Here is a 120,111-nt window from a genome sequence, read left to right as displayed (position 1 = left end):
GAAGATATTTCATCATCATTCTCACTCAGTTCCTCACCTGAGCTTGAAGATATTTCATCATCATTCTCACTCAGTTCCTCATCTGAGCTTGAAGATCTTCCATCGTCTTTCTCACCTGAACTAACTTTTTCAACGTTGCTTTCTTCTCTTCTCTGAGTTGTTTTACTGCTCTTTGCAACATCCCACAACATTTGAACTGTATTTGTATCTAATCCAAACCTACTGGCTACTCCTTCTTTAATATCTGACCAATTTATGTCTACATCATCCTCATCCAGTTCCTTTCCTGAGCTGGAGGACAAGCTACCAGAAGCCACGCTGTCACAGGCCCAATCCTGTAGACCAAGCTCCAACAAAAGTTCATCAACTTCATTTAGCCTCTTTATCTCAGCCTGCCCACTTGTAAGGCCACTTGTGTCTTCAGACAATAAATCCACATCGACCTCTAAAACGGAGCTAATTGTCTCACCTGGATCAAAATCATCAGGCTTGTGATTAAATCTGTCCTCCATAGCCAAACACGTTTCCTCTTCATCATCATTTAAAACATCTAGTGTTTCACCTTCACCATCAGAGTGACAAGAGCTGGGCGACCAGCGAGAAGAATTACTGTCATCTAATTTCTGCTCTGAAACGAACGTTTCAGCCGCAGAGCTCACAGACGTCAAGTTTTCAGCGTGACTTTCGTGTTCAGGCAGTGAATCTTCATCTTCTTGTTCAGAGCAACTTGTTTCGTCTCCATCGAGACTTTCAAAGCTGGCGGAGAGCAAATCATCGTTTTCCTCTGAATCTGACGATGTGTCGCCCTCACTCAGTTCTCCTTCTGAAAAAACGGACGTTTCACCGTCTATGTCCTCTAAACCTTCATCAGTAGGAGACATTTCTTCATTTTCTTCTAAAGAAAGTGATATTTCATCTCTTTCCTCAAAGTTCTCCTCTATAATTGTGGAAAGACCAATCTGATCGTCATCCTGATTCTCCCAAATAATCTTAGTCCGAGATAGACCAACGTCCTCCCCCCATTCGGTATCAGGATAAGAACCGCTGGCGAACACGCTAAGAGGAGCTCCATTTTCACAATTTAGCTCCATCACATCTGTTTCTAACCCGAGTTTGCAACCCATTCCTTCGTCCATATAAGGCAAGTCGCTGTCATCGTAAGGCAATGAGTCAAGGTCGCTTTCTGGCTCAGACCAGGTCTCACCTGCATCATGAAGCATTTCAGAGCCGTTAGACACGTAATCGTAATCTTCTGCTGAAACCGGAGATGTTTTCAATTCTCCTTCCATAAAAGCCTCTAATTCTGTAAAACTGGGTGACCTTTCCTGCTTTTGACCTAAAGAGAGCGAGTTTTCATCATTCTCATCGAAAAGCTCCTCTGTAGTTGCAGAAAAGTCGCCCTCACATAAATCCATTCCTGAAGACAAATCTGACTGAATTTCTCCAAAATCTTCCTTTAAAGTGAAAAAGACGTCTGTATCTGGATTATCACAGGAGAGGTCGTCTTCTGAATGAAACAATGACAGATAATCTTCAGCAGACTTTACAGAAGAGGAATAAGTTACGTCTTCTGATGCTAAACAGCTTCCTGACGTAACTCCGTCGTCCAGAGAAGCCGACACATCTTCAAAAGAAAAGTGGAGAAAAGCAGCTTCTGGACTAAAGGAATATCCGTCATCTTCACCAGACGTTGCAAACAAGTCGTCAAAGCGTTGTTCAGAAAAGTCCTGAGCAGAGATCGGTATTTCTGCTGCCTGGTCTCCGAACGCCGTCTCTAAAACTGCGGCTAACTCTTTTTCTCTGAAAACCACAAACATTTCCTCATTTCCAGTGAAGTCTTCGCTGAGAGACTTCAAGCCAGATTCTCTAAATTCAAACACATCCAGATCTGACGTAGTTACTTGATCTGACGTAAAATCAGAAAATGGTTTTTCAGTCAGTGGTTCATGGGCCACAGAGACGCTTGTCTGGTGACCAGAATCCTTCTCTTCTTGGAAAACCGATGGTTCGACATCTCGGAGTAGACCGGTTGCTAATTCCAGCCCAAAACCACCGTTGCTTTCATATTCTGGTTTTTCTAAAGTAGATGAACCGTCTTTTGTTTCTCCGTAAGAATATTTAACATCAGTTATGTTCACTTTCAGAGAGAGAGAATTCATCCCTTCATCTTCTGTAATCGATGGTTTGACATCTTTAAGTAGACAAGTTGAAATTTCGGGTCCAGGGCTATTAAAATCAGACTCCGGTTGTTCTATAGAGGATAAATCCTCTTTTTCTGTGTCTCCATAAAAATATTTATAAGCGTTTCTAACTGCTTTAGTAATTAGAACACCTGCTACAAACCCAGTAACAGCAAACATGGCTGTACGGGTCGTTAAGAGCTTACCGAATCCAGGCATCCTTCCAGCTAAGCTTAGCTCGACTGACTGACGAAGTGAGTTCTAGCGCGCTATTTATAGGCTGGCAGGATGACGTCACAAAGGGACGTGATCAAAGGGTGGAGAGGAGCGCAGATGGAGGAGGAGCCAAGATGGCGCTGTGAACGAACGTGCTTTCGAGAGCAGCTATCAAACTGAACTTTATTTTGCAAATATATAATTATAATACGGCTTGAAACTTCCTATTGTGACTCAAAACTGAGCCCTTTACCGTATTTGAGTACAGTAGCAAACTCTTAAGGCTTCTTTTTCGAGTTATGGCGAACTCTAGCGGGAAGAGAAAAAGTGTGATGAAGAAGATGGAGGAACAGGAGGTTGCAGGTGCTTCAAACGCTCTTATCGACAACTGCCATGACTACTCTGCTGTAGATGTCACCCCAAAATTTTCTGTAATGAATGAAGGGGAATTTCCGCCTCTCCCCATTACCCCAGAGAAACCACCCAGTAAGAAAGGTAAATCTGAAATGGCAAATAATGATATTGTCACCTCTTTATCAACGTTGATCAACGCCAGATCGGACGAACTGAAGATGTTGGTTAAGGATAATACAGCGCAAATCTCGAGCCTGAGGGGAGATTTGGATGTCCTCTGCAAGCAAGTGGTTGAGGTAAAGGGTAAGGTCTCTCAACTCGAAATCACTGTTACGGAAGAAAAAAAGCAGCTTCTCACGCTTGAATCGCGCATTAATGAAATGGAGAGATATTCGAGGCGCTGGAATCTAAAGTTACATGTGTCTGAGAGGGTGGAAGACAAAGATGTGCGGAAAGAGGTGACCCGTATCTGCCAGGAGCTGCTGCCATCAGATGCTGAACGACTCCCAGATGTCATCGACACAGTCCACTGGGTCGGGGTGAAGAAACCGAGCGCCACCAGAGGCATCATCATACAGTTCTCCTCACGGATGCAAAGAGCTGCGGTGTGGGCTGCAGCGAAAAACTCATCCTACCTTCGAGGGAACGGTCTACGCTTCGCAGAAGATCTCTGCAAAGCTGATAGGGAAGCAAGGCTGAAACTCTGGCCGCTTGTGAGTGAAGCACGTAAGGCGGGGAAAATCGCATACTTTGTAGGAGGCCGTGCTTTTATTGAGAAAAAAGAGATTTTCCCTCCAGCCTGAGTTGAGGAGCTCGGCTACCACAACTCTCCACATTTGCTCCATGTTCCCCCAGACAATTTGCCTTAAGTTCTGCAAGTGACTGTTGGCTCATATGCCGTGCATTTATGTTGCATTCACATGCTCTTATACATTATTTTGATGCTGTTCTCGTATCAATCCTTCATATTGCTCGCAGGGTAAGAACTGTGCGATCAGCAAGTTAAAGTTCATCTTAATATCACAGGTTTGTCGTTATCCATAGTTTCTCTCAACGCCAGGGGTCTAAGGGATAACTTGAAACGAAAAGCTTTATTTTTGTTTGGGAAACAATGCAAAACTGATTTTTGTTTTTTTTCAGGAAACTCATACAGGTGATGATGATGTCTGCTTTTGGAAATCTCAGTGGGGGAATGAGACCTTTTTCTCACATGCTACACAAAGGTCTGCTGGAGTTTGTACTCTTAAAAACACTTTTACTGGTAAAATAATACATACTGACTGTGACAATAATGGTCACTATATATGTCAGATTCTGGAAATATGTAATTACAACTTCATTCTAGTTAACATTTATGGATATAACTCGACAGGTGATAATAACAATTTGCTTACAATCGTAGAAAAGACTATTTGTTATTGGTTGGCTAAATTCCCTCATGCTTATCTAGTTATAGGAGGTGATTTTAATGTCACTTTGGACAACACCATGGATAGGTGGCCACCAGGTCCTCTGTCTAACGCTAATTTATACCTTAAATCAATAATGCAAAGATTTGATCTAATAGATATTTGGAGGAAAAAATACCCACATGACAGAATTTTTACCTGGGGTAATAAAACAAGAACCAGACAATCAAGAATAGATTTTTGGTTAGTTTCGAATAATCTCGAGGAATATGTCAAGGTTGACATCCTCTCGACCCCTTTGACTGACCACAAGGCCATCCAAATTAACATTTCTTTACTTCCTTCTTCCACCACACGCCAACATAATGCATACTGGAAACTCAACAGCTCCATCTTGTGTCATGACATAGTAAAAACCAAGGTTAAGGAACTAATACAAGCTTTTTGGAATGAGGCCCAGGCTGAAAAAGTATATGGGAGTAAATGGGAACTTCTAAAGTTTGAAGCTGGAAAATTTTTTAGAAAATACTGTAGTGAGCTAGCAAAATGCAAACGTTATGAAGAAGAAAAGGTGATTTCTAAAATAACACAGATGTCATCTATTTGTCCAGATAAGTTATCCCCTGAAGAACAAAAAACTCTATTGGAATTTCAAAATAAACTGGATAAACTCTATCAATCTAGAGCTGAAGGGGCTTTTGTAAGGTCCAGGAAGCAATGGCTGGAGGAAGGAGAGCAGAATTCAGCATACTTTTTTAGGCTAGAAAAATCCCAATCCAAAAATAATACCATTCATCAACTAAAAATAGACAATGTAATGTGTGACGATGCTAATCGAATTGCAAACTTTTGTTCCAATTTTTATAAGGAGCTATATAGCTCTCGTTATTGTGATGACAGTGCTGTCCGTTTTTTGGACTCTTTAACGAATGTTACTCCAATTAGTACGGCGGATCAAATGTTCTGCAATAGTCCAATCACCTTAAAAGAGATACTAGAGTCAATTAAAAGTTTAAAAAACAACAAATCTCCTGGGGTGGATGGACTCACGTCTGGATTTTATGTATCCTTCTCTGAAGAGCTAGCTCCATTTTTATTAGAGATCTTTAATGAGAGTATTTCCAAAGGTTTTCTCCCTCCAACTCTAACACAGGGCCTCATAACCCTGATCCCTAAACCTAAGAAGGATATCTCACTTATTGACAATTGGCGGCCAATTAGTCTCCTCAATAACGACTATAAAATTCTAGCTATTATATTTGCTAAGCGCCTAAAAAACGTGTTAGATAATATTATAGATGAGACGCAGTCTGGGTTTTTGAGGAACAGGCACATTTCTAACAACATTCGACTCGTACTTGACATAATAGATTACCCTGAACTAATTTCCAATGAAAGTTTTATCCTCTTCTTGGACTTTTACAAGGCATTTGACTCCATTGAACACAATTTTATCTTCAAAACACCAGAGAAATTTGGATTTGGGGATTTTTTTAGCAGAGCAATTAAAACCTTATACGCTAAGGGAAACAGTTCAATTAAACTAAAGAATGGCACATCTCCTAGGTTTCAATTAAACCGTGGAATACGTCAGGGATGTCCCATCAGTCCTTATTTATTTATCCTGGCCACTCAATTGTTGGCCTCTCATATCAAAATGAGCAACCTAAAAGGCATATCGATTGCAGATAGAGAAGTCATTATTAGTCAACTGGCTGATGACACAACCCTTTTCTTACGTGACTCATCTCAAATCTCCCTCGCTCTTGATGTTATTCAGGTTTTTTCCAAAGCTTCGGGCCTTTCTCTAAATATAAATAAATGTGAACTAATGGCAGTCAAGAACTGTGAGCTACCTTCCATCTGCAATATTCCAGTTAAAGAAGAAGTGACGTACCGGTGTAACAGAGATGAAAATGTGAATTTCACCAAAAGTAATGTGCAGTGATTGTTTGTGTTTTTGGAGCCGCCTACTGGTGGTTAGGCGTAACTGCATGCAACGGGTCCTTCAGGCGCATTCACAGCCCCTCCCACCAAAGCAGTAATGAAAGCTGGTGGAGGTAGGTGTACTGTGAAGCCGCTCTGCACTTTAAGTCATTTTAACCTTTAATTAATATATCAATAGGACTTGTTACAGATATTTAAGTGTTGTTAGAGCATATTTTGAAAAAGGTTAGCTGTGTTTGCATTAAATTAATAACTTTATAGACGAGATTCACACTAATGGAAGCTAGCTTTTCAGTCCTTTTAGTAATGTTTGGGTTTTTTCTTTTTGCCTTGAACAGACCGTTGTATGCAGTTGCAGCGCACACACACTGATGTATTATTGTGTGCTTGTTTTTACATCAGGTACGTTCAGATGTGTTTGGTAAAAATATGATTTGTAAATGTTTTATTGTTTCAACTGCCGGTGGCAGTTGACTGTTATACCTACTGATGGCAGTTAACTGTTTCAACTGTCGGCGGCTGCGCTGTCATTGTTGGTACTATTAACTATTTTATATGTTTTATCAAAAAGAAAGTATGTATTGCTCTGAAATGCAAGTTGTTAAATTAATATATTGCTGTTGTTATTAAATGCCACTATACGATCATATGATGGAAAAAAAAAAGGAAAAGCAGTAATGAAAGCTGGTGGAGACCGTTGTATGCAGTTGCAGCGCACACACACTGATGTATTATTGTGTGCTTGTTTTTACATCAGATCCTGCCAGTAAAAAGCTCTGAAGGACAGTCCTGTGTCTGTGGCCTGATTGTATGTGTGCGGTGATTTGAGGCAACTCCAATAACCCTGGACGGACAACAAGAGGAAGCCGTCACACTGGTGCCGTGACTCCCGGATTGCTGAGCAGCTTGATGCGGTTCACCGGAGGTTACTGTGTCGTCTACCTGCAAGTTACCTCTTCACTTCAAGACCTCCACAATTGGGTCACAAGGTTTATGAACTAAGGGAAACAGTAGTTCTATTTCTAATTACCACTGGATTTTAATTGAGTGTGTTTTATTTCTGCTTTATCTTAACATGGCAAAGAGATTTGAACCAAGTGGTAAAACTGTGAACAGTCACCCCTCTTTTGGGAGAGGTAGAGGTGTAATGGGACTTACTTTTCAGCCCGGTTGTGCTGTTGGGTTTGATTTGGGTGCATCACCTATACTACCTGCGAGTAGTAGTAAACCCCAGGGATTAGCTCGGGATCCAGATGAGACACCTACTGGTCAGATGTTATTTGGGGGCCAGAGTCACTCAACACCTGTTGTTGGTAATGACTTACACCAAATAAGTGACATGATTTATCAGTTAGGTTCACAGATTGGGGAATCAATTGCAAATAAACTGTTATCTTCTGGCGTTGCTGGGGGAAAAGAAGCCTGTGGTACCTGTCAGAAACAGGACAGTGCCAATGTTGAGGACGCTTCTGTCTCAGATGGTCAAAGGTTTAATGTCATTGTAAAATCAGAAACCTCACCTGCAGTTTTCAAAGGTGACAATTCTGACAAGTACACTGTTACTGAGTGGGTTGAAATGATGAGAGGTTACCTTAGACGGCAGAACTATGATGTTTCTATGCAAAAAGAGGAAATTATGGGGAAGTTGATGGGTAGAGCCAGAGATGTAGTTAAGATTGGCCTTAGAAGTAATCCTGCCTTAAATGCTACATCCTCCCCAGATGTAATTTATAACATGCTGATACAGTACTTCAGTAACACATCCTCCTGTCTGCCTCTACAAGATTTCTACTCCACACTGCCACTCCAGAAAGAGGATGCTGTTGATTACTGGATTCGCCTTAATAAGGCTGCAGACATGGCTGAGGAAGGTCTGAAGCGTCAAGGGAAGCGCATTGAGGATATTGGTAGCGAAATTGCTAAAATGTTTGTAAAGCACTGCCCTGATACAGAACTAGTTTCAGTGTTTAAGTACAAACAGATTCATGAGTGGACCCCCAAAGACATTCAGGAGAGGCTAGATGAACACCAAAGAGAGCGATTGTCCAGTATTAAAACACCAATGCACAAACCATCTGCAGCCCAATTACTATGTTTTGAGACACACGTTGAGCCCAGAGTCTCCAGTAATGTACATATGCCTGATGGTGTTCTGCTCCATCATGTTGTGCAGCCAACCACTGAAACTCCTTTATCCTATGCACCTGCGATGGTGCAGAACCAGCAGTTCCAAGGTGATTCAGTTACTCCAGCTGCACAGACATGTTTTCCTTCCCTACAGCCTATGAAGCAGCAGAGTAAATGCACAGAAGTGCAATGCCAGTTCCAGTCTCCAGCTTCTGCCCCACTCAGTCAGCCACAAGAGGGTGCCATGCTTGGTGACATAGTGTCGATGCTCAGGGAGCTTCTCACCAAAGTTCAGCCTAGTGGTCAGCCCTCATATGCTCGTCGTGGGCGCACAAAGGGCCGGGCCAGATCTGTTATGAACTGTCGGGTGTGCAATGATGACAAGCATACAACAGAAACCCACTGCCGTTCAGACCGACTCTGTTTCACATGTTTCAGCCCAGACCACACGAGATGGTCCTGCCCAACCAATACTTCCCCTACAGAAAATATGCAGGGAAACTAGGTGACCTATGTCTGGAGGGAGGTCACATGGGTCAAGGTAAAATCTCCCACACATTTGATGCTGCTGAATTGTACCAAAATATACAGAAACTGAATGAATCAGAAAATGTTATTGTTCAGGACACACAAAGGGTCAAAAAGAGTGACAGCTTGTTTTATATGCATGTTAAAGTCGATGGCAAAGTGACTCTTGATGCCATGCTGGACAGTGGTTCGATGGCATGCTCACTGAGTGAAGTAGCCCTGCAGTCGCTAATTAATGCGGGTGTTGTTATCTCTCATCAGGAGGGTACTGATGTTGTGTTTGTGGGATGTGGTGGTGCCAGAGTGAAACCAACTTCAATAATAGATCTGGAGATGGAGATCTATGGATGTAAGCTATTGGTCCCCACCTTTGTTGTAAATAACCAACAGGCTGATCTGCTCGTGGGCTCCAATGTCATCAGGCATCTGTTACACCAGCTAAAGAATGACTCCTCCTATTGGGAAGCTATTTCCACACCAAACCTAGATCACCCTGAGCTTGAGGAGTTCCTCTCTCTGCTTTCTGGCCTGGATCGTCGTTCTGGTGAGGATGTCCCAGACAAAATCGGAACTGTGAGATGTAACACAGCTGTCACTTTGGAGGCTGGAACTGAATATCTTTTATGGGGCAAACTTCCCAAGGATACAAGGTTATCACCTGGCTTGACTGTGATGTCTGAACCCACAACTTCCCACTCTGCTCCCAGAGGCATATTGGTGGCAAGAGCGTTGACACAACTCTGGGGAGACAGATTTGTCCCTCTCAAGATCCTAAATGCTTCCAGTTGTCCTGTAACCATTCGTAGAAATGCTAAACTGGCCGATGTCTACACCTGTCTTGCTATGGAGGACTTGGTTATGCAAGATGTAACATGCTCATATCAAGCTACCACTGTAGAAAGCACTGTTGATCCTACAGCGGAAAACAATGACTGTGTGCAGGAGAGACTGAAAAGTGTTGGTCTGGGTGATCTGGACCTGCAGTCTTGTGACGTGTCAGATGGTTGGCGGAGAAAGCTGGCTGACCTTGTGATCAGCTATGAGGATGTGTTCTCCCGCCACCACTTAGACTGCGGAGAGGCAAAAGGGTTTGTGCACAGGATTCGACTCACTGATGAGAGACCCTTTCGGTTGCCCTATCGCCGTGTGCCGCCTGCTGAATACCAGAAGCTTCGTCAAGTCCTAAATGAAATGGAGGAGAAGGAAATAATCTGCAAATCCACCAGTGAGTTTGCCTCACCCCTCGTTCTAGTTTGGAAGAAGAATGGTGACTTGCGGATCTGCACAGATTTCAGATGGCTCAACAGGCGAACACTGAAGGATGCCCATCCCTTACCACATCAAGCAGACTGCTTAGCTGCTTTGGGAGGGAACACATTCTTCTGCTCAATGGACCTCACATCTGGTTTTTACAACATGCCACTACACAAAGATGACCGAAAATACTCTGCCTTTACAACACCCATGGGATTGTACGAATACAACAGGCTCCCCCAGGGACTGTGCAACAGCCCAGCTAGTTTCATGAGGATGATGATGTCCATATTTGGTGACCAGAACTTTCTCAGTCTATTGTGCTACCTTGATGATTTGCTGGTGTTTGGCCCCTCTGAAGAGGTGACTTTCAAGAGGTTGGAGATGGTGTTCGGCCGCCTGCGGTTCCACAACCTGAAGCTTGCTCCAAAGAAATGTTGGCTAATGAGAAGATCTGTGAAGTTTCTTGGACACATAATCAATGAGTCTGGTGTATCCACAGATCCCGCTAAAGTTGAGTCCATCAGTAACATGTCAACTGCAGATCTCATGGAACCAGATGGCGTCACCCCTTCCCCATCTCGTGTTCGCTCGTTTCTAGGCATGATTAACTACTACCAGCATTTCATCCCCAACTATTCCTCTGTAGCCAGGCCACTCTTTAATCTGCTTGCTGGTGCAAAACAGAAACGCAAGTTGAAGATACCCACCAAGCGTAAGCTTGTGCTTCGCAAATTGACTAAAGCTGACTGGACAGATGAACACCATTCTGCATTCATGGAGCTTAAAGCAGCTTTGGTCAACTCAGTAATTCTGGCCCACCCAGACTTCACTCGCCCATTTGTTCTGTTTACAGATGCCTCATTGGATGGTTTGGGTGCAGTCCTATCACAGGTTCAGGAAGGTGAGAGTGTGGCCCGGCCAGTGGCATTTGCAAGCAAGTCTCTCACACGTGCTCAAAGAAAGTATCCAGCCCATCGCCTTGAGTTTTTGGCACTCAAATGGTCGGTGTGTGACAAATTCAGCCATTGGCTGAAAGGACATATGTTCACAGTGTGGACGGATAACAACCCACTCACGCACATCCTCACCAAGCCACATTTGGATGCCTGTGAACAGCGATGGGTGGCAAAGCTGGCTTCTTATGCCTTTGACATTAAATATATCCCTGGCTCAAAGAATTTGGTGGCGGATGCCTTAAGTCGCGAGCCATTTATTAAGTCGACTGTAGTAAGGAAGCTGTTGCAAAGACCGTACAGCCAGCTCCTTAATGAGGCCCTCCCTGTCTCAGTTGGCTCAGTCCAGGAGGCTTTTAGGCAGTCGAACGCCAAGGACCAGCACTCCAGCATGTCGCAACTCCCTAACAGCACAAAGTTTCAGTCCTTCACAAAAGATGATGTCCATGCTATTCTCGAAACACAAAGTGCATGGGAATCTGCTGCTAGGCTACGAGCTGTTAACACCCTCGAACACCTACCTCAGCTAATCCTTCCAGTTCAGGATGACCTACCTGTCTTTTCAGAAACCGAGTTGCGTGAGAAACAACAAAACGACCCTGTCCTATCAAGGGTGTTGTACTATGTTGCCCGTGGCCGTCGCCCATCCAGAAGAGAGAAACCCAAAGAGCAAGCCATGGTCACCAGGTACCTCAAACACTGGGAAAAGTTTACAATGTCCAATGGAATCCTGTACAGACTTTCTAAAAACCCAGTAACCAACAAGAGGCGTCACCAATTTGTAGTTCCTGATTCTCTAAAGGCTGAGGTTCTCAAGGGGATTCATGACAGTGCTGGTCATCAAGGGCAGTTTAGGAGCTTGGCTATTGCTCGTCAGAGGTTCTTCTGGCCCCACATTGACCGTGATGTTAAAGACTATGTTCGCCAGTGTCCCCGGTGTGTTATTGGCAAATCCCCTGATCCAGAAGGTCGAGCACCTCTTGAAAGTATCAAAACATCTTCACCATTGGAGGTCGTGTGCATTGATTTTTGGACTGCAGAGGACTCCAATAACAAGTCTGTTGACGTGTTGGTTGTGACCGACCATTTCACACGACTTGCACAGGCCTTTCCTTGTCGTGACCAATCTGCAAAGCAGGTGGCGAGGCAGCTTTGGGACAAATTTTTCTGTATATACGGGTTTCCTGAAAGGATACATTCGGACCAGGGTCCCTCCTTTGAGAGTCAGCTCATAAGGGAACTGTTGGAAGTTGCGGGTGTGAGGAAATCCCATACAACCCCTTACCACCCGATGGGCAATGGTAGCGCAGAACGCTTCAACAGAACACTGGGAAACATGATAAGAGCTCTCCCACCTGATGCAAAACAGAACTGGCCAAAACACCTTCAGACATTAACCTTCATGTACAATTGCACAGTCAACGAGACTACAGGCTATGCCCCTTTTTATTTGATGTATGGAAGAGTGCCACGCCTCCCTGTTGATGTGCTTTTTAAGAACATTCTTAGAGATCCTGAACTGTGTGGCTATGACAAGTATGTGCTATCCCTAACAAAAGATCTCCAGGACGCCATGGCCATAGCTCTAAGTCATGCCGACAGGGAACAGGAACGGCAGGCCTGCCTCTACAACCGCCGCACAAAAGGAAAACCTATTGGTGTCGGAGACCGTGTCCTAGTCTCGAACAAACGGGAGAGAGGGAAGCGTAAAACTGCTGACCGCTGGGAGTCTACAGTGTTTACTGTCGTGGGCATGAATCCTACAACCCACACATATCAGATACAGGATCCCAACACTGGTCAGGTCAGAGTTGTGCATCGTAACCTCTTGATGCTTGTGAATTTCTTGCCCTTTGATACAGCCAGTCAGTCTGTCGACTCTTCTGCCCTTTTACCTGATGGATCTGATGTTACTACTGCATCAGATACACCGGAACCGGTTGTTGAAAAGAATGATTCAAGAATCAGAACCCAAGAGTGGGTCAGCTCCTTACCTGATGCATCCCGTAATGCTGCTCACATGAACAACTCCGTCAGCGAGATGGTCTCTGCAGTGGAGGGAGACGAGGGGCTTCTGTTGTCCCCTAGTGTGACGGGCTATGACCCTTATCCCTTGCTAGTTCCCTCTGCTGATAGACAGAGTGTTCTCTCACACACTTCACTGGTTGCTCAGTCTGCTATTGGCACTGACTCAGTCCACACAGTCAGAACCCGTGTTGGTAGGACAGTCAAGCCTGTCAATAGGCTGATTCAGGTGATGACCAACATGGCTATTAGTGACGATGCTGGTCAGCTTATGGACAGTTTTTAATTCAGTTTTTCAAATGTTTCAGTAGAGGCATGTATAATAATATGCCCTTTTCTAAACAAGTTGTATCTTGTTCTTTGTTCTGTGTTTTGTATTTTATAATGATATATACCATAACTTAGTACTAGTCCTGGTTTAGGGGCTTCTTTTTGTTTTACACGTGGGTTATGTAGGATGTAGGCTGCATCCTGCTTCCAGGAGCTGGTAGGGAATAGGGCGCCATTTCCTTGCCACTTCATCCTTTATAGAGGATACTGTTTAAGTTGAACTGTGTACACCCACGTTGAGTAATGTGAGGTTTTGTGTCATGGTGATGGTATTTGCACTTTCATAATTTTGGCTGAAATTCAGCAGGGGTGGGTGTAACAGAGATGAAAATGTGAATTTCACCAAAAGTAATGTGCAGTGATTGTTTGTGTTTTTGGAGCCGCCTACTGGTGGTTAGGCGCAACTGCATGCAACGGGTCCTTCAGGCGCATTCACAGCCCCTCCCACCAAAGCAGTAATGAAAGCTGGTGGAGGTAGGTGTACTGTGAAGCCGCTCTGCACTTTAAGTCATTTTAACCTTTAATTAATATATCAATAGGACTTGTTACAGATATTTAAGTGTTGTTAGAGCATATTTTGAAAAAGGTTAGCTGTGTTTGCATTAAATTAATAACTTTATAGACGAGATTCACACTAATGGAAGCTAGCTTTTCAGTCCTTTTAGTAATGTTTGGGTTTTTTCTTTTTGCCTTGAACAGACCGTTGTATGCAGTTGCAGCGCACACACACTGATGTATTATTGTGTGCTTGTTTTTACATCAGGTACGTTCAGATGTGTTTGGTAAAAATATGATTTGTAAATGTTTTATTGTTTCAACTGCCGGTGGCAGTTGACTGTTATACCTACTGATGGCAGTTAACTGTTTCAACTGTCGGCGGCTGCGCTGTCATTGTTGGTACTATTAACTATTTTATATGTTTTATCAAAAAGAAAGTATGTATTGCTCTGAAATGCAAGTTGTTAAATTAATATATTGCTGTTGTTATTAAATGCCACTATACGATCATATGATGGAAAAAAAAAAAAGGAAAAGCAGTAATGAAAGCTGGTGGAGACCGTTGTATGCAGTTGCAGCGCACACACGCTGATGTATTATTGTGTGCTTGTTTTTACATCAGATCCTGCCAGTAAAAAGCTCTGAAGGACAGTCCTGTGTCTGTGGCCTGATTGTATGTGTGCGGTGATTTGAGGCAACTCCAATAACCCTGGACGGACAACAAGAGGAAGGCGTCACACCTAGGAATAGTTGTAACAAAAAACCAAAAAGACAGAGGTGACCTGAACTTTACCCCAATATTAGAAAGAACCAAAAAAAAATTTAACCAGTGGCTCCAAAGGGACCTTTCATTAAAAGGCAGAATACTACTCGCTAAGGCGGAAGGAATCTCCAGACTTGCATATGCTGCTATTTCTTTGGACGTTAATAAAACAGTTACAAAAGAAATTGATCAGATGCTTTATAAATTTATTTGGAAGAACAAAACTCATTATATTAAAAAATCAGTACTAATGAATAATTACAAAAATGGTGGACTCAATTTTTTTGATTTTAATATTTTAAACAACACATTCAAAATTAATTGGATTAAACATTATTTAAAAGACCCAATGTCTATGTGGAATATCATTTCCCATCAAATCTTCTCTAAGCTGGGTGGACTAAAATTTCTCTTAATGTGCAACTACAATATTGAACGTATACCTGTCTCTCTCTCAAATTTTCATAAACAAATGTTATTGGCTTGGTCTCTAATTTATAAGCATAACTTTTCTCCTAATAATTACCTTATATGGAACAATAAAGACGTCTGTTACAAAAGGAAATCCTTATTCTTTGACAATTGGTTTAGGAATGGCATTATAAAGATCAATCAGCTCTTTAATAAGGAAGGAAATTTATTTACTTATCAAGAATTTCTTTCTCATTATAAAACTCCTGTAACCCCTAAAGAATTTGCTATTGTTTTCGACGCTATTCCATCTGGTGTTATCATGCTTTTCAAAAGTTATACCACCCCACCATCTAACATGACCCCTTTGCCTGATCCAAGTGACACATTTATAGGGAAACTTTGTTTTCTATCGAGATTACGGCCAAATAAGCAGATTCGCTCCCTTTTTCTAGCTGATTGTGTTTCTGTACCACATGTTCTCCCTAAATGGAATTCACTTGTTCAATATGTGTCGTGGGAAAAAGTATGGACTCTTCCTAACAGATACTTGCTTACAAACAAAGTCAAAGAAGTCACATTCAAACTCCTTCATCGCTATTATCCTGTTAAAACATTCCTGAGGAGATTCATTAAAGACTTTGATGTATCCTGTACTTTCTGCAAGGAGCACCCAGAAACTATCGACCACTTGTTCTGGACTTGTGAACACACTCGGAAACTATGGCAAGGCGTCTGTAGATTTATATTGGACCATATCCATGAGACCTTTGTATTACATTTTCATAATGTTCTGTTTGGATTTCTAGACTATCAGAGGGATTTGGAAAATGAACTGTTCATATCTAATCTCATCATATTGCTGACCAAGTTTTACATCCATAAATGTAAAGTGTTAAAGATAAGACCTTCCTTTTGTGTCTTGAAAAAAGAGCTTAAGCTTTATTTGAAAACAATCTCCACCTCGAACAATAACAAAGCCATTAAGACACTAAGTCTCTGCTCGAAATTTCAAATCTTTCCATAATTCATACTCTGTTGCATGTCTCGTATTGTTTCCTGTTTCGATCATCATTCTCATTTTTCATAATTTGTATGCAGTAACCCCTGGCGTTGAATCTGTTGGTATGTTTTTGTTATGTTTATACTGTTTCCATGTACTTCATAGTGGATATTGAGTCACTTATGTATATTGACTGTATTGTTTACGAACCAATATCCTAAATAAAGAATTAAAAAAAAAAAAAAAAAAAGAGAGGAGCGCAGACGCAGCCAGCGGCCGCTGTGGAGCTCCACAGCAACCGGAAACACGTGACCTCCATAGTAACCAGAAACACGTAACTTTACTTAAATTGACTTTGACCAAATTGCGATTTTGTTACTATTGATGCTGCTGAGAAATAAAAAGCTCCTGTGTGAAATGTATGATTGTAGTAGTGTGTCTTAGCTGTGCGGATTTCACCTACCGCGGGTTATTTTTAGAACGTAACTCCTGCAATAAACGAGGGACTGCTGTATTATAGAGTCTGGGACATCTAATTGATTAACATCAACATAGATTATTATGCACTATTATTTTTGTTCAACGGTGATAAAGTCCTAATGTTTTCATGATAGTTCCTTTTTTCCCCCCATCTGAGCATTGGGGAAAAGGCTGTCTTGCAATAGTTGAGGTCACTAGTGTGTGCCCCATTTCTTCCAGGATCACTCTCTTTATAGGTTTTAATGGACTCCTAGTACTGTGAAGTGGTTCCATAGGCATTGTATTCCAAGATCTGGGAGACTGTAGAAATGAGCAGTGATGCCCTTCCTACCATCTTTCCAGAAAAATAAGTGATCTGGAAGCTGTTAGGCTTATTTACAGCAGGAGCACTTTCTGCACCTGCATAAACTCCAGGACACATTTACTAACAGTGTTTGTTGCTGTATGTGCTGCAGCTTTGAATTTTTTAATAATATGTATTTTGTTAATATTTTGGTTATGCTGTCTTGTTATGAAGTGTACAAGAGTAAAAGTGTTTTTAGCATGTGCTTCAAAGCTAAGTTTGACTGGGAAACTCAAAGCTCAATAGTCTGTATCAACAGAAATTCACTGCAGCCTATGTAATATTTGATGCGTCATAATTTATTCTACTCTTATCTTGCAAATACATATTTGTGTGGCAATGTCATGCACAACACACACAACTATTAGATCCTTAAGATCAAACCCGTGTCATTCTTTAGGTCCACTGCAGTGCAGCAGTCAAAAAAAAAAAAAAAGAATAAGTGAATCTTGAGTGAAGTGGCCACAAATGGCCAGGATAGAGCCCAGAGTGCTAATGTTTAAAATGTATACAATTATTATTGATTACAATTCTTTACTGTTAATATCAACAATAAGCTTTTTATTTTGAAATTACAAGTATAAAAAAATGCTGTTACATTTACATTTAATGCTGTTACACTGTAATCCTTTCTTATAATTATGGACATAGAATCAAGTGAACAACATTTTGAAATAAGTTTAATTGGAATTTTGTACTATACAAAAACAAAACAAAAACAACAACAACGACATATTAAACAAACAAACAAACAAACAAACACAGTCAGTGCCTTCATTTGTCCATTACATGTCAAACATAGCACTGACCCTTAGTCCCTGCTCATCAGCATGTGCTTTCAAAAAGAGCTCCATGTCCTCTGCATACTGAAAAACAAAGAGGAACATGTCCCTTGCTCCAGTGTCTTCTTCCTCTGACATGTCTCTTAAGACCCTCTGCTGGTCCCCTTGATTTAAGGACAGATATTTTGGCACTGTTACGTGTCTATGGAAAAGTGCCTTATTTTGGACAACCCACTGCACAGCAGGACGCAGCTCTTCAACAACTGCTGGCTCCTGTGTCAGGCAAATGGGGATAAAAACACAGCTATTTCTCTGTTGCAGAACAGTTTTTAACAGTTATTCAAATGTCACTAACCATGTAATTACACTACTGTTTAAAGTGAATACTGACCTGACTGACTTCCTGGAACTTGCGCTTTTTCAGTCTGAAAATGGGCACGTGTTGTCCTTCGAGCACAGCTTTGGCTTCCTCTCTCCAGTGTGCAAATAGCTTGCCAGAGCTTAACAGAAAATGTTGATACTGTTAAGGTGTGTAAACTTTAACACAACATAGAACAGAAGTCAAAATATAAATACCTCCTTCAAGTCAAAGCTCTTTTTTTCTGACCACTGCCCGGGAATGAGCTTCACTGCAAGATTCCTTTTTTTCCTTTTTTTCAAGACAGTTACATTCACAAGTTAACAGACATCATCATGATGGGTGTGAAATGTTTATTGCTAATAGCACCAACTGTAACTACAGGCCTTAGGAACATGACCTCAACAAAACAGCATAACAAAATGAAAAAGTACAGTCGCATGCTCACAGTTGGTCAAAATAAAACATTTTCAGCTTTAATTTGAGGTTGGCATATTTTATAAACTAATATTTAATGGTGTTTTATGTTAAACTAAAACGTTTGAAGACCCTATTTATGTCTGAAACTCATCTAAAGACAGCATCACTGACTTGATCAGAATGTGAAGATGAGAAATAGAATAAAATGTTGAAGCATCGTGCTGATATAGTTTATAAAAAAGCATGTGAGTGTACTGTATGTGTGAACAGAACATGATCATGCACTTAACCTGGAACACTGAACAGGTTCCCAAAAAGTCAGGAACAAACCAAAAATGCTTATAAAAATGTGACCTCAAAAGTGAAACACATTGTTGGCCACCAAATCCTGCCTTTGTGTGTAACGGGTCAAGAAAGAGGATTTCTCTTTTAGGTGGCTTCAGTATCTAAAAGACAGTTAGCCATGGCTTCAAACCTGAAAACAATGTCATTGCAAGCGATCACAATCAAAGACTTTTGAAACTGCGTCATAAAAGCTTGAATACATCTCAGACACATAGCAACATTCTAACAGTTTGTATGTGTCAAAAAACAAGACTTACACACAACTGGAAATGAGCAGGTGTCCAGAGGGAGAACTATGATGTCCATCCTCTGAGCATCAGTCTGAAACAGAATTTTATTTTGAACTATTCTGTATATGAACTCTCACCAAAGTTATAAAAAAATAATCTTTTTGATTACTTGCTTGTTTCTTTAAAGGACGGTAGACTTACAGGAAAGGACTGCAATGGATCACAGCCATAGGGTGCAAGCCAAGTCCGGGTGACGTACAGATTTCCTATGTAAACGCTTATCCCCTAGAATGTAAAAACAGCACATTTAAAACAACAACTCTTTAAATTAAAGCTGGACAATCATCATATACAACATACAGTACCTTTGACTGAACAATTTTAGTGATAAGCTCAAAACAGCCATTTGCAATCTGAAACAGAAAAAATCATTAAAAAAATGAAAGTACACTTTATTATTTCATATTCATAGAAACAAAATACTTACAGTCGATTCCATTTCTTTGTTTAAACCCAGTGTCCAAAAATCTGCCCGCGTGAGGCATCCAGAAGACGTTTCAACAATCAGCTCATCTTTGGGTCTGCTGATGTCCAGAACATAGTTGAGCTAAAAAAACAGAGAGGTCATAGACTGTGGATGACAAAATCAGATAAGCACGTTGCACTTTGCGACATCTGAAAACTTTAACATACAAGCTGTTGTTGGCCAGGGTGCGGTACAAAACACCACGATGAACGGCTGGCCAAAATGTTCTCAGGCTTTGTCAGAGCTTCGCACGGTGGTCCACACAGTTCAGGAAAAGTTGTATCTGTTGACCTTCTATCAGCTTTCTTGTTGTCAACTCCTTCCTGAGGATCTGTAGGGACTTTAACAGGTTTCAGACAAAACACTGCATAGAATGCATATTAAATGCATACAAATGCAAGAAAAATAAGCACTGTTTACAGAAGGAAATTCATTTGAAACAGCAGATAAGTTCGTTTACGAGCCCGCAACTACAACAAGATAATGAATGCAAGATTATTATTTCACCTGTATATGACAATCACTATTCAAAATAAGAAATTTTACCAGTGTCACCAGACATTGAAGGTGCTGGGTTCAACACCGTTTCTGTGGTTTCTCTGGGTTTACTGCACACCTGTGGGGCTAGGTGCACAAAGAAAACAATATAAACACACAGAGAGCAACAAATCTAACATGTGACCAATGGTAGCGTTCTGGTCATGAGACAATGCATGTACTTACCTACGACAGCTTGACCCAGTGCCGACAATGAGATATTGATCTTTCCAAGTCGACCATGTCTTAGCTGCCTCTCCAGAAGTTTCTTGTTGGTGACAGTGTTATAATGATGAGTTATATTTCTCATCAGAAACACGTGTGGATGGACTCATGTTACTTAAAAAGTAATTGCTTTTCCTCATGTTTGCAAAGAACTGTTCAACAACTTGACTGTTCAGCCAGTCTTTCAGCTCTGGGACAAGTTGAATTCTGCGTAATATGTCCTTGGGATCTTTTGTGTTTCCCTCATGAAACCTGTCATACAGGACATAATGGTCAGATGATCCAGTGACAGGATGAGGATCTTCATTCACACTATCCATCCTTTCATGTAGCCATGGAAGATTCACTTTCAGGCTTCCATCCTGTGCAGCCTTGACATTTTCCTCAGTGGGCTCAGCCAGTCGACCTTCATGTGGATGAAATGGCAGTTTATCAGGAACCCGCAAATTGGTGTGTGCCGCCAAACCCCTCGCAAAATCGTAAACACAGACGTTTGGCATGTGCTTCCAGGACAGGAGAAGGTCAGCAAAATCCCGGGGACTTTCAGCACGAAGATTAAATTTAACACTGTATACAATGCCATGTGGACATAGTATTACAGACCATCCTCCTGCAAGCAAAGATTTAAAAAGTTGTTTGTGAATGTAATTACATATTTTAATGCTACTTCTAATAATCGCTAAGTGAAGCTTACCAGAGGCACCCCATATGCTTTGAAACACCTTATCATATGTCTGCCTGCTCTTCATCTTCTCCCTCAGTCTGGTGATGAGATCAAAGCGGGAGCCTTTGGAGTCGATGTTGCATGCTTTACACAATTTTCTTACCACTCCAACCTGACAGTAATTAGGGAAAAATGTAAATGGAACAACCCCTGAACTTTATGTCACATCTTCTGAAAAAACATAAAAGCAATGTTACCTTTTGTTTTGCGAGTTCATCCAACAGACGGTCTTCTGTGACACCGCTAAGCTTTGCTTCATGTGAAGAGCTTATTCCTACTTTTTGAAACTCTGTGTTAAGCACAATGTCACTTGTTCGAGTTTCATTCCCGATCCATGGTGCCCAGTTCGTGTAACTTGGTGGAACTGAAAATGGGATTCTTCGCACCGCCTACAGAAAATGCATGTTTTTAATTACAATCTAAATTACTTTAAAACACTGAATGACTTTCAATAAGTTTTTGCCATCACTCACTTGGAAAAAACCCACGGCTTATCATTTCCAGGTGAACAGAGTTCCAAAAACCTTCAATGTCATGTTCACCATTGAAGTCTTCCGGGGCTTTGAGGTCACTCACTATAATAAATTGACTCATAAGAACACGCACATAATGTACACAATGAACTATGAACACAAATGTACATTAAACTTACCTGCTAACTTGAACACCCCTTTTCTGTGTAAGTCCATAACTACCACAGGGGGGTGAAACCCACAGCTTATGCAGGAGTACATGTAGTCTGTGTCAGTCAAAGCCTCAAAATGACAATAAGCATGAAAAATGGTATCCCTAGAAGGAAACTTCACTCTTCTTAAGCCCTCCAATGAGTCAATGACCCTTGAAGCGGATACATGGTTCTGTTATATGACAATAGGGTGAAGAAGACTATGATTACACAGATATTTAAATTTGGGCACCAACATATCATAATGACACAAACATATTTTTAAAGCAATCTTCAGATGAGTACATTTTATTTTTGTGATCCTCACCTGCAGATTTTCTCTCAGAAAAAGGCAGAGTTCAAGAGACAAAACGACATGGTTGTCAAAGTTGTGAAGCCCATCTGTCCACTCCTGGTATCTGTAGACCATGTGGCACTGAGGACACAATCTATGGTGTGTTGAAACATCTGTTAAAGACAAATCACGTTAATGTCAAAACATTAGTATAGGAACAATTATAACTCATTATTTCACACTGATGTTCAATCTTATTCATTAAAACTTACTCTCAATCACTCCCATCATGCTGACAGTCCTCGCTTTATTGGTAATTAGAACAGCCTCATCAAGTTTTGTGTGCTCTGGGCACACCTGGCACAACGTTTCACTTGGAAAGAGCTGTTTCTGATGATCCATTTTCTGTGAGATGACATTTTCTGGAAGAGATACAGGAATTTTTTTCTCTTTAAAAATATAGCGTATACTCCTTTCGACGGCAGCATTGTCCTCAAAGGAAGAACTCTCCTGAGTCATCTGTGATGGGGTGCCTGACGATAGTGGTACAGTTGATTTGAAGATGTCTCTCTGTGTCTGGAAGAGATGCCATTTAGCTATGTTTTTATGAGGACATGATATTCGTGGCTTTGCACAAGCGCAATGCCAGGTGTTCCTCAGAGCATTGTAAGTCACAAATATTCTGCCAAGACGGCAGAAACTGTGTATTTCTGGCTCAAATACAGACAAACAGATCTGTGTAGAGGATCCACCAAAATCCACCCTCACACAAAGTGGAGCATGTGCCACCTGGGCAGCTTTCTGTCTCTTTATGCATGTAGCAGCTTTGGCCTCTCCAAAACATTTAAGGTCCACCATTTCCATCACAATGTGCTCTTGAAGAAAAACCTCCATTACAGTCTCTCTGCAGTAATCTAGTGAGCGAAGGTGCTCACATAAACTGAAGCCTAGTCCGCTCCACTGGGCCAGCAACTGGTATTGCTGACATTCCTCCAGCTCACATCTGATATTGTGAGACATCCCCATGTTTTCCTCTGAACGTGAACTGGCACAGAAAACCCATGGCCAGTTCTCTGCACAGCAAATAACCCTGTAGTTTCATCTACACAAACACACTGCAGATGACTGGCCAGGCAAACATCTATTGACTGGTTGGAGTGCTTCCTCATCATGTGAGCCTTGTAGTTTTTGGTACGAAGAGTAAGGCCACAGTGAGGGCATGTCGTTTTCATGGACTTTCCATCAGCTGCAGTTTTGTTGAACACAGAGGGTAAAGCATATGAATGTTCTACCAAAGATTCAGAAAATGGTTCAGATACCAAAGACAAAACCTTGGGGGGGAGACGGGGCTCCTCGAAGTGTACTGCCGGAGGAATATGGGTCTCCTCGGAGAGTTCAACGGGGAGCAGTCCTGACAATGGTGGCTGACTTGGCATTGAAGAATGCTGACAAGACAATAAATGCCTTGCCATATCCCCACGCCGTATGATTGTAGTCTTACAGACAGGGCAGTGAAAGTGTCCTGCTGTCCTACAAGGCAGCCTGCACCGGCATATCATTTTATCTGTAGGAGAAAACAAACAAACAAACAGATGTAATTTAAATGTATAGAATGCAATCAATTTATCTAACAATCAGATTGTACATGTTAACAAAAACATCCAAGCCAACCTCAATAATGAAAGCAAAATGGTATGGATCACAAAAGTTATGTCAAGAAAAGTGGTGAAAAGTAAATAAAATATATTTTATAAAAACGCTGTTTTGTGGCAGATGAATGCACTGAACTGTACAATGTCAACAGCAACTTTTAAGTCAACAAAGATACTGCAGAAGTGCTTAAAAAAGTGCATATTTATAACTATAAAGTATATTTAATACAAACATACCGTTGCAATGCAAAGCATTTTTCATATGCACACTTAGATGCTCCTCAATCTTTGCCCTGACAGTGGGGCTGGAAGTGGGGCACAGAGGGCAGTGAAAGAGTCCTCTGCAGCACGTGTTGCATTCCTGCAATTCTGGCTTTAAGCCCGAATTCCAGATTGATATGTGCATCTAAAACAGAGAGAAAAACAGATAAACAGCATATACACATTTAAGTTCGGGTTTTAGCAGAAATAACACATTACAGTTAGCATGTAATAGATTTGGGAGGAAACTTCTTGAAAAAAAAAACATTTTACAAGACACTTTCATTTGTGAGATATGTTTCTATTGACATATAACAGTCAATTGAACAGGGGCTAACTAAAATCTGGGCAATAAAAAAGCTGTACAGAATAGAATAACGAATACAAGTATTGATAAATATATCTGTTTGTGACGAAATGTACGGTGTTGACGCTAACCTAAGGTGTCAAAAGTGCACACGTTCCTTACTACAGTTTAGATACCTCTGTTTAAAAATAGTAAAAAAAAAAGTAGAAGCATTGACTCGACTTTTTAGTCAAGTGGAAGTAAGAATTACAGGGTATAAAATATAATTTATGTACAAAATCCTGAAGTAATCTTGCGTCCAAAGCACGCGTGCGGGGGGCTGATTTACAAATGTACGGATTACAAAGTACAGACACGCGTGCTAAAATGTGAGAAGTAGAAGTATAAAGAAGTATACAGTAGGCACAAAAAAGTACAACAGTAAAGATACCAGAAAATTCTACTTAAGTACAGTATTGAAGTATTCGTTATTTTGCGTCTCTGACGCCAACAATAAATCATACTCTATTGCAAAACGTGTTTTTTCTTCTTCTCGCCCACAGAAGCCGTTAATCCAACTCTCTTACTTAAACCAGGCCCAGGAAAAAGCATATCTGTGTGTTTCTCTGCCATGGAGCACGATGGGGAAAAACAATTAAATAAGAAGGAATGTTGTTGTAACGCAAAAAAAAGTGGCAACATGATCATTGTAAGAAAACCAGAATTATGAAATAGAAATCACTAACGGCGAGTTTATTTAAGAAAGACTGTCCCAACCTTTGTAAGTCCGCGGTATCCATGTGTTTATTGCCATTGTGGTGGTCACGTGCTTTCGGCTACTGTGTAGGTCACGTGTTTTCGGTTCGTGTGGAGGTCACGTGTTTCCGGTTGCTGTGGAGCTCCACAGCGGCCGCAGCCAGACCCTTCTCGCGTCTTCAGCGTTTGTGAGATCACGTGACTCAATTTCCTTTACAAGCTTTAAGGAGTCACGTGATTGTTTCATGGTTTTTATTTTTTACCTTAAGCAACCGTAGATTATTAGAATAAACGAAATTATTTTAGCATTTTTATGGATCTTAGAACTTCCTCGTGAGCATAGTGGGTGTAAAATATTAAAAGCGGGTTGTTTAGGTTAATAAAATAGAATTGAAATGTTTTCAATGTGCATTTGTTTATTTAACACAAGCCTGATAAAGCAGGTACCTTCTGAAAAGGTAAATTATTCTGTTATTTTAATGATTCGGATTGTTCCTGCCGGGTCACGACCGTTGTGAACAAGTCCGTTTGTCAGACATTTATTGACTGAACAGTTACTTCTCTATAACCTCAAACATGGTCAGTGCCGTGGGAAAACGTGCTGACCGTGTTTAACATCGATTTATGTGTAATAGTCGTCAGCCTTCATTTTTCTTGGTTCATTCTTCAACATAACAGCAGCTTATTATCACCAACACTGGAAAACCCACACATGACAAGTCAAAACTTCCAGAATCCACCAAACATGGGGCTGATGTATGGCGTCAGAGGCGTGCCACAACCCGTGCACGCGGATTGGGTCCACATTGCGCGTGTGAACGGGACTCGCGAGTGAAAATATACATAGCGAGAGGTCATTTGTGCACTGAGAGGGAGCAAACTGTGTCTGTGAGCGCACAAGGACGTGCACAAGTGACAAACCTGCGTGCGCGTGTTGCCAACGAGCACACGGCAGAGGAAAACGTGCGCGCGCGGCAGCCCCTCTGCGCGAGCGGTTTCTGACTCCGCTCGCTCGGCGGTAAGGGATTTTGGCACTCTGGAGGCGTGGCCTGTGGCAGATCTTCTCTGTCCTCTGATTGGTTAGTTTACCCCACACTTTACCCTCTATCTGTCTATATAAAAGAATCTGGTATTCAGTAGTTGCTGTCATAGCTCACCTGGGAGAGCGGGTGACTCTCCCCCTGGAGGGTCCAGGTTTGAGTCCAGGCAAGGCAAATAGAGTAGATGTTGTGTTATTTTTTTCCTAATTCCTGTGATATAATTTTACAGTTGTGACCGTTCAACTGTCATTAAACGTCCGAATGTTTGCTCTCTCAGGAAGCCCCACTCTAAGGGCGTTTGCAGTGTATTAGTGAGTCATATATTGTACAACCACAGTCATAAAGTTTTCAATAAGTAGTTTTATTTCAGTATGTATTTTTCCAGTATCACAAAAAATATAATTTTATATGGTTAAAATCATCTAGCTTATGTGCGCTTTTTAAAACACTGCCCAGCAAACATTCGGACGTTTAATGACAGTTGAACGGTCACAACTGTAAAATTATATCACAGGAATTAGGAAAAAAATAACACAACATCTACTTTATTTGCCTTGCCTGGACTTGAACCTGGATCCTCCAGGGGGAGAGTCACCCGATCTCCCAGGTGAGCTATGACAGCAACTACTGAATACCAGATTCTTTTATATAGATAGGTAGAGGGTAAAGTGCGGGGTTAACTAACCAATCAGAGGACAGAGAAGATCTGCCACAGGCCACGCCTCCAGAGTGCCAAAACCCCTTACAGCCGAGCGAGCGGAGTCAGAAACCGAGCACGCAGAGGGGCTGCAGCGAGCACGTTTTCCTCTGCCGTGTGCTCGTTGGCAACGCGCGCACGCAGGTTTGTCACTTGTGCACGTCCTTGTGCGCTCACAGACACAGTTTGCTCCCTCTCAGTGCATAAATGACCTCTCGCTATGTATATTTTCACTCGCGAGTCCCGTTCACACGCGCGATGTGGACCCAATCCGCGTGCACGGGTTGTGGCACGCCTCTGACGCCATACAGATGGAGCGCATCAGTGGCATAATCGTGCACAGGAGGAGATGCAAATCTGCTTAAATGCTGGAAACAAACGTTGAGAAACGGAGTCTGGTGTGTTTTCGTGAGTGACCCAAAAGTAGCTGCTTATGCTAATTCTGTAAAAACAACTTAGTGGATTTTGCGGGTTATTTTTAGAACGTAACTCACGCGCTTAAGGACCACTGTAACGTGCACAGATCTGATCAATCTTTCCCACAGAGTGAACAAAGAGCAATAACCGGTCTTACTTTTATGATGTCTCTCCAAGTGTTCCTGCTCCGGAAACGAGAAGGCAGAAGCCTCACTTTGCTGTTCATTTTCAGATGAATTAGCATCCTTTAAATTTAAGGCAGGATGGCACAGACTTGTAATTAAAAAAAATCATCTGTAGGGTCACCCTTAAGGAACGGGCTTCCCTCTAGTGGTTAGATGAAGAACAGCACTTCCTGCTTGTCAAAACTCTGAAAGCCATTTATGGTGTAAAATAATAATTATGATAATACACATTTATATATGTTTTTTCCTCCAATTTCACAAGTTTTGAGCAAATTTAAAAAGAACAACTGTGTTGTGTGATAACTGAACTCGTCATTTATTTGAAGCCTGCTACAGATTCAGTTATTATTAAGCATGCGTTGCCCATCTGGACTCCGGCCGGGCCGACATGAAAGAGATGCACTCACAATTTCAGCAGTTATTGTTCCCTCTAAACGACGTTGGAGTATCGAGGTGTTCGAAACGCGCTACCTGCAGAAACAAGCAGACAAAGCTGGAGGTGGCTCTTGAGAGCCAAACATCCTGCAATGGCAGTAAAACTGAGCCAGAGCGGATAGAAGAAGAAGAAAATATCATTTCTATAGCGCCTCTCAAGATAAAAATCATGAGGCGCTTAATAGAGGAGGAGGAAGTAGACAAACGTAGCAAGGTGAATGATGCTGAAGTCACACCTGATGGAACTTGCAGCACTGAGTCGTCTCCCCCTCAGATTCCAACATCTGAGATAGTTGTCAGCATCTCCAGGGAGGAGTGCTTGTCTGCAGAGTTAGCTGTATGGCCCAAGGCCTCTCAGGGCGATACAGCAATCAAGATTGTACTAACTGACTCCAGGCAGAGCTCCGTACTCCACTCACTCGCCGGTCTCGGGCACAACATGACACGGGAATCGGTTTGCCGTGTCTCACGCCGTTCAGCTCGCATAACTAACTCCAAAAATAGCAGCTCTGTCGAGAATCTTCCATTGACACGGTTGATGATGACGATGAAGATGTTCCTGAGACAGTCGACGCTGATGCGCCTGAAAAATCTGAGAAAACTTCAGAGCCCTTGATAATAAGATAAACTTTTTTTCTGAAACAATTAACACAACTCAGAAAAATTGCCCTACTTCTCCAAGCATCAACTCCTCTATGCATCAACGTCAAATTTAAATGAAAATTCTGATTTTCTCAGCTAACTAATGCACTTTGGTGAGCGTGAAGAAGGAGCTTTCTGAGGTAGCAGGTTTAGTTGAGGGGGTTTGGTGAAAGCGGTTTCACTTCTACAAAGCAAGCGCTGAAGGACCGTTTTATGTTAACCCAGTAGTGAATAAAAGCCTCCGTGACTTTTATATCTAGATATGGATATATAATATAAATAAAATGATTAAATGACACAGTTGATTAGTTCCAGATTGCCATGTAAATGGGTGAAGGGTTTTTGTCATAAGCTACATCCCAGAGGGATAATAAGGCATTTGGTGTCCTTAACAAAAGGCCTTGTTGGGTTTCACACACACACAAACACCCAAAGTGTAGCTGATAGGAAGTTGTTTCATTCATGGAGAAAAAAAAAGACCTCTGAGTTGATCAGACCTACATCTCCTTCTCCTTCTTGGCCTCCCGCTTGGTGATCTTTAAAAAGTCATTTCTAAGCAGCCGACAGAACAGGACGATGTTCATGGCCGTCATGATGGCCATTCCCATGCTGCCCAGCGTGTACGCCAGCAGAGGCACCTTGTCCCTGTTGAGTACCAGCCAGCGGGTCATCCAGGCCAGCGTGTTAATGCGGAATATCACGTACGTTCCCAGGTTGATCATGCTGTTGACGCGGTAGAACGTGTCGACGGCCATGTTGGCCATGAGCAGTAGGGGGCGGGGTTTGTAGTGGCTGCGGCTGCAGCTAGACCTTACTCATCTTCTTACATAAAATTGATTAGTGGATCAACAAACAAAAAAGCTTTAAAAACTATAGCTATTTGCACTACCTACAATTTATTTGGATATGTGTAACATTTCTGTAGTGCACCCCCTGGCATATGTTTCATGTTCTTTGTTCAATTTTGTATGCAATTTGTTTGTATACTTATCACCTTGTTCAATAAAATTTTGAAAAAAATGAATAAAAAAAAATCCTTACTCAACTAGCGAGAATCTTTTTTCTGCAGCGGTTTTAGTGCTTTTCGGTGCACCGCTGCTGATACAGCGCCCCTGAAGCGGTTCAACGATGCAACTGCAGTTAAAATATCCCATATAGCTGGGGGCAGAGTGAAATCAGGCTAGGGCGGCACAAAATTAGCTGGAGGCAGGAAAAACCCCAACAATCTGTACTTAAAATAATTTTAGGATGAGGCCAGTGTGGTTCTTTGGTTATTTTAATAACATGACGTCCTGACACACCTAGTGTAGCACAAGTTTCAGAGTCAAAGGAATGTCACAAGGTCCTGACCTGTGGTGTGATCTCACTGATTTGTGGACAAACAGATGAGTTCATGTAGCTTTAAAAAACAAACTATAGCTTTTATATTGCAGCAGATTGTTACTAAACACGGTGCTTTCACTGACTTCAGTTTGTCATTACAGGATGATAGCATTTGAAAACTTAGCATAACCCTGAACTATTTTGATTTTAAGTGTTTAGAGGAGCCAAAGTCATTGAAATAAAGAGAAAAGTTGGTCATCAGATAACATAGTGATGATAAATAACAATGTAATTCATTGCTTTTACTTGAAATTTTTGAATAACAGTACTTCCAAAAGCTAGTTAAACCTTTCACATGGTGCCAAATGTTGCAAAAAAGAGTATCTGTTATCAGCCACCACAGTGAATTTTCATATTGTACATTTCTAATTTCATTTTATATATATTTTATGCACAAACGTTTCCCCACTAACAGCTCAATTAAACAGTTTTAGATAACTGATGTATTTGCTGAAGCTCCCAGTAAAAGCAACCTTTGTGTAACGTACAGTAAAAGAGAACCGTCCTCATGTGTCTCGTCACATGGAACACACAAGCTTTCTTTTATCCAGCTGTAAAGGTCATGGTTTCCTGTGGAGCTATTTTACTGGTCGAGTTTGACCAGGGAGTGTCATGTTCCTGGGAAGGTGTTTAACCCACGACAAGAACCATCACAGGACAAAGGCAGAAAGTTCAAACAATGATTTATTAAACCTAACTAAAAGTGTCCTGGAGATATCCAAGTGCGAAGTAGTCGGCAAGAGTCCAAAAGCCAGCAGGGAGGGCAGACGGTGTGACGGGGTGCGTCCAGGAGAGGGAGCCAGATGATGGCGGCAGAGGGCAAGTGGAGAAGGAGGAGAGGTGAACCTTGAGTGTGTAATCCAGGCGGGTTATGGTGCCTTCCAGGTAGGTACATCCATCAGTGGTTCAGCGATTCCAAGTATCCTGAAGATGAAACAAACTTGAGTCCAAACACCAAAATCCAAGCACAAAAAAACCAGATAAATCCAAAACTGCGACAACACGAATGTCTGAGCATAGACCAAGCAAAACCTAGAACTGAGTGGCAAGATTCTACCGTGAGTAGTTAATCATCCAGCGATGTGAAGTGGTTCCCTCTCCTCTTAAATAGAGCTCTGCTGCGGTTGATTAGAGGATCTGCAGCTGCCGCTGATCGGTAATGCCCCGCAGCTGGTGAGTGCCCTCTCCTGGAATGACAATCTTACAAAGATGTTGTGGAGAAGAGGGAGTACTCACCCCATCACACAACAGGGAGTAAACCTAAACACAGCTGGCTCTGAAGCGTTTTCGTCTAAACTCACCTGTCTTGTCTGGATTATGTACGTGTGGCACAGCTGCAGTTGAATAACTTCCTAAAGGAACCTGAGATGTGTCTGCTGTCACCATGTTCAGGTCCTCTGCTGTAGTGATGTGTCGGTCACGAAGGAACCGGTTCTAAGAGCCGGCTCTTTGAAGTGAACGACGGGAGTCGGCTCGTCATTGGGAGCCATCCCCTTCCCCCTCCCCTCTTGCTTTGGTGAAAGCTGCAGGCGATTGGTCAACATGTGTAACTGCGTGTCCAGACTGTCCACACACACACAGCAAAAGTGGCGGGGAAAAGGGAGGATCAGACTCAGACACACAGCAGAGCACATGCGGGTGGAGAGAGACGAGAGGGAATGAGGAGGAGGAAAAAGGCGAGCGAGAGAGAGTGTGATGAAGACGATGAGAAAATGAGCGCCAGCAGTCGGAAAGTGGAGATTTCTTAAAGTGTCCGGTTATTAAATCCATAGAAATTACAAATATTTGATTTATTGCATAAATTTTACATTAGTACATCATTTTACATATAGTTTAGCATTATTTTGGTTATAAATGTGCTCTACGCAACAGAAAATCTGAGGAGCCACTTGGGAGCCGAAAGAGCTGGCTCTTTCTGGTGAGCTGAGCCAAGAGATCCGGCTCTCTAAAAAGAGCCGGAATTCCCATCACTACTCTGCTGCCCCCTTGTGGACGTCATCTGTCTGTTACATCCTTTTATAAGCATTATTCAGCAGAAACCAGCTAAGGGGGTGTGGCCATCTCCTTTTTACAATCAGCTGATTCAAAGTTTGTTATAACATTTGTGGTCATTTTGACTCAAAAGAAATCAGATGTTTACATTTAAAGTGATAAAGCACATAAAAAGCAATCATTTAAGTAGTTTTGGCTTATTGGAACCAGTTATAATTTAAATCAGGGAAGTTCATATTATTTTTTGAATTATAAACGCTAAGTTCTACCAGAATAATAACATATTTTCCTTTATTCCTAACTAAATGTCCTGTTTCCTGTCTCCCTCCTGCAGGTGATCACCTGTTTCGGCCTCTCTGTGCTCTCCAGTTGTTACGTGGGCTTTGTCGTGGTGGCCTTGCTGGTGGAGATCAACTCCGTGTTCCTCTATGAGGCCAGAACAGTCTCAATAAGAATTAAGTCACACAACGTTTTCCACAAATGCACACGTTCATTCGGAAATCCACATTCTGTGTTTCACAAATATAATTCGGAGGAACACAAATGCACACGCTCATTCGGAAATTCACACTCTTTGACTCATAAATATAATGTGAAAAAATAAGTCACGCAACATTTTCCACAAATGCACACGCTAATTCTGAAGTTCACACTCTGTGGTTCACAAATATAATTTGTAAGAACACTTGTAATATAAACTCAGATCATGCGAATTGCTGAACGTGCATTTACGAACAGCTTCTCATTTGTGAACCTTTCCGCGTTTGTGAGTGAAATCTGTGTGGTGCATTCACGGACAGCTTCTCATTTGTGAACCTTCCTGCATTCGTGAGAGAAATCGGTGTGCTGAATTTTGAGACTCTCCTAACGTCGCAGGTCAACAAACGTCACCATTGGCTAATGAACCTGTCAATCAAATATATGCTTCTGCCAGGGCTGTTCGCTTTCAGCCAATGGCTCCTTATGTTACAGAACAGATCTGCTGTGCGCATAAGTCGGACACAATTTCCTGCATGTGTAGCTCGGGGGTGACGATATCGCGTCATACCCCTGTCAAAACCCGTGCACGCGCATTGGGTCCACAGCGCGCGTGTGAACGGGACTCGCGAGCGAAAATATACATGGCAGCGCGCGTGTGAACGGGACTCGCGAGCGGAAATATACATGGCGAGAGGTCATTTGTGCACTGAGAGGGAGCAAACTGTGTCTGTGAGCGCACAAGGATGTGCACAAGTGACAAGCCTGCGTGCGCGCGTTGTCAACGAGCACACGGCAGAGGAAAACGTGCGCGCGCGGCAGCCTCTGTGCGCGCTCGGCAGCCTCTCTGCGCGCTCGGTTTCTGACTCCTGCTCGCTCGGCTGTAAGGGTTTTGGCACTCTGGAGGCGTGGCCTGTGGCAGATCTCCTCTGTCCTCTGATTGGTTAGTGTATCCCGCACTTTACCCTCTACCTATCTATATAAAAAAGTCTACTTGTCAAGTATTTGCTGGCATAGCTCAGTTGGAAGAGCGGGTGACTCTCGCCCCGGAGGATCCAGGTTCGAGGCCGGGCTAGGAAAATGTAGTAGATGTCATGTTAATTTTTCTTAATTTCAGGTATTTTACAGTTGTGACCGTTCAACTGTCATTAAACGTCCGAATGTTTGCTGGGCAGTGTTTTAAAAAGTGCACATAAGCTAGATGGTTTTAACCATATAAAATTACATTTTTTGTGATACTGGAAAAATACATACTGAAATAAAACTACTGATTGAAAACTTTATGACTGTGGTTGTACAATATATGACTCACTAATACACTGCAAACTCCCTTAGAGTGGGGCTTCCAGAGAGAGAGAGAGAGAGAGAGAGAGAGAGAGAGAGAGAGAGAGAGAGAGAGAGAGAGAGAGAGAGAGAGAGAGAGACAGAGAGAGAAAAGTTCTTGCCTCATTAATGAATTGTTTATTTTTTTCAGTATTTAATTGACAAATTATCCTTTCAAATAATTAATTGATGAGTTACATAATTGTCCATTTAGAATTGTTGAATGGACTGAGTCAAGTTTGGTGCACTTTATATATTTCAAAACATGTTTTTTTTTTATTTTAATGATGCATATAAATAATTTAAATGTTAATTTAATGAAATATTTCTATTTTTTCATTACCTCACCCTTGTTTTGACAAAAACGGGACCTTGCTGGATAATATCATGGAGAAACTATTTGTTCACAGTACATGGCTCAGTGAGGATCTGTGTACCGAAGGAGGAGATACTCAGAAATCTGTCTGCAGATTGTTACAACCCAGACTGGAAGTGGTGGGCTGTAATAAGAAAGGAGACCAAACAGAGGAGTGGGGGTTCAACAACTGATTTATTTAACAAAAGTAAGGATTTACTAAAGCAAGTTAGTGAACAGAAAATGGCCAGTGAGGACTCTCCACCACACAGGAGAGACCCAGTGAAAGCAGAAAAACAGTAGGCTTTGTAGGCAGCACCACACCCTGAGCCCAGGTGCCTCCAAGGCTGCTTAACCAGCTGCCTACAACAGAAGAAAAACACAATTAAACACAAATGAAAACCCAATGAGATGGTGGGGGCATCACAACACGTTCAGGACTACCCAAACACCAGTAATTCTTGACTGCACTGATCTGAGGTGTCAATGGCCATATTCCCCTCTCTTCCAGAGTCATATATTTTCCTCAAGTTCAACTGCACTCTGAAGAGGCTCATTTGGATTGTGCCACATAGGCCAGTGACCTTTGTCTCAGCACTGTATGCTGGAACTATCAGCGACCAACCTGGGAATCTGGTGTGTTGAAAATGCTACAACTAGAGATGGTCATCTTGGTAGACAGGGGTTTCTGCATTGATGACATTGTGCCCTGCAAAGTGTACAGGCCAGCTTTCCTTTCTGGCAAACCTCAAATGTCTGCATGTAAAGTTATAGAAACAGAAGCCATAACATCTCTGAGTGCATGTGGAGCGCTCCATTCATCTGGTCCAAGAACAGAAGCATTTTGATTGTTATTCCCCTCCTTGCATTTGTAAACAATCAGCTATATGCTGTGGTTTTTCTCCTTACCAACTTTTAAAATAGCCCACTAGTGAAGGCCTGGGCAAAGAAGCCTGATGTCTGAGAACCTCAACATATGTACGGCAACCATACTGTATATTTACACACTTTCATAAAGAAACTGCATATCAAGCTTTCATTCAGATGACCTTCAACAGTGCTGCACCCTGCTGAGGGACATCCGAGTAAAACCTTGAGATGGCCATTTTCTGTTCACTAACTTGCTTTAGTAAATCCTTACTTTTGTTAAATAAATCAGTTGTTGAACCCCCACTCCTCTGTTTGGTCTCCTTTCTTATTACAGCCCGCCACTTCCAGTCTGGGTTGTAACAATCTGCAGACAGATTTCTGAGTATCTCCTCCTTTGGTACACAGATCCTTACGGAGCCATGTACTGTGAACAAATAGTTTCTCCATGATATTATCCAGCAAGGTCCCGTTTTTGTCAAAACAAGGGTGAGGTAATGAAAAAATAGAAATATTTCATTAAATTAACATTTAAATTATTTATATGCATCATTAAAATAAAAAAAAACATGTTTTGAAATATATAAAGTGCACCAAACTTGACTCAGTCCATTCAACAATTCTAAATGGACAATTATGTAACTCATCAATTAATTATTTGAAAGGATAATTTGTCAATTAAATACTGAAAAAAATAAACAATTCATTAATGAGGCAAGAACTTTTCTCTCTCTGTCTCTCTCTCTCTCTCTCTCTCTCTCTCTCTCTCTCTCTCTGGAAGCCCCACTCTAAGGGAGTTTGCAGTGTATTAGTGAGTCATATATTGTACAACCACAGTCATAAAGTTTTCAATCAGTAGTTTTATTTCAGTATGTATTTTTCCAGTATCACAAAAAATGTAATTTTATATGGTTAAAACCATCTAGCTTATGTGCACTTTTTAAAACACTGCCCAGCAAACATTCGGACGTTTAATGACAGTTGAACGGTCACAACTGTAAAATACCTGAAATTAAGAAAAATTAACATGACATCTACTGCATTTTCCTTGCCCGGCCTCGAACCTGGATCCTCCGGGGCGAGAGTCACCCGCTCTTCCAACTGAGCTATACCAGCGACTACTTGACTAGCAGACTTTTTTATATAGATAGGTAGAGGGTAAAGTGCGGGATACACTAACCAATCAGAGGACAGAGAAGATCTGCCACAGGCCACGCCTCCAGAGTGCCAAAACCCTTACAGCCGAGCGAGCAGGAGTCAGAAACCGAGCGCGCAGAGAGGCTGCCGAGCGCGCACAGAGGCTGCCGCGCGCGCACGTTTTCCTCTGCCGTGTGCTCGTTGACCACGCGCGCACGCAGGTTTGACACTTGTGCACATCCTTGTGCGCTCACAGACACAGTTTGCTCCCTCTCAGTGCACAAATGACCTCTCGCCATGTATATTTCCGCTCGCGAGTCCCGTTCTCACGCGCGCTGTGGACCCAATGCGCGTGCACGGGTTGTGGCACGCTTTAAACGCCATATGACGATGGATGAAGATATCGCGTTAGCGTTCATACTTGTTCAATTTTCAATTTTAATTCTGGTGCCTGTTAGCAGCTGAAACACATCCTCACGTGCTTGTGGATATCATATATTGTATATGGAGACATGACTGTAATAATTAGTAAAGGTTAGCAGCTGTAGCTTCAGTGTGCTCATAGGAAACATGACAAAAGGACACAAATCACATTTCTCTTTATGGCCTATATAGTTGTCATCATTAACGTTACATGATTTACAGAATACATGTGACCAACTAACATTTCATGTTCTACCACCGGATGTTTGGATCAAAATATGAACCAATCAGATCTTAGATCAGGTGAGAGCCAGGCGTTTCCCGTCATCCCCTAGGTTTTGCAGCCAAGGGAGAACAACTGCAGCGCCTTGCTCCAAAATCTGCGGCCGCCTTGATCTCAAGTGGTTATCGTTGCCTACGTATGCATGACGTCAGAGCAAGTCGGCATCAAGTCGGACACAAATCTAACCGGTTAAATTACATTACCAACGCTCCACCATATGGGTGGCCTCTTAATAATCTTATTCAGAAAAATTATGCGTTTTTACTAAGTGAAAGCAAACCACGTTAGGGGCAGAGACCTCTTGAAGCTCATATTAAACATTGTCTGCAGAGAAGGTAAGAGAAGCTAGTAAATCATCAGGCCTATTCCATGGGAGTGACTCTGAAAAGGAGCAAAAGCTCCAGGTCTTTATCTTGGCAGGTGTCTCTATTCTCCTGTGTTCAGGCTTTTGGTTACATCAGTTACTTTTCCTTTTAATGAGCTGCATATATTTCTAACACAGCCTTCAGTGACATCAAGAAAAAAAAATAACTTTTTAACTCTAAAAGACATTATTCTCATTCTGAGAACAAATGAACAAACTGTGTGTGGGTATGTGTGTCCAGTTGCAACTTAACACAGACTCAGAAGCATAGAGAATCTTCTCACAACACCTAATCATCCCTTGATCAAAAAACCAGTAGATAGAATCTTGTCATGTTATTCCATTTAATAAGTAGACGGACGGAGCTATAGTACAAGTTTTCAAGTGTAATGAAGATGATCGCAGGGTAACACAGTTCCCCTTAAATGTTGAGCAAAAGTTATGAAACGAGACAAAATTCAAACAATAACATGTAAAAATAAATGGATCTCCTGATAAGAAGTAGGTGCTTCACCTTTAAATGTTTTTATTAGAGCTGGATACACAGGAAGATGCATGTTACTAAACCAACACTAGTAATGATAGAACATCTACATTTTGAAGAATTGTAGCATAGATGAAGTGAACAGCAGCCTTTTCAAATACATTCCTGGTCTAAAATAAATCAGGCTGACAAAGACTTTAAGGAAATACACAACTATAAATGAATTTAGACATCTATTTTGGGGTCTATCCTTTAGCATTTCATATTTACGACGGCAAATCCCTTGAATAACAATATACAGAATATTAACCTTAAAATGGACCACTCCTTCACTTTTTAACTTTCTTCCTTCCTGTCTCATTATTTTCTTTCTTCCTAACTCCCTACCTTCTCTCTCCTTCCTTCTTCACACATGTAATCATCTAGCCTCAAGTAAGTTCTCAACATACTGGACAGTGTGAAGATATATGTCCACTCCCAAAAGAGTCTGAATGTTGCAACGGATTAATGTTGTCCTGCAGTTCCAACATTTCATGATCTGAAAGAGGACTGTCCAGTACAGGGACACTGATCCCAGGATGAGGTTCAGTCATGTATCCATTCTCCTCCCATTCAATCTCTGGTGTCGGTATACCCTGGAAAAAGAAAGTGTGTATGAGCATTGTGCAAAATGAATCTCAAGAAAACACATTTAATAAAGCCCTATCATGACCTTTTAACAATTACTTAACATCTATGATGTCAGGCAGAACCTAGCATCTCCATTATTTCATAAATTATTATTATTTTTTAAATTAATGGGCAGATTTTATGTTGAAACAGCAGTGAGAATATCACATCTGGAAGGTCTAATGCCTTGCATTTTGAACTTGCAGATGTGTCATGACTTTGTAATGTCATGACATTATAGTTGACAGTGTCCACTTCAGTAGAGGTGCACACAAACAGAACCGTAATTTCAACAGCCATTTTGTCTTGAATCCAAGAAGCATAGAGCAGAGGTAGATTATCAAAGTGTTGAACATTTGATTTATAGTTAAGGATCAACTTGACATGTGATCAGTCATTTTAACAGAACATACATTTGCCCCTGGATCAGAAACAGGATTCAGAGCCTGGCCCAGATGCCACAGCTGATTTGGTGTCATGTTTTCCTCTGTCCTGATTGGATGGTTGTCCCACGCATCTCTAAAGACATCCAGGCTGGCCTGGATGCGAGACAAGAAAATATAGTGGCAACAAAACATGTGAAGGATGTTACTGATGTCGAGCAAGTCTTGGTCTTCCAGAGAGTGCAGGATGTAGTAATATAGACCAGTAACACTCATGAAGACATCACGCCACAGGCGCTCGATCCTGGATTTGGAGGGGGATTAAATAAAAGAAAATTATAATATACACACAAATTTACATGTCCATACATCCGTTTTCAACTTGAGTTATCTTTTGAATGGTCGCAGGAGGACTGGTGCCTATCTCTAGCAGTCACAGTGTGAGACGAAGGGTACACCCTGGGCAGGTCAACAGGCACAGGCACGCGCGCACAGACACAAAGCTTCCAAATTAGGTTAAACTCACCGTTGATTGTGTACACTTTTTCCTGCAATGAAGCTGTTGGTGTCAGTTCCACGAACTGAGAACATTAATTCTGCAACACCTACATTTTCTCCACCATGATCTCCTCTCACCATGAAAAAAAAAACATTAGAATCTTGCTTCAAACATTTTTAATGCACATCTATAACAATCTACATCAATTTGAGTCTCACAGAAATTTCCTTATGTACCTTGCTACTAAGTGAGTAAACAATAAACAATGTGGCATTATTAACCCTCTGCTGGGGAAATTTTTTTTGAAAGAGGGAAATGTTCACCCCCCCCCCCCCCCCCCCCAAAGATTTTACTATATGACCTCAAATGGCATGTTATCTTTGGTCAATAACACACTTTAGGCAAAAGCAGATTTGTAACAGGGTAACAGAGGGTAAAGTTGAGAATAACATGAATACCTCAGAGGAAAGCCATGCTCATTCACAGCTTCACTGAAGAAGGCAAGGTGGGTGTCTGCTCGGTTGTTGTCAGCTACCTTCAGGTACATGATCTATGTAATTCAAGCACAAACACTCTCATATGACACATTTTTATAGGGGTCAAAACAATCAATTACCAAATGAAAGGTACAACAGCCATACAATAACATGTTAGATAATTAAATAAGTTAAGATCTGTGAAAACCAATAATAGCAATTATCTTCTATGAAAATATCTCAGTTATTAACGTTCATGCTTTGGAGCAGAAAAAGAGCATGACAATTAAATATTTCAAGCTCAGTTCGCTCCACTCTGATGGTCACCTGTTCCAGCCAGATACCTTCTTTCTAGGCGTTCAAAGTCGGAAACTCGCTGAGTAAACTGGGCGCTTAGAGGAGTATCTTCAGTTGTTTAAGACTGAGGGTAACGCTGCACACGCTGATTCGACTAGCATGGATGCTAATGTTAACATAAAAGAGGGCTTGCTTCGTCTCGCGCGCTAACGCCGCAAAGCACTATGGGATTAGTAGTCTTATTAGCGAAATCGCCCGGCGGGCCAGTTTAATATTATATATTTGATATTTGATTTCGCGGGGCAAATAAAATAGACCAAGGCCTTGAGTTTGACAACCGTGGCCTAAAAAAATGGTACCTAGATACGCTAACTAAACAAATGTTCACTTGAGTTTAGCTTGATGTTAAACTAGATGAAGAATGGACCAGACTTCACGTAACGTCTGGACTGAATTTAACATAAAACATTTTACTTGATCATGAAGAACGCTTCTACTCATAATTCTATAACATTGCATCAATTATAACGAGGGAATAAGATAAAACTATTACTCACAGATTGTGACCGGTCCATCCTGCTCTGCCGCGTGAACTGCAATGCGCATGCGCACAGCAGATCTGTTCTGTGACATAAGGAGCCATATGATTGGCTGAAAGCGAACAGCCCTGGCAGAAGCATATATTTGATTGACAGGTTCATTAGCCAATGGTGACGTTTGTTGACCTGCGACGTTAGGAGAGTCTCAAAATTCAGCACACCGATTTCTCTCACGAATGCAGGAAGGTTCACAAATGAGAAGCTGTCCGTGAATGCACGTTCAGCAATTCGCATGATCTGAGTTTATATTACAAGTGTTCTTACAAATTATATTTGTGAACCACAGAGTGTGAACTTCAGAATTAGCGTGCGCATTTGTGGAAAGTGTTGCGTGACTTATTTTTTCACATTATATTTATGAGTCAAAGAGTGTGAATTTCCGAATGAGCGTGTGCATTTGTGTTCCTCCGAATTATATTTGTGAAACACAGAATGTGGATTTCCGAATGAACGTGTGCATTTGTGGAAAACGTTGTGTGACTTAATTCTTATTGAGACTGTTCTGGCCTCATAGATAAATGAGGGTTAGTAAGAAGTATTTCATATTTGCTTAAAGAAACATTTTTTGTAACTTTCTGGAAATGTATCTTTGTAAAAGGAACCAAAACAAAGTAACATGAAAGCAATCAACAAAAACATGTTCAATGGTCTCTCCCTTACAACTACAAAAAGTACAGATGTCAGAAACATTTGGAAAAAAAATACAGATGTTTGCTTTTGACGGGTAATATCTATGAACAATTTTGAATAAAACTTCTTTTATCTTATTCACAATGACATATTGGTGAGGTAGCAGAAAGATCCTGTTCCAGAGTTTTGTATTCATCAAAGTCCATCGATGTTTACATATCGGGGTTGAGACAGGATCAATTACTTTTCTAATAACAGAATTATTACATTTCTTATCTGTGATTGGAATCCCAGAAATAGTTGGAGGTCTGACTGCTGCAGATAAGATAATGTTTGATTGTATGGTCTGTGCTAAAGAGAAAATACAAGCAGGGATGGATTTAATTACCATGTTATACTCTTCTTGTGAAGTATTAATATTATTTTTTTCTAAGAAGTCTTTGTGGGATAATGTTTCGCCATTAGTATTTTGTAGATTATTCACAGTGTTTACATTATTTAATGACCAATTGTGCAGATAGTGTTTTATTTTTGTTTACAATATATGTATTGTTCCAAATAATACAATTGTGAGGTGAGAAGTTGTGCTTAAAGATAAGACTCCAACATAATAAAGCTTGTTTATGAAAATTACTTAATTTAACTGGGAGTTTTCCTACTGAGAAAGGACATATCAACAGAAAGTTAAGTCCACCAAAGGCATTAAATAGATTATCTGGGACAATATTCCACATGCTATTAGGGCTTTTAATGAATCTTTTAATCCAATTGATTTTTATAATTTGGTTAAATGAGGTAAAGGTCAGTACATTAAGGCCCCCTTCAGCCACTGGATTTGAGAGAACAGATCTTTTTACCTTGTCAGGCTTGTTTTTCCATATAAAATTATAAAGAATTTTATCAAGTTGGGAGCAAATGGATTTGGGAATATCCAAGATTGAAAAAACATAGGCTGCTCTAGACATTCCCTATTCCTTGCTTAGCAGAACTCTACCGTATATGGATAAATCTCTGGAGGCCCAACAATTAAACTTAGTTTTAATAGCCTGAGTCACTGGGAGCATATTTAAGTCCGGAGTTTCTCTGTTATTTTTTGATATCTTAATGCCTAAATAAGTTACTATGTTTTTAATAGGAATGTTACATATTTCAGATTGGCAGCTGTCCTTTAGGGGTAGAATTTCACATTTTTTTATATTTAGATTTAATCCTGATATTTTTGAAAATTGAGATATTGTAGATAAAGCTGTGGGTATTTGTTCATTACAGAAACAAAGTAGTGTTGTCTGCTAGTTGCGAGATTTTGATTTCTTTGTCAAAAATTTGTATTCCCTTCAAAGGTGATTGTAGTATTAAATAGTTTAATTTTTGGGCTACTAGCAAGAAGATATAAGGGGAGGCTGGGCACCCCTGGCGCACCCCTTTTTCTACGTGAAATCTTTGAGATGTTCCACACATGAGTTTGACTGAGCTATTGTTGTTTCTATAAAGTGTTTTCACTGCTTTGATGAAAAAATTACCAAAGTTTAAGAAGGTTAAAGTATCAAATATAAATTCATGGTTAATTGTGTCAAATGCCTTTTGAAAGTCTAAAAAAAGAATAACTGGGTCCCCAGAGAGTAAATAATTATAATTAATCAAGTCCAAAACTAATCTAATATTGTTTGAAATATGACGTCCAGGTAAGAAGCCATTTTGGGCTCCATGGATAATGTCATTAATTCCATATTTTAGCCGTTTGACTATTACTGAAGCAAGAATTTTGTAATCGTTGTTTAATAATGTAATGCCACGCCAATTATCAATTAGAAGAGCATCTTTATTCGGTTTTGGGATTAATGTTATTAGACCTTGTTTCAAGGAGTGAGGTAATTCTTCATTATTTAGGGATTCATTATATACAGCCAAAAGGAATTTTGAGGTTTCTGCAGTTAAACGTTTGGTAAAATTCACCTGTGAGGCCATCATTACCAGGTGATTTGTTGAGTTTAATGGTTGGGGTGAATAGTAGCATTACATAAATTAGAGGATGACCAATAAGTAGAGGTCATGGTCATTCGATCGCCGATATCTAGACGTTTTCCATCTTATTTTCAGGCCAAAACACTGAAGTTAATCAAACATATCAGTTAGCTGACCGAGTATTAAATGTTCAAAACTGGTAAATTAGAAAGACATTATCATTAGAAATTATATTTAGAGCATTTATTTAGCAGACGTTATTCTGGAAAGTAAACCTACATTTAAACAATATTCTCCAGCAGCACGAGGCTGTCCGGGGATGTGCCTGACTTTAAATCGGCTTTACTAAGGAGGTATATCGGCTGATGTAGACATATAAAGAATGACAGATATCGGTCAACTGATATTATCGGTCTACCCTACAAGTGTTATTAATCAGGTGTTACGTCCCCGACAGGAGATGTTAAAATGTGAAGGAGGGGGTAACATAAGAAATACGACAGTGGCGTTTAAAATGGGTTTAATTGTGATAAAAGGTTCTAAAAACAAGAGCAAACAGATGGTGAGCATTATTAAAATAATACAAAACAAAAATTCTCTATAAGGTTAACAGTTACAAGACAAATTATCAACTATATAAAACACCTGGTTAAAACTTTATTAAAAGTTTTACCTAAACTGAAGGTGTTTTAAAAACACATCGACGTTGATAAAAGTCTAAAAACTAAATTCGAGTTAACCTTAAAACACAGTCAACACTAGGTGACATGCACAAAAGATCCATGTGGATCACTCAGAGTTAAAACTATGAGTTAAAACTCATCACAACGACGGGGTTAAACCAAACGAGACCTGGAGGACAGCAGAACCCCTGCACTGCTGCCTCTCAGACTGCTGAAGGCACAGCCTTTTTATCCTAGGTGTGGCTCATCAGGAGGATTCAGTTCAGCTGTGCTCCTCAGCAGCCTGGAAGAGAGGAGGAGGAGGGGCAGTGTCCAGTCAATCACCAGAGCTGGGTGATCCTGGCTGCTTTTTCCCTCTTCAGGCTGGCAGCCGTGACATCAGGAAACAAGCGGCTGGAGTTTTCTGTTGTCCTGATCTTCCTTCTCCAAGAGGAACATTGTCCTTCTCTTCAGAAGATTCTATCAAACCTGTTTTCTGTCACAAACTCATGCTGCAGCTCAGAAAATGTGAGTTTTTTTTCAGTTTCTTGTTCTGCAGTAGTGTGAGATTCAGTCAGGTCCACGTTGATCTCACTCTTATTCTGTCTGCAAGAAGAAGACTTTTTTAGAATCTTGTCTTCTTCTGGTTCCTGGAACGTTTTGGATGTTTCAACGACTTCCAAAGCTAAGCTTAATGGTGCCAAACATTATTTTCTTCTAAACTGCTCTGAATTTGAACAATTTCAGATTTTGAGGTAGTTACTGGTCCCTTTTCTGATTGGTTGCTGCTACAACTCTGCTGTCATAGCAACAGATACAGGAAATGTTTCCTGCTGCAGGCGATAACCTGTCATCTGGAGTTCAGATGTATTGTTATAATGTTATTTTACTGATTAATAAAGTTCATCTCACTGCTTAATTACATATTAACATGTTATAAAGTTGAATTGACTATTAGAATTGGTCAGAATCGCACATAAACCACCTTATTCTTCTGTTCTGATCGTTGATCCAAGTCAATAACCTTCTTGTCTTTAGGAGGTCGAAACGTTGACGGCCCACTGGAATCTGTACATCAGTCTGGGGTTTTTTTTGGTGGGAATCATGGTGGTGCCCCTCCTGGGTTCATGGAGCGACATGGCGGGCCGCAGACCCGTCCTCATCCTCCCTAACATTGGCCTGGCTCTCCAGGCGGTGGTCTACCTAGTGGTGATGTACCTCAAGCTGCCCGTGGTCTACTTCCTGGTGGGCAGGCTGCTCAGTGGCCTCTCAGGTGACTTTAACGCCATCCTGGCTGGCTGTTTTGCATATGTGGCAGACATCAGTGATAGGAAGTCCCGCACCTTCAGGGTGGCGGTGTTGGAGGCATCTCTGGGTCTTTCAGGGATGTTGGCCAGCATCATTGGAGGCCAGTGGAGGCGGGCACAAGGGTAAAGAACGACTTTTGCATACATTCTGTTGTAAAAATGGACGCATCAAAACTTCAGTAACGTCTCTTTTCTTTCTTCAGCTACATCAACCCCTTCTGGTTGGTCCTGGCCACCAACGTGGCCTCAGCTCTCTATACCTTCCTGTTTGTCCATGAGTCCGTGTACCCAGACCCAAGCGCAAAGCTCCTCACCGCTCGCCACCACAAAGCCGTGTGGCACCTGTACTCCACAGGTGGCAGCAGCAGCGAGGACGGGGGGCGACTTCGGCGCTGTAAGCTGTGGCTCTACACGCTGTGCTTCTTTCTGGTAGTGACAGTTCACTTTGGCAGCAGGGAGCTTTTTGTGCTGTACGAGCTGAGCTCCCCGCTCTGCTGGGGCTCGGCCCTGATTGGCTACGGGTCTGCAGCGCAGCATCTGGCCTACTTGAGCAGTCTGCTGGGCCTGAAGGTCATGCAGCGCTGCCTGAAGGACTCCTGGGTGGCTCTTGTGGGTCTGGCCTCTAACATAACCGGTCTGGTGGTCTTCTCTGTAGCTGATACCACTGAGCTCATGTTCACTGGTGAGACCCTAACCTTTTTACACTCAAGTAAATGCTGTATTTATGCTTTTGCTTTACTCTTGAAGTGTTTTATTTCTTGTCCAATCAGGTTATGGTCTGTGCTTCCTCTTCATGGCTGCCACTCCCGTGCTCAGGTCAAAGCTGTCCAAGCTGGTGGGCCCATCAGAACAAGGTGAGTTCCTGATGCTGTGCAGATGTGTAAACGAGTCGCAGCTGTGCTGCTGCAGATGGAAGTCGATTGGACCAGTAACACATCGGTGCAGTTTGGTCTTCAGGGTGTGTTTCTGTCCCCAGGTGCCCTGTTTGCCTCCGTCGCCTGCGTGGAGAGCTTATGTTTCCTGGTGGGCAGCAGCCTCTTTAACTCCCTCTACCCAGCCTCTCTTCACTTCATGAAGGGCTTCCCCTTCCTTTTTGCTGCCCTCGTTCTCTTCATCCCTGCTGGAATAATCGGGTGGGTCTGCGCTTTTATTTTATTTATTGTCTTTTTGATCCTCAACAGGTAGAAAACAAAACACCTGTTTTTTCCATCTGTCTTCGTAGGGCGGTGCAGTGTTTCGACCAGAGGAGGAATCAGAGAGACGCTCCAGTTTCCTGACATCCCGATATCGCTCCGTGACCTCAGCAGATCCGACATCATGTCTGGGATTCCAGGAGAAACTTTAATCCTAATATAGAAATGAGGATTTGTTTTTTGTTTGGTGGTGGAATTATTCCAGTAACACCAAAGAAATAATGTGCTTAAATATCCAACATTTCCAATGATTCATATGAGTTTTATTAGCTGGAAGATCAGACCCAGAAAAATATTGTTGAACAGCCTAAGTTTGGAGAAATAGAATTTGTTTGAGACTCTAATGAACAAGTTAACTGCAGCTCACAGTGAGCCAGGTCCAGATTAAATTACTGCTGTCTTTAAACATCTCTAATCCTTCAATAGGCATAATGGTTCATGCTCATCCTGTTAAAAACCTTTAGCTTCCCTATTTGTCTGAATTTACAGTCACTTAGACGGACTACCAAAGATATTTACAGCGCGTTCACTCCAAATTCTGTATTTCTGCATGAATAATATATGAAATGTTTGTTTGCAAGAATGTATTGGAGTTGTTATAAGGTGGCAGTATTCTACTTTAATCCTGTTCTCATTGTGACTAGCCGTTTGCTTCAATTTATCTCTATTTTTCCAGATCGAGGTTATTCTAACGTATGATTTATTCCTAACGTTTTTAAAGATTCCAACATCAAAAGAAAAGCACGATTCTTAGATGATAAAAAGATTTTCTGCAGCATTTTTATCCATTCACAGAAACGCTAACTCACCTGAAACAGGTGTGATTACTGATTACATTTGTAATCAAAGGAGACCAAAACTTTTTATGCACAACACAGATGATCTCTATAATTTTATGAATTTTAAAATAATGTTTTTTAATGATTTTATATTTTTTAAAAGTGTTTTCTTGTACAAAACTTTGGCGTTAGCTTTTACATGGTGTTGGTAGTTTGTTTGACAATGTGATCACATTTTGTTGTGAAAATGATGAAATAATTGTTTTTCTCTGATTAAAAGTTGAATTGTCTGTCTTTAACTCATTCACTGCCATTGACAACTAAAGTCGTCATTTTAGATCCAACCGTTCACTGCCAGTGACGACTAAAGTCGTCATTTGCATTTTTTTACTGTTTGAGCATCGGAACGAGCCCCCGCGCTGAGAGAACAAACATCTCAGCCCTGAAGCCGATCTTCATCCGCATACGTCACAGATCACATGATCAGTAAGCAACACATCCATGTGTTTGGAGATCGTTTTGGGCCGTTCCTATAAAAAAAGTGAGGCACGAACCGGAAAAGCGTCTGCTGATCACAATTCGACAACGGATTATGAAAGAACGGATAACGCTCGAAACACGCGGCTTCTTCCTGTTGTAAGAGGTGAGTCTGCTCTTTGTTTTGGCATCGACATCATGTTAGCGCGCAACGTTCTGTGACTCTTAAAAAACAGTAAAAACGGTGAGAAATGCTGGCAGCGAAGGCCGTTAGTGATCAGGAAATGGCTGGCAGTGAATGAGTTAAAGAGCAAGTCACCCCCAAATCAACTTTTTTTTCTGATAAACTATATAAATGTGTGTCTAATCGTGCTGCAGACACGTGTAGTTAATAGTTTTGTACTTTAGTGCATTTTAGTTAAAATTGTAATTTTCTGCCTAAAACTGTCAGTGTTGTGCCGTTGTCAGGTAAAAACTCTGCACTGCATTAGAATTTAAATCTGCCACCGCTATTGGCTAAGAGGTATGCTATGATGTAAACTGGTCCTTATGATGTCACTATGCCGTTGTGAGCGTGTGTGTGTGTGTGTGTGTGTGTGTGTGTGTGTGTGTGTGTGTGTGTGTGTGTGTGTGTGTGTGTGTGTGTGTGTGTGTGTGTGTGTGTGTGTGTGTGTGTATTTGCTAGCGGCTCCGCCCTCTCGGTCTGCTAGGCAACAGCATTTTCTGCATTTTTCAAACATGAAGAGGGAGTGAAGTAAGTTTCTTGTAGGGGGTGACTTGCTCTTTAACTTGCAGTGTTTTGTTCTGCAGAAGACCAGATTTAAGATGAACTGCAGTGCTGTTGGACCATCGGGTCACAGCCGTGACTACACCAACACACGTGTTTGTTGAAGCTGCAGCTTTTACATTTTTCAACACAACTGCATTTATTCATGAAATTCATGAACTTTCATTAAATATAATGATCCATATTTATAGTTTGCATATAAATACATTTAAAATTTAAGCTTTTTTTTTTTTTTTTTTTACATTTTCTGTCAATGTGTTTTAAATAAACTAGCAAATGTAAAAAAGCAAAATCATTTTCCAAACTAGCTTATTTGGCAATTCTGCCTTTTCAGTTCAGTGGCCTAGTGGTATGAGTGTCTTCACTCATGGAGGTTCTAACTTCCACGCACGAGTCCTGTTCGCACATGCGGTGTGGACAATACGTGTGCACGAGATATGGCGGAATTCTGACGCCATACACTGATGTCCTCAGTGTTTGTGTCCATAGCTGTGTTAGCAGCCATTCTGACTCTGTGTGGGTGCTGTTGCATTCCATGCCTCCGAGCCCTGATAACGAGACTGATAAATACAGCCCTTGCCCCATCACCTGAACTGATGGAGCAGGCGTTCACTCTGCTTGCTGAGCCAGACCCTGAAGACCTGGGAGAAGAGGACGAAGCCCTGCAGTATCATGTTGAGACACTGTTTGGTTCTGACCTGTGAGTGAATAAAGGCATGCCACGTGACTCTGTGTTCTAGATCTAGTTAGATTTTTTAATAAAGCTTTAAAGCATTTCTCTTGTATTAACTATGTTTCCTCTGAGTGCAAATGTTAATGTCGTTAAAAAATGACCTGATTACCAAAAATCTGAAAAGAGGTTTTCTAGTGATGTGTGAATAAATGGCATTAATCATGATAAACAGGAGGGAACTGTTAAAATAGTGTGTTTTCTTTTATCACGCTTTACGCTTTTATTACGTTTAAAGATTTTACCATTTATGTTGACAGTTACTGTTTTGTTTAAAGTCTCATGAGAAGACTAAAATGTGTTGTGCTTTGTTGAACAGAATGTGACCCAAGGACACGTCTGCTGACTCGTGCAACTGCCTGTTGCTCTTTGTATTAGAACTGAATGCTCTTTGTGATTAGAATCTTGTGTGAAAATGTTTCCAATTGCTGAGAAACAGAGCCATATTTTCCCCTACCCTTCAGCTCAGCTCTCAGGCATGTAACTAGGGAATGCCCAGCTTTTAATAGAGGCTGCTCAGATCAGAATGCAGAATGGTTTTGGAAGATCTGCTGGCGCAGTGGAGACTGTGCGAGTCGGACCTTATTCCATTCTCCTCGAGCTTCAAACACAATTCTAGTTTGTTATATTGTCCTTGTGTTGTCTTATGTGTTTAAACCGGACAGCATGGTAATTAAAAAAATTGTTTCACCACTGATAAATAAATGCTCTAAAATGAGAAGACACTTTGTAAATTGTTTCATTCTTTGACCAAAAGGATCTCAGTTCAAAAAGCTTCTCAGATTTAGTGAAATAAAATTATAGTATTTGAGATAAAAACATAAAATGCTGGAAAAAAAAGAACTGTCCCAATATAAAAAAAACTTCTCACTACAGCATGACCAAGTTACAGTTTTTAGTGATTAAAACAAAACACAAGTTTTATTTCTTTCATCTTTATTGTTACAATCAACCTTTTCACAGGAAATTCAATTATAAAAAAATGTCTGAACAATAAAACAAACAATATTTTCTCCACGTTACATTTAAGTGTGATGACATGAAGCACATGACCTGAATCAGATGGTCAGAAACGGCTTCAATATTTCAGACGTCTCCTAAAAAAGGATCATAATAGAAAAGACGAACCGTTTCAACAGTGTTTACAAAAGACTTTCTGGCTGTGGAGAATAAAAAAAGTCCCATCAAGTTCTTAAATAAATAAAACCAAGAACAAATCCAGTCATTTATTGTGCGTAAGGAGGAAATGAAGCGTTAGTCCTAAAATCATCAGCCACAAATCCTGGGAATCGCACTTTGTAAATGAAAATGAGGAAATAAACTGACGGGTGTTGACTGCTTATTTCTGGTTTAAGTCAAACAGTTATGGTATAATTACATGTTAACTCAAAGGTTTAACCCAAGTTCATTAAAGCAAATCTACACGATCACCGCTGGAATCTCTGTGAAAACTTCAATTATCACTAATGATCTTCACTACAACCACACAGCAAACACTGACATTCACCACAGAAATACATTTTTTAACTATTTACCGTGTTTTAGTTTTACTTTAGTGCCACGCTGTTGGTGATTATCAGAAGCTGCTGCAGAACATTATCCTTCATCAGACTGAAGTGCTTTCACCTAAACGCCTTTCTGTGTTTGTAGTTAGAGTTGCCTTCAAAATCCAAACTGTCTTCAGAACAATGAACACCATTTCACAACAGTAAAACTCAGAGAATATTGATGTGGAAATCCAAAGTGTTCAAAATTAAATTAATAACACATTCCATAATGTTTAATTATAGCTGAACGTTTTAGAGTCCATGTAATAATCTGCTCTTAGTACAAAAAAATTATAAACATTCAGGATTAACTAAATACTAATTTTACACAATATAAACCATGTTTGTTTTCCTCCCCAAACACTAACGAGATCGAAAATTTCTACACGTGTCTGAAATATTAAGTGATTATTAATATGGAGCCAAATCGGCATCAAAAGGAGTTATATTTGAAAAAACTTAAGCTGAAAATTTAGTTCTGATCTTTAACTTTTAAAGGGAAAAAAAGGATACAAAAGAAAAAAGTGAAGCTATTTTTGTTTAGATTAAATTTGTGTTTAAATGATCAGAAAAATGGTTCAAATGAGTCCAAGTTCAAAACCTTTTGATCAGTTTAACATTTTTTTCCTCTTTTGGATCTAAAAAAAAACATTCTCATTCCTATAATTCTGTCTCAAACGTCCGACCCTGACTTGATGTGAGGGGGCGGGGCTTCAGATGAGAGATGTGGAAAAATTATCAGGATCAAAGGTTTGATATACAGAATAAAACACCTTTGCAATTGTCATGACCATTTCAAAGTAAAGGCAAAATCCAATCAAAAAAACTTTAGCTTCACTTTTTTTTCATAACTAGATTTTCAGTTTTAATTTCTTTTATTAAACATATGACTCTGGTTTAGCTCTGTGGAGTTGGACGAGAAGGCAGCAGCCTCACTTTGCTGTTTTCTCACATCTGTTCATTTTCAGATGAATTAGCATCCTTTAAATTTCAGGCAGGATGGCAGACTTGTAATTTAAAAAAAAAAGCATCTGTAGGGTCAGCCTTAAGGAACGGGCTTCCCTCTAGTGGTTAGATGAAGAACAGCACTTCCTGCTTGTCAAAACTCTGAAAGCCATTTATGGTATAAAATAATTATGATGATACAAATTTATATATGTCTTTTCCTCCAATTTCACAAGTTTTGAGCAAATTTAAGAAGAACAACTGTGTTGTGTGATAACTGAACTCGTCATTTATTTGAAGCCTGCTACAGATTAAGTTATTATTAAGCATGCGTTGCCCATCTGGACTCCGGCCGGGCCGACATTAAAGAGATGCACTCACAATTTCAGCAGTTATTGTTCCCTCTAAACGACGTTGGAGTATCGAGGTGTTCGAAACGCGCTACCTGCAGAAACTAGCAGACAAAGCTGGAGGTGGCTCTTGAGAGCCAGACATCCTGCAATGGCAGTAAAACTGAGCCAGAGTGGATAGAGGAGGAGGAAGTAGACAAAAGTAGCAAGGTGAATGATGCTGAAGTCACACTTGATGGAACTTGCAGCACTGAGTCGCCTCCCAATCAGATTCCAACATCTGAGATAGTTGTCAGCATCTCCAGGGAGGAGTGCTTGTCTGCAGAGTTAGCTGTATGGCCCAAGGCCTCTCAGGGCGATACAGCAATCAAGATTGTACTAACTGACTCCAGGCGGAGCTCCGTACTCCACTCACTCGCCGGTCTCGGGCACAACATGACACGGGAATCGGTTTGCCGTGTCTCACGCCGTTCAGCTCGCATAACTAACTCCAAAAATAGCAGCTCTGTCGAGAATCTTCCATTGACACGGTTGATGATGACGATGAAGATGTTCCTGAGACAGTCGACGCTGATGCGCCTGAAAAATCTGAGAAAACTTCAGGAGCCCATGATAATAAGAAACTTTTTTTCTGAAACATTTTTTCTGAAACAATTAACACAACTCAGAAAAATTGCCCTACTTCTCCAAGCATCAACTCCTCTATGCATCAACGTCAAATTTAAATGAACATTCGTTCGACTTTATTTAAACACAGTTTTTATCTTCATCACGTTTGCTGTTTATTAAAATTTTTTCTTAATTTCTGATTTTCTCAGCCAACTAATGCACTTTGGTGAGTGTGAAGAAGGAGCTTTCTGAGGTAGCAGGTTTTAGTTGAGGGGGTTTGGTGAAAGCGGTTCACTTCTACAGAGCAAGCGCTGAAGGACCGATTTATGTTAACCCAGTAGTGAATAAAATAAAAGCCTCCGTGACTTTTATATCTAGATATGGATATATAATATAAATAAAATGATTAAATGACATAGTTGATTAGTTCCAGATTGCCATGTAAATGGGTGAAGGGTTTTTGTCATAAGCTACATCCCAGAGGGATAATAAGGCATTTGGTGTCCTTAACAAAAGGCCTTGTTGGGTTTCACACACACACAAACACCCAAAGTGTAGCTGACAGGAAGTTGTTTCATTCATGGAGGGGAAAAAAAAGACCTCTGAGTTGATCAGACCTACATATCCTTCTCCTTCTTGGCCTCCCGCTTGGTGCTCTTTAAAAAGTCGCTTCTAAGCAGCCGACAGAACAGGACGATGTTCATGGCCGTCATGATGGCCATTCCCACGCTGCCCAGCGTGTACGCCAGCAGAGGCACCTTGTCCCTGTTGAGCACCAGCCAGCGGGTCATCCAGGCCAGCGTGTTAATGCGGAATATCACGTACGTTCCCAGGTTGATCATGCTGTTGACGCGGTAGAACGTGCCGACGGCCATGTTGGCCATGCGCAGATTCTGTCTTAGGTGAAGGAACACGGAGTTGATCTCCACCAGCAAGGCCACCACGGCAAAGCCCACGTAACAACTGGAGAGCACAGAGAGGCCGAAACAGGTGATCACCTGCAGGAGGGAGACAGGAAACAGGACGTTTAGTTAGGAATAAAGGAAAATATGTTATTATTCTGGTAGAACTTAGCGTTTATAATTCAAAAATTAATATGAACTTCCCTGATTTAAATTATAACTTGTTCCAATATGCCAAAACTACTTACATGATTGCTTTTTATGTGCTTTATCACTTTAAATGTAAACATCAGATTTCCTTTGAGTCAAAATGACCATAAATGTTACAACGAACTTTGAATCAGCTGATTGTAAAAAGGAGATGGCCACACCCCCTTAGCTGGTTTCTGCTGAATAATGCTTATGAAAAGATGTGATGTAACAGGCAGATGACGTCCACAAGGGAGCAGCAGAGGACCTGAACATGGTGACAGCAGACACATCTTAGGTTCCTTTAGGAAGTTATTCAACTGCAGCTGTACACGTACATAATCCAGACAGGTGAGTTTAGACGAAAACGCTTCAGAGCCAGCTGTGTTTAGGTTTACTCCCTGGTCAAACTCGACCAGTAAAATAGCTCCACAGGAAACCATGACCTTTGCAGCCAGATAAAAGAAAGCTTGTGTGTTCCATGTGACAAGACACGTGAGGACGGTTCTCTTTTACTGTACGTTACACAAAGGTTGCTTTTACTGGGAGCTTCAGCAAATACATCAGTTATCTAAAACTGTTTAATTGAGCTGTTAGTGGGGAAACGTTTGTGCATAAAATATATATAAAATGAAATTAGAAATGTACAATATGAAAATTCACTGTGGTGGCTGATAACAGATACTCTTTTTTGCAACATTTGGCACATGTGAAAGGTTTAACTAGCTTTTGGAAGTACTGTTATTCAAAAATTTCAAGTAAAAGCAATGAATTACATTATTATTTATCATCACTATTATATTATTATCTGATGACCAACTTTTCTCTTTATTTCAATGACTTGGCTCCTCTAAACACATTCAAAATCAAAATAGTTCAGGGTTATGCTAAGTTTTCACATGCTATCATCCTGTAATGACAAACTGAAGTCAGTGAAAGCACCGTGTTTAGTAACAATCTGCTGCATTATAACAGCTATAGTTTGTTTTTTAAAGCTACATGAACTCATCTGTTTGTCCACAAATCAGTGAGATCACACCACAGGTCAGGACCTTGTGACATTCCTCTGACTCTGAAACTTGTGCTACACTAGGTGTGTCAGGACGTCATGTTACTAAAATAACCAAAGAACCACACTGGCCTCATCCTAAAATTATTTTTAGTACAAATTGTTGGGGTTTTTCCTGCGTTCAAATTTGCGTGGCGGCCGCCTCCAGCTAATTTTTTGCCGCCCCAGCCTGATTTCACTCTGCCCCCAGCTATATGGATGTTATTTTAACTGCAGTTGTAGCGTTGGGGTGCTGTATCAGCAGCGGTGCACCGAAAAGCACTAAAACCGCTGCAGAAAAAAGATCAAAAGTTGCTTTTCTCACTAGTTGGTACATACACTCAAAAATATAAACGCAACACTTTTATTTCTGCTCTGATTTCATGAGATGGACTTAAAGATCTAAAATTCATTCCAGATACACAATATTACTATTTCTCTCAAACATTGTTCACAAATCAGTCTAAATGTGTGATAGTGAGCACCTGTGCTTTGCTGAGATAATCCATCCCACCTCACAGGTGTGCCACATCAAGATGCTGATCTGACATCAAGAGTAGTGCACAGGTGTACCTTAGACTGCCCACAATAAAAGGCCACCCTGGAATGTGTAGTTTTGTCTCACAGCAAAATGCCACGGATGCCACAAGCATTGAGGGACTTTGCTATGCAAAAAAACACCTCAGACAGAAATGCACACAGACTTCAGACATTACACAAGTGTCCACTAGGTGGGGAGGTAGGGTGGGGACTCTCCTCACTTCAGTGCGTGCAGCCGTATGGAGCAGCGCTCATCACCTCCGTTTGGACAGGGGAGGGAGATAATGGGTTAGAGAGCACATTGACTCCTAGATACGGTTCCACGGCCTTCACCGGTCACAGTCCTGACCAGGCTGGGATAGGGAGAAAGGGTTTCTATAGCGACGGCAGCATTCCACATTTCATCTGAGGGGAGTTTACACAGGCTCCAAGGGCACCAGATTCAGATAAGAATTGTTTTGGGGACAGACAGAGATAATTTCCTCTCTGCCTTAGAGTTCTGTTGGTCTTCAACCCCTCTAGGTCCAATAATGGCGTAATTAATCTATCCCAATCCGTGATGATTATTGCTGATCCGAGTCCAACGACGCTTAACCACAGCTCATAAGCACAGATAGCAGCTACAAAGACCCCTGCTTCGCTAATGTGTCACCATCTCAAGGTTACCAACAGTCAGCAAGTGAGAGGAGAACGAGAAAATGTTTAGGCCAGAGAATGGGGAAACCATATAAAGTGGTACCCGGTGACAACAACCTGAAACCGGTGATGAGTCTGAACCGAACTGAGCCTTTGATGGTGAGGGTGAGTAACTATTATTATCAGTAACCTGCACTGAGGGAGGGGAGGGGGGACTCAATATTCCCACCCAACAGTTTCTGGATCTATAATGAAGGGATTGATTTACAGTAGATTAGCTGGGTTTATGAGATAAAAGCACTGCTTCAGTGCAGAATTTCACATCCAGTCGCCTCGGAAACATGACTTCAGTAAGTTGAACAGAGAACGCAGCTAACAGCATAACAAAAAATCATTGGCAATTCAATAATAAAGATGAGAAAAAATGTGTTTGTATAAAGAAAATATTGAGTCAACTTCCTGAAGAAACATTTAGCTTTCAAAGTGAAAATTCTCTATGAGTTTTGAAGAATTATGGTCCTTTTTGGGGTTTCTTTTAAAGACCAAGTTCACTTAATTTTTTCAACACATATGCAGCGGTCTCCAGTGTAATTGAATGCCTTGTGAGTCAATCTAAGGGAAAAAAGCTCGGGCTGTACTGTTTCAGGAAGTAGAAGTTAGCCAGAAGAAAGGTGAGCAGAAGAAGTCGGCAGGACTTGGAGTGTTATTTCCTGATATTTGGTCATCTCTCCTCTGATTGGTTAACAGCAACACCACTGCTCTGCAACGTTGAGGGTTTTATCTCCACAAATAACACAAGCTTGGACGAGTTCTATGTTGAGATGCTAATGCTAACAGTTAGCTAATCAGTAATCCTTCACTGTAACTGTGTTAAAAAATCTAGTTAAAGTTAAAGAAACTTTAGTTTTGCTGCTTAAAATATCTTAAGAAAACATTTGAATACTTAATTAGTCCAGAAATATAAATGTTAAACTTGTTTTTTCAAAGCTCAATAAAATATGTTCAATTGTAAATGTTTAAAAGCAATAAAATATAATAAGGTTAGAATGTAAGTACACAAAAGCCTGGACAACAAACGCCTGCACCTTCCTCCCTCTGGGCTCAATTAGATGCACCTGCTGAGGGACCTTCAACTTCTTCATGATTTCAGGGGAGAAACACCACGGGTTAGTAAATGACACCTATAATAAATGAGAAAAACTAAATTAAACTTCGGAAAATTTAAGAATTAACCCGTTTTTAAATTGGCTCAACCAAAGTGGTATATCGGCCAACACCACTTATAAAAAATGTAAATATATCGATATAATATATCGATCTGTCCCTATAGAAATCTGAAAGGCAAATCCTTAAAATCAGATTCAGAGTTTTATTGCCGTATGTGAGAGAAATCACATTAGGAGATACTTCCAATCCAATCCATCCAATTATATCTGACCAAAAGTGAAATAATTTAAAAGATTACGTTAGAAAAAAACATAATTAAGGCTGTAACAGGAACAGGCCCTTCCCCACATTCAGGTTCTCTCACCTTTCCTGCTTTCAGGACTCAAACAAACTTGCCTGTTGCACCAGTTTACTCACAACGCAACAGGGAGGATCCATGCGTGTCATTGTGTCGACAGCATTTTGAATTCCTTAAAAACTAGATTGTGTCATTCTTCAGGTAACCTACTACCTCACAACGAGGGTTATGAAGGACTTCAAACCAGTTTTCTTTCATCCAGTTCAATATTTGTCAGATGGCTGGTTAGTGGGACGGTTTGGAACCGTTCAAGAGTCTTTTGTTCTACTTGACAAAGGATGCATTGATTGATAAGGCTGCTGTGTGTGTGTGTGTGGGGGGGGGGGGGGGGGAGCAGAGGAAGGAGAAGCTCAATGTGGCCTTTAATGGTCTCTTAGAGCTTTCTGACATCTTGAGATGGTGGTAGTGATGGGGTCAAAGGTGTTAGGGTGCTGGCAGACATGCTCTGAACAGGTGGGAGTGTGACCAACCATCTCTCTTGCTCACACAGACACTGCACATAAATCTGAGAATAGTTTTAATACTTTGTACACCTACAGGACCAGTAGAGCTTCTTTGGTGCTGGCCGTAAGAGACAGGAAATGTCCCAGTTAAGTTAATAAACATTTATGACATTCAGCAGAGCGGCGGCGACTGTAGCAGGTGGGAGGGGCTTTATAAAGGCTCAAAGTCTAATGGAGGAAAGGACACACAGCTAAGAAACACTAGAAAGTAGTATCAGTTAGACAAACAGATGCACACAGAGGAAGTCTAAAGTGTGAGAGGAGACACGGGTTAGCTCAAGGTCTGAGAAAGTGGTCTTAACTTGTATCATGAGGTCTTGGCTAACTCTAGTCAGCTGACAGACACACACACAATCTTAGTAAAAGTGGTCAATTAGAGCCGTACGGCTTGTCATTTACATAGGTGTGTGTGTGTGTGGGGGGGGGGGGGGGGCACACAGACAAAATGAGTACATTTTACTTATGACCGATTAGCATTTATTTTTCTATAAATGTCTCAATATTTCACAGCAAAATAAAAGTGCAAACAGAATAACTTTCATTAATAATAAAAATATTTCATTACAGCTGAAGGATGATTTTAGGATCTTGGCCCATCAGTTCACATTTACATGCATGAGCTAACCGCCCAACCGGCATCATGTCTAAATGAGAACAAAAAAAGGCGTGTGCAGGCGCAACACCTTAGACAGAAGAGGACGAAGGTCTAATATTACCTACTTTGCTGCACCTGTGCTGGTCTTAAGGTGGTATTACGTCACTGCTACATTAAAGATTTTACCTAGTGGTTTAACAACCAGTCTAAAATACAAAACACATTTTCATCTCTATTAAATGTGCAGAACTGATTTGATCTCAAATACAGACAGAAAAGCTCATCACATTTCTACCAGTTCTGCAGGTTTATCCAGTACAGGAACAAATAGACACAACCGAAACCTAATAAAATAAAAATAAAAACTCCTAAGCAGTTACACACAACAACAAAAAAACAAACAGGTAATTATTGTGTAAACATCAGGTTTGCTGTCCAACACAACAGTTTCACCCCCATCAGCTTCAGAAGTTTAACTGAGAATAAACCATGTTCTCTCACAACACACTTTCTAAAACACACACACACACACACACACACACACACACGCACATGCACAACCCTAACCAGTGGGGTTCTCTTCCCAACTCTAACCTAAACTAAAAGTTCATTCACACCAAACCTGTAAAACCAAGTATCAGGGTGCTTGGCATTGTGTGAACCAGAAAAATGTCCCCACAATGTGGAAATGTCCAAACGTTCAGGTTAAACTATTCCAGCATTCCCAACGCAGCTAGATCCAGTCCACTTTGGTTTATCAACTCTATTGTTTTGGTTTTAAGTCATCCAGGAATGACACACCTTGTAAATGAAAAATTGTCAGCTCCCTTCATCTTCAACCCTCACCAGTGGTTCTGATGATGGATGGTTAAAAACTCTACGGACAACATTCCTGGTTGCTATGCTAACCGGATCAAATCCCACTTTTCTATTTTCTTTGATGAACTGTTCAGACTTTCTAAATTATCTGCAAAGCACACAAATGCTCACTCACTCTTCTGATATTCTACAACTTCCGTCTTTGCACGTGTGCTTCCAGGTAGGAGGAGAAACAGATGACAGATTCTAATGGCTGAAAATGCATCTACACTTTGGTTTGTAGATGGAAAGTTAGTATATGGGTCTGTAGAGCAGAAAGTGAAAAAATTAGCTGAAGAACTGAAAGTTTTAACACAATCTACTCTACTCATGCCAAAGATAACAAAGACAAAAACATGTTTCTGAATGTGATGTTCCCTAATCACATGTTCAACGAGGTCATAACAATTGAATAGAAACATTGTTTTATGATTTATGAAATAGATTCAATCAGGGGTATGAAAGCTTATTTAGCATAATTTTAAAAAAAGGCACACTAGGCAATTTTACTTGCTTTTAGCACCCCCAAGTGTCAGTTATTAATTCTCTGTGGTCAAATCGAAAATGAAACCTCTCCTTGCCGTGCGTTCACCTTTTAACACCTTGAGCTAACAGCTGAAATGTCTCCCCAGTCTTCATTAGTTTCTACAGGAGCAGTTCATCATTAAAGGGGCATTATGGAAGTTTGACAGCCAAAACATGTATAGAAATAATAAATTTCTTAATACATTCTCCTGCAATGCCCTGGTCCTGTAGAATGAGCCCTGGCATTTTTACTGTGATTGCCTGTTTTTCTGTAAAATCACAGAAAAAGAAAGCTGCTCGGGTCGAGCAGGATGCTTCATGCGCGTTCACGCTCAGGCATAGCCCTCCGAACCGTTCTTTGAACGTTGTTTCAGCTGTCATCAAGGAAATAAATGGTTACAGATACAAAAGATGTCACTGGCGCTGTAGCTCGTCTAGTAAGACGTCAGACTTTCGAGCGGAAGATCCGGGTTCGATTCTGGATGTGAACATATTTATTTATAGTTTCTTTTTTACATTAATGGTATATTTTTTTACAGTAAGATGCCCAAATTTTCATTTGAGACTCGCCGAACGGCATTCAATTCACAGATAAAAAAGATGTGGGTTCAACTTTCATTTTGGAACAATTTTTCAAGCAAGAGAAGGGAATGATCTGAGCATGCAGGGGGACTGACCCATCATAAACCTTTGTCGGCTGTGCTGAAGAGAAAGTTACAGAACCAAATTATTTAATTAATTAGCTGTGCGTTCTCCTGTCCTCTGTCCTCCGGGCCACACACACACACACACACACACACACACACAAGGGACTGTCTCAGCTGCTATTTTTGTTAAGGAGTGTGCACGTACAGCATGCGCGCCTCGTGCACGAGCCTACTTTTGAAGCTGCCATTACGCTTTTGGCCTGAGGGGGCAATCGTGAGCATAAAAATTCAAAACTCCGTAAAGTCCCTTTAAGTTAAACAAATCAGCTGTGTTAGTGATCTAAAACATGCAGGAAACGTGCTGGAAGCAGACTGCAGTCCCAGATGTGTCAGCTCGATTTTTTAGTCCAACGGAGGCAGCCTACCAGTCTGAAGTTACAAATGTGGTATTCTGGCCACAGGGGGCAGTAGGGGTCTGAGTGACATTTTATCAACCCTTTAAAGAGCAATTTTAGCACATACTGGCTCGAGAAAATGGTTTAAAAATATGAAAAAGTATAAAACTGCATAGTATGGCTTTAAATTTTTGGCCAAAAAAAGACAGAATTAGAAGTGGCACTAGCCTAAAGCTAGGTTTCAGACGCCAACATAGTGGATCTAGGACAACCAGGAATCTCCTTACACTTGTTTTCTGTGAAATCAGCATTTTGATTACCTAAACAAGGCAGTGAACACAAATTATCTGAACAATTTCTGGTGACGTTATCTGCAGCGACCAAACAAGCTCTGCTGAAATGTTTCTTAAACTATGTCGAAGCCCAGCTATTTCACACCATTCAAACAAATGGAAGCAGAAGATGGACACTGGGAGAATAATCAAGTTTCCTGGGCATTTCAAAAGAGCAACTTGTGCAATCATATGAAAAAAATCCCATGTTTTTGTTTGCCTCAATAACTTCCAATTGTGACATCTTAAATGGACAAAAACACAAAAAATTGGCAACTTTTTTTTTATTTCACAGGATAAAATTTCTAAACCTTTAGATAGAACTAAAGTTGTTCAAATGCTGATTACCACTTCCATGGAAAAAACAGATCTGCTCTTTGGCTTCTGTTCAGCTCAACATTAGGAGTGAAACAAAACACGCACGTTATATTCACCTTTTCATTAGAGTGGAAACTAACTGGTTTTCCTGGCAATGAAAAAAACAACATTGATTTTTACAAACTCTGCAACTTTCTTTTAACCTTTACAGAAAAAGCAATGCTATTTTTGGCTGATCTGTTTGTCTTCCTTGTATCTATGTGAAGCACATCTGATAACGTGACGTTATGATTAAAGTCTGTTTTGAGGGACTGTGGCAGGACCCACATTCCCTCTGACCGAAAGAGGCTGTAATCCCTACTTTAGTCAAGTGGAAGAAGAAGAAAACGTTCCATGGAATGTTTGACAGCAGTTCTGCTGCAATGCAACAACGGAGATCAGCAAATCTCGCCTTAGACCGCACGCTGCTCCTTTTATGTACATCAGACCAAACCCTTAGAGGGAAGTTCAGACAGGAAAAGCTGAATCCTGTTTCTTGGCGTTTCCCTAATTGACTGGCTCTAAATTGGAAGTCACAAGTAATGATGGCTACATATTCACCTAAAAATGGAAACCCCTTCAGGAAAATGATGATCCATCAATCATTGGAGATTATTTTTACGTAAACAGACATGACATCCATAAATGCAAGGTACCAAGTTTTCTAGCCTACAACAGACACCAGTAAACTCCACTCCATTTCCACTTGGTCCAATCAGTCCAAAGGACATTGGTCACACCTCTGGTTTTATGTCAGTGACCAGCCGGATAGGTCAGCCCCTTTATCGTTAAAGTAACCCCCTCTACTCCCTGATTTGAACAAACTAATTGGTTTGGCCACAGAGCGTCTTTTTCTGTACATGGATGAAAGCAGAGAACAAACAGGTTTTGGCCCAAGACCAAAATCTGCAGGTTCTCCTTAGCATGCAATCATGAAGATAATTTTATTTTCCATCCACTGTCTTACCAGCTCAGTGACCTAGTGGCAGAGTGTCCGCCCTGAGACTGGGAGATCAGGGTTCGATTCCTGGTCGGGTCATACCAAAGACTTGAAAAAAAAAATGGGACCCAATGCCTCCCTGCTTGACACTCAGCATAAAGGGGTTGGATTGGGGGGTTAAACCACCAAATGTTTCTCGAGCGCGGCTGTGTCTGCAGCTCACCGCTCCCCCAGGGGATGGGTCAAATGCGGAGAACAAATTTCGCACACACATCAGTGTGTGTGACAACTAATGGGACTTTAACATCCACTGTCTTTCGCTTATATGGAGTCAGGTCACTGGGCCCAGACTTCCCTCTCCCCAGCTACTTGGGCCAGCTCCTCCGGGGGAATCCCAAGGCGTTCCCTGGCCAGGTGAGAGACAGTCCCTCAAGCGTGTACTGGGTCTTCCTTTAGGTCTACACTGCTCTGCTGAGTGTCATAAACTCACCACGACAGATCGGTACAACGCCCGCATCACTGCAGGCGCAGCACCAATCCGCCTATCAATCTCACGCTCCAGTTTTCCCTCACTCGTGAACAAGACCTCGAGATACTTAAACTCCTCCACTTGGGGCAGGACCTCATCCCTGGCCCGGAGAAAGCATTCTACCCTTTTTTGCGTCAAGACATGGCCTCAGATTTAGAAGAGCTGATTCCCATCTCAGCTGCTTCACACTTGGCTGAGAACTGCTCCAGTGAAAGCCAGAGATCTCGTTCTGATGAAACCAACAGGACCACATCATCTCCAAAAAGCAGAGACCTGATCTTCAGGCCACCAAAACGGATGCCCTAAACACCTTGGCTGCACCTAGAAATCCTGTCCATGAAATTTAGGAATAGAATCGGTGACAAAGGGCAGACTAGGCAGAGTCCAACTCTCACCGGGAATGAGCCCCACTTACTGCCGGCAATGCGGACTATACTCTGACATCGGTCATACAGAGACCTAACAGCCCGTATCAGAGGGCCTGGTACCCCATTCTCCTAGAGTACCCTCCACAGGGCCCCCCCGAGGGATGCGGTCAAACGCCTTCTCCAAATCCACAAACGCATGTAGAGTGGTTGGGCAAATTCCCACGCACCCTCCAGGATCCCCCAATGGGTATATAGAGCTGGTCAGTCAGGAAGAAAATCACATTGTTCCTCCTAAATCCGAGGTTCCACAATCCAAAATCATTTCATTGATTTATTTATAAAGCAGCTTCCATAATCAGCAGACCGAGGTGCTGAACACAACCATAAAATTCACAATATATTGTTGTACATCATTAAAAGATGAAAAAAAAATCATAAAAGTAATGGAATGTTGAATAAAAAGGGGAAATCATAACATGCTAAACCGATGCGCCTGACATTAAATCCGCTGTACTATGGACAAATATCGACTGATGCATGAACAGTAAATACCCGCTGACCGATATAGCCGTCTACCCCGTTACTAGGGATGTGAGAAAATACACTCACTCAAATATTGCGATAAACATGTTTTAGGAGACTGAATCGATATTTAAAAGCAGTGCATTAAAAAGCAGTGCATTATTTTTTTTTTTATACAAATTTGTATGGTTACAAAAACCACATTTTAATGTTGTGCAATTCAAACTCCGACTGCTAGGTGGCACAATTTTACCGCTTTAATTCTGACGGAACAACGAACACAGCATGTCCTGGCTTGAGTTTTCAAATTAAAATTCAGTCTTTAAAAACTGTAAATAAATAAATAAATATATTGGTTTTCAAAAAATGACCAGCAGGCAAGGTGGGTTAAGTGTCTTGCCCAAGGACACAACAGCAGCATTCTCTGGTCGGAGCCAGGATCGAACCTGAAAACTGCAACCCTCTGATTACTGGACAACCAACTACCTTCTGAACTGCTGCTGTCCCTGCTGTTCAATGACAATCTGAAGCCAGCTGGCCAAACCGTCCATTCGCTGGACTCCCTGGAATAGGAGAGAAATTCCAGAAAAAAAGGCAACACAACCATGTCCTGTTAGCACCAGCCTGCTATTCCAGGCAAAGGCCCATTTCCTACTTTAACGAATACTTCCATCACTGGAACACCGACTCTCAACTGAAAAATATATAGTTTACCAGTCACCCAAAATAAAACTAGTAGAGTATTTAAAATACTCCTAAAACAGTTTACAACAACAAAATACCATCCAACAAACACAGTAAATAAGCAGGAATAAATAAAGGATATCCGTCATCAAAAACGAACAAGCTAAACACTAAACGGCTACAATTTGGTTTATTTTAAAGATGTTGAACTAGCATTTGTCATGTGAAGCTGTCACCGAGTGCTATCAGATCACCATAAATATTCTGATATTGTGTGAGATTGTGTATTTAGTTTCAAGATTTGCCCAAAAAAGAAAAACTTCATTGTTAGGTGATCTTTGTTTTTAAATGATGGTAAATGGACTATTTACACAAAAAATGACCTAAAAGTGATGAGAAATCAATGCTAATCTACTCCAGTCCCTTAACTAAAAAGTGTTTTTGTGAGGTGAGAATTGCATCAGAACAAGAGTTTGGCATCAGCTCCAGCAGAGTCCTGGAAGTAGGTCATGAAGGCAGCGGTGGAAAAGGGAAAACATTGACTCAGGATGTGGTCCTGCGTCTTCACCTCAGGTTATTTTTCCAGAATTTAAATCACTCCGACCCAACTCTGCTGCTGTTTTTTTTTATCCCATGAAGACAGACATTTAGATAATCCGTCCATGGCAGCACACAACACAGCACACAACGCTGTCTGAGGAATTCCTTAGATCACAGCTTGTGTTTAGACCTTACCACGATGTGATGGAAGAGCAGCTCCCAAGACTGACTGAGCTTCTGGTTGAACACCATGTCAAAAAAGTCATGGATGAAGTAACCTGTAACGGCAGACGTCTGGGTTAACTTCATCACATTTGACCCAAAATACACAACAGATTCTTTAGACAAGGCTGCTTCCATAGCAACAGGAACGGCAACCAGGATGCTTCTTGGCAAGGGGCTATTTATACTCAACAGCCGCTGTAACCATGGAGACGGCTTTGAAGAATACTGCAAAAATAATAGAGGCTTGAGGTTGGCGAGGAGAGCTTGGGGCTCTGTTGAGGTTGAGATGAGGTTTTTAGTGTGTGAATGTGTTTGTGTGCGTTAGTAAATGACTGTTGTAAAGCACCTTGGGGGAGGGGTGGGGGGTAGGATCATAGAGGGTGCTATATCTAGGCTTCTTCAGTTTCACTGCAACACTGACCGCTACTGGAGATCCTTCCTGCCAACAGCCATTGTAATATACAATAACTCTTTGATGACTTTATTATTATTCTGAGCTACTACAGCAATCAATTTCCCTCTGGGATTAATCATGTATTTTTGAATTGAATCAAACAAAAGTCATTTTTCCTTACATTTAGAAATGCAACACCAGAAAAAAATAAAATAAACTTGCTGCACAAAATGTCACTTTGGTTTGAGGCAGGCTTAGTGCTTCAGAGACTTTATCAAACAAGATAGCGCGACACCTTATCAGCCTCATCCTCATGCTTTTACAATGACTCACTCAGGATCGTGCAGCATGTGTTTAAATAAAAAAAAACAGAAGCAAGAGAGACAAACTCTGTTGGATCTCATCGTTTCCAAACGAGTGGAGTGGGTGGCTTTGTGCAGCGAGGGAATCTCCAGACTCAACCAGAGCATAACTGGTCCTTCAAGGAGTACATTTGTTTCATCCCAGTTAGGAATGTCTACAGGAACTTGTTCTCCTTTCCTAAACTACTTGGTTAAAATCTTGTGGTATCAGCTATAAATTCTGATTCACACACACACACACACGCACACGCACACGCACACGCACACGCACACACACACACACACACACACACACACACACACACACACACACACACACACAGAGAGAGAGAGGGACAATTCAGTCTGAAGTATGTTCCTGTAAATAATATCTTACCCATTCTGATGAAGTATTGAAATGAAAACAAGTGTGTGTGTGTGTGTGTGTGTGTGTGTGTGTGTGTGTGTGTGTGTGTGTGTGTGTGAAGGGGGGGGGGGGGGTCTCCTGCTGCTGCCTGCATCAGCTCTCATTGATGGCCTGGTGTTTAACGCATTTGCCGTCTTTGTGAATTCATGAGCGTACACGATTACGTCTGGCGCCTTGGACTGATTATAAAGCCCTTCGTTGAGCTTCCAAGGCCGAGAATGTCAAATATCCTGGGAATCGTCTAGGAGTTATTTTTGCTTTACAGGTTTGTTTGTCCTCTTAACTATTTAAGAAATAAAGCATCTGCAAGATCTTGGATCTTTACAGCTTTCTGGATATTTGTTTGGTTGATTACCAAACTATCAGGTAAAATACAAGTAATGCAGAAGTGAGAGGACAGTGTCCCACTGGGCCATGTCTGTGGGGTGGTTAAAATGATGGGAGAACGTTGTAGAAAGTCAACCATCACTGCAGCCCCCCACCAGTCAGGGCTTTATGGCAGAGTGACCTGTCGGAAGCCTCTCCTCAGTGTAAGACACATGAAAGCCTGCATGGAATTTGCTAGAAGACTCCTGAAGGACCCCGAGATGGTGATAAATAAGATTCTCTGGTCTGATGAGACCACGATAGAACTTTATGGCCTTAATTCTAAGCTGTATGTGTGAAGAAAACCAGGCACTGCTCATCACTTGTCCAATAAAAGCCCCACAGTGAAGCATGGCAGTGGCAGCATCATGCTGTGGGGGTGTTTTTCAGCGTCAGGGACAGGACCGGTTGCAATCAAGGGAACAATGATTGCGGCCAATTACAGGGATATCCTGGACAAGAACCTACTCCAGAGCGCTCAGGACCTCAGACTGGGCCAAAAGTTTACCTACCAACATGACAATGACCCCAAGCACACAGCTAAAATATGGATGGCTTCTTGGCAACTCTGTGTCTGTTCTTGAATGGCCCAGCCAGAACCCTGACCTAAACCCAATTGAGAATCTCTGGAGAGACCTAAAAATGGCTGTCCACAAACATTCACCATCCAACCTGACAGAACAGGAGAGGATCTGCAAAGAGGAATGGCAGAGTATCCCTAAATCCAGGTGTAAGAAACTTGTTGCATCTGTACCAAGATTAATGGCTGTATTAGCTCAGAAGGGTGCTTCTACTACATACCGAGTAAAGGGTCTGAAGACTTAGGTCCATGTGATATTTCAGTTTTTTTTTTAAATAAATCTGCAGAAATTTCAAAAATTCAGTTTTTTCTGTCAATATGGGGTGCTGTGTGTATATTAATGAGGAAATGGTTTAAATGAAATTTTAGCAAATGGCAGCAAAACAACAAGAGTTGAAAAATTGACTGGGGTTTAAATACTTTCTGTATCTGTTGTATTTCTGCAGCAGAGTTTTTCTAAGACAAACATTAGTAAAACAATCAAAACACACAGTTTTATACTCAAAAGAACATGAAATGGGGCGTTTTGCATTTGGATGCCCCCTCAGCACAAGGGCTACTCACCGATTGAAAAGGACACCAAAGCATGAGAAAACACAGAGAACGTTTCTATCAGGTCCTCTGCCATCTGTGGCTGAAGGAAAAAGCTGAAAAGGCAAAAATCATTTTGTTTTCATTGTTGGTAAACTCTGACAGCAACATGTATACATTAGGTGTGAATGCTGCTATTGTGGCAATAAGATCATTCCTTCTCCCCCAGTGTGAATCTGTTGAATGGGAACATTTTACACGCACAAAGTATAATTTTATTACAAATTGTGATGGGACAGACAGCTCTTGTCTGGTCCCATCCCAGTACAGAGCCAGGTGGCTCACATTAAACGGATTGCAGGGCAGGGTGAGCCATCCAATAAACAAGGAGTACTTACGATCGCAGTTTGCAGTTGGAGTCTCTCAGAGCACCTGAAGAACAAGAGCTGTCACGTTGGAAGGCCTTTTATTGGATGGCTCACCCCGCTTTGCTATGTGAGCCACCTGGCTCTGTACTGTGTTCGGACCAGACAAGATCCGTCTGTCCCATCACAAAATGAAAACATTTATGCTTTTTAGGATTTTATGAACCAAACACCACCTTTTCTCCCTGAACTCACCAGAACACTGCCCATATGGCAGTGATGAAACTGTGCACGAGGGACGTGGAGATGTTTCTCCATTTCCACGCATTCCTGCACGCGGACTCGGGCATGGGGAGCGCAGCGACCCCCACGTTCACCAATCTAAAGAAGCCAATGGAGCCCGCAGTGGTCGCGATCACGGAGCTCAGCTCCATGATTACCCGTTTGTGTTTGAGGAGCGAAAAAGAAAGAAAAATTCAACAAGCTCCTATGGTCCTCTTCGGTCCAGACACGCGACGGAACAGCGAGACAACTACGTTAACATCTCGGTGATTTCCCAGCTGCTCTCTGAATGCTGGACCCCAGCGAGGCGCGTTTGGTGCTCCAGAGGGAGAAGAGGCGAGGACATTAACTGTTTCTCCCAGTGTGAGTGAAGGCTGGTTGGTGCTTCTGCTCCAGTCGAGCGGGAATGCTCCACTCACAGGTTAAACCGGTACACGTCCTGTTGACTGTTAACCCGCCCTTTGGTAGAGCCTCACCCCACAAGCTTGTGTAACTTTTTGACATCAACAGAATCCAAACGAGGAGGTCCCGCCCTACTACAAGGGGGCGAGGCCACAAGCGCGCTCATGTGCTGTGGTGCGTTCTGTGACAATCGGAAATCACAAATTTAAATATTATGATAACAAATTAGACTAAAATACAAAAACCAAACACTTGAGACAGATGAATAATTACAGCGCAATGCCCCCCAAAAATCATCTAAAAGAAAATGTGAGGAAAAAAGCTAAATATAAGAGAGATCACGGCAACAAAATATATCAAACATTAACTGACCATAAAGTAACAACATAAATCGTCCACCAAACAAAAAACTACCTAGTGGAAGTAATTACTTTTCTTAATTTTTGCTTAATTTGGGACATCAAATGCATTAGAATATAAAGTAAAGTAATAATACTGTTAATATTAATTTTCTAAATAATAACGTAAGGTAATAAAGTTAAGATTTTCACTCGAACATCCCCATATTTTTGTGGTGTTTTTGTTTTAGGACTATATAAGTTCAGTCAGTGTGTGTTCATACGGTCAGTAAAACGTGCTATGCCAAGATCGATCAAATGTACTCTCTAAAAAGCATATCTAAAATCAAAAAACAAAGAAAAATGTAGTTGCATTATTTGTTTTTGTCATAATACTCGTGCATTCTAATGCACAATGTTTTTAATTTGACTATCTGTGTTTTACAAAAAGTGAGAAAGTCTCAATATAAAATACTTACATTTTACTGATTAAACATGCAGTCTTGAGTAAAATTCTTGCTTACGATATATTTAAGATAACATAAAACAAAATATAAAGCTAAGCATAATCTTATATATATATATATATATATATATATATATATATATATATATATATATATAAGATTATTTTTACATCGAAATAATCCAGAATTCGCTGAAAAACATTTCCCCACCACACCCACTTGTAAAGTCATAATTTACAAGGAGCTTCGAACGCAACACAATTTACCGTGGGTTCATGGGAATTATTGTTTATTTCCTGCAAGATAGGAGACTGTGGAGGATTCATGCTGTTTTCCCATACGGAATTTTAATGCTTTCATATGTTACTGTTCCTCAATGTTACAGTTTCAGAGAAATGTCCTATCCCTATCAGCGCAGCTTTCATATAGATCTGGGCTGTGAAGAATGACCACGGCGACATCTGCTGGCCAAATACGGAGTAACAATTGTGGAAAATATTTTCTGGAACGTTAATCGAGGTCCGCCGTTTTCAAAAAGTCACTTTGTCATTCATTTTCATGTTTGAAAAATCAAATAAAAATTATAATGTTACTGTGAACTATCGTCTTGTCTCTATAATATTTTCCGGTCAATTTTCCCTCAATTCCGTGGAAAACCTTACAAGATTAAAGAAAGTTAGCAGAGTTCGGAAGATTTAAAATTGTCTTTTAGCACAACAAACACTATTTTCCAAGAATTATTAGCCAAAAACCTGCCACACAGTAGATGAATCGTAATTGCAGGTCCTGTTTCAGATTGATGGATTTTGTTGCCCTGTTTCTCAGCTTTCCTGTCTACAATTCAGATATTTTTAAAGGAGACATAACATGAAACCCCCACTTTTTTATCCATTAACACAGTGTGTTTCACATTTTAAGTGTCTAAGTGAGCAAAAAGGCTTATATTATTCACTGGAGTTGCTATTTAGATATTCAATAATTAAGTTGTGGGCATATTTGTCCACCCGTTCAGTTTTTCAAATTATCTATTACATCAGAAATTTATTTCGTCAGGATAACTACCAAATATGGTCATGGCCCTCAGCTAAACACAGAGCCAATCCGCCATCTTTTCTTCTCGCTAAGATTTTTTGTAGTCCTATTGGAAAAATGCAGAATGTCTGGTAATTTTAGCCACACACAGCTCAAAACTGTTCCTCATTTTAAGGAAGGGTGGTGTGGCAGTATTTAAAACCCAGAAGCTGATGACACAACTGCTAAAAAAAAAAAAACAGAAGAAAAAAGTAGTGTGTGTGTGTGTGTGTGTGTGTGTGTGTGCGCGCGCGCGTGCGCGCGCATTCGTTCGTTCGTGTCTCCCAGGCTCGTGACTAAGTACTGAGGGCTTCATCTATCTAAAAGGAGTCATTTCCATCTGAATGTGGCAGCAACGGGACACAGCAGCAGAGCGGTAAGCTTCATATCACTCTAAAATGTCGGCAAACTTTACTTTAGATTTACGGGCATTAGCAGCACTAAACCTTTAGCATCCGACTTGCTATCGCTGGCACAGTATGTTAGTAAAGTTAGCACCCAGATTAATGTGGATTTGGCCGATTTTCGTGGAATAAAACGTGATCTGGGATTTCTGATCACTGCCTTTTTTTACACCAGATGATAACCTTCCACTGATTGTAGCAGCAGAGAGCCTGTGTGTTATTCTACGTGAGTGTGATGTAATCTTAGTGTTGTGGTTATTAGCCAACAAATAATTTGTAAGCTTTACTTACCCTTTGGATTCATCAATAAAATGAGTAAATATGGAAATATTTACCGATTTATTACGTAATTAGGATATCTGTGGATATGCCTCGGGGCACCACCCCTTTTTACAGGGGAAAAATGAATCCAAACCTCTATCAATCTGTCTAAAGTTCGTAAAATTCTTTTAACGAGCAGCGGTCATATTCTATCCAACACAGACAAATTCACTTGAGACAAAACTTAATTGGCAATAACATTTATTAACTAACATAATCACTTCAGCTCCTCTAAAGCGCTAGCCAATCAATATCAACCAACTGATTTTATCAAACAAACAACAAGCAATGAAACCATGGAATGATAATGTGAAGTAACAATCTAATCAGATTGGTGGGGTGAGATGGTGATGTGATCAAGCAATGGTGAGGCTGCTTGATGATGTAAACAGGCAGAGATAGGCTGATTACCAAACTGGAGGGAGTTTTGAAAACAAAATGGCGGATCCTTTGTTTGGCTGAATAGGCTGTTTTGGACTATTAGAGAAGCGGGAGAGAAAGAGGGAGAAAAAAGAAAAATCTTGAATGAATGGACACAAGGTGTCCCTCTGTGTCCGGGGCTGAGCAGATCAGATGGCGTTGGTCCGTTGATCCCAGCAGCTAGGCCTCACACACACGCCGTCCGGAGCGGTAGGAGCAGAAGTGGGGGTCTCCTTACACCAGGTGAACTGGACAGGGGAGAGAAAGAGTTCCGCTCTGCGCCTCGGCTTTATAGACTTGTCCAGCGGGCGGTCTCTGTAGGGGCCGGTATCCACCGGGGGCATGTCAGACTTGGCGTCTCTTGATGATGTCATCAAGCTGCTGCCGGCTGCAGAGGATCATGGGACATGGAGTCCCTGCTGGCGCTGATATTAACATGCTTTATTGTCTACTCTTCAGGGCGTAGATGGCACAGTCCTTTGGAGAAAATACTGCGTAGTAATTTTCTCATGAGGGCAGGACCCCAACATTAGCATCCAGTAAATAAAGTCCCATATCAGCTAAAATTCAGCGTGACAAAGTCATTAAAGTGCGTCAACACAGTGGCAGTGGATTTAATAGTTTTAAAGAACAATCTCTGAGTGAAGTGAGGTTAGTTTTTTGTCTCACTGCAGATATAAAAACTAACTGCATCAGTCAGACGCAGCAAAGCTCACCGTCTGTATGAGTGTGAGCGTCGGAAAGCTGATAAAATCGGCTGTAAAATAATTAAAACAAAAGTAAAAATGTCCTTTGCTTTTTAGAGTCCACATCCAGAAGGCTGGAGCCGTGTTTCACTGACAGGCTGTCAGACTAACGCCCTGATGAGCTCAGCAGGGACAATCTGGTTTGATGTTTAGGTAAGTGAAGATCTGCTTCTCCAAGACCTTGAAATGCTAGTAAAAAATAATTTAGCCAGCTTGCTAATGTTACTCTTCTTCTCCTCTAAGGAACACAGAACGTTCAGATGTTGGAGCTTCATGTCACCTACTGAGGAAGGAGACCCACCAGTAAAGAGACGGTCTGGACCAGACCAAAGTGAGTGATGACACCTCAGCCACCCTCATCAAGAACACCTCACCACCTGAATCACTCCGTCTAATGACAGCAGAGTGATTTATTTGATGTTTTACTTGTTTAGTCTGTTTAGAAATTATTGAATTACATTATTTTCTGTAATCGACCATCTGATCTGGACGTGTGCAGAATAACTTTCCCCAAATTCAGCAGCAGCTAGCCTACAAAAACAGCTGCAGCATGTAGTAAGTCTGTCTGCACTGCTCTCTAATGAGCTTCCTTTCATAAGGAATCATTTGTATAATTTTAGTGTCACTATTTTATTACATTTGTAGGAAAATATGAAGTCACTGCAGCAAAGTGAACTTGTGAACAAAGTAAAAGATGAACCAAAACAACACAAACGTGACTATGAACATGAAAGCTAAAGAACCAACTTTCCTAAAGCTGCTTGTAAACAAAATATGTCATTAAAGTTATTGTCTATCATTGCAGAATATGGCGATGACATCATGGAACTGGTCTTTGGAAAAGTTTTCCCTGAACCAACTCCGTTTCTAGATGAGGTAGAGAATATCTGCATCTCACCAACCCTCTGGTCTCAGTATTCGGACAACGGAGGTCTCCCACTGTTATCCAGGACCAGTTTGAAGCCCACATACTGCCCCTCCCTCATCATCAGGAAACATCAGTTCCTATCCTGAGGACAACAGAAGACGGCAGGAGGACAGGAACTCTGAGACCCAGATACCACCAGCACCGGGACACAAAGCACCTGTGTGGACAACGCCTGTTTAACTACTAAAGCCTGTTTATTATATTGTTCTACTTATTTGCTCTGAGGTTAATACTTAGAAAATTTGTATATTAATGTAAACAATTAAAAAAATCACTGATTGTATGTTTTCTTTCAGATGTAATGGTCCAAACTCAGCCTTGTAGACATTTATTGCATCCTGTAGGTAAATACACAGAACAGGCTCAGATCCAGGATGACCCAGCATGCTCTTCTTCCATTCTGGCTGTTAGGGATTTTATCAATAACTCAATGCCTACTGATGTTTTCACCTAACGGTATTTATTTAGAATACAGGTCAGATTTAACTATATTTGTTAGCAAAGCAGACTGATCTTGGGAATTTCACTGCAGCACTGATGTCCACCTCTCTGTACACATTAGAGAGAATTACCATGTTACAGCTAAACGCACATTTAATAAAGATATAGGCTACGCATTGCAGACAATAAAAACAAAGTTGTAAGCATTAGAATTATAATGATCACATGAAAGAACATTGAGAAATGTTCTTTATTTGTCACTAGAATATCAAATCTTTAAATTAAAATGTAACTGCTTTTTATCCATTTTCAGCCATTAAGACACCCAATATAAAATAAGACTACTTATAAAATTATTTATATATATATATATATATATAAATAGATAGATAGAGATCTTAATAAAATATATTTTATTGGTGTTTTAATGAGCTGTATAATTTTTTAAAACTTTTTTTTATAGAAATAAATAAGCAAGCAGTATTCCATGTGTGGTGTGTGCGCGCGTGCCTGCTACTTGTCCCTCCGTCGGCCATGACGGATGTGTGTGTGTGTTTGTGCGCATGCCTGCTCGCTTGTCCCTCCGTCCGCCGTGACCATCGACATAAATATACGGTGGTGACGGGTGGTGTGACTACAGACAAATGCATGAGGGAGTTAGCAGCCTTAACAGCTTGATGAACAACTCTCCCCACGTTTTAAAAATGCTAATATAATGTTTCTGCTATGCTAAATAATGATTTCTATATAAAACTACAAAGTCCGACAGGAGGACGAGAGTACAGGTCTGCACAATGGAGGGGGGCGGAGTTTACAGCTCCTCCTCTAGATTTAAAGAGACAGTACCCAAAAACTATAAAATTATAAAATTATTTATATTGTATTGATATTATTATATATTATATATAAGATTATAATATATATATATATATAATATTGATATTATATTGAACTAATATTATATATATTTAGCATAGAGTACCCAAAAACGGCTCGTTCTCAAGACTCTCCTCAGAACAGGGTCTGTAGAGCAACAGTAATGAGGAAATCAGACCAAAGAACTGCAGTTCGACTGTATTTAGACCCCAACTGAAGGATTTAGATGTAAAAAGGAATAACTTAAAAGCATTTATGTCTCCTTTAATACAATTTTAATGTACACAAATTAACTACGGTTTTAATAATTAAATCGGTGCCAAAGTACCGCAGCATTTTCCTAATGTTGTGGTTCTCGCACATACGGCAATAAAAACCCTTCTGATTCTGATTTACGTATAGTTGTATTGCGCATGCGCATTACGCCATTTGCAACAGCGCATTGCAGTCTCTTCCTGGTTACGGTTGCTACCCATGTCGATGGTTGCTACGAGAGGCGCTTACAGGGCTGGTTCAGAGGACAGTAGTTTCAGCTGAAAACATCACTAGAGTCTGGTTGTAGACAAGAATACTGCAGTTCTGACCCCTCTCAGGTAAAAGAAACCAGTCGAGCTTCACGTTCATTCAGAGAAATGTGTTTACGAGAGACAAATTTAACGCCTAATTGATGTATTTTTGCTTCGCATGTACGGAGGTCACAGCTAGTTTTCTCCTGTTATCTTGGTGTTTGATTTTGATTATTTATAATGCCTTGTATAAATGGATAAATGATTAGTCAGACTCGTTTGTTTGAATTTTAGCTAGTTGTTTTCAAGTTTATTCAACAAGTTACCGAGATGTTTTGTTTTTAAACGAGCCAAAAGGTGGCTAAGAACTTTGCCGTCATTTGTTTATTGTTTTAGAAAAATAAACTGCCACAAGTCAGAAAAAGATCAAACATCAAGATGAATATAAATGTCTTAGATAAATTAAGTGATACCAGAATACATTTGATCTTATTTTGTCTGTGGTCTGCTCAGAAAGAATAAACAAAGCTGATCTCAATAATACATGAGCTGTGGAACTTTGCATGTCTTGCTACATGGGCATAATAGGACCCACCTGTAATTTTGGCTATTGCTGCAACAATAGTCATGTTCGCTTTACATTTAGCAAGAATGAACAAGCAACAAGAAGCAGGTCAGAGTGAAAAGCAGGAGGAGGAGGTGACGGGACTGGTTTGTCTGGAGGCTGATCTCCAAGATGGACAGTGAGTTACAGCTCAGTTTTTTACCGAATAAAAGGATTTGATTTCAAATCTGCCCACGGTGATGCAAAGCTTCAATTTACTCTTTTTACACTTTTGCTTCTACGAAGAATGAGAGAAGTGGCTGTGGATGACCAGAAGGTGCTGCTGGTCCGAATCCAGGGTCAGTACAGTGCTGTGGGAAGCAGGTGCTCCCATTACAGTGCTCCTCTAATTAAAGGTAAAGCTCTTCCACCTACTTTACTGTGTGCAACAAACACGACCGTGTCCAGAACTAAAATGGGGATATTTCAGGAGCTCTGGTTGGGGATCGAGTGAGATGTCCTTTTCATGGAGCCTGCTTCAATGTCAGAACCGGAGACATAGAGGAGTATCCGGGCCTGGACTCTATCCCCAGCTACAAGGTTAACCACACCACTTTTGTGGCAAATTGCCTTTTGCTGTTCAAAAATATATATATAAAAAAAGTCAAAATTGTGATATATTACTTGCTGCAATTTAATTATTTCAGAATCAGAAAAAGGTTTATTGGCATTGTCAGTGAACAAACAATTCACAAACTAGGAACTTGCTTTGGTTCTAATGTGCTACATATAACATGAACACACAATAAGAATAAAAATAGAATAAAACTATAAAAATAGAATAAAACTAATAAAATAGAATAAAACTAAATAAAAATAGAATAAAACTATAAAAATGTAATAAAACTAATAAAATAGAATAAAACTAAATAAAATTTGGAACTAAACTAAATTTGGAACAACGTGTTTGTTTTTTTATGCATCCTTTAAACAAAAATTCATAAAACTAGTAAATTATAAGTTATAACATTTCTAATGATATTACATATTAGAATTGGGTATTTTTACTGGCAGGTTTCTATATAAACACACATACAGGCCGTTCATAAAAGGATTTATGCAAAAACACAGCAGTGAAATCGTTCTTTAGTATGATGAAAATGTATTCCTGTTAAAGTACACCATTACAGTTTCCTCTCCTCACATCCTGCAGCCAACATTTTTACACTGATTTGGTTTTCTGTGACAGGTTAAGGTTGAGGACGGTAAGGTTTATGTGACCATAAACAAAAAGGTGAGCTGCATCAGTCAATTTAAAAATGTAGAAGTTTTGTTTTATTTGGTACTAAACCACATTTATCCTCACCTTCAGTCTCTGACTTTGACCAAGCGGGTGAAGGAAATGTTCGCCATCCAGCCTGGCACCAAGCACACTGTTCTGCTGATAGGAGGAGGTACGTTTTATGTTTAAAATATTGGTAAATTGGATGTTTAGGGACAGATCCTCAAATTATTCAACCATTTATTTTCACAAAAGAACATAAATAATTTTTTTGACAAATGTTGGGATTTCAGGCCCTGCCTCTCTGGTTTGTGCCGAGACCCTTCGGCAAAACTGCTACCCAGGGCATATTGTCATAGTAACCAAAGACAGCCTGCCACCAATTGACAAACCCAAACTGAGCAAGGTAAGGGCATGCCTAGAAGGGGGGGGGGGGGACTAAACCACATTTATCCTCACATTGAAACACCATTAATAACAAGTACTCTTGTCTTATTTGTCTTCTACAGGCGATGAACTTGGAAAGCAGCAGCATCCTCCTCCGGTCAGGTGACTTCTATCAACAGTATGCCATAGAAATGTGGATGGGGAAAGAAGTGGGAGCTACATGGCATGTTTGTGATTTGTTATCATTCTAGATCATTTTGCAACTCAGGCTCTGTGTGGGTATGTTCTCTTACAGGTGGTGTCTGTGCATCCACCTGATAAGGTGGTGAAGATGAGCGATGGCACCTCCAAGCGTTATGACCAGCTGCTCATCGCCACAGGCTGCAGGCAAGACTCCACATCCCATCTCGCTTTAAAAATATTAATACTCAGATTCAGCAGTTTGGTTTTCATGATATAAAAACAATTACAATGAGTTTCTGGCTTCAGAGCTCGGCCGCTCAGCTGCCCTGGTTCAGACTTGAAGGGGGTGCACCTGCTGCAGAGTTATGACGACGCCAAAGAGATTCACTCCTCCTCTGTGGGCCAGAGAGCTGTTGTGATTGGAGCATCTTTCATAGGTACGGCGCTCAGATTTACTATTAGTATTAAACACGTTTGTTGGTGCTAGATGTGTAAAAAATATTAATTATTTATTAACAAAATAGGTATGGAGGTAGCCTCTTACCTATCAGATAAAGCTACCAGTGTGGCCTTGGTCGGCTCCGCCTCCTACCCGTTTGAGAAGTCCCTCGGACCGGAGATTGGCAAAATGACGATGGCGGTTAAGATTAGCTAAAGTTGATCATTTTTGTTGTTGTGATTCTTCTGTTTGATAAAAATAATTGCTTCTGTTTAAGATGCTGGAAGAAAAGAATGTGAAGTTTTTCATGAACGACAGAGTGACAGAGATCAGAGGGGAGAATGGAAAGGTAGCCCTGACTCTACACTGTTAGTTTAAACTGGACGGTTTGTCTTGTCTGAGTTATTTCACTGAGTCAGTAACATGAAACTGTCTCACTGAAAGCTGTACGTGACTAAACCTTCAGGTGAAAAACGTGGTGCTGAGCAGCGGAGCGGTCCTGGAAGCTGATGTGGTGATCGCTGGGATTGGTATTTCTTCTTCAGATATTTAGTGTTTTTATGTGGAAAAAAATAAACATCTATGCATGCAGGAGAGGAAATTAGCCTCAAAATAACATTAAAGGTGCATTATGTATAAATGAAGTAAAAATGACATCCTGTGGTAAAATGTGGTTACTGCAACCACTTTAAACAAGTCTGGAGCTTTTTGCTGACCGTTGTCAAATTACAGCTGTCGGCGCCGCAGCATTAGCTCGCAGGAGACACGGCAATCTCACACTCACTGATGGTAAACAGTAGCTACGTTCCTCCTTCCTTTGTTATTATGAAAGGAGAAAAACTGGCAACCCAGCAGTCAGCTGGATATGAAAAATGTTTCAGTATAACCTTCCTTCCAAAATGACTGAAACATTACTCTAATGGGCTTTTTTTCACTGTAAAATTTTCACTATATTCTTACATACTGCACCTTTAATTTTTCAATTTAAGACAAACTACCAAAGCAAGAATGAAGGTCTATAAACAACTAAACATATAAATAACAGTACAGTATTTCTTAAAGGGTTCACTCAAAAGTTGACCATTAAAATGTTAAATCATTACCAAAAATAACACTAAAATAAAAGTTAATCAGTGAATCATGCTGCTCTAATAAATCTAATGCTTAGATCATTTTCTTTCTTTAGGTGTGATCCCAAACTCTGACTTTTTAGCAGGAAGTAAGGTCGCTGTGGATTCAGGGAAAGCTGTAATTGTTGACAAGGTAACAGAAAACAACACTTAACATGAAAATAACTGGAAATCAAACATGAAGATCACATTAAACTTGAATTTTATGACATAAATGGATGTTTGTGACTTACCATATTTGTTTATATTTCTTACCAGGCATGGCTACTTTAGTTTATTTTGCATAATTCTCAGGTCATTTTGTCCATCTGGATGTTTTTTCTACTCTGTTTTTCCAGTACATGAGGACCAATATCCCAGACATCTTCAGTGCTGGAGATGTTGCTTCCTTCCCTTTGAGTATCCGTGGTGACCAGCAGGTCAACATCGGTCACTGGCAAATGTCTCATTCTCACGGTAAAATAACACAGTGGCTGTTTATTCAATCCTTAAGATATTTTAATGTAACCATGTTGTTTTATTTTATAACACCAGGAAAAGTAGCAGCCCTTAATATGCTGAAGAAACCTACAAAAATCGAGTCTGTTCCTTTCTTCTGGTCCGCTCTTGCTGGAAAAAGCATCAGATATACAGGCTGAGTATTTAAAGTGACAAACTGTAAACACGTTTGTTCGGCTTTGTTCAAATAATCTGTTATTTACTCTTATTAGTTGACATGCGCAGCATAAATAAAGTTCTGTATTCATTGTGTTTCTCTTCCAGGCTATGGAGAGGGATACACGGAGATCCTAGTGAAAGGCAAAGTAGAAGAAAGGAAGTTTTTGGCCTTTTACATAAAGTGAGCAGTTGTGAGGAAGCGTCCGATGCCTCTGAGGAGAAGTTTCAGCCCTTTTGTGCTGAACAGCTGTTTCTGTGCTAAACAGGGATGAGGAGGTGGTAGCTGCTGCCAGTCTGATGTTTGATCCTGCTGTGGCTCAGGTAGCAGAGCTGATGGCCGAGGGCAAAAACATCACAAAGAAACAGGCTCAGTGAGTGACTGCGTGTACTTTTACAATCTGGAAAATTTAGAGCCTTTGCATTAGATTTTTAAGATTATTGGTGGTAAAAAGAGAACTTGAATGATTTATATTGATTTCATGGTATTTGATGTTATTTATGTAATCATTTAGAAAAATCAGCTTCTATTTTTAACCTAGTGATATAGTTTTTTGTGTATAACACTTCTGCATGTGCATGACTTGCCTCACTCTTTTAGGTCTTCACATATGCAAGATTTAATTTTTCTTTTAATAATTTAATAAGTCTTCTTGGATTTATTGATTTAAATCTGGATACTTTCTAAATATTAGGATAAGTCCCTGAAATTTTCTGGACATTTTTGCAAGAGAAAAAAATAATGAAATCTCCCACTTGTTGGATATTTATTTAGATAGTTAAACCAAAAAATTACAAAAAAGTTCTGTTCTCTATGATCTGTGCGTTTCTAACTCCTGCCTGTTTTTACTTCTCTGGTCTGCAGATCTGATGACTTGAGCTGGCTCCAGATGTAACCAGATGTTTTCAGGAGCAGAACCTCTCAAAGACAGAGGTCTCTCTCTCTCTCTCTCTCTCTCTCTCTCTCTCTCTCTCTCTCTCTCTCTCTCACTCTCACTCTCACTCTCACTCTCACTCTCTCTCTCTCTCTCTCTCTCTCTCTCTCTCTCTCTCTCTCTCTCTCTCTCTCTCTCTCTCTCTCTCTCTCTCTCTCTCTCTGCCTAATATTGCTCTAATCTGTTGCTCCATTTATTGCCTCAGGAAACCAATCAGACCTCCCATCTGGTCTTCTCAACAGTGATGTTACCATAGCAATGGAGAGCTTTATTGAATTTGCTCATCTTGCACTCTTAAGTAGTCAGATAAAGTAGAGTTAGTCTGTTTTATTTTCTTGTTAAAACAGCATAAATTGCATAATGTGTGAAATGTCGTCCATTAAAGTGCCTTTAAATGTTGGTTTTTCTTCATGATTTATTAGAGTATTTTTAACGATTCTCCATCATTTCTGCTCCACTCAGTTTAAAGTTCTGGGGGACTCATCAGTCCTGTTACTCTGGTTTCTCTTTGGATAAATCACGTTTACATTGTGTTTCCATGCAAATGTGCTCTTCTGACAATGTTACTGCTATAGCAGGTTGGAGGATTCAATGTTTTATGATGAGGACGAAGTTTGGGTGAACATCGTTGGTTTGTGAGTTTTATAACTGATTCAATAAAACTTTAATTTAAAAAGTGTCTGAATAGATGGTGCACCCTCTTCAAGTTTGAACCAGGACAGCTGAGTGACCAAGCAGGCCCTTTATTGTTTTTGTCATCTGACATAACAGTCTCTTTATTTTTGATAACTGATGTCTTTAACGGAAGTGTGTTACCTCACAAATATTACATAAAATCGACCGACTCGGTCGGGGGAAGTGTGCAACTTTTTCTCTTAGCTTTTTAGGTCACCATGGCTACGTTATTGGCAAAAGCTCTTTGTCACCAACAACATGAACTACATTTCCCAGAATGTAACAGTTTGATGATGCCATTGTTCTAAACAAAAACTGGAAAAATCCCCCTCATTGGATAACATGTTTTTGAGCTTTTGGAGTTAAAAATCCTACATTCTAGTTCTAAGACAATGGGGAACAAAAGTTGTCGAAATCATTTTCAAAAGTCTGATGTGTGGGGGCGTGGCTAAGCATAAAATATTCACCTTTTGCCATCAAACTCCTTTGTATAATAACTCCCAGACACATGATCAGAGCCATTTCAAACTTCTCTCATCAGACGTCTCAACGTCTCTCATCACAGGCCAGATCTCAAGACAGTGTATTTTCCTGCCATCACCAAAGCCACGCCCCCTGAAAACAGGAAGTCTATTGTTTTACCAGAAAAGATCAATTTTTGACCCTTTGTCTCTAATCAACATAAGCCACTGCCCAATTACAGACAACATTTTGGTGCAGTAAAGTATCGTGCTGAGAGCTGTGGTGGTGCGGCGAATGCTGATGTCATGGCGTGGCCATACGTTTGGCTGTAATTTCAATGTACATTCTCTGATCTGGACCAATTTAAACACGAATGAAACAAATGTTTGCAAATTGTTGGTGAACTTGCCCTAATTCCGCCACAGCGCCCCCTACATCCATTTCAAACTTTAGCAACTTTTACAAACAAGTTCACAACCTTACCACAGTTGCTTTGCGTCATCACACAAAAGCTGTCAACACATTAATGTGGTCATTTGTTGAAATAACTTTAGCTCCGCCCCCTTAGGGATATTTTTCTCTAAATAAAACACGCAAGATCTGATTCTCACAAAACTACATAAACCTAAGAACTGCTAAATGGGACTTAACTTGATTCAGAGACAGAGCCCTCTAGATTGATTAAATCTTTATTAATCCTACAAAAATGGTTACAACTCTACTAAACTTGCTTTATTTCTTCTTACACCATCACTTAACACATTGATATGATAAAATTTGGTGAATTATGTTTGGCTCCGCCCATTGTGTGACACTTGGCTATACATGAAGCTTGCCTTGTCCCATTCAAACCAAACTGCACATAAATGATCTTTGTCAATCTAGGAACAGCTGTGAGGGATTATATTGGAGTTTGAAATGGTGCCCCTAGACACATTAGAACTTTGATATTTCCTACAAACAAGGTCACAGCTAAACCAAACTTGCTGTGTGTGATCACACAACAGCTGCAAGGATATTCACATGCGCAATCATTAAAATCGTATTAGCTCTGCCTCCTCTCATATGGCTGGCTCTGTGTTGTACATGCCTTATCTGATTTGCACCAAACTGCACATGAATTATCTTTGTCCTCCTAAGATCAGCTCATGTTGATTTTTTTCAATTTTTAAAATAACGCCCCCTAGATTTTTCCAAACAGCTAAATCTCCATAATGCAACATCAGATCCACACCAAATTGTGTTAGCTTCGTTGTGGATCACTGTTTATCACATTGGTTTGGTACCTGTACATCGTCACCCCCCTTCACACACACATACACACTCTTTAGTTGTGAGTTTTGGAGCATTGTCTCACAGAGGCTCCTCGTCTGTCAGCCAACAGAAACGGGTCTAAGAGGCAGAACTGAGAAAACAGATAATCCTTCTCATGAAAATCAAACAGATTTAAAATAGCTGTTTTTTAGAAATTAAAGCATAAAAAGATTAAAAACCTATTTTCAGTTACCGGATCTGTTGATTGTGTGGTGGACTCGGGTTTGTCTAACATCTGTATCTTAAAATCGGAGCAGAAACGGGAATTCTGGAGGATCGCTAACATTTCTGCATTCACCTCCACCTTCACATCTTTCTGTACAGGACACAAACAGAACATGCACTTTTAACCTCAAATCCCTTTTTTAACTTTAACTGGAACAATAAATATGCTGGAGTGATTGTTAATAAAACTTAAAATGTGGGATTGGTCACCTTGAAACTGTGTGAAGAATCAAAGTACAGCTGTTCCGGAAAATCCGACAAGGTCCCTTTATAGGTCACGACTGCACCCGACCTTGCTGACCGTTTTGGGAGTTTAAAAAGCCTGTAGGTGCCTGAAGCGTATCTGATGTCTCCTGGGAGAAAAACAGCCGAGTCCAACTTTAGATGTAGTCACATCTGAGTGATTACACTCGCCTTCTAATACCTGCTTTTGCTTTGAGATCCCTGTTGTGGACTTCAATGTGGCTCGCTGAAACGAGAAGCGGAGTGCTGAAGCCAGTTTCGTGGGCCAGAGATATAAGATCTTTCCAAAACAGAGAGCCACTCATGCCTTCTCCTGAGAAAAGAAAAGGGAAATAACCTAAAATCAGAGGATTGTGTTGTTAGGGACTGTTCGTTTTAGTTTTAACTTCACCCCACAGAACTGGATCCTGCTTCATGTGCTCTGGAATAACTCTGCTTGCAAACATGTCACTGAAGTAAAGTTCACCGCCCTCCTGTTTAAAATAAATAAATATTTCAGCATATTTTGGTGGGAAGTTTCCCTCTTTATCCTCACAAAGCTGTATCATAACTTTTCAGACCAACCTTTAGGATGTTGTAGGCTTCCTGCAGAACCACTTTTTTATCAGGGCACAGACAAATCACACAGTTGGAACTGCATAAACATAAATATCTGCTTTATTGACTGAATAAAACCCTTTGTGCTGAGTGAATCTTAACATACATCACAACATCCATGGAGCTGATCTGTATGGCTGCTTCACTGAGCTTCTCCACGTATCCCTGGACAAAAGTCACGTTGGGCGCCTCATAACCAAATTTTTTCTGATGGTACTCGACGTACTGACGAGATGCTGAGATCTGCAGAAGTGGGATTAAATTAGTCATACAGCAGGATTAGGTGTGATGTTTTGGGCTGTGAACAATTAGTTACCAGTTCCTCTGTCATGTCAATCCCTGTGACATGTCCATCAGGTCCAACAAGCTTACTGAAGGCAAAAACATCACGTCCAGAGCCACTGCCGAGGTCCAGGACCCTGCAGCCCTCGAGCTTTGCTGGAAACGGGAGACCACATCCGAAAAATCTGGAGAAATGTCATTAAAGATATCTAAGGAAACAACGTTTGAATGAAATGCAATGCCTTTATTGTCATTATACACATGTACAATGAGATTGAGAGCAACACCTTCTGCAGTGCAAAAACAAGCAAGGGAGATAAAATATGTTAAAAAGAGAAACATCAATTTAAAAATAAAAATGTAGAAACAACAGGAGGAAAAGAAAGGGTTGCACGGTTCACAGGTATGAATGCAAAAATTATGTGAAGAAAGAATAATTTCAAATATTATTTACAAAATTGTATATCCCAGTGCGGGTTATTGCACATGATCAATTTCACAGAGTCAGAGTTATTATACAGAGTTCTCACACATGATCCATATTGTGCAGTAGTGATGAATATATTTGGTATGTTAGGTGGTATTGGGGCATGTTATATATCACAGTGTAAAGTTGTTTTGCAATGCTGACAGAATATCACAGTGAATGTATGGAAGAGGGCCAGTAGTGCCTTTTTTAACTGAGTCAGTGCATATGAGAGTTTAGAGTGATGATGGCTTTGGGAAAGAAACTTTTAAAGTCTAAAGTAACTTTAAACAGTGATCAGTGTTTGCAAATCTCACCTTTTGCTGACCTCATGGTGAACTTGACCCAGAGCCTCAGTGACACTTCTAGGCAGCGGACTGCAAGTTGACCAGCAGGAGGCAGCACTGGTCTGCAGATCCCTGGAAGTCTCCAGGCAAAGGCCATAGTATTCCTGGATGTGTGACGTCACAGCTCTAGTTATCTGGTTTAATATTTAGCTACTTCACAAACATCCTTTAGTTATAATGTAACTGGATTTACAACTGCCTTCATGTGGTGACTGATCTGTTTTTAGGATTTTAATCAGCAAATAATTACTTTAGTTTCTTGATTTTCTTTCTTATTTTAAATAGACTTTTTTCACCGTAACAGTGAAAGGGTGCAAAAGGATCTATTGTTTCACTTGCAGCAGGACATCATGTACATTGTGTGCTTTTCTGGGAGTTATTTTTAATTTTTATTTTAAGTAAAAACAATGTTAAACTAGTTCACGATTCACAAATTAGGAGCAAATTATGATCAAAAAAACTTTTCCGTTTGTAAGAACTAACCGATTATTATTCTAATGATGTTTGGAAAAGTTTTCCATGAAGTCCAAATGAACACAAAACTAAATCTGATGGTCAATAAATACACAATTACCTTCACTTTTCCCCTCATGTCTTCACCTGCAGCCATTCTGACACAAGACACGATTATAAATTACAGTAATCAATGCTCGACCAGACCTTTTCCGGTCAGTCATGTCAGTGCATCGATGCTTCCGCTCAGTTTATTTCAGAATAAAAGCGTTGCAAATTCCACTGGTAAGATTCAAGTTTAATCGGAGTCAACAAATGAATGAATAAATGAATAAATGAATTTTCTTGACGTAATTATCAGTAGAAAATTTACACATAACGTCAAACTTGTAATATTTGTCAAATTTATGTGTAAATAAAATTGACTTGTAGCCAAAGTCACACCAAGAAATATTTACATAAGGGCCTATTTAATGGAAGAGCACCAGTTCTATGTAAGATTTAAAATTTCTTAAGTTTAGTAATAGCCATATATATATAATTTATTTATAGTGGATGGGTACCGAATTCGGTACTTTTTAAGGTACTGACCGAATTCCACTGTACCGACTGAGCACCGATTCACTTCATTTGAAACGGTGCCTCGTCCCATCCTTCACAATGAGAACTTGCCAAGACAGCTGTGCATGCGCAAGAGCATTATGTCGTTGCTCGCTGCGAGACAGTTGTAAACAGAGCAGCATGGTAGAAAGAACGTTGGTTACGTATTGTAACCCCAGATTCTATGAGTCTAGTCGCAGCCCTTAAGCGAGCTGCTATTGGAAGGATGATCTCAGCATCAGCCAATCATGAAGAGCTTAAATGTACACCCACCAATAGTGGGCCCCCTTGTGGGTATATAAGTGGAGCGACTCCACTGTTCGCCTCCGATGGCTCTTAGTCCTAACAGAACCAGTGGGGCCAGTGGCTTAAGGGCTGCGACTAGACTCATAGAATCTGGGGTTACAATACGTAACCAACGTTCTATTTCGTCTAGTCTTAGCCCTTAAGCGAGCTGCTATTGGAATAATGTGCAGCTGGATGGGTTTACGCCACACTGGTTAGCTCAACCAATGAACACACCCAACAAGTCTTCTTTTAGTGAGGGACGCTCAGCCTCAGTCCAGGCTTAAAGGCTGAGGCAGCCAGAGACAAGAGTGGAGCCCCCACTAAAAAATATCATCCACAAGAGGATGAAAATCTTTCAAGCAGGGCTGATGAGGTGCCATAAGCCTTCACTCAGCCTGCTGAGGTCCAAGCACTGAACGAGTGATGGAACCTGAAGACACATCTCATAAATAGTAACGAGTAAAGGAACAGGATGAGGCCCATGAAGCAGCCTGACAAATGTCTTCCATCGACACACCACTGTGGAGCGCCATAGAAGAGGAAATCCCTCTGGCTGAATGAGCCCTGAGTGTCTCAGGAGGATCCTGCCCCGAAAATGTGTAAGCGAGTGAAATGGCGTCACATAGCCAGTGTGAAAGACGCTGGGTCGACAGCGCCTTCCCAAGGGAAGACTCCCTGTAGTGCACAAACAGGCTTTGTGAGCGGCGAATCCCCGAAGTGCGCGACACATATCGTGCGAGCGCGCGCACCGGGCAGAGAAGATGGGAAGCCCCCTCCTCATCAGATTTATGGGGAGGAGGAAAAAGTCCAGCCAATGAAATTGACCTGGATTTGAAGGAAGCATTAATGTTTTTGGGCACAAAGGCTGGGTTTGGGCATAAAACAGCAGACCCGCCATCCTCCCGGATCCTGAGGCATGCGGGAGCCACTGAGAGGGCGGTTAGGTCGCTCACTCTCTTGACTGATGCCAGCGCCAGCAGCAAGGCCGTTTTGAGTGACAGAAACTTAAGTGAGACCTGGTCCAAGGGTTCAAATGGGGCTTTAAATAAGCCGTGCAGAACCACCGTTAGGTCCCACTGGGGAAATAGCAGGCGGGACACAGGTCTGTTCCTCCTGACACCTTTTAGAAAACGTTTTGTGAGGGGATGACTGAAAACAGATCTATCTCCAAAACCCTGGTGACGGGATGAGATGGCTTTAGCATATGTTTTAATAGTGCTGAATGTGAGGCCCCTGTCCATCAGTATCTGCAGAAACGATAGGACATCTGCCAGCTGGCAGGAGAGTGCTTGAACATTCCGCTCTGTGCACCAGTTCTGGAAAGCTGCCCATTTAGCAGCATAAGATGCAACGGTAGAGGGTGCCCGCGCACTCTGAATCGTGGCGACCACATCATGCGTCAGCCCAGAAGCCTCTAAGCGTGACCACTCAGCGGCCAGACCCAAAGCCGTTGGCCTATTTCGGGAGGATGTCTGATTGTCCCATCCGCCTGGAGAAGGGCATCCTTCCTCCACGGTAGCCTCCACGGGGAGCCGGACACTAGTGCTTGCAGGTCCGGAAACCATGACGCGGACAAGCGTCTGGGAGCCACCAGAATTACAGAGAGCTGTTCTGACCGAACTCAGTCCAGGAGACGGGGAATCAGAGGGACTGGTGGAAACGCATAGAGGAGCGTTCGAGGCCAGGGCTGGTGTGAGAAGGCGTCCGCCCCGAGTAGGGGTCGGTCCCGGGGACTCAGGGAAAACCACAGGCGACACTGAGCATTTTCGCGAGCCGCAAACAGATCCACCGAAGGTTCCCCGAACCTGATCCAGATCTGAGATATCAGCGCAGGATGCAGACGCCAGTCGGAGTCGCGGGGATCCCCTCTCGACAGGATATCTGCTGCTATATTCAGGACCCCCGGAATGTAGGTGGCCTTGATGGACAGCAGGTGGACATGTGCCCAACACAGTAAATCTGTGGCTACACGCAACAGCGGGAGGGATCGAACTCCCCCTTGGCGATTTATGTAGGCTGCCGCCACCTGGTTGTCTGTGTGAATTTCGACATGACGGCCCTCGAGAAGGGCCGCGAAGTGTCTGATCACATTCCTCACTGTCATAAGCTCCAACACATTTATGTGCTCGTGCGTGTGGGAGGGCCAGCGATCTGCCACCGTATGGGACAAGCACGTAACCCCCCCACCCCAACAGTGACGCATCCGTAAAAACAGATACGTGTGACGCAGGACGTCCGATGGGAACCCCGTGTGAGAGGGTACAGTGATTCCCCCAGTGAGTGAGGTCCCCGCCCACTGAGGGGGGAACCCCCAACATACGTTTCTTCTGACGTATTGGGTGTACCCGGAGGCAGATGAACCAACGTTGCAGGCGCCTCGTGTGCAACAAACCTAGCGGCACTACAGCGTGGGCTGCAGCCATCATGCCCAGAAGTTTCATGACTAACAGGGCTCTCACAATCCTGAAGGAGATAACCGTGATGAGATCTGCCGCTCTCACCGGCGACAAACGTGCTCTCATTAGGGAGGCATTCAGCTCCACCCCAAGAAACACAATCGACTGGGATGGAAGGACGGAGCTCTTCTCCCAGTTCATAGAAAACCCCAGGGTTGACAGATGCTCTGTTAACTTCCTGGTCTGTTCTGACGCCTCGTCCTCGGACCAGGTGCACAGGAGCGGGTCATCCAGGTAAAATAAAACCCTCAGTCCCGCCGTGCGCAGCGGCTGCAGCGCGGTCTCCAGACATTTGGAGAAAGTGCGCGGGGCTAGCGAGTAGCCGAAAGGGAGGCGATTGAACTGGTATTGAACTCCCATGAATGAAAAATTCAGAAACTTCCGGTGTTTTGGAATTACTGGAATGTGGAAGTATGCGTCTTTCAGGTCTATTGATGTGAACCAATCCCCGGAGCGCACGTATTCTAGGACTTGCCTCATTGTTAACATGCGGAAATGCATCACTGCTATGCAGCAGTTGAACAGGGAAAGGTCGAGAATCGGTCTCATTCCTCCCGACTTCTTCGGTACTACGAAGTAGCGGGAGTAGAAGCCCGAGAGCTCTTGTCCGCGAGGGACTCGGGAAATAGCGTCCTTGGACAGAAGTTTCCGCAACTCCAGCTCTAGGGCCTGAGACTGTACTTGTGATGTGAACGTCGTCTCCACGATCCCGTTGAAGGGAGGAGGAGCGGCCTGAAAATGGAGTGTGTGACCGCAATGAATGGTCTCCGATATCCATTTGCCCATGGTACAAAGGCGGCGCCATTCGTGCGCGCGTTCCGACAGTGGACGCGTGTTCGCGGTCACGTGAGCAACGTCTGATGACTGGGTATGCGCCCTTACCGCCGTCGCCCGTCCCAGAGAACTGGGGGCAACCCATGGAGGGCTGTGCTCGAAAGGGCGAGTGTGAAACAGCTGGAAGAGGCGAGTGGGAGCCGGGCCCGTACACGGGGACGACAAAGTGCCCGCGGACGGAGCCGCGCACTGTGCCGCCGCGCGTGATCATGACAGCGCCATGACATCCCGTCCCACCCAAGTTGTGGGGAAAACGGGATGAGTTGAGTCTGGCCGGAGGCTGGGGCCGGTGCACAAATGGAGCGCACCCTTACAGCTGGCCGTGTGATATGACTGACTGCGGGAATACGTATATGTGCCGCAGTGCTTGGTGTGGGGAACATGTGTGAAGAGTCAGCAGAGGATTCTGCAGAGGACTGTAGGATTGTGCTCTTTAAGTGACGTTTTTTGGGTTTTATTTCAAAACCAACATCAACATCATTACAATCATGTACACACACATTCCCCCCAAAGAGTCACTTTCGTGGCTGCTTTCGGCAAGGCTCCTGCACCTGTGACTGCCAAGACAGCGTCTGCTGGCTCCGTCGAAACCGTTGGCCGCCAACTCGCTGGTCCCGCTGAGGTGGAGCCGAAGCAGGAGGCCAGCTCCGTGGGGCGGGCGGCGCAGCTGGGCGCCTGAAGTTTCCGCGCCGTTTGTCCCATCCTCTGGCGGAACGGCCGGAGTGCGAGGCTGACCGAGGGTGGACCAGGTCTCGCACCGTAGCTGATAGTTCAGCTGTCTTCTGAGCCCTCTCGATGACGCCTCTAAGATGGGGACCAAACAAAACGTCAGAGGTGATGGGGCCTTCCAGCATCTCCCTGTGCAGGTGTACAGGAATGGAGGGCAGGGCCTTGAGCCACAGGGCCCGCTGGATGAGGGTCTGCCAGGCAGCAATGCAAGCAGAACCGGTGAGCACAGCAGCGCATAGATTGAGGATAGCATCAGTAGTTTTAATAATGATGGTTTTCGACTCGTCGGGAGCTTCCAGCTCCTCCATCATCTTTGAAACGCCGAAGGCAAGAAGGGCGATGTTATTCCCTGCAGCGCCGGTCTGAAAGGCACACTGGTGTATGCAGTCAGTGAGCCGCGTCAGCAGCTGGTCATGCTTTGAAGCGGGAACTGCTCGCGGGCCAGTGAGGTGGTTTTTGGCGCCAAACAGCGAGGCCAAGTCCGGCTCTAGTGGAGGAACAGATGGCCAGCCCTGGTCGGAGAAGCCCTCGACCTTGGTGATGGGCGCATAGGTGGAAACTGGCGCCTTGAGCTTGGCAGGCTTGGAGAAGGCGGCGGACCAGCAGCCCATAGCAGCGGGGAAGCGCGGCCAGATAGGGTCTGGACAGCGCGTCTGAGTTGTCCCAAAAATTCCCGCCAAGTCATCCGCTTCAGGCGGGGCCGGTTCTGGAACAGCTAGCTCCGTGCGGACTGCAGCCGCAGAGATGATGGTGGGCAGCTCCTGGAGCAGTGCTCTTACTGCTGGTAGGGAGGAGTGAGAAGCCGCTGGGGCAGAAAGACCCGCTGAGCAAGGCTCGTCGACCTCCGTGTTGTCTAGGAGGGAGGAATGGCTAAGGCGGCCAGCCTCGTCGTATTCCTCGCTGTCGGTGACGTCATCCAGCCGGTTGAAGCCAGCCAGCTCCTGACCGGCGTTGAAGAAGCCCAAAGCCTTGTCTCAGCCACCGGAAATTCGGCTGCGGGAGTGAAGTACTCGACCCGGCGGATCTTCTCAGCCACGGGCAGAGCGGCACAAAACGGGCACGAGGCCTGGGGGGTCAAGGCCAGGCCAGCATGATGGGCCCCGAAACAGACCTCACACTTGGCATGCAGGTCGCCGCTGGAAATGGAGCCCGTCTGGCAGGCCGGGCAGGTCTTGGCGTCGCTGGACATAGCCGGTGAGTTGTAATCTTCTTGGATAATGCTCTTTAAGGAAGCTCTCAAGCTTGGCATGAAGAGAAAAAGGAGGAGAAAAAGGAGGCGAACAGTGGAGTCGCTCCACTTATATACCCACAAGGGGGCCCACTATTGGTGGGCGTACATTTAAGCTCTTCATGATTGGCTGATGCTGAGATCATCCTTCCAATAGCAGCTCGCTTAAGGGCTAAGACTAGACGATATAGAACGCACGCTAAAGCTTGGGTCCACTTCACTAAATGTGATGGGTAACTGGGTGATGATGATGAAACCAGCGACAACGATCTAAGTGAGACATCCTCATCTTAATCTGCTCTGGTAGGTAAATAAAATGTAAGATAACATTAGCTTGATTTGTTAGCTTCCGTTTCACTAATGGTGCGTTCGCTTTCTCCTCTGAACTCCGAATTTCCGACTAGAAGAGCATGAACGCGCACTAAAGTTTGGCTTCACTTTACTAAATGCGACGGGTGATTGGGTAAAGATGAAGCCAGTGAGAAGGATTTAAGTGTGAGGCATCATCGTTTAAATTTGCTCCATCAGTTAAATAAACTGTTTAAGATAACGTTAGCTTGACATGTTAGCTTCCATTGCCACCATTGTTATCATCTAATGGTGCGTTCGATTTCTCCTCGGAAATTCTTACTTCATAGTAGGAAAAATCAATTGAAAAAGGACGGTAAAAGGAATGAAGATACACAGTAAATTTAGTTCACAGTAAAGATGTTTGATTCAGTTTAATTATCAGCTGATAAAACTACAAGGGCGCTGTTAAAATACAAACAGTTGTATGTTATTTATCGTGATATTTATCAAATATGGTTATAAATTGAGAAAAAAATATATATATCTAATTATAAAAGAGAATTAAAATAATAAACACTCAAAAGTATCGAAAATTGGTACCGTTAAGTACTGGTATCGATTCGTAGGTACCGGGAATTAGTACCGGATCGATTCAAATGTCAAAGGTACCCATCCCTAATATAACTTAGTTCCTGTAGAAATACAATAATATAAAATTATTATCTCTATAATCACGTGTGTTATCCGCTCTGTTCATTTTCAATATAATAAGATAGTTACTGATTAAAGAATTCAATCAATAAGCTAAAATAAATAAGCACTGGGTGAAGACAATCAGGAAACCTATCTGTTGCCTGCTGAGATTCTGAAGTGAATGAGTTCCAGAAGCTGTATGTAATAGTACATCTATGACATCATAGAACTCAACCGTACCTCTTTGATGTCTGTTTGATCGTGGTAGTTCTGTTTTCCTGGTTGTCCTAATGACTATTGTTTGATCGTGGTAGTTCTGTTTTCCTGGTTGTCCTAATGACTATTGTTTGATCATGGTAGTTCTGTTTTCCTGGTTGTCCTGATTGTTCTCCTGGAAGTCGAGGTAGTTGAAGCAGACAGAATGGATGAACTGGATGCCAGAGCAGTTTTGCTCTACGGCAAGAGGGATGTGGGATATTGCTCTTGTTGTGCAATAGCCTTTATTATGTTTGTGGCATGTTAGACCACATTAATCTACGCACCAGAGTGGACAGGCAGGGAGAAAAGAGACATACAACACAAACAGGGAAAGAGAGGGAGGGGGAAATGGAGGGACAACAGTACACTAAAAATAGAAAACAGACCGCCAATACAGTGGGGTCATCATTTTAAAAAAGTAATAATAATAATAATAATAATAATAATAATAATAACACATCTACAAGAATAAATGGAATAGGAGCTGTTAAATTATATTATCCATATTTATAGTAGCATGTAACTGTGTGTGTGTGTGTGTGTGTGTGTGTGTGTGTGTGTGTGTGTGTGTGTGTGTGTGTGTGTGTGTGTGTGTGTGTGTGTGTGTGTGTGTGTGTGTGTGAGAGAGAGAGAGAGATAGGATCCTGTAAGGGTCGGTAGTGAACCGGAAATGATTACCCCAAATCATCCGGGAAATCGCTGCTTTACGCATGTCTAACGTTGGCGCAAATTATTTCACGTAACCTTCTTGAAAAGCAACAAGCAACCATACTGTTATATCTAGCGTAGGTGCTTTTGTGAATTACACCAGAGATGCGCTGATGGCTGATCGTGTGGTTACCGTCGTGGTTTGGTTTAGCTCGATGGTTTAGCTACGACCATCTCAATTTATTAACGCGGAAAAAAGCACCAGACGGCAACTAAAAAGAAGAAATGTTGTAGTTATTGTTTGTGAGTGGATCGAGGGTGATTTTGAAGTACATAAAGTGCCGTCGGAGCGAAGGTAACGTGGTGTAAGATGTTTTATACTCGTTAGTCTTTTATTGTTGGTTAACGTGCAGCCTTTAGCCGCTATGCTAACAGCGCCGAGCTTCTCCGCGCTGGGCCTGGAATTCGTTATCGAATTACTTTCACAAATTATTTGTAAAGCCGACAATGGACTCGCTGTTTTAGTCTATTTTTCTTAAAAATCTTTAATGCTTGACCTGTGCAAAAATTAGATATAATTTACGTGAAGTCTGGTGGTTTGAAAGTTTAGCGTGTTGTCGCTTAGTACGCCATTGATGAGCTAACATTGCAAACAATATGCTGTTCTCCGGTTTGTTGTGTTTTCGTTTTTCATAAGTAAAAATTACTATATTTTTGAAGTAAGCGGGCATAGTTTACTTTCAAATACAAACCCTTTAAACATTTTACGACTTAAGTTTGATTTAACGGAAAGCCAGATTGTGTTAAAGTGCGTTGTTTAACTTTAATTTAATAAGCCTGTGTGTATTGTTTTTTATCTTTTGTATTTAGCAGTGAGGCACCATGGCAGGAGTCTTTCCCTACAGAGGGGTCCTTCCTGGGATGCCACCGGGTGTGCCTCCTGTTGTACCCCCGGTTGTCCCCCCAGGTGTTCCCCTGGTTGTTCCTCCTGCACCAGTTCCAGACTACATGACGGAGGAAAAACTACAGGAAAAGGGTACCTTTTTAATTTCAGCTCAGCAAATCAAATGGTTGATGGGCTGTGCTTTGCAGATGATCATAAAATCATCTCCTAAATTCCCCCCAAATCATCGCCTTTGTCAGTGAATGTCTGTGTGAATGGATGAATGTAAAGCACTTTCGAGTCCTTCCTCTGAGAGGCGCTATAGATATTTATCATTTATAATTGAATTGTCTCCGCATCTAATCATACAGCAAGGAAATGGCAGCAGCTACAGGCCAAGCGTTATGCTGAAAAGAGAAAGTTTGGCTTTGTGGACGCCCAGAAGGAAGACATGCCTCCTGAACATGTTCGCAAAATCATTAGGGACCATGGCGACATGACCAACAGAAAGTTCCGCCACGACAAAAGAGTTTACCTAGGGTAAAAAATAATTTGTTCTTTCTTGTTGATGCAAAATGCTTTCATACTTTCAGTAATACCAATTCTATCTTGTGCATTATTTGCTGATGAACAGTGCACTCAAGTACATGCCCCACGCGGTCCTGAAGCTGCTGGAAAACATGCCAATGCCCTGGGAACAAATCCGAGACGTGCCTGTGCTCTACCACATCACGGGAGCCATTTCCTTTGTGAACGAAATCCCTTGGGTTATAGAGCCGGTCTACATTTCTCAGTGGGGGTAAGTGTTTGGCATTTCCTACTTTTCAGTTTTGAGCCAATCTTGAGTATCTTATTAGAACGTGCACATTGATGTTACTTTGGTATAATTCATTAATGGTATTCCCTTAATAAATTTCAGCACCATGTGGATCATGATGCGTCGTGAGAAGCGTGATCGACGACACTTCAAAAGGATGCGCTTCCCCCCATTCGATGATGAGGAGCCGCCGCTGGACTACGCTGATAACATCCTTGATGTGGAACCTCTGGAGGCCATCCAAATGGAGCTTGATTCAGAGGAGGACTCTCCTGTGGTGGACTGGTTCTACGAACACCAGCCCCTCAAAGACAGTTCCAAGTGGGTATTTTTCTTTCTTTTTATGTCAACACTTGCTGTATTTGGTTGTTTCACAACTTGAATAATTAAAACATTAAACTGTTTTTCAGGTTTGTGAACGGAACCACGTATCGTCGCTGGCAGTTCACGCTGCCCATGATGTCAACGCTGTATCGTCTGGCCAATCAGCTAATGACAGACCTGGTGGACTTTAACTACTTTTACCTGTTTGACCTGAAGGCCTTCTTCACTTCAAAGGCCTTAAACATGGCCATCCCAGGAGGACCAAAGTTTGAGCCGCTGGTCAGAGACATAAACCTCCAGTAAGAAGCTCCCATCTATTTATCAAGCATGCTGCCTGTGGAAAAAATATTTGTGAATCAGTATCACTTTAAACAGTCAAATAAAAACAGGTACTGAGTGTTTTCTCACTAGGCTGATGGTTACTTTTTACCTTCAGGGATGAAGACTGGAACGAGTTCAATGACATCAATAAAATCATCATCCGACAGCCAATCAGAACGGAGTACAAGATCGCTTTCCCCTACCTGTACAATAACCTGCCACACCACGTTCACCTCACGTGGTAGGAACCAAGCCAGTGATGACCTTAAGCTTAAACTGACTAATGCATTTATTTGGGATAAATCGATTAATAGAGATGAAATGACTGAATTCCCCAAAATGGAAGAACTGCCATGACCGACAAGTGATTTTTGCTTTCTGCAGGTACCACACACCGAATGTGGTGTTTATCAAGACGGAGGACCCGGATCTTCCTGCTTTCTACTTTGACCCACTGATCAACCCCATTTCTCACAGACATTCTGTCAAGGTTTGTGGTGTGGACAATCCTTACTGAGGGAGCAGAAGGGAATATTGTTTTATTTCTGATTAAGTCCTCTTACAAAGGCGCACTTGCACTGGTCCTCCTGCCTGTGCGTAAGAACAAGAGGAACATTAAAATGAATGGTGATTGTTTTCTGTCTCTGGCTGCAGCTGCAGATTTGTTCTCACCATTCAGATAACTCCTCACCTGCTATAGACTCACCTTTCATAGCTATGAATAGTAACATTGATTTTAAAAAGCAATGTTTTTGTTACCTGGTTGCACTCAGAGTCAAGAGCCCCTCCCTGATGACGACGAGGAGTTTGAGCTTCCTGAGTATGTGGAGCCCTTCCTCAAAGAGACGCCTCTCTACACTGACAACACAGCCAATGGCATCGCTCTACTTTGGGCTCCAAGGCCCTTCAACCTCCGCTCTGGCCGCACGAGACGTGCCATCGATATCCCTCTGGTCAAAAACTGGTGAGCGGACAGCCGTCATTTGAAGAGTAAGAATTGTATTTATTTATTTTTGTGCAGTTGTAAAATAAAAGTAATATGTCTTTACAGGTACCGAGAGCATTGCCCTGCAGGACAGCCAGTTAAAGTGCGTGTTTCATACCAAAAACTACTGAAGTATTATGTCCTCAACGCTCTCAAACACAGACCACCCAAGGCTCAGAAGAAGAGGTGACCTTCACTGGATTTCATTTTTATTTCCTGTTCATTTGCTCTAATTTAAAGCTTTCTCTCCTCATTGGTCGTATTATTTGATGAAGTCCCTGCCTCTTTCTTCATACAGGTATCTGTTCCGCTCCTTCAAAGCTACAAAGTTCTTCCAGTCCACCAAGCTGGATTGGGTGGAGGTCGGCCTGCAGGTGTGCAGACAGGGCTACAACATGCTCAATCTGCTAATTCACCGTAAGAACCTCAACTACCTGCATCTGGACTACAACTTTAACCTGAAGCCTGTCAAGACCCTGACCACCAAGGTACAAGCGCCCTGGTGGAGACACTCGCTTGATCTTGTTTCTGCAAAAGAATGAAAGAAATTACTTAAATGTGTAAAAAAGTTTTAAATCTTTTTTTCTTGTTGAATTCCAACATCTATTTTGGTTCAAATATTTATTTTTCCATCTGTTTTAAAAAGCATTTTTGTCGTTGTCCTTCAGGAGCGAAAGAAGTCCAGGTTTGGAAACGCCTTCCACCTGTGCAGAGAAGTTCTGCGTCTCAGCAAGCTGGTGGTGGACAGCCACGTTCAGTACAGACTGGGGAATGTTGATGCCTTCCAGGTTGGTTATCATTTATTTAGCTTTTGTTTCAAGATCTACAAATGCAAGTAACATTTTGTGGATGGTTAGTGTAAAGTTCCTCTGAGGTTTACTTTGCCAATGTCCAAATGTACTTGGAGTATCTAATGGGCCATTCCCATCTGTACCGGGTCGGCCCGGGCCGGGTAGCCCCAGTCGGCCCCAGCCTGGCCCGGTTGATTCCACACATCCTTGTCTTAAGCCCATGTGGGCTGATTCTACCCACCAATCAGAGGCTTGCTCTAATGGAAGGTGTGAATGGGCTGATTCTACCCACCAATCAGAGGCTTGCTCTAATGGAAGGTGTGAATTTGCTGTCAGCAGTGGTCGTGTTGGCCCTGGTCGGCCTGAAGCAGTACCCCTCGGGAAGAGGGCCGAGAATGAGCCTTGGTTGGCCCGGGAAAATTCCAGGCCACCCAGATATGTAAACAACCTACGCTAACCGGCCCAGGCCGACCCGGTACAGGTGGGAATGGGGCTTAACAGAAGAATGAACTTGTGCATTGGTTCTGTGTTGTAGTTGGCTGATGGGCTGCAGTACATCTTCGCCCACGTGGGACAGCTGACTGGGATGTACCGCTACAAGTACAAGCTGATGAGGCAGATCCGGATGTGTAAAGACTTGAAGCATCTTGTCTACTACCGCTTCAACACAGTATGTAAATGTGTATTTGGGTTGTTTGTACTTAAATCATTTCTGGGTGTTAATTTAAAGAAATGTGTTTTTGGCCAGGGTCCTGTTGGCAAAGGTCCAGGTTGTGGGTTCTGGGCTCCGGGATGGAGAGTGTGGCTCTTCTTCATGAGAGGAATCACTCCGCTGCTGGAGAGGTGGCTCGGCAATCTGCTGGCCAGGCAGTTTGAAGGTTTAGCATCATGTTTTTATTTTAACCACAGAGTGATTTTGTTCACACATTCAGAGGTAGTTGGTGAGAGAGATTAAACCGCCTCGCTGAGCTTTCTGTTTGTCGATTCAACAGGACGTCACTCAAAGGGCGTGGCCAAGACCGTAACCAAACAGCGCGTGGAGTCCCACTTTGACCTGGAGCTGCGAGCTGCTGTTATGCACGACATCCTGGACATGATGCCTGAGGGTATCAAACAGAACAAGGCCAGAACCATCTTGCAGCACCTGAGTGAGTCCTGGAGATGCTGGAAAGCAAACATTCCTTGGAAGGTAAGTTTCTTAGTTTCCTTAGACTTAACCACCTTTTCCATTTTGAACAGGCTGTATTTGTTGTGGTTCCTCTAAATGAATGATTAATTTGTTTTTGGTAGTACAACATGTAGGAAAACCTAAAGCCAATTTAAGACTTGCAGGAAAGTAAAAATAATTTCAAAGTCACGCATTTGCATTACAGACGGGCTCTTCTCTCTTTCAGGTGCCCGGTCTCCCGACTCCCATTGAGAACATGATCCTGCGTTACGTGAAGGCCAAAGCCGACTGGTGGACAAACACGGCTCACTACAATCGTGAGCGAATTCGCCGTGGAGCCACTGTGGACAAGACTGTGTGCAAGAAGAACCTGGGCAGACTGACCCGTCTGTACCTGAAAGCTGAGCAGGAGAGGCAGCACAACTATCTGAAGGTAACAGCAGATTTTATATTTTGTTACAGATCTCATCTGTACTCTATATTTACGTGTTGTTCTGCAACGTGAAACAGTAAAATGACCTAAAACAAAACCAAAGCTTTTATTTTGAAGTCCTCTCACAAAGGCACACTTGCATTGGTCAGCTTGACTGTGTGTAACAACCAGAGGAATGAGATGAATGGTCAGGTCAAGTTTATTATATAGCCCATTTCATACTCAACGGTAGCCCAATGTGCTTCACATAGTTAAAACAATCACAGCTTTAAATGTCACATCATGTTATGCATAATAAAACCAAGGAGTACTGATACAGGACATAGTACACAAAAATAAAAGCATACCAAGTAAAAATTTTACTAAAACTTATAAAAGAACAAAGCTGCACAGACTAGTTATAAATACCAAAAACATAGAATAAATTTAACAACACAGGTTAAAAAAAAAAATAAACCAAGTAGACCACAGATAGGTTAATGGAAGGCATCATAAAAAAGTTTGGTTTTTAATCTGGATTTAAAAATGGAAGTGGTGGGAGAGGTTTTTATGTCTTTATGGAAGACGGTTCCAGAGACGGACCACATAGCAGCTAAAGGCAGACTCTCCGTGCTTGGTGCGAGCTCTGGGTTGTACCAATAGGTATTTTTCTGCTGACCTAAGTGATTTAGAAGGGCAGTACTTTTCAAACATCTGCTATATACAGCGGTCCTTGGCTATTTAATGATTTAAAAGCAAGTAAAAGGACTTTAAAAATCAATCCTGTAAGTTACTGGTAGCCAATGCAAAGATTTTAGGATTGGTGTGATGTGATCATTTCTTGGTGTTTCTGTTACTGCTGGCTGTAGCTGCAGTTGGCCCCTCGCTGTTCGGACACTGGTGCATTCAGGTCTAATTAACCCAATCACTGATGTTGTATCTCTCTGAAGTGTGTGTTTTCTACTTCCAGGATGGTCCCTACATCACAGCAGAAGAGGCCGTGGCCATCTACACCACCACGGTGCACTGGCTGGAGAGCCGGCGGTTCTCCCCCATTCCCTTCCCTCCTCTGTCCTACAAACACGACACCAAGCTGTTGATCCTGGCCCTGGAGAGGCTCAAGGAGGCCTACAGGTGGAGATGTTTAGAACATTGTCAGCTTTGATGTTTGTCCAGTATTTATGTAACTGACGTCCTTGTGTCTTTTAGTGTGAAGTCTCGTCTGAACCAGAGTCAGAGGGAAGAACTGGGTCTGATCGAGCAGGCCTATGACAACCCCCACGAGGCGCTTTCCAGGATAAAACGTCATTTACTCACTCAGAGAGCGTTCAAGGAGGTCAGCTTAAATCAGTGCAGATGTTTGGAGAGTTTGATGTTTCAGCTTTAAAGTACAAAACCATAGAAATGTTCCTCTAAACATTTAAAATTCCTCAGATCATTTTTTATAATCAGAAGTGAATTGACTTTTTTCACCTTCCATGTTTGAGTTTTCTATCAGTGTTGAGATATTTTCTTCTCCGCAGGTTGGTATTGAGTTCATGGACCTGTACAGCCACCTGGTGCCCGTGTACGACGTGGAACCTTTGGAGAAGATCACCGACGCCTACCTGGACCAGTACCTGTGGTACGAAGCAGACAAGAGACGTCTTTTCCCTCCGTGGATCAAACCTGCCGACACAGAACCGCCACCGCTGCTGGTCTACAAGTGGTGCCAGGGTAACGCCCCCCAATAAAAATGCACTTCATTACACTTAATCATTCAAGTAAAATTAATGGTTAGGAAAGGTCTCCAGTTTTCAGGAGTTCATGTTTGTTTATTTTCAGGCATCAACAACTTGCAGGATGTGTGGGAAACAGCGGAGGGAGAGTGCAACGTGATGCTAGAGTCTCGCTTTGAGAAGATGTACGAGAAGATCGATCTAACGTTGCTCAACAGGCTGCTCCGTCTCATTGTTGACCACAACATTGCTGATTACATGACGGCCAAGAACAACGTGGTGATAAACTACAAGGTGATCAGGGTTTACTCTTCTAGAACATGATGCTGCAGGGTTTTATCTGGTCCTGATGTGCTGTTGTGTCTCGTCCTGTGCGTAGGACATGAACCACACCAACTCCTACGGCATCATCAGGGGGCTCCAGTTTGCTTCGTTCATCGTTCAGTATTACGGTCTGGTGATGGACCTGCTGGTGCTCGGCTTGCACCGCGCCAGTGAGATGGCCGGTCCGCCTCAGATGCCCAACGACTTCCTCAGTTTCCAAGACACGCCCACAGAGTCTGCCCATCCCATCAGGCTGTACTGTCGTTACATCGACCGCGTACACATCTTCTTCAGGTGGGCACCAGAATTAGAAGAGGATGTTATATTTTATTTATTTATTTTTTACTTTTATTTTGCTCGACCAGAGAGTTTCAGAAAGTCAAAACTGTTTAATTCTTCAGGTTCTCTGCTGATGAAGCCAGAGATCTAATTCAGCGTTACCTGACAGAGCATCCAGATCCCAACAATGAGAACATAGTGGGCTACAACAACAAGAAGTGCTGGCCGCGGGACGCCCGCATGAGGCTGATGAAGCATGATGTCAATCTGTGAGTTTTTACTAAGTATTTATATTTGCAACCAGTAATTTGTTCACTTGGTGCCATCGTTTGCTAACAGTTTGAATTATTAAGGGAAATCCCTTCTGAGTTTAAAACGAGTGTATTAATCATTTCCCCAGTGGGCGAGCCGTGTTCTGGGACATCAAAAACCGCCTCCCAAGATCTGTGACCACGGTCCAGTGGGAGAACAGCTTTGTGTCGGTCTACAGCAAAGACAACCCCAACCTGCTCTTCAATATGTGCGGCTTTGAGTGTCGCATCCTCCCCAAGTGTCGCACCAGCTACGAAGAGTTCACTCACAAAGATGGAGTCTGGAACCTGCAGAATGAGGTAAGAGTGAAGTGGCAGAGACCTAAGTGTGTGGACGTGACTTCTGTGACAAATAATCGATCATAAATGCAAATGGCAGTTTATCTTTTTATTAATCTGAAGTTCCTTGTTTGTTCTGGTGCAGATAACTAAAGAGAGGACAGCGCAGTGCTTCCTGCGTGTGGATGATGAATCGATGCAGCGGTTCCACAACAGAGTGCGTCAGATCCTGATGGCTTCTGGATCCACCACTTTCACCAAGGTTAGAGGAAGCCTTTATTCTCACAACTTGCAGATGCAGAACGGTGAAGAACAGTCTGGTAAATCTGAGTGTTTTGTTTTTATTCTAGATTGTAAACAAGTGGAACACCGCTCTGATCGGCCTGATGACGTACTTCCGTGAGGCTGTGGTCAACACACAGGAGCTCCTGGATCTGTTGGTGAAGTGTGAGAACAAGATTCAGACACGTATCAAGATCGGCCTCAACTCCAAGATGCCCAGTCGTTTCCCTCCTGTCGTCTTCTACACCCCCAAAGAACTGGGAGGTCTCGGCATGCTGTCCATGGGTCACGTACTCATCCCGCAGTCGGACCTGCGGTGAGTCCCACACAGCTCTGCGTCTCTGAATACAGTAAAAATTCCTGAACATATCGGCTTAATGATTCTGCTCCTTTCTCCAGGTGGTCCAAGCAGACAGATGTGGGCATCACCCACTTCAGGTCTGGAATGAGCCACGAGGAAGACCAGCTCATTCCTAACTTGTATCGTTACATCCAGCCGTGGGAGAGTGAGTTCATCGACTCTCAGAGAGTCTGGGCAGAGTACGCCCTCAAGAGGCAGGAGGCCATCGCCCAGAACAGGTACCCCTAAATCAGATCGGCCTGATGAAGCAAAAAGCATCTTCAGCAGATTTTGTTATTTTGAGCTACTAGTCTACGTATCTAAGGAACTTTTATTGTGATTAGTCTTAGTGGTTTATTTTTGTTTGTTTCAGGCGTCTCACCCTGGAGGATCTGGAGGACTCGTGGGACAGAGGAATTCCCCGGATCAACACCCTTTTCCAGAAGGACAGACACACTCTGGCCTATGACAAAGGCTGGAGAGTCAGGACTGATTTCAAACAGTATCAGGTATGAGGAACGGGGTGTGTTGGTGAATTCAAAAGGAACGTTTTGGTTAAATGGTTTAAATATTTATAAGGTTTTGTCATTTTAGGGTGTTTTTAAGCAGATTCAATTCATGCTCCTCAATACCAGATCATTGTGAATTTTATGCTAACGTACATAAAACATTAAAAATGTTGACGTTATTGTGAGAAAACAAGTGTAATCCTGGTCATGCTTTGGTCTTGCCTGCAGGTGCTGAAGCAGAATCCATTCTGGTGGACTCACCAGAGACATGATGGGAAACTGTGGAACCTGAACAACTACCGCACAGACATGATCCAAGCTCTGGGTGGTGTGGAGGGCATCCTGGAACACACGCTCTTCAAAGGCACCTACTTCCCCACCTGGGAGGGTCTCTTCTGGTGAGGCTGCGTTAAAGAGAATCTACGTGAAATGGTCGTTTTTTTGTTTTCTGTTATTTTGTACCGTTTTTGATTTTTTATTATTATTTCTCTGGCGATTAGGGAAAAGGCCAGTGGCTTTGAAGAGTCCATGAAATGGAAGAAGCTGACCAACGCTCAGAGGTCTGGTCTCAACCAGATCCCCAACCGTCGCTTCACTCTCTGGTGGTCGCCCACCATCAACCGGGCCAACGTTAGTATAAACATCAGCAGTTGGAACAATCATTTAAGAACCATTTACAGAATATTTTCCCTTCCTCTGCAGGTGTATGTGGGTTTCCAGGTACAGCTTGACTTGACGGGAATCTTCATGCACGGCAAGATTCCCACTCTGAAGATCTCCCTCATTCAGATCTTCAGGGCTCACCTGTGGCAGAAGATCCATGAGAGCATCGTCATGGATCTCTGTCAGGTAGGCTCTGATCCATAAACTCGCACGGAGAGAGTCGTGTGTTCCGATAGATTGGGTAAATGTTATGTTTCTGGTTGGCAGGTGTTTGACCAGGAGCTGGATGCTTTGGAGATTGAGACGGTGCAGAAGGAGACCATCCATCCCAGAAAGTCCTACAAGATGAACTCGTCCTGTGCAGACATCCTCCTCTTTGCGTCATACAAGTGGAACGTCTCCCGACCGTCTCTGCTCGCCGACTCAAAGTAGGACATTTAAAATGTTTGTCTCTGAGACTGTTGTTACAGAAAAGATGTTAAGGTTAGAAATGACACTAATACAGTTTGTTCACACGTTAGTTTACATGTGAAGATGGTTTTGTCTAATTTTGTGTGAAATAAAAGCATACCTCCTCTCTCAGGGATGTGATGGACAGCACCACCACACAGAAATACTGGATTGATATCCAGCTCCGATGGGGAGACTACGACTCTCATGACATTGAGCGCTACGCCAGAGCCAAATTCCTGGACTACACCACGGACAACATGAGTATCTACCCCTCTCCCACTGGAGTGCTCATCGCTATCGACCTGGCTTACAACCTTCACAGGTGTGGCTTGTTTTCATCAGTTAAGTTTGTATTATTAGGGTCATTATGAAGTGACTATTGCATTTATTTCCACCATAACTTCACATGATGTAGTTAAATGACAGATGAACTGAAGTTCAAATCTTAAAAGGCTGCCGGAAGTGTTTCCTGGATTTTTACATCTGCTTGTAAATGCTCCTCAGTCGCCCTTGAAGTCTCCACACAAGCTTCCTAAATTCCTGTCCATGCTCCATCAGCCAGTTGATTTATTTGGAGTTCTGAACTGTATGTTTTTGGTTTTATTCGTTTTTCTGTAGCGCGTATGGTAACTGGTTTCCAGGAAGCAAGCCTCTGATCCAGCAGGCCATGGCCAAGATCATGAAGGCCAACCCTGCTCTGTATGTGCTCCGAGAGCGCATCCGCAAAGGTCTGCAGCTCTACTCCTCAGAGCCCACGGAGCCTTACCTGTCCTCGCAGAACTACGGCGAGCTCTTCTCCAACCAGATCATCTGGTTTGTGGATGACACCAATGTCTACAGAGTCACCATTCACAAGGTGAGCGTTGGTTTTTCAGGTGGGCGTCAAAATGGTGCTTCTGCTCAGAAACGCGCAGAAGGAAAAAATCGCTATCATCATATCAAATTTATGCTTCGTGTGCTCAGACCTTTGAGGGAAACTTGACCACAAAACCCATCAATGGAGCCATTTTCATCTTCAACCCCAGAACTGGACAACTCTTCCTCAAGATCATTCACACGTCTGTGTGGGCTGGACAGAAACGTCTGGGACAGGTATGAAAATGTCCTGCTCTGCTCTTTAAAATTTGCTTCTGTTTATATTTGTCTGGTAAAATTATTCTTTACAAGAAACTTAGATTTTAGTGGTATTCTGTTTTAGTTGAACATGTTTAACCTGTTATTTATGTAGCTGGCCAAATGGAAAACGGCTGAAGAAGTTGCTGCCCTGATTCGCTCCCTCCCTGTGGAGGAGCAGCCCAAGCAGATCATCGTAACCAGGAAGGGCATGCTGGACCCTCTGGAGGTGAGAGGATGTGATGGTTACTGCTGCTTCAACATTTCTAAACTTTACAGGATCATCTTAAAAATCGAATCTACTCTAAAATGCTTCTTAAAGTTATTTGATTTCTGTTTAGGTCCACTTGCTTGACTTCCCCAACATCGTGATCAAAGGCTCAGAGCTGCAGCTGCCTTTCCAGGCCTGTCTGAAGGTGGAGAAGTTTGGAGACCTGATCTTGAAGGCGACAGAACCACAGATGGTCCTGTTTAATCTCTATGATGATTGGCTGAAGACCATCTCGTCCTACACCGTGAGATTCTCTTTCTAATGGAGCACAGAGCAGATTTAAATTGGGACTGAAGCTGATCAAACACTTTTTTGAGTTGTAGTTACTTTTGGTAACATCCACTCACTTCCCCTGTAAATAGTTGTTGTCTCTGCTTGCAGGCCTTCTCCCGTCTCATCCTGATCCTCAGAGCCCTCCACGTCAATAATGACCGCGCCAAGGTCATTCTGAAGCCTGATAAGACCACCATCACTGAGCCCCATCACATCTGGCCCACGCTGACTGATGAAGAGTGGATCAAGGTGGAAGTGCAACTCAAAGATCTCATTCTGGCCGATTATGGCAAAAAGAACAAGTAAGAGCTATTTTGAGTGTCTTGTGTGTTTAGAGCCAGCCTTGCGTTTTGTAGTAAAAGCTTCTTTTATCCGTGTCTAGCGTGAACGTGGCCTCTCTGACCCAGTCGGAGATCCGTGACATCATCCTGGGTATGGAGATCTCTGCGCCGTCGCAGCAGCGTCAGCAAATCGCAGAGATAGAAAAACAGACCAAAGAGCAGTCACAGCTCACCGCCACGCAGACCCGCACCGTCAACAAGCACGGAGACGAGATCATCACCTCCACCACCTCCAACTACGAGACTCAGACCTTCTCCTCCAAGACTGAGTGGAGAGTCAGGTACGTTAACTCTGTTTTTACTTCAACTTTAAATGATGGAGTGTTTTAATTCTGCTCCTCTTGACCTAACAAAGGGCCATATCTGCTGCCAACCTCCATCTCCGAACCAACCACATCTATGTGTCATCTGATGACATCAAGGAGACCGGTTACACCTACATTCTGCCCAAAAACGTTCTCAAGAAGTTCATCTGCATCTCAGATCTTCGGGCACAAGTATGCATCCATTAAGTTGCATTTTTTACCGTGCTGCTCATGTCTTGCCGCGGTTGTTGCCAACGATGTGCTGTTTCCAGATTGCAGGTTACCTGTATGGCACCAGCCCCCCGGATAACCCCCAGGTGAAGGAGATCCGTTGTATCGTCATGGTACCTCAGTGGGGGACTCATCAGACCGTTCACCTGCCCAACCAGCTACCTGGTCATGAATATCTCAAAGTAAGACTCAGATAAACAATTTTCAACAGATTTCTAACGCTTTTATAAATTTTTTTTTTTTGTTGGAGTTTTGAAAATGTTTTTCTGTTCAGGAAATGGAGCCCCTTGGCTGGATCCACACGCAGCCTAACGAGTCCCCACAGCTGTCTCCTCAGGACGTCACCACCCACGCTAAGATCATGGCTGATAACCCCTCATGGGATGGAGAAAAGACCATCATAATCACTTGCAGGTAGGTTTGATTTTAAGGTGTCTGTTCTCATTTAAAGCAGGATTACTGTGTAATCTGGAGCCTTTTTGAACCTAAACACTTACTAGACTCTTCCTGGAACATAATTATTGCTGAAACTTTAGTTTAAAGCATTTTTTCTGGTGTTTTCAGCTTCACGCCTGGCTCATGCACACTCACGGCCTACAAGCTGACCCCCAGTGGATATGAGTGGGGTCGCCAGAACACCGACAAGGGCAACAACCCTAAAGGTTACCTACCATCTCATTATGAGAGGGTGCAGATGCTGCTCTCTGACCGCTTCTTGGGCTTCTTCATGGTTCCTGGACAAGTCTCATGGAACTACAACTTCATGGGTCAGTAGCGTCAGCCTTTTGTATTGGAAAATGAAGAGTTGGCTTGTTTAGTAATCAGGTGATTTAAAATGATGATTTTGCCACCAGGTGTGCGCCACGATCCCAACATGAAGTACGACCTGCAGTTGGCCAACCCCAAAGAGTTCTACCATGAAGTCCATCGGCCCTCACACTTCCTAAACTTTGCCTCGCTGCAGGAGGGTGAAATTTACAACGCCGACCGAGAAGACATGTACGCCTAAGAGCCAGCTTCCTTCTGTAGATAGCTCTGAGAGTCACTGAGAACCACTTCAGAGATGTTCTGTAATATTTCTTTGATGTTTGAGGGTTTTATGTGAAGGCTTTTGGAGCTTTTAAGACTTTTTTTGTTCCTTTTCCCGTCTTTACAGTAAGACTCCTAGTACAAAGTGAGTTTTATTGTGGATCCTTGTAATTCCTTTCATATTTACATTGGCGTGTAGTTTTCAGTAAGCAATACTTTGATGTAATGTTTGACATTATTTCAGAAAGTTAAAGATCTACTTCCTTATTTAGCAGTGAGAAATGAAATTGAAAGTTGCTTTTTCATACCTATATTATTCAGTCATGTGTTGAGCTGTACATCCTGTGATGTTGTATCCTGGACTTAAATAAAAATCACCATTTTTATATCCAGTCTTCTGATTTGTTGTGTGCTTTTATTCCTGAAATGTAAATGTGGTTAAAGCAAAAGAGAAGGGCAGCGTTTTGTTGCATTGTAGGTGTGAGTAGGGGATATTACTTCCTCTTTCAGAGAGTGCAAAAGTCGGTCACCATAATTCAGTCAGGGATAATTCAGTCAGGGTTTAGAGATTGTTACAGCGTTGAAGGTTTTAGCTGCAGATCTTTCAAGTTGTTGCACGTTTGTGCTCTGGTTGGCCAGAAGAGGAGGAGGATCCTTTAGCTGCTGATGTGAACGGTAAGTCAGAGCAGGTTGATTAGTGTTGGTGCGTGGAAATGTGCATTTACTCAAGCTAGTTCAAAAGTTATTTTTTAGTTTCATCCGTTTCATCGTAATTGTGCGACATGGAGACGGACACGGAGAGTTGCAGCTCCCACGGCTGCTTTGGCCGGACGTTTTCCGCCCTGACCGTCGATGATGTTTACGAGATAGCCAAACTGGTCGGTGCCGAGGTGGAGAAGCTCATCGACGGCTATGGCAAACAGAGCGTGGAGGGTCTGGTGCCGAAAATCGTGAAAGTGCTCGAGCTGCTGGAGAGCTTCGCTTCCAGGAACCATGCTCACAATCTGAGGGAAGAGGAGCTGCTGAGGACCTTCGAGACCTTCCAGCTACAACAGCAGAAGAAACGCGGTGGGAAGGAATACGAGGAGGGCACTGATAACGAGATACGGGTGAGATACATTACCACCATTTTGTAAACTACAGTATTACCCTTTCTTATAAACCACGGTTTTATTATTACGTTATTACGAAGTAGCGTTAGCATACCACGCAGCGGGATCTTCTGGCGACACTTTTAGCTAACACTTTTAGTTAATCTCACGGGAAAAAATACAAACTTGTTATACTTGCACAATAAATTCAATGATATTTTATTGTGAAACAACTATAAAACGGGTAATTAATGAAAGAATGCTATAATGTGTATTTTAATTTGACATTAAGATATAAACAATTAGTTTGCCAACTTGCTAGCAGCTATTTGTCGCCAAGGTAACCAGCAAAACGGCTTATTCGGCTAATTAAAGAGTTATTCAAAGTATAAACTTTATTTTTAAAACTTATTATATTCATATACATAAAAATGCATTTAAAAATTTAAAGCAAGACTTTAACATTGTTCTAATTTTTAAAGTAAAACGCTAACTTTACTGCTGTGGGGAAAAGATGCTAATTAATTAGCATTAATGATTTGTACAGTTAGCATTAAAGATACAACTGGATTTTCAATACATGCAAATCTGTGATTGTGAAAGGGATACATTTATTTATGGTTTTATAGTTTTGCTAATAAATTTAGTTTAGACTATTTTTCTCTATTGTATCAGACATCTTTAGTGCCCATTTTTCATGTCAAATTAAGCATCCACACTTAAATGGTCTGTGTAATACACAGCGGATGTTAAATAGCCTATCATTACTGGGGGTTCAGTTATGGTGTCTGAACAACAGTTTAACAAAAACATCTGTAACATTTTAAGAAAGTCACACACCCTCTTTGATGTAAAATGTTGTGATGACACTCTGGTGCCCAGGTGTTACATCATCTATGGCTCTCAGATCAGGGTTCATCCATCTTCACATCCTTTCTTGAGCAGGAGTTGGAGCAGAAGGAGTTGCAATGGAGGAGGAGATGTGAAGAGTTGCAGCTCCAGGTGCAGCAGCTACAGGGGGACAGAGAGGAGCTACACAACAGGCTAAAGGGCAGCTGTGTACTTGAAGGTATAAAACACCAAAGTCATTCATTAAGTTTTAACATCTGGATTATGAAAATTTCCAAATACCTCTACCCCTAAAGCAATCAACCCCTTGACCTTTGCTGAACACTGCTGAGAGCATCTGTTATTGATTAATTCAATTCAATTCAAAAATACTTTATTAATTGATTTCTGTAGTAGCTCATAATAATAATAATAATCAAGTCATCAAAGAGTTATTGTATATTACAATGGCTGTTGGCAGGAAGGATCTCCAGTAGATCTCCAGTTGCTCCCGCTCTGCATCCACGCTTCTTGCGTTTTAGCTCATTTGGGATTTGTGGCTTCAGTTGAGGTATTATTTCAGCCTTTCCCATGTTAATCAGCTGCTCCCGATTGTAAACCAGCTTGTTGCCATGGTTACGCATCATAACAAATGCTCAAAAAGCGAAAATAGCTAAAAAAATAGCAGTAAAAATCCTCCAAGCTTCACAGCACCAGAAACAGAAAAGTAAAATGTCCAAAAAAAAAACAGTTTTTCTTGAGAAACTAGAAGAAAAAATGTCCAAGAAAAGGCAAAACTTACATATAGTCAACAGAGCTACTCCAACATGCAGCCGCCCAGAGCAGCACAGCATTAGCGGCAGCATTAATCTCTATCCAGAAACAGAAAAAGTCATCACAAAGTATCAGGGAGTACTTGGATTTCCTGTTGTTGGATCCCTAAGCCCAGCTATTAGGAAGGGTTTGAATGTTGATGTCTTAGACAGAGTTGGCATTCTAAACCAGTAATAACTGGATCTTGTTCTTATGGTGTAAGGGATTTTTAAAATTACATCAATATAATAAAAAATAGAATATATGCTCATTCTCCATGATCTTCAGTAACGTTTTGCTGCATCATATATTTGTTACAAGGTGAGTTCCATCTGAAGTTTAAATTTTTAAAATGTAAAACATAACCAAAACGATATTTTCATGCACCTGAAACAAGCAAATCCACCTTCAGGTCATTTGCTTTTCTAGTTTTTCTGCTTTTGTACATCGAAGCAGACAGATGCTGTAGTTGCTGTTGTGTGGATGTTTGTCGGCCGTTTATAGCACGGATTCAAAGCAGCAGCTTAATAGTGAGTTTATCTGCTGAAGCAGTCTGACTGGTTGGTGGTGCTGTTTGCGGTGCAGGCAATTTACCAGGTTCTGACACGATCTCACAGATCAGAGCATACTCTTCAGTGGAAAAATTGAGACCTAATTTCAGAGTTTACAGAACAGGTTTATATGAAACATCCCAGTGTTTTTATACAATTAAATATTCAATTCAATTCAGTTCAAAAATACTTTATTAATCCCAGAGGGAAATTGATTGCTGTAGTAGCTCAGAATAATAATAATAACCAAGTCATCAAAGAGTTACTGTATATTACAATGGCTGTTGGCAGGAAGGATCTCCAGTAGCGGTCGTTGTTGCAGCGGAACTGAAGAAGCCTCTGACTGAAGACACTCTTCCGTTGTCGGACAGTCTTGTGAAGAGAATGCTCAGGGTTGTCCATAATTTTCTTGATTCTCTGGAGAATCCGTCTTTGCATTATCTCCTCCAGCGGATATGAAACTGCCAAAACTCTGGCTGAGTCCTTGAAAGGGCTTGGAGTTCCTCCATCTTGTTGGCCAGTGATCTCACATTGCCCATTATGATCGATGGAAGAGATGGTTTGAAATTCCTCTTTCTCTGTCTCCGTTTTGCTCCCGCTCTGCACCCACGCTTCTTGCGTTTTAGCTCATTTGGGATTTGTGGCTTCAGTTGAGGTATTATTTCAGCCTTTCCAATGTTAATCAGCTGCTCCCGATTGTAAACCAGCTTGTTGCCATGGTTACACATAATAACAAATGTTCAAAAAGTGAAAAAAGCTAAAAAAATAGCAGTAAAAATCCTCCAAGCTTCACAGCACCAGAAACAGAAAAGTAGTGTCCAAAAAAATACAGTTTTTCTTGAGAAACTAGAAGAAAAAATGTCCAAGAAAAGGCAAAACTTACATATAGTCAACAGAGCTACTCCAACATGCAGCCACCCAGAGCAGCGCAGTTCCGGAAAAAATATCAACATATTATAAATATAATCCTGTTTTAGATTAGACTTCATAATCATTAAAGAGCAAGTCACAACCAAATCAACATTTTTTTCCTCATAAACTATATAAATGAGAGTCTAATCATGCTGTAGACATGTGTAGTCAATAATTTGGCATTTAAGTGCATCTTACTTCAAATTTAAAAATTATGCCTAAAACTGTCGGTGATGTGCCTTCTTCAGATAAAAACTCTGCACTACATTTGAATTTTAATCTGCCATTGCTATTAACTAAGAAGTACCCTGTGATGCCAGCTGGTACCATATGATGTCACAATGCCATTGTGTGCCTGTGTGTGTGCATTTGTTAGCAACTTCGCCTTCTCTGACTGCCTAGCAACAGCATTTGTTGCATTTTTCAAACATGAAGTTGAGTAAGACTCTGGTAGGAGGTGACTTGTTCTTTAAATACTGAAGGGAAACACCAAATAAGATGTTTGATGTTGCTGACCGAAAGACGTACACAATGTTAACCTGTTAAAGCCCCCATGTTCTTTTGAATAGAACAAAGTGAAATAGTGAAAGTGTTTTAACTGTCAGCCATCTTTGCTTCATGCTGCTGAGCTCAAACGAACAGCCTGTTTCACTTTAAGAGACTAAACACGTTTATTTCCAAACTTCTGCAAATGAAAAGTGAAAGAGTACCAAATGTGGGCTTGTGTAAATCTAACTGTAATGTGAACCACTGCTGATTCTTGCTTTTTTGTTTGTTTGTTTTTGCTGAAAAAAAAAATCCTTCCCCATTATATCTGATGAACATGAGGCTTGTGAAAGTGGAAATGTTTGTTTAATTCAGTGAAAGTGGCTTCAATACTTCTGGGTTTTGTTGGTTATTTCAGTTCTAGAGACTTTAGTGTTTGGTTTTCAGAACCAAGTGTAAAAGGTTAATTCATTCAAAAACTAAAGGAAGTGATTCATAATGAAAGCTTTCAGGGTCTTTCCTTGGATTGAAAACATCCATTCTTTACTTTTCACTCCAAAAAGTTCAGCATCAGTGAATGGAAAGTGGCTTGATGTATTTTTGCACAAAAATAGTAAAATAGTTTTACTTTAGATAACACGATATCTCTAGGTCCTTCCAAATATTTTTACTGCTGTTTCTATGGATTTTCTAATTTCATTAGTACCTTGGCTTGAGTTTAAAGGTGTGGTTTACTGAAAAAAACATTTTTAATGATTATTTCTGATTATAATTGATCACTCTGAGTTTTTCCATGCATGCTGAACATGAAAATAGTCTCCTACACCAATCTCCCATTAGCTTCTGGTAGAAAATAGATGGTGAAAATCTTGATGGATCTACATCACACGGGGAAGGCTGTTGTTGGTTTAGCATCCAGGAGACAGCAGAGAATGTTTCCTCTAGTAGAAGCTAACCGTTAGCATTAACAACTCCACCACATGGCAGAACTCCTCCAGGCTTGTGTTATTTGTGGAGATAAAATATCAGTGTTGCAGAGGTAACAGAGTCATTAGTAGTCATTTTGCTGTTAGCCAATCAGAGGCAAGGTGTCCAAATGTTAGGAAATGAGACTCCAGATGAGGACTAGACAATAATTCAATAATGATATATATAGAAGTACGGCATAATAGGAAAAAAAATGGGTATATTAAAACTTCAATAAAATGTTTCCTTTCTTTTTTCTATTATCGCCTATCGGGTAGCTCCGTACTAGAGTCTACCTATGCCAACCAATCAGAAGCACAGACCCAGGCACGCTCCGTCACCAAGCTCTCCCCTCTCAAACTAAAACAGACAGCAATATGCTGCAGCAAGTATCGGTGGAGGAAACTGTCCCATCAAAAGGTTACATTTGTTTACCAGCAAAGCAGTATTTTGGTTTTTACAAGTCTGACAAAAAGGACACAATGGTTAATTCAAATGTTTGCAGAGAATTGATTAAAAATCAATTTTTTAGCACAATTCAATTCAATTAAAATACTTTATTAATCCCAGAGGGAAAATGATTGCTGTAGTAGCTCAGAATAATAATAATAATCAAGTCATCAAAGAGTTATTGTATATTACAATGGCTGTTGGCACGAAGGATCTCCAGTAGCGGTCAGTGTTGCAGCGAAACTGAAGAAGCCTCTGACTGAAGACACTCTTCCGTTGTGTTGGGGTTATTAGGAGCGAACAATTAGTAAGCTTCAACTTACTTTTGGATTCTTCAATAAATTCTGTAAATATGTAAATATTTACTGATTTATTAATTAATTAAGATATTCTTAGATATACGGGGCACCATTCCCCTTCAACCGGGGAAAAATTGAATCCAAAACTCTTATCAGTCTTTCTTGAAGTTCGTAGAATCCTTGGAGCAGAGACTTCTCTTCGACACAACAAAGCTACTGGAGACGAAAAACTGAATTTTATAACATTTAATTGAACAATTTATCAAATGAATAAATTGTGGCATAAATGAATAATAACCATGTGATATAATTGAAGATGGATGTGTTTGCGTGTGATGGAGGATGTATGAATGGGGTCCTTTGTTCTCACAAAGGAGTAGTGTGTGTGTGCGTGTGTATGGATTCAAAATGGAGTCTTGAATACAAGATGGCTGACCCCTTTGTCTGGCTAAAGTGTGGGTGGCAACTTGCACTTTAACTTCCAAAGCACTTAGAATCAGTAGTAACTTAACCTTAAATCACTCAAAACATTTCAAAGGATCATGAAACAACACAAAAGATTAATCACAAGTTAATATCTTTTAGTTTATCAGCCTGGCCATGGCCGAAACCTTTAAAGATATTCAAACAATGATAAATAAGCAGTTTATTCTTTCAAAATGACCTGACGGACGTGTTTGGGAACGAAAGAGGAAGACACGAAGCTACTTTTTAAGCAATAGCGCGGCTTTATTGCTTATTCTGGACTATAGAGGAAACGGGAGAAGAAAAGGAGAGAGAGAAATGAGTTTTCTGATCACCAGAACAGCAAGGCGTGCCCCGCTGTTTGATTTGACGGTTCTCCGTGTTTCTCCGCAGTTTTCAGCATCATCCGTCGGTTTGATGCTTTCTCCGTTGTTTGGCGTTCTCCGTGAGTGTTTCTCCACGGGCTGGACACAAAGAGAACGAAGTTTCTTTTGTGCTGAGTTTGACAACTTACAGCGTCTCTGAGAGCTGGATGGAGTTGCTGCTTTCCTTCGCAGTTCTGTGTCCTCAAACATCAGCTGGAGGGGAGCAGAAACGAGCAGATCTGATGGGCGTGCAGTTTAGTTTTTTCCAGCGGTCCCGTGGGCTCAACTTGGGCACTTAGAGCTTCCGCGTGCTCAAGGGAGTCGGAGCGTTCGACAAGCGTGTCCTTACCGCCAGGTATCCTGGGCAAAAGAACGAGGTTCCTTTGTCTTTTCTGAAGATTTATAGTCTTTGAAGTCGCGGGAAAGCTCCAAGCTCCCGCCTCCCGCACATGCGCAGAACGTGTTTCTGGTATTAGGCGGTGACATCATCCCAATGCTTCAGTGTGCAAAGCATCATGGGAAATGAAGTTTTTTGGCGCTGATGTGATTATTTGCTTTTCAGAGCAATTTAAGCATAGTCATTTTGGAGAAAATCACTGCATAGTAATTTCCTCATGAGGTCAGACCCTCAACAGTTGTCAGACAGTCTTGTGAAGAGAATGCTCAGGGTTGTCCAACATTTTCTTGATTCTCTGGAGAATCTTTCTTTGCATTATCTCCTGCAGCGGTTCTGAAACTGCCGAAACTCTGGCTGAGTCCTTGAAAGGGCTTGGAGTTCCTCCATCTTGTTGGCTAGTGATCTCACATTGCCCATCATGATCGATGGAAGAGATGGTTTGAATTTCCTCTTTCTCTGTCTCTGTTTTGCTCCCGCTCTGCACCCACGCTTCTTGTGTTTTAGCTCATTTGGGATTTGTGGCTTCAGTTGAGGAGGTATTATTTCAGCCTTTCCCATGTTAATCAGCTGCTCCCGATTGTAAACCAGCTTGTTGCCATGGATACGCATCATAACAAACGCTCAAAAAGTGAAAAAAGCTAAAAAATAGCAGTAAAAATCCTCCAAGCTTCACAGCACCAGAAACGGAAAAGTAAAGTGTTCAAAAATACAGTTTTTCTTGAGAAACTAGAAGAAAAAATGTCCAAGAAAAGGCAAAACTTACATATAGTCAACAGAGCTACTCCGACATGCAGCCACCCAGAGCTGCGCAGTTCCAGAAAAACCAACCAACTTGTTTTATCATAAATTATTGACATCGAATTGCCAGAGCTCCATTTAAAATATATTTTCTACATTTTATTATAATTATCAATAATTATTAATATTGATCAGATTCTTTTTTATTGATATGTTTTTTTTTCTATATTGACCGCTACTGGAGATCCTTCCTGCCAACAGCCATTGTAATACACAATAACTCTTTGACGACTTGATTATTATTATTATTATTATTATTATTAGCTACTACAGCAACAAATTTCCCTCTGGGATTAATAAAGTATTTTTGAATTGAATTGTCCAGCGCTACTTCAGATCCTGTCTTCTGAAGCTACTTTCTCCTCCAGCTGACTTCTCTGTTCTGATTCAAGTGCTTCTGGGCTTTTTCCCCTTGAGTACGACTTACAAGGCATTTGTTCCTACCACAGACCACTGAAAATGTACTGATGAAACGAGTGTTCGACACCTTTAAAATAACTTTTGTTCTACAAATGAAATTCTATTTGTGGTGGCCTCTTTTGTAGATACACCTTTAGCTAATGCTTTAAAAATAGAACGGTCTTCCAGGCAAGAAAACACTAGATGGAAAAATGTCTGAGTAGTTTATTTATAAAAGGTATTGCCTGTTTGGGAGTGATTTTGTTTAATTGTGTGTGTGTGTGTGTGTGTGTGTGTGTGTGTGTGTGTGTGTGTGTGTTAGACCGAGTCCAGAGGCAGGAGCGGGAGGTGATGCTGAAGCTGAAGCAGGTGGTGGACAAGCAGAGAGATGAGCTGAGGGCCAAAGCCCAGGAGATCACCACCATCTCCAAAGAGGTGGAGGCGGTAAGGAGACACAGATCCATCCCATAATTATTATCCTGCCTTTGCACACTGACAGATTAAAGGACTGACTTGTATGCAAAGCAGCAAAAGTAAAATAAGATGATAAAAAACACATTTCTGGTTTAATGGTTTCAAATGCTCTGTGACTCTAAAGCTGGGTTGGATTTTTAAAGGAAATTTTTTATACTCAGAAACCTCGTACAAACACTTGTGCACATGTTACACTTAAATAGCATAACAGATAAAATATAACATGTGAACAACATAGTAAAAACACCAGACAGTCAATAGATGAACTGTCGTGGAAAGAGGGCAGAGATTATTCTCATAGATGCTGGATGAGGATAAGTCAGGGCACTGTCTTCACTCGTGTGTGTGTGTGTGTGTGTGTGTGTGTGTGTGTGTGTGTGTGTGTGTGTGTGTGTGTGTGTGTGTGTGTGTGTGTGTGTGTGTGTGTGTGTGTGTGTGTGTGTGTGTGTGAAAGTGCATAGATCAGCAGCTGGGTGTGTTTTTTTACTGCCTAACTTTCTGTTCCTATTCAGTCGCCTTAAACAAAAGAAAAAAACAAATTTTTCACTCTGAACTGTCAAAAAATCATTTTACATGTCGGTCGTGTGCATTTAATTTTTTCAAACATAAACAGCTTTAGTTTAGGAGGCGTGGCTTCATACTTCATCTTAGTTTTCCCCGACAATTTTTCCCAAATCAATAAAATCGATTTGACTACTCTGGTCTGGGTTTTGGTCAGCCTGTCCTTTTGTGTCAGCTCTGGTGTGATGATGTTTTTGTAACAGTAGAAATAAAAGGAAGAGCGTTTGTTCTGCTTTTTGTGAGGCAGATCCATGATCTGTGTGTGTGTGTGCAGCTTCAGGAGCAGCTGGACCGTTTTATGAAGATGAACGCGGAACTGCGGCACAAGCAGAACGTGCTGCAGACGCAGCTGAGGAGCACCGTAGAGAGGAAGGCCGACGTGGAGGCCGACCTGAAGGAGAAACACAAAGAGATAGAAAGACTCATAGCTCAGCTGAGTGATACCAGCACCACCAGCCCCGTATGTACGCTGTCTGCACTCATGTTTTTTGTAACAAACAGAAACCCTGAATCTTTGTTTTTTTAATTCAAAACCAGTCCAGTCCAAGTCAAACTACAGATGAGTTGGGCAAAAAGTCGGCGCGTAGCCAGTCTGATCCCGATCAGCCGTGCTTCACCAAAAAGGAGGTGCGGGACATCCTGTTTGAGAGAAACGAGCTGAAAACGAACCTCTTCCTGGTGCAAGAAGAGCTGAACTACTATCAGAGGTGGGTCTGCTCATAGCCAGGCGCGCTGATGCTCCTGATAAATGTAACAACGCTGCCGGGTCTCTGCAGGGAAATATTGAATGAGGAACGATGTCCAGGTTTTCTCCTAGAAGCCCTCCGCTCTGCCATCAAGAAGAAAAGGAGGCTGATCAAGGCAAAGATGCTCGGGATTCCTGAGAACGAATGCAGCAGCGGTGGCAGGTGTCTGTCAGACAAACACCTTTAAGATGTAGAAACACACAGAAGGTGAAGAATGTGTGTTTTGTCTCTTCCAGTGATGAAGAAGACAGGAGTTCTCAGTATGGGCAGACAGAAATGGACGGGACAGAAGTGGACGGGCCTGACAAACCAGCTGAGTCACGTATTCGACACCTGTGAGTTTATCTACAGCGTTTATAAAAAACACGTCAACAGCAGCATGAGTCTCACTGTCCTGAGATCTGTCAATGCTCGTCTATTTTTAGCTGTAATCCCTGTCTGACGTCAGGTCTCTCTCTCTCTCGCCCTCTGTCTGCTGCAGCTTTGGCTTTCTGACGCGGTCGGGCAGCAGCTCCGCCCACATCAACAACTCTGCCTCCAGCTGGGAGATCATTGGCCACACGGAGGCCAGCGAGGACGCCGAGCAGCAGCCGTCCTCTTAAACCCGGTACTTCCACATGTCCTCGTGTTTGTCGGCCGGCTCAGGGGACAAACCCACAGACAAACAGAACGAGGGATTTTAACAATCCTTTTTTATTGTTTCAATACTTTTGCACCATGCAGGTATTAAATATTATTATAGGGAAAGTTTTATTGTGATGTTTTCAGAAATCTATTAAACCACAAATTTTATATTTATCTTAAGAGATTTTATGCAAAAAGCCAAAGAAAGTAACTCGTCTTCCTCTGTTGTTCAGCTGCTTTATGGAGAAAACTAAAAAAATTCTGTAATGTTTATGTTTATTGTCATTATGGGTTGAACTATATTTTATTTTTTTTAGTAAGAATTGTGTCTGGTGATCTGAAATATTTTTAAAAGTTTAAAATTTTGCTCATTTCATCTCAGACAGAAAACGTAAGCATTTCACGCTTAGATATTTATTCTACTAGATTAAATAATCCTCTAAACATGACATTTTACCATGTACC

At 41.8% G+C, this 120,111-nt stretch overlaps 7 protein-coding genes and 1 long non-coding RNA gene across 12 annotated transcripts; 4 read left to right on the top strand and 4 right to left on the bottom strand.

The window, feature by feature from the left end:
- Positions 1-18,391: 18,391 nt before the first annotated feature.
- LOC129163824 (uncharacterized) lies at positions 18,392-20,377 on the bottom strand. 2 transcript variants are annotated; one of them, XM_070543820.1, is made up of 7 exons: positions 20,209-20,377; positions 20,032-20,109; positions 19,653-19,825; positions 19,447-19,566; positions 19,325-19,372; positions 19,161-19,244; positions 18,392-19,050 (listed from the first exon to the last, which is right to left on the bottom strand). In XM_070543820.1, exons 1-7 carry the CDS (start codon positions 20,330-20,332, stop codon positions 18,952-18,954), a joined length of 726 nt encoding a protein of 241 aa, XP_070399921.1. In that variant the 5' UTR covers positions 20,333-20,377; the 3' UTR covers positions 18,392-18,951. The 2 variants fall into 2 exon arrangements, with proteins under 2 accessions (XP_070399921.1, XP_070399922.1); XM_070543821.1 differs by lacking the exon at positions 20,032-20,109.
- Positions 20,378-21,443: 1,066 nt separating this feature from the next.
- Positions 21,444-22,047, bottom strand: LOC129163941 (uncharacterized). Its single transcript, XR_011516138.1, has 3 exons — positions 21,964-22,047; positions 21,624-21,828; positions 21,444-21,546 (listed from the first exon to the last, which is right to left on the bottom strand). It is a non-coding gene; the product is annotated as an uncharacterized lncRNA (long non-coding RNA).
- Positions 22,048-43,986: 21,939 nt separating this feature from the next.
- LOC107380625 (proton-coupled folate transporter-like) lies at positions 43,987-46,856 on the top strand. Its single transcript, XM_054743301.2, has 6 exons — positions 43,987-44,094; positions 44,605-44,996; positions 45,077-45,555; positions 45,644-45,727; positions 45,850-46,006; positions 46,096-46,856. The coding sequence occupies exons 2-6, from the start codon at positions 44,671-44,673 to the stop codon at positions 46,148-46,150; spliced, it is 1,101 nt and encodes a 366-aa protein (XP_054599276.2). The 5' UTR covers positions 43,987-44,094; positions 44,605-44,670; the 3' UTR covers positions 46,151-46,856.
- A 2,902-nt stretch (positions 46,857-49,758) lies between these two features.
- Positions 49,759-69,108, bottom strand: tlcd2 (TLC domain containing 2). The gene is made up of 4 exons (XM_015951616.3): positions 68,410-69,108; positions 67,823-67,905; positions 65,121-65,203; positions 49,759-53,288 (listed from the first exon to the last, which is right to left on the bottom strand). Exons 1-4 carry the CDS (start codon positions 68,586-68,588, stop codon positions 52,908-52,910), a joined length of 726 nt encoding a protein of 241 aa, XP_015807102.1. The 5' UTR covers positions 68,589-69,108; the 3' UTR covers positions 49,759-52,907.
- Positions 69,109-75,306: 6,198 nt separating this feature from the next.
- On the top strand, positions 75,307-81,310 carry aifm4 (apoptosis inducing factor mitochondria associated 4). 2 transcript variants are annotated; one of them, XM_015951617.3, is made up of 19 exons: positions 75,307-75,443; positions 76,003-76,099; positions 76,207-76,316; positions 76,391-76,500; positions 77,150-77,194; positions 77,273-77,354; positions 77,476-77,588; positions 77,692-77,778; positions 77,865-77,956; positions 78,059-78,189; positions 78,277-78,392; positions 78,469-78,540; positions 78,658-78,721; positions 79,378-79,454; positions 79,660-79,777; positions 79,856-79,954; positions 80,084-80,159; positions 80,245-80,349; positions 80,841-81,310. In XM_015951617.3, the coding sequence occupies exons 2-19, from the start codon at positions 76,008-76,010 to the stop codon at positions 80,869-80,871; spliced, it is 1,620 nt and encodes a 539-aa protein (XP_015807103.1). In that variant the 5' UTR covers positions 75,307-75,443; positions 76,003-76,007; the 3' UTR covers positions 80,872-81,310. The 2 variants fall into 2 exon arrangements, with proteins under 2 accessions (XP_015807103.1, XP_015807104.1); XM_015951618.3 differs by having other exon boundaries at positions 75,320-75,443; positions 76,007-76,099.
- Positions 81,311-81,660: 350 nt separating this feature from the next.
- zgc:153372 (arsenite methyltransferase) lies at positions 81,661-86,210 on the bottom strand. Its single transcript, XM_015951620.3, has 10 exons — positions 86,096-86,210; positions 85,492-85,625; positions 84,743-84,893; positions 84,533-84,669; positions 84,394-84,463; positions 84,221-84,302; positions 84,011-84,142; positions 83,797-83,939; positions 83,555-83,677; positions 81,661-83,452 (listed from the first exon to the last, which is right to left on the bottom strand). The coding sequence occupies exons 1-10, from the start codon at positions 86,129-86,131 to the stop codon at positions 83,375-83,377; spliced, it is 1,086 nt and encodes a 361-aa protein (XP_015807106.1). The 5' UTR covers positions 86,132-86,210; the 3' UTR covers positions 81,661-83,374.
- Positions 86,211-94,176: 7,966 nt separating this feature from the next.
- prpf8 (pre-mRNA processing factor 8) lies at positions 94,177-108,813 on the top strand. Of its 2 annotated transcripts, none has more exons than XM_015951622.3 (43): positions 94,177-94,354; positions 94,870-95,035; positions 95,254-95,422; positions 95,517-95,681; positions 95,802-96,020; positions 96,110-96,322; positions 96,460-96,585; positions 96,729-96,834; positions 97,118-97,308; positions 97,396-97,515; positions 97,628-97,817; positions 97,998-98,117; positions 98,656-98,790; positions 98,869-98,998; positions 99,113-99,309; positions 99,515-99,721; positions 100,671-100,834; positions 100,910-101,036; positions 101,224-101,416; positions 101,525-101,712; positions 101,798-102,036; positions 102,144-102,290; positions 102,422-102,632; positions 102,757-102,873; positions 102,962-103,209; positions 103,293-103,472; positions 103,607-103,742; positions 103,971-104,140; positions 104,243-104,372; positions 104,445-104,591; positions 104,673-104,833; positions 104,989-105,180; positions 105,477-105,714; positions 105,822-105,950; positions 106,087-106,200; positions 106,313-106,486; positions 106,624-106,817; positions 106,898-107,137; positions 107,212-107,353; positions 107,434-107,574; positions 107,667-107,806; positions 107,957-108,159; positions 108,247-108,813. In XM_015951622.3, the coding sequence occupies exons 2-43, from the start codon at positions 94,882-94,884 to the stop codon at positions 108,399-108,401; spliced, it is 7,062 nt and encodes a 2,353-aa protein (XP_015807108.1). In that variant the 5' UTR covers positions 94,177-94,354; positions 94,870-94,881; the 3' UTR covers positions 108,402-108,813. The 2 variants fall into 2 exon arrangements, with proteins under 2 accessions (XP_015807108.1, XP_015807109.1); XM_015951623.3 differs by having other exon boundaries at positions 94,180-94,354; positions 94,873-95,035.
- A 172-nt stretch (positions 108,814-108,985) lies between these two features.
- Positions 108,986-119,848, top strand: rilp (Rab interacting lysosomal protein). Of its 2 annotated transcripts, XM_054742717.2 has the most exons (9): positions 108,986-109,096; positions 109,175-109,530; positions 110,458-110,581; positions 117,564-117,685; positions 118,551-118,736; positions 118,814-118,983; positions 119,053-119,184; positions 119,259-119,357; positions 119,504-119,848. In XM_054742717.2, the coding sequence occupies exons 2-9, from the start codon at positions 109,204-109,206 to the stop codon at positions 119,622-119,624; spliced, it is 1,281 nt and encodes a 426-aa protein (XP_054598692.1). In that variant the 5' UTR covers positions 108,986-109,096; positions 109,175-109,203; the 3' UTR covers positions 119,625-119,848. The 2 variants fall into 2 exon arrangements, with proteins under 2 accessions (XP_054598692.1, XP_070399295.1); XM_070543194.1 differs by having other exon boundaries at positions 109,067-109,530.
- Positions 119,849-120,111: the final 263 nt, after the last annotated feature.

This window comes from Nothobranchius furzeri, chromosome 13 (assembly GCF_043380555.1).
Source record: "Nothobranchius furzeri strain GRZ-AD chromosome 13, NfurGRZ-RIMD1, whole genome shotgun sequence".
NCBI classification, from domain to species: Eukaryota; Metazoa; Chordata; class Actinopteri; order Cyprinodontiformes; family Nothobranchiidae; genus Nothobranchius; species Nothobranchius furzeri.
The sequence above is the reverse complement of the archived record's forward strand: the minus strand, read 5'-3'. Positions and strand labels throughout refer to the sequence as shown.

Coding starts and splice junctions, on each gene's coding strand:
- LOC129163824 (XM_070543820.1), bottom strand. CDS start 20,332: ATGAGAAATATAACTCATCATTATAACACTGTCACCAACAAGAAACTT. Junction 19,826..20,031: donor TTCAATGTCTGGTGACACTG/GTAAAATTTCTT, acceptor AACCTGTTAAAG/TCCCTACAGATCCTCAGGAA. Junction 19,245..19,324: donor CTAAAATTGTTCAGTCAAAG/GTACTGTATGTT, acceptor TTTACATTCTAG/GGGATAAGCGTTTACATAGG.
- zgc:153372 (XM_015951620.3), bottom strand. CDS start 86,131: ATGGCTGCAGGTGAAGACATGAGGGGAAAAGTGAAG. Junction 85,626..86,095: donor ACATGAGGGGAAAAGTGAAG/GTAATTGTGTAT, acceptor TCACACATCCAG/GAATACTATGGCCTTTGCCT. Junction 84,464..84,532: donor AGCTCCATGGATGTTGTGAT/GTATGTTAAGAT, acceptor ATGTTTATGCAG/TTCCAACTGTGTGATTTGTC.
- prpf8 (XM_015951622.3), top strand. CDS start 94,882: ATGGCAGGAGTCTTTCCCTACAGAGGGGTCCTTCCTGGGATGCCACCG. Junction 95,682..95,801: donor GTCTACATTTCTCAGTGGGG/GTAAGTGTTTGG, acceptor AATAAATTTCAG/CACCATGTGGATCATGATGC. Junction 107,354..107,433: donor TCTCAGATCTTCGGGCACAA/GTATGCATCCAT, acceptor TGCTGTTTCCAG/ATTGCAGGTTACCTGTATGG.
- rilp (XM_054742717.2), top strand. CDS start 109,204: ATGGAGACGGACACGGAGAGTTGCAGCTCCCACGGCTGCTTTGGCCGG. Junction 109,531..110,457: donor GCACTGATAACGAGATACGG/GTGAGATACATT, acceptor TTTCTTGAGCAG/GAGTTGGAGCAGAAGGAGTT. Junction 118,737..118,813: donor ATACCAGCACCACCAGCCCC/GTATGTACGCTG, acceptor ATTCAAAACCAG/TCCAGTCCAAGTCAAACTAC.
- aifm4 (XM_015951617.3), top strand. CDS start 76,008: ATGAACAAGCAACAAGAAGCAGGTCAGAGTGAAAAGCAGGAGGAGGAG. Junction 78,190..78,276: donor GATTGGAGCATCTTTCATAG/GTACGGCGCTCA, acceptor TTAACAAAATAG/GTATGGAGGTAGCCTCTTAC. Junction 78,722..79,377: donor TGTGGTGATCGCTGGGATTG/GTATTTCTTCTT, acceptor TTCTTTCTTTAG/GTGTGATCCCAAACTCTGAC.
- LOC107380625 (XM_054743301.2), top strand. CDS start 44,671: ATGGTGGTGCCCCTCCTGGGTTCATGGAGCGACATGGCGGGCCGCAGA. Junction 44,997..45,076: donor CAGTGGAGGCGGGCACAAGG/GTAAAGAACGAC, acceptor TTCTTTCTTCAG/CTACATCAACCCCTTCTGGT. Junction 46,007..46,095: donor ATCCCTGCTGGAATAATCGG/GTGGGTCTGCGC, acceptor CTGTCTTCGTAG/GGCGGTGCAGTGTTTCGACC.
- tlcd2 (XM_015951616.3), bottom strand. CDS start 68,588: ATGGAGCTGAGCTCCGTGATCGCGACCACTGCGGGCTCCATTGGCTTC. Junction 67,906..68,409: donor GCCATATGGGCAGTGTTCTG/GTGAGTTCAGGG, acceptor TTGCCTTTTCAG/CTTTTTCCTTCAGCCACAGA. Junction 53,289..65,120: donor TGCTCTTCCATCACATCGTG/GTAAGGTCTAAA, acceptor TCCCTCCTGCAG/GTGATCACCTGTTTCGGCCT.